A 144,179-nucleotide genomic window follows, 5' to 3' on the forward strand; every position below is an offset into this window, starting at 1 on the left:
GGAAACTATGGGAGGCATTGTAAGCACATTTTAGTCATCATGATATGGTCATATTTGCATTTGGCAACATCAGGAATGGAAGGAAGGCATTCAGGACGAAGGACCTAGAGACAGAACAAGAGGGGGGGAATTCTGGGACAGAGCTGAGATAGAGGCAAATCACCACGGAATCATTAGGGTTCATTTACATGAACCTGGGTTTGAGCCCAGGGCCTTCTGCATGCTGGGTAAGTACTAGACCACTGAGATACACACCACAGCCCCTCTCTGGTTCTTTTGTGGCACCTCTATCTGGAAGGATCTTGCATGTGATCTGTGTCAGTCACTTGGGGTCAAAGTTGCTTGCTAGGATGTTAAATGTTGGTAGAAGAAAATGCCAAGTGAATCATTAACCAGCCTGGACCACCATCAAGAGGAAGGTGAACGGGCCTGGACCTTACAGGCACACTCTGCCAACAGCAGTGCTGGGCATGCTGAAGTCTGTAGTAGTGGACTTGTGAATCAGTTTAGTGTGTTGTGACCATCATTCTTTAAACTTAATGGAGCAGTAGAGATTATAGACTATGGAGTGTCCAAGTGAATCCCACACAATATATGGGATTATATATGTGTGTACATATGTGGGTCATGACAAAGTATATTGCTTATTTGAAAGACACTGGGTTGGGACACTTTTTACATTGCTGAGCATATGTGGTGCCCAAATATTCACTATACATTTTTTTCCCTCTAATGAATCCATAAAAGTATGTCCTTGTTTACTGTGATCATGATTGCCCAGTGCCTCAGCATGAATGCCTGAGCTGTCCATCTGAAGCTGAGACCTGAGACCAACTCAGTCTTCCTGTGGGATGTCTGTGGCAGGTAGGCAACAGTAAAAACTGCAGGAATCTGCAGTTCAGGCAAAATGACAGCCTTTCCCAAGGACCATGGCAACCTTCACCCAAACCCATCCCTGCAACGGTATCTGTCCCACATCTCCCTCCCTGTCTGGGATTGTCATCACCCTTGCTGTCGGTTCCCATGCCCAAGGATTATTTCTACAAAACCGCTTGTGCAACATTTCCCATCATGCCTTTGGAATTCCCCCTTATTTCAATCTTGTTGAGCCTGCCCCCATGTATTTCCATCCACTGCTACTCCAGATAAATGCATTATCTCTGAAGGATCTATTTGTTGGGTAAGTTGACATAAATAATAAGCAAAAAAAAAAAAAAAAAAATCAGGTCGTGAGTAGAGCTGGAAATTGTCTACCTTTAAGAGAAAAAGAGCTCACAAAACTCACTGCCAGCCCTCAATAGGTAGGCAGCCGAGAACCAGGAGGATGTTGGGATGGAGACCTCAGAGGAGGGGGCTTGGAGATCAAGATCATCAAATGATCTTCAGGTCAAATTACATAAGTGGTGAAATGCTACCAAGGACTCCTATGACAGGAGTTGCCTGGTGACCTTGCTAAGGATGCTTCATTGGAGGCGTGGCCGCAAGACTGTGGAGGGACCAGCGGAGACATGGGAGAAAGGACGACTCTTCCAGCAAAAAAGGGGAGAAGACAAGAGCCCTTGACCAGACTAGTTTCTAGAGGATAACTTCCTCTAGAAATAAACTTGAACCTTGTTTTACAGAAAGAGACAAGACAGTCTATGAGTTAGAGTCACCAGGATAGGAAGGCTAGTTAAACTTCATTAAAGTTGTGACTCCCCACACCCCTCCCCACCCCACCTTACCCTATCCTACCCCACCCCACCCCACCCCTTTTATCTTGTATGGGTAGTCAGGGGAGAACTTTTGTGGAGACAAAACTTTAGACTTGTGATTAATAGCTGCCGATATTTATGCAAGTAATAATAGCTGGATTCATTTTGGAGTTCTGACTAAACTAGAGAATCAAAGGCCTAGAGTGAGAAGCAGCTCAAAGCAGATGATACCTAGATCAAAGGGAAGGCTACAGCTGAGAGACTGGGAACAGAACAACGCCGTCCTATTACCCTTCGTCTGACAGTCGGAAATACTGTGCGCAACGGATAGGTTCCCAAGGCGAATATTTGATTTCTTCCTTGTTTAAGGTGAAAACCAGACTTTAAACCACTGTTTCATTGTCTGTCTTATCATACTCCTGAGAGAATTAAGATCTTCGTGTGTGTGCGTGTGTGTGTGTGTGTGTGTGTGTCTTGTGTGGAGGTCAGAGGACAACTTGTCTTGGCAGCAAGTGTCTCTACCCACTGAGCCATCTTGCGAGCCCAAGGATTTAAACATCTTATTACTGGCCCTATTACTCTAGCTAAGAACACTGTGTTTAAGTTTGTGGCCTTAGGCTGTAATTATAACATCCCCAAGGGAGATCACCAGGTGTCCTGTAATTATGATGATATCTGGTCTTTACAGGGCAAGGAAATTTTCATCTGAGCATAAACATTAATATAGCATCTGTTTCACTGGGAGGTCGAAGAGTGTCCAGAACCGCTTATTAAATAATTCTGAAGACATAAAGATCGTATTCAGAGAAAAGACCTATATAACTCCAGCAAACAAAAACACCTTCACCCAAATCAAATATGAAGTGTGTGTGTGGGGGGACAATCCAAACTAAGAAAACAAAGTTATGAAGAGAGGCAATTTACAAATGCTACTTCTTAGGCCGATCTCACAGGAGGAAGTAATTGCCTATGGGGAAAGCTCATTCTAAAACCTTCCATTGCATTCAGCAAAATCAAAAACAAACAAACAAAAAACCCTGTTCATTTGTAATTTACCGGAATAAAAAAATTTCCCTTCTGTGTATGTATACATACATAATACGTGTGTATGTATATATAATATAGATGAGAACAACGCTCAGTTTTGCTGAGTTTTCTATCATTTTTGCTTTCTTTTAGGGTGGAGACAGGACCCAGGGCCTTGCTGGTGTGAGGCAAGAGCTCTTGAAGGCTGAATCCTGCTGGTTGAACTAGTCATCATAACAAAAGGACCCAGGGACCCAGCCTGAAAAGAACTACTTTAGTCCCAAACACTTTGCCTTTGGAAAGATATATAAAGCAGTATGTGAAGTGTCTGCAGAGATGTGGGTGTGGAGGTTTGTGTTTTCAAGCATGGAATGAAGGTGGTATAGGGTGGTGGAGGTCACTTCCCATGTCAGTTATGTACTGGTTAGAGAAAAATGTCTTTCTAGAGGGAGGGGGGCTCTGTATTAGTTCAATTCTCACTCGTAAGAGCGACTCATTAGGGGGTTGAAGGCTGTGCCAAGAGCCCATCTACTTGCTGGTGGTTTTTCTACAAGGTCTGGTGCATAACATCTATATCTTTGGTCACTTTTGAAATCGCAAGTGAAAACTGAGTTTTAAGCACCCAGGACAAAAACATCCTATGCAGTGAGAACAAATTGACTTCAGAATTCCTCAGAAAGAACTTGGTGAAATTTCACGATTTCTTTGAAGCCTTTCTCGAATGACTGACTTCATTGTCTGAAGGTTCAGAGCAGGGCTGGGGAATTTCCCACTGCTGGCCATACTTTAGGATCACAACAGTTTCCAAAATAATGAGTATTGTAGGGTCTCTGCTCCAGACCAGGGCTTGTAAAGTTTCTCCCACTTCATTGACATTTCGGTAGCTTCTGTTTTGATTTAAATTCTGGTTAGTGAGGTTGGCTACAGCTGGTCTTGAGAACTTGGCGTGGAACCAGCTGTCTGGCAGGAGACAAGCTCATGGGGAGGGAGTGGGTCACTGATGACTGCTGTGCCCTCTCCTCTTCCTCCTTGCAGACAGTTTGATTTTTGTGAAGACACTCACCGCTTGGTTTTGGTGTTTAAGATGGTCAGAAATACCCTACAAGACAGCCATGGGCAGATGATGTATGGAATGGCTGTTGTCTCCAGGGGCTCACTATGGTAATTCATTGCCTTCATCCCTGATAGGTTTGCAGAAAAACTCACCTGGTGCTCAGCTGGCCTCCTTTCTCCAGAGATCTTGTCTTCTAGTTTTGACTCTCTCCTGAGAGGAGTTCAAGGCCTACCTTAACCACCTTATTGTGGGACACTGTTGTGGAATATTTGTTTAACCCGGCAAAGACGTGTTATATGTGTTGATGTTGCAGAATGTTACTTTAACTGTGTGAAGGTGTGTTCCTTTTGTTTATGCTGAACTTGTTTAATGATGTGAGGATGAGTGTTCAATTGTGTCGAGATGTGTTTGTGCTGCATTTGTTTCAGCTTGCCTGCCTAAGGCACCTGATTGGTTTAATAAAGAGTGGAACAGCCAATACCCAGGCAGAAGAGGGATAGGGGAGGCTGCCAGGTAGAGAATAAATAGAAAGGGGAAAAAAAATCTAGGCTTGAGAGAAGGAAGGAACAAGAAAAGAATGAGAGAAGATGGAGGAGAGAATGAGGGGCATACCTGGGGCAAGAAGCCAGGCAGACGCCAGACAGCCAGAGACACAGTGAATGTAAGATACACAGAAGTAAGAAAGGTAATAAGCCCTGAGGCAAAAGGTAGATAAAGAGAAAGAGGTTAATTTAAATTAAAGAGAGCTGGCCAGAAACCAGCCTAAGCTAGGTGGAGTATTCAAAACTAATAAGAAGTCTCCATGTCGTGATTTGGGAGCTGGTTGGTAGCCCAAAAGAAAAAGCCTGGTACAGGACACCCTCTCTAAGGCCCCCCCCCCCTTTGTAATTTTCAAGGCCTGATAGTGTCCTCTCAATAAACTGCAGGCAGGGAACCCTGGGAAATTCCCTTCACATTCTTGCTGGAAAACCCCACGTTGAAGAAACAGAGGCATCTAAGAACCTGGGTAGACGGAAGTGTCCGCGGGGGATGTGCAGGCTGATTAGGGCTTGGTTTTCCCATCTTACAGTGGAGAATCCCACCTAGACAGTCTCCACACAGCAGAAAATGCTCAGAGGAAGCTGGCATGATGGTTTCTTTTCCTCTGAGAGCTTCTGGGAACCTTCACTAGCTTGTTTTAACAATCTTAAACGTTGGTTACTTCTCTTTGAATGCCTTTGTGGTTTCTTTCAGTCGCCTGAACAGAAATGAGTTGTTATGTACAACAGGAATATGTTAGTGTCTCCCTGTAATTTTACACACACACACACACACACACACACACACACACACACACACACACACTTTTCTGTTTATAATTCCGCATCCCACCTCCTCGCCCTCAACCTTATAATAAGCTCATTCATTCGGAATTCTACTTGGTTGCATGATGTTTTTCAAGTAAGCTAGTCAATGCGGCTGCCTTTCTGGGTAAAAAAAAAAAGAGAGAGGTTGTTTAGAAAGGGTCCTGGGAGGAAAGCTGGCTGAGCTGGGAACACAACAGTAGATTTTAAGCCCAGCTAACCCTGAAATGCTCAGGGTCTCGATGGCTCTAGCCCCTCACCCTCTGGACTGCTCAAGCCTCCAATTGATTCCCAGCTTAGGGTGAAACAGGCGCTTCGTAAGAAAACGAAAAACCGGTCTGGGAATAATTTCTCAAGCACGACGATTGCCTGATTGCACAAACATCGCCTCATCAATTTTCTTACCAATCCGACAGAGGAAGTGGCATCCGTGGTGGTCATGGCGTGAATAGGAATGTGTGTTTGGAACCGCCCGGTGGGGCCGGCTGAGGCAGAGGGGAGGAGACACTCCCCGGCATCCTGGGAGACCCACGGGCAAGAGGACCCCGCAGCGCGGTTATTTCCCACGACCTTTACCCAGTGGGAAAGAAAGAGCTGACCCAGACTGAGGGAATCCACAGATTTCGTGCGCCCCGGGACTGCGAAAGAAGCACACAGTTCGAGTCTGCAGGGCAAGAGACGAGGACACACGCGTGTAGAAGACCTCCTCTCCCCTGCCACCTAGACGATCCACGCCAGTGATCGAATCACACCACCCCTCTCTGGGCTACACAGCCCAACATCGGCCTGTCCCTCGGGCACAGATTCTCCACCTCGGAGGACTCTCAAGCCGGGGTGGGGGCGGTCTCCAGGGCTAGAGCACCAGGGTCCTTGGAGGCGTCTTTAAGGCTGCGGTCCCCGCCCTCCTCGCCCGCCCTCCTCCCTCCTCCCTCCGCGAGGATCCAGCGGCCAGGCTCCGGGAGCAGGTGCGGGGGGCCCTTCGTATGCGGCTGCCGGGGCCGCGGTGGTAGCGGCGCGGGGCGCTCGCCCGCCCCTTCTCCGGGCCACTCTCGGGGCTCCGGCACGCGAGGACATGTCGGTGGTGACTGGCGGCGGCGAGGCGGCCGGCGGGGCCGGCGGCGGCGGCGCGCGCGTCTTCTTCCAGAGTCCCCGCGGTGGCACAGGCGGCAGCCCGGGATCCAGCAGCGGCTCGGGTTCCTCCAGGGAGGACTCGGCGCCGGTGGCCACGGTGGCCGCCGCCGGGCAGGTGCAACAGCAGCAGCGACGCCACCAGCAGGGCAAAGTGACCGTGAAATATGACCGCAAGGAGCTGCGGAAACGATTGGTGCTGGAGGAATGGATCGTGGAGCAGCTGGGTCAGCTGTACGGCTGCGAGGTACGTGGGCACTGGTCGGGGGACAGTCGGGACCTCTTTCGGCACTCAGTGCCCACCTGGGAATTTTCCGTGGATCTGGCTGCCGGGTGTGCGCTGCCCTAGCTCTTGGGGACCGAACCCCCAGAGCGTGTCTCTGTGTGATTTCTCCCCTGGGTGCTTTCTGGCGCTGGGGCGCAGCGCTTGGGACGCCTCTACTTGGGTTCAGCTGCCTAGTACCCGGGGAGAGCTGCGGGCTCCCTTGATGGCGTGGGAAGAGGGTTGGGTCTCAAGCTCGGTGCTTTCTTCCGAGTTCTAGGAGCTTGTCTGCACAGCCCTAACTACACCCAGTGGGACTCAGAGTGGCTCGCCTTGCCTGCGCCCTAGTAGAGGCTGGGGAAAGGAGAGGCTTACTGAGTGTCCTGATCCGAGGTAGCCTGGATTTCTGTGGCAATGAAGCAGAAGGACTTTAATGTGCTTAGGGAGAGGACAGGTTGTGGGGATTTCAGAGTCCTTAATGCTCTTTTTCAGTCACCCTCCACGCGAGTCCTCACAGCTCTTCCCCAAGCTGCTCATATGGAGATTTGTTTCGGTTGCTTTGCCTTCCCAAGCTCAGTTACTCTCATCTAAGGGCACCCAAGGAAAGACCCTAGGCAGGTGGCGTACAGGATGTCTCAGATCTGCCTGCTCAGGGTACCCAAGCTCTCCTCAACAGCACAGGGTTCCCCACAGTTCAGGGTGTGAGGTTATGCACAGATCTGACCCACATACATTTGATGTAGACAGAGAAAAAAAAAAAATGACCAAGGCCAGATGATTTCCTGAGAGTCTTTAGCAACACAGATTCTCAATGAAGTGTTCTACTTCAGTTAGCCGTGTGGAGTTTGGAAGAAGTAGAAAGCATGGAGGAGATTAATAATTAAGAATGTGGTTTCCAAGTTAAAGCTAGATTTGCGTTCTTGCAGCTGATAGGCTATTTGGCAAAAATGAAAGCCAGATGAACTTGCTGGTACCAATCCATGTGGACCATCCTGTTTTCACATATTTTATGGCCTATTGTGAAGACATATTTTCTTTAGCATTCATATTGCGCAAGGCAACGGCATTCTCCATGCCGGCTGCCGATGAATGATTGCATTATAATAAAGTTTGACTGTATAAGCAATAAGCTTGTAAAAAAAAATTTGTTTTTCTGGCCTAGCTCTCACAAAAAGCCCATTTAGTAGCTTAAGTAAAAACTGGCAAAATTAGACATGATCATGGGTTTTAAGAATAGGAAGTTGGTGAAACTCTTTAAAGAAACAATGTATTTGATTGAGATGGAATTCCTGTTGGATGAATACATGTGTTCGTTCAGTCGTGCCTCTGTAGAATGCAATTAATTTCCTTTTATTTCCTGTTGGCCTTTATACTCCATTTTGGGTTTGGAGAAGACCCGAGTTACTGGAGGAACTGTTGTTGAAATTAACAACACTTCATTAGAGGTCCCTTGGGAAAGCAAGGAGAGTTCTACCTGCTTAACTTGACAAATGATATATTCTGCATATTCTTTAGAATAATTGGTGGTGGGTGGTGAAAGTGTAATGTTCATTGCATTGAACGTGTCGTTTAGACCCACACTTCAAAGGGTAAATATGACCTTGAATCTTTTTCTTTGGAGCTTTTAGGCCACCAGCCATAACAAACAAATAGAATGTTTATGGAATTATATAAGATGTTCTGCATACGTTACAGCATGTCAGTATTTCCCTTCAACTCTGTCAGTCCTTGGAGGCTGGAGGGACAGGAGACAATCAGAGAGTGTTAGCAATTAGCAGGAACTGTAATGATGGTAACCCTGCCAACTAATAAAGAAACATGTCGAGTACTACACAGCCATGGATGGCCTCTTCCCATCCATTTCTCCACTCAGGGGGCTAGCTTCTCTCTTCTGAGTGCATTTTCTTGCTCACTACTTCAAGTAGCTCAGCCTTGGGTTCATGCATGAGAAGGACCTACCCTGGCTTGTAGCTTTGAACCTTATGACTATGAAGGCTGGGAAGTATTCTTTTAATATTTAAAATTGGAAACTGGTCATATCTTTCAAATGTTTACTGGCACAGCAAGCCAATTGGCTAGACTTCAAGCTTCATATCAGTGAGAGGCCTGTGTTATCTGCTGAGCTGGGTAGTAAAGAACACATATTTAATTTTAGAAGGACTTGTACCCAGACATCAGCAGTTAGATGAGCTGTCCTTTTGAGGATGAAAAATAATTTCCCTTTGCAGGACATTTAAAGTTAGAAAGGAAGGGGAGAAGAAGAAACACATAGACCTGACTTAGATTTGTATGGAGAGATTTGCAGGAACCCATCAACTTGTTTGGAGAATAGTGGAATGGACATTTGAAGAGCCCTTGTTCGGTCCCGGGTGCTGTTTCAGGCACTTGGCATGCACCGATTCACTTCCCGTCCACGGCACTCCTAAGATGAGAGGCTCTTGCTGTCACTCTTTCTACAAATAAGGAAACAAACTCAGAAGGATAAGAGGCTTGAACAAGCTCATGTAGGTGGGAGTGGCTTGGGGGTGGGGTGCATGAACTGGGGCAGTGTGACTCTAAGACTACCATGTACCTCCAGGGCCCACCTGTAACTCTATACAGAACAAAGGACTCACAGAGGTTATGTCTCAATATTGGAAACTATGTATTAAGCTAATAGGTGTGGCTATAGATGTGTTCTACCCATATACTTTGACAACCACGTCCTTTTAGTGAATTGCAAGGCTAAGTGTGAATTTTGAGTTCTCACATGCCCCAGAGCTCTGAGCTGGAATGGATTTGAGAAAATCTTCTCCAGGACTGGGTATCTTCTCTTTTGGTGTGCATCCCCTGCCCCAGCACAGACCTAGCTGGTGGTGGGGGGCATTTGGTCACATGTATTCCTAGACTTTTCTTCCAACATATAGGTTCTGGGGACTCAGACTTGACAGCAAGTGCCTTTACCTACTGATCCATCTCATCAGTCCATGGTCCAGGCTTTGTATACATCTTTTTTTTTTTCCTTCCAATGTCCATGCCTCTGGCTCATGCCCATCTAGAAAGAGCTTGTTCTTGTTCTGAAAGCTTCTTGGCAATTGATGAAGGAATTCTGGTCACAAGGGGCATAAGCTGAAACCATATGGAGGCCCATTTGGTTCCTGAGAGGCTTCAAGGAGATGGCCCTGCAGAAGTGGAGCCCAAGGCTATGACCCTCTCACCCAGTGTGAGAGTCTTTTGTGTTCACAGACAAATATGGACATTAAATCCTGCAACGATTGGTTATGTGCATATAGCCCCCCCTTTTTTTTAATCTTGTGGGAAAGCTTACACAGTGAAATTTTGAGCTAGGAATTTGATTGTAACAGACCTGTTAGATTCAATCTGCATCCATATGTAAGGAATTCTGTTTTAAGGCATTTCTGTTATCTTCTCAACTGTTTTTTTTTTAAGAGCATTTGAAATCTGGCACACTGTCTACCCTGACAAGTGTTGCAAGACGGTTTACTGGGTAAATCATGTCATTTTCTTCCAATCTTGCCCAGCCTCAAGGTAACATCTGCATTTCCAGTTTTACAATTTGGTTTGCTTTGGAAATTAAAATCTGTTGCTAAGTGCAAATCACTGGAATGGCAGAGTACCCTAGTATGAACATTCTCCAGTGCTGGCTTGTCCTCCACATCTGAGGTCTTTCTGCTTTTTAAAAGCAGTTTTCTGACTGATTGGCCCCTCCAAAGCTGATGCTCCAGGCATGTGTAGCCACGCCCAGCCTTTCACCTGGGTGCTGGGCATTTGAAATCAGGTCTTCAGGCTTGCCGAGCAAGTGAGTCAACGCCTCAACCTCCACGTCTTTATTTTTGGGGTTGCCTGACTGACCTGTGATTAGTAGTAATCTAAGATCATACTATTGTTTTTCTTGACTTAATTTGTTATTACTATTTGTGTGTGTGTGTGTGTGTGTGTGTGTGTGTGTGTGAGAGAGAGAGAGAGAGAGAGAGAGAGAGAGAGAGAGAGAGAGAGAGAGAGAGAGAGAGAGAGAGCAGGTGCATCCCACGTGTCATAGCACCCACATGAAGGCCAGGGGACAACAGGCAGGGGTCAGTTCTCTTCTTCCACCGTGGGTTCTGGGAATCGAACCTGAGTTCTCAGGCTTACACCACGAGCACTTCCACCCATGAGCCATCTTGCTACCCCGGTCCTATTATTTTTCTTTCTTTCTTTCTTTTTTTTTTTTTTTGGTTTTTCGAGACAGGGTTTCTCTGTGTAGTTTTGCGACTTTCCTGGAACTTGCTCTGTAGCCCAGGCTGGCCTTGAACTCACAAAGATCCACCTGCTTCTGCCTCCCGAGTGCTGGGATTAAAGGTATGCACCACCACTGCCCGGCTAAGATTTATTTATTTGTTTAGTACACAGAAGAGGGCGCCATATCTCATTACAGATGGTTGTGAGCCACCATGTGGGTGCTGGGAATTGAGCTCAGGATCTTTGGAAGAGCAGTCGGTGCTCTTAACCTCTGAGCCATCTCTCCAGCCCTCCATCCTATTATTTTTAAAAATTAAAAAGATTATTATGATCACACAGACGTGTCAACTGTACAGATTAGCATGTTCCACTGTGACCATTCCGTACTTCTATAGATTGTGTCTTGTGGCCCCACGTGGCCTGCAGGGTGCAGCTCTGTCAGTGGGTTTGTGCTTGTGTTCAGGAAAGACCTGTCATTTTCAGCCTAAGTCCTTCTTTTGAGCACACCACTTTCCTCACCAGCATCAAATTAGCCTGCCTTGCTGCATCACTGGCATCTCAGCTGGAAGACAGAGCTACTGCCTAGGCCTGAGTCCGTGGGGCACGCACTGAATCCTCCTTTGTCCAGGTATTTAGGAATGGACTTTACTGCTTTATTATTACTTTTAATCACCACCAATGCAACCTACAGAGAGTACTCAGGTGTGAAGAGCACTGCGATCTTAGCAGAGAGAGCCGAGGGAGGCAGGGAGGCAGTTCAGTTCAACAGGACTCAATGGCCGGTGCTGGTTCAAACTCTGAGAGTCTGACCCCAAGTGGTTTATTTTAGGCATAATTAGGCACAGATCAATTTAGTGGAAATTATTCTGCTGATGATTAATTTTATGGGCACCACAAAGCATACATAAATCTCCTTCAGGAACAAAGTAAGCTAAATACAGATAAGACATGGCTACGTTGAAACCCTTTGTAAAGTCCATAAAGACAGGTTCTATAGAATGATTGAGAAAAATGGATTCATGATAAGCATCTGGAGGAGGGTATGGTGTCAGCTCCGGCCACACAGACATCACACACATCATCGAGCTAGAAAGCATGTCCATTCCAGCCTTCCCTGTGGAAAACAGGTTTTTCATTTCCTTCCCTTGAAGGAACAACCCTGTGTGCCTGACATTCTGGGTTCCCCTAGTGCATGTCTATGAGAACAAAGTCCTCCAGGCCCCCCTATACTAAGGAATAAATTAAACAGGAAAAAAACAAAAACAAAAAAACAAAAACAAAATCCAAGCAAAACCAAAACTATGGATAAAAGAATTCTGAATTTCCAAAGTAAGGAAAGAAAACCACCCTTAGCCTTGTGTGAGAGTTAATATTGATTATCAGTCTGCCAAGATTTAGAATTGGAGACAAACTCATGAGAGTGTCTTAGTGAGGGTGTTTCCAGAGAGATTCAATGGATGGTGGCGGGAAGACGCAATTGGAACCTGGACATCCGGGGCCCAGGACTGAATAAAAAGCAGAGAGCGAGTGTAAATGGTAGCATTCATCTTTCTCTACTCCCTAACTCAACGGCAGTGAGACCAGTCACTCGTATTCCCACCACAATGGACTGTGCCTCCTCAAACTGTGAGCCAGGATAAGCCCACCCTTCCTTAAGCTGCTTCTAGTCAAATATTTTGTCACAGTCATGGGAAAAGTAGTAATCACACCTCCCCTTGGAGGTGTGAGAAATGGGTGGAACCGAGGTTAGGAACTTGTGCTCTGTGGCTAGATTAACTTACATTCACACCATTGTCCCTCATTTAGCAGGTCTATGAGATTAGACAATTCCTTTGATCTCTTGAGCCCCCCCCCTTTTTTTTTTTACCCCTTTCTTTCTCTGTTTTGTAGGGTTCATACTTGGTGGAGGCCTGGCCTGCAAAATATCAAGTATAGTATAGTAATTCATGTATGTCTGTTGTTGTCGTTGGCTTTATAACTGGCCACCAACTGTTGGTGACACTCTGTTTTATGGGGAAAGAGAACTAGGAGGCAGGAAACAAGGTGTTGATGTCAATTAAATGCTAAGCTTTGGGGAAGCATGTATGCGCCCACTGTAGACAGGGTTGTGTGTATTTTAACCTGAACATAAGCAAACATGTTCTAGAGCCTGCCTGATCTTAAGTATTTTGGTGGATTTAATATTTGAAGACAAGAACCATGGTAATTTTCATTGTTTGTCTCTAGTAAGACACAATCCCTTAGCTTTTAAGGATTTGTTTGGATGAAAGACAAAGGACTTACTAACCTTCAGAAAGCATTTAGAAAGTGTACTGGCTGGTTTTATGTGTCAACTAGATACAAGCTAGAGTCATTAGAGAGGAAATAGCCTCAGTTGGGGAAATGCCTCCATGAGATCCAGCTGTAAGGCATTTTCTCAATTAGTGGTCAGTGGGGGAGGGCCCAGCCCAAGGTGGGTGGTGCCATCCCTGGACTGGTGGTCCTGGGTTCTATTAGAAAACAGACCAGTAAGCAGTAAGCAGCTCCCCTCCATGTCCTCCGCTTCAGCTCCTGCCTCCAGGAGGCTGCCCTGTTTGAGTTCCTGTCCTGACTTCCTTCAGTGATGAACAGCAATGTGGACATGTAAACCAAATAAATCCTTTTTTCCCTAACTTGCTTTTCAGTCATGGTGTTTTGTCTCAGCCATAGAAACCCTGACGAAGACAAAGTCATGGTGTTTTAGTATTAGATTTAGCTAGCAATGTTTCTTTATTGTAAATGCAGTAAAGTAAAGTCCATTTATTGTCTTGTTACTATAACTTATTTTGCATCCTTACTGTTGTATTTTGGCATTGGATATATATATATATATACACATATATATATGTATGTATATGTATATATGTATATATATGTGTGTGTGTATATATATATATATATATATATATATATATATATATATATATATATATATATTTCATGGCTCCAGTTATGTCAAGGTGTCAAGGTGGCAGAAGTACCTAATGGCCTTGTAGGCTTAAATTGGAGGGCTGCATTAGGAAGGTCAGCCTTCCATGGGTCTCCAGGCTGCTCTCGGTGACCCTGCCATGCTGCTCTGCCAGGCCCATCTCTGTGTCTGCTTCTGATGTCTTCTATCTTCCTCCCAGTCTGCACACAGCCTGGCCTAGCCCTGGACGGGAGGAGTGGGTGCTCAATGGTTTCGAATTTTATTGGCTGTGCTGTCTCTGCATGGTTTCATTTTATCCCCCTCTCTCATTTCCTGCACTTGGGTATTTCAAGCTTTGGCATCGTTTTAAGGCTCTTGTTACCTCCTCCTTTCTCCACCGGTGTCTTCTTAGCTGGTGTCCTAGGAGGCTGCTCCCAGCACATCTCTCCACTGACCATGCTTTGTGTCTGTATGGTCAGCCTCTTTTTCCATCCATACTTTCAGTCTAACTAGCCTGGAAATTGAAATCTTTCCTCTCTGTTTAAAGTAGCTACCACCTTTTTTTTTTTTTTTCAACCAACAGAAGCTTCTCCTTTTCTGCCATGTACCCTTGGTATCAACCCACCTTTTTCTTTCCCTTTCTATTTTTTTCCAGGTCTTTCTCCACCCACGACACTTACATCTTTCAGCCACAGTAATATCTGATGTCAGCTCCCACCACCGCTGGCCTGAGGACTGCCTTGTGTCTCAGTCCATGTGTCTTTGCTTGGGCCTGACTTTGATTTGATCTTTGGCAGGATAGGCAGCTCATCAGTTCCTTCTGAAGTTCTCTCTTGTCCCCGAGTGTCTTCAGCCAGGATTGTCCCTAGCTTTCATCCTTCCACTTGTATTGATTTCCCATTCCCAGAGCCTTTCTGAGTCTGTACTGTGTCTTCCTCCACAATGACACCTCTTGTCACCTATCTCCAGTCCCGACTCGCCTCCTTCTCTGCCTTTTCATTTGTGCAGTCTTTCTGGGTGATGTGGCTCTCCTTACCAGCGCCTCAAGTTGACATCCATCTGTTGACAACTTCTAAATCTGTCTTTTTTAGCCTGAATTCCAGGCATCTGCAAGGCACTTTAAAATGGACATCTCCCCTAGATGCCTCAAGAGAAGCTCGTGGCCAGCTGTCTGTGAGGGCGTTTCTTACGTTCTTCTACAAATTTGCTCTTCTTCCTCAGTTCCCTCTGTGTCTTCCTAGTTGTTCCAGACAAATACGTGGCACCCTTATCTCTTGCATCTCCCCAGCCTGACACACCCAGTAGTCCCGAAGTCTTGTTGCAGCTTGTTGCTGAGATTGTTCGTGTCTAGTTTGTTGACTTCTCCCAGCTACCACCGAGGTCCAGCATTTTCTCGGTTGCCACTTGCTTTATAGCAAGGGCCACTCCTTTCCTTTAAATTACTAATGCCACTACCACCATCAGCACCTCTCATCACAGCGACTCCGTGACCACTGCTCCCACCACTAATTCATGACTCGGGGACCCGTGCATTTCATTTCTCAGTTCTCTAAATAATTCTGTGAAGTGTGTGTGTGTGTGTGTGTGTGTGTGTGTGTGTGTGTGTGTGTGTGTGAAGGGATAATTGTCTTTATTCTCCATTTTATAATGAAGACACTGAGAACAGAGATGTCATTTGTCCTTGTTCAAAACTATTCTCACTCCTAAGCCACTTAGCCAGAATGCTACCATCTTCCTGACATCTGAATGCATGAAGTTCTTACTGTATTTCCCGTCCCTAAAGAGGAACTGAAGAGGTCAAGGTTCAGAGTGTTTGAGCCACAGGCCCTGGTCTGAGGCCACATGCCATGGTCCTCGGGACATGGCTTCCTTTACCTTCACCTCTAACCCTCTACCTCTGTGTCATGGTGCTTAAGAAAAGCCTTCTCCAGAAGCTTGGTTGTTTTCTAGAACCCAAACAGAACCATTGTCTCCCTCTCTCCTCTAGCCTCTTAGGATAGAACAGTCACACCTTAGCGGGCAACCCAGGGCCCAGAGGTCTGCTCTATTCATTTCTCTCGAGTTGTCAACTTCCTGCCACACACCAGATTGCTCTTTTCAGGTTTCCCTATACAGATCAGCAGGGGTTCCCTTAGCCAGAATCATGTCTCCCTACTTTCTTCATGTCACATATTGCTTTCACCTTGTTTCAAGTTGACACAGGAGGTTTCAGGAAGCCACTCTATCCCATCAGGCTGGCTCATAGGCCGTTCTAGGCAGTCCTCTCTACTGTCCTATCCTAGGCCTTTCTAGGTAGCCCTCTCTACTACCCATCTCCTGCCCTGCCACACCTTTGTGCGGGTGAGCTCTTGTGCCATCTGCTGCTCCCATCATTCACTCTCCTGGCTGCTCCTGGGTGTCCCTGCTATGGAGTAACGGTGCCTTCTTGCCATTAATTGCTAGGGTGACATGTTTACTTCTACAATGATGGTATTTGGACATGGGGCTTTAGGGAGATGACTGTGTTCCATAAGATCATGAGAGTACAGCCCCGTTGGTGGTCTTAGTGTTCCTAGAGGGGGATGAAGAGATCAGAGCTCTCTCTTTCTGCACTCTTCTCGTTCACCAGTACCTCCTTGCTCTGTCCTAGCAGAGGGCTCTCAGCAGGAAGCTGGCATGCTGATACTCTCTCTTAGACTTCTAGCTTCCAACAGTGTGAGAGGTAAATGGCTGCCGTTTAGTCCTAGTCTGTGGCACTGTGTTGTAGTAGTCAAAACAGGCCCCCAAATGTCCCATATCTGACAGTGGAATGAGAGAGGTCTAAACTGGCCCTTCAGAGCAGCGGTGGCATTTCTGGGCTTAGTTCATATCTTAAATTAACTTCATTGATATCATGTTGCTGTGCCCACTGTGAAACCTGCTCTTTCATTGTTGACTTGAAGTTATGATTCTTTTGCGTGGCTGTAAGTTATAATTGTGTGTTCCTTTGAACCTGGGAGCTGAAGGACCTTGCCATGAATAAAGTACAGATGCATGGGGGATGAAAGTCTTCAGAGGAGGCAATCACAGGTCAGCACTCTCCCCTCTGTCACTGGAAGCCCTTGGTATGCCTGAGGACACTGTCCTATTGCACTGGAGTGCTAATGCTTGCTCGTGCTCTGATGGGGTGAGCGGTTCCCATCTGCAAGGAGGATTCAGAGTGACAGGCTCACTCAGTTCTCCATAGAGCAAGGAATGAAAGCCCTGGCTTCTGTCTCTGCCGAAAAGTTCAGGCCAATAAACTCTCACCGCATTTTTTTCCTAGTGCACATGGATGCTTTTCGGAAACCTGTTCCAAGGAGACAAAAGTGTTGTATTAGTCTCTAAAGCATTATTTTCATGATGGAAGGGGAAAAAATGGTGAAAATGGGGCTTTTCTTTTTTGAAAGACTCTCTTAAGGCAAATATGGGATGAACTGTGGAGGTCCCTCTCTGCCTCCCTCCCTCTTTTCACCCATCCATTCATTCAGCACATACTTACATAGATCAAAGGGGAGGGATGGATTCATTACTTTTCTTGCTCCTTTGACCAATTAGCTGAGAAGCAGCATCTTAGGGAATGGAGGCTTACAGTTTAAGGGATACAGTCCATCATGGAGGGGAAGGGATGTCAGCAGGTGGCTCCGTGGGTGGCAGGAGTATACAACTAGAAAACCTCACATCTTAGAACAGGAAGCAGAGAGTAGACAGGAAGCGGAACCAGCCCGTACAACCTGAAAGCCCACCCTTCAGTGACTTACTTCCTCCCAGGAGGCTCCCCCTCTCAAAAGTTCTGAAACCTTCCAAAATGGCACCACCAGCCTAGGAACCAGTGCTTGAACATGGGAGCCTCTGAGGGACATTTCATGTCCAAACCACACAGGGAATGAGAAGACATCATTCTTCTCAGACATGCAAGGGGAAAGAGGAGGTTGTAGAAGAAGGAAGAAAGAAGCCATTGTAGAAGAAGGAAGGAATTCTATACTTTTGAAAGCTTACGACAGCAGGACCCATGTCTTGTTCCCTGTGTGTCGATGAATTTATTAATACATTTATTCAAATCATTGTATCTGTTAGTAACTTCTTCCTTTAGCCCCAGCCAGTTTTCCAGGGAGGATATGACAAATTCGTTGAAGTTATAATGCATGTAACCTGAACTGATTTAATTATCTTTCATCTTAGTGGGGAATGTCAGGTCTCAGGGAAGGAAAGGTGAAGTGTGAGCATGTGAATTTGGGGGATGAGTGCTCCAGGGCAGGGCTGTGGAAATCTCCCTGGCATCTCTGACATCAAATCAGGCTTGCTCATGTTCCCATGGTGCAGTGGTAAGGGCCCTGGACACCTGAATTCTCTTCTACCCAGGCTGTTATCAGCTTATACCCTTGGGAAATCATTTTTGCCATTAGGTTTTATTTTCAGATTTTCTTTCCTCGTGTGAAAATTTAAAAAAAAAAAAAAAAAGAAGAAGCAAAAAAGAGGGAGGCCTGTGTCTTTGAAATTCTGACCTTCAGAGATTTTTCCCAGAAATTTGGCGGTGCACTGGGGAAAGAGAAATTTATTGCAAGAATGGTGATTCCCAAAATGAGAAGCAGAGACTCTGGCAAAGCAGTCCACCAAAGAGCCAATCAAGTGATGCAGGCCTCTAGTTATAGTAGGAACAGAGCTGCCCTGCCCTGGGCACGGAGTCTCAGATTAGGATGTGAATGTAAGGATGAGATTGTATGTGTGTGTGTGTGAGAGAGAGAGACAGACAGAGACAGACAGAGACAGACACAGAGACACAGAGATAGGGAGAGACACAGACAGTGAGCTGCAGGCACACATAAAGGTCAATTTTACCTACAGTGTCTCAGGGGCCACCCACCTTGTTCTTTGAGATAGGGTCTCTCTGTGGCCTAAAACTCACCTATTAGAGACACCAGTTGACCACTGAGCCCTAGAGGGTCACCGCTTTTCATCTGCCCTGTGTGGGGATTTACAAACATACCCCACCCCATCTAGCTTTTTACAAGGGTTCTGGGGCTCCAAGCCAGGACATTATGCTTGCATGGCAAGACCCCAGACCCATCGAAAACCATTTAAAAATGGTTTTTCTTTTTACAAAACAGCCCCCCATTATCAGCTTTTGAGTTAAGTTTGAAATCTGACAGTACAGATACTTAGCATTACCCTTGCTACTTTTTTCCTTGCATTTAATTGGGTTAACCTTTAAGAAAAGCGACATATTTGACTTAAACATTTTAGCATATAACTTACAATACTGGCTGTCAGTGGTGGCCTTCTCTGTATTATTTGTCCTTTACCTTGTCAGCTCACAGTGAGGTAATGGTGGCATTTGCTGTAACTTGAGGGAAGTTTGAGTTAAGATATAAAATGAGTATCAGAGAAAGAAAAATCACAAAAAAAACCTTAAGGAATAAAAATTCAAAAGATAAAATGTAAAAATTGGTTTGAATAGGCATATGAGCAAATTCAGATTGAGCAAATTAATTTGTGCTGAATTGTATAGTTTTAGAATTAACATGACAGGGCAATACAAAGAAAATTGGGCGTTATTGCGGTTATTATGGTGGTTTGGAAAAGAACGAATGCTTGGTCACTATGGAGTGGCGTTATTAGGAGGTGTGGCCTTGTTGGAGGAAGTGTGTCACTAGGGATGGGTTTTGGGGTTTCAAGTGCTCAAGCCAGGCCCACCGTCTCTCTCTCTCTTCCTACTGCCTGCCATCCAGATATAGGACTCTCAGCTACCTCTCAAGCACCATGTCTGCCCACATGCCGCCATTTTCCCTGCTATGATGACTAAACCTGTGAATCTGTAAGCCAGCCCTAATTAAACATGTTTCCTTTACAAGAGCTGCCACGGTCATGGTGTCTGTTCACAGCAACAGAAAGCCTAAGTAAGATAGTTCTGGTCAGATGTGGGAAGCAGAATTTGTTACTCTTTATACGGTGTGTTTGTTTTGCTTAGTGATGGGATCCTAAAGTATCACCAGATAACATCACCCAGCCCCCACTAAAATGTTGGGATATAGGTAGTTAGCCCATTGTTAAGATGAGAAAACAAAGTCCAAAGAGCTTTCATGACATGTACAAGTTTAATCGATCCAAAGAAAGTGTGGGAAAAGGGCAAGTGCAGCCTCTGGCAGCTGTGGAACCCAGCCTTACTCTCCTGACTCTGATACAGCCACGGAGGCTAGCATGTTTGACCCTTCCGCCAGGCACGTTTGTCTGCTGTATGTCTGATACATTTTCCGAAGGACTTTGTCTTGGCTGATTGTTGAGATTCTGTAATTTCTTAGATGAGGCATTTCAACAATTTCTTTAGGGAAAAAAAAACTGAATTTGTTTGCTCTGAAATATTCACCACAATGAAAAAACTTCTTATTTCTCTGATGACCAGGTTTGCATCAGTAGTTAGCAATAATAGATCCCGTGCTTTCCATCTACCTAGTTAGATGGAATTGGCTATAGGCTTAGTCTAGTTTGTGGTTAATAGCTAGAAGCTCACTTTAGTCATTATTATTATTACTATTATTATTATTATTATTATTATTATTATTATTATATTGCAGTGTTGGGGACCAAATCCAGGCCATTGACATGCTACTTGTGTGCTTTGCCACTGAACTATATCCTCAATGCCCTGGGAACTTGCTATGAGTAAGCCCTAGGTTACATGTATTTTCTCCTTCATATCTGAAAGTACAAGATATTATCTTTGATGGAAGGAAATAAAGTGTGAAACCCTTAACTTGCTTGCTTATATTAGTAGATACTTTTGTTCAGGTCCCTCAGCATCTGTGGCCAATGATCTGTTCTTTTATTTCTCTTTATATACAAGTGTAACTGGTGTAACTGGTAGTTACTTCGTTTCTGCTCATATTAACAGAATTAAAGCTGTTCAAGGCAAGGTAAGGTGCAGAGTCTCCAGACTAAAAAAAAAAAAAAAAGGCTTTTCTGCCAAGTTCCCATGAGTGAATACTCTACAATTCTAATTAGTCGGCTGAATTCTTATGTTTGTACCGGGTGTGGCAGTTGCCTGACAAGTCAAAAGCAAATGAGTCATTGATTTGGTGCTAAAACACGACTATGCTTGCTACAATGAAAGAACCCTACAAATAGCACAACTCCAAGAACAGCATGGAGTGTCTCTGGTAGACAAGTGCCTTTTGTTCAGCTAAAATATTCCATGTCTTCATCAGACTCCAGGAGGCTAAGAACTTAGCAATCTTGTACCAGAAGCAGTTTGCATAGGCAGGTGTTTAGCGAATGAAACCTGTCTGCTTTTGGATAAACAAGCCATCACCTAATCTAGCCTGAGACTCTGAAAAATGATACCTTGTCGATGCTCTGAAACATGTCCATGTTAAATCTAGAGATGGATGAATGGTGGGCTGTAGCCAATGAGTGAGCCATCCTGAAGTTGAGTTAGAACTGAACAAGTGAGGAACTGCTTTATTGCTGACAATATGTTGTAAACTGTGAAGGGAAGCAGAAAGGGAGAAGAGATACAGGGTACCTAAGATGCTCTGAATGCTGAGTCAGTAATTCTCATGTTAGTCATTGCACGATGGCATCGCCACACTTCCATCTGCATAACAAGGGTGCAAGGCTTAGGGAGGTGGGCCATGTGTGCACCCCAGTCTTCCTCCTTGAACCTTTATCTAGCTCGTATCTGCCTCCCTCTGGTCCAACTTCCTAACATCAGGACTGAAAGGTTCCTCAATATATGGTGGGACATGGTGTTCTATCCCAAGCCCCTGTTGGTCGCCATCACAGCTCTATGTGACCCTTGAGGAAGCTTTGCCTTTTAAGATGGACTGGCCCACCCACCCCCATCCACCTTCACTTCTTGAGGGGCTACAAATCCCTCTCCTGACCTTTTCCTTTCAATGCTCTAGTCTTCTCAGAGATTACTATAAAATAAAATAAAGATTCAAAACCTTACCAAGAAAAGCCCAGGGCATAAATGAAATCACCATTAGCAGCATCTACTGTTGTTTATCACACCTAATTCTGTTTTGTTCAAACATGTATTTAAATTAAAGTTTTATTATTTGTCCAATGAGGAGGCTTATGAAGTCTTTTTGTGTTGTTTTGTTTTCACATTTTTGGACCATACACTGAGTTTAGAAACATAGAACATAATCAGTATATCAAAATGGAAATTTTTCTTTGGTTTCCTTCAAGGAATTACCTTCTCAAAGCATCTCTATATGAGAGTCACAAATGACTTGGGTATGCTTTATGCATGTCTAGAAAAGATACTGGAGCAACATATAAAAACATTATAGGCTTATTTTAGTGGCTGGAAGGGTAATTTTAATTTTGTTTATATTTTATGTGATAAATATGTGCATCTCTTTCACAAGGGAGGAACTTGAAGGTTGTTTTGAAAAAGGGGGTGGCCTGCATATCCCACAGTTTTTGTAGTCATAGGTAAGAAAAGAGCCTGTTTTAGGCCTGTTCTCTGACATCATAACAGAATATCAAAGACAGGGTACTTCGCAAACAATAGAAGGTTATTTGGCTCACATTCTGAAGGATGAGGGTCCAAGGGTGTGGTGCTGAGGGCTGGCATCTGGGGAAAGTCTTAGGAATTCTGGATAATATGATGGAAGGGTAAGTGAGCATGAGGTGGGGGGATGGAGGGGATGGGAGGGGAGAGAGAAATTGATTGATGGATCCAAGCAACCTTTCTATCAGATACTCCATATAACCAGCCCTTTCCTGCAGTAACAGCATTGATGAAGACAAAACCTTCATGATCTCACGAGCCCTCCAAGGTAGGTTCTGCTTCAAAACCCAGCCACAAAGGTAGTTGAATTCAGCAGGAGTGGTGGAGGGGCTTCAGAATCATAGCTACCACAGGGTTAGAATAGCTCAAGGCTGGGGCAAGCAAGCCTGGGGGACTGTATTTTGGCATCTTCTCTGTTCTGAGCAAGGTGGATGATAAAAATGTTAATTGGAAGTAAATACCTACAAGAAAACCAAGCTTGCCGTTGAATCAAAATAGTTACTTTATATTTTCAGATGGGCACCTAAATCATGGTAGGATGTTTTGAGGGTATGTAAAGACAGAGGGCAGCAGATTACCCTCCTCTTGTGAATGGGAGACTGACCTTCCCTTCTCCTCAAAGTGTGCTTTGAAGGGCACACTTAGGCCATTTGAAAATCCTCTTCATAAAGTGTGTTTAAAGAAAACAAAAACGAAATAACAACAAAAGCCCTTTGGCTTAGTTACGTTGTTTGTCTAGTGGATCCTGGACTTACCTGTACATGACAGACCCTGGAGGAACCATTTGTCAGAAATAAGCATGGGGAGTGTGTCCTCCTACCCTAGTGTATTTTGATGAACAGAGTTCTTTATCTTGCTAGTTCCTGGCCTGTCCATTTTCCTTTCATTTGACCCATTCATTCTATGTCCTTTTTCAGACATCCTTTGTTCCAAGCCATGGATGCACTCTCTTCTGTGTCTCAGTGGTTTGCTTTCTACATTTAGATCTGTTGTCCACCCGGCACGTCCACCCAGACATGGTTTTGTCTGTGATGTGGTATATAGATTAAGATTTAATGTTTCCTACTTGGACATTCATTGACCTAGCACCACTCATTGAAAAGACCATGCTCTCCCTCTGCTGTAGCCATGTGTCAGAGGACAGTGTAGTGTGTGCAGAGGACTGAATGTTTGTGCTACCTGGTTAGTGTGCCGCAGTCCTCACTCCCATGAATAGCACATGATGGCATTCAGTGACAGTACCAGAGAAGAGTATGTCACGAGAGTGGAGGATTCCCAGAAGAGGACTAGTGTCCTCATAAGACATGAGAGAACATCTCCTTCTCTGCTCTCTACCAGAGATCAAGGAGGACCCAAGGAGTAGGCGCCCCCATAGGAATTTGGAAGTTGGTGTTCACTGGACAAGGCACCTGTTGGCACCTTGATCTTGCATTTTTTTCAGCCTCCAGAGCCATGATAAATATTTCTCTTATTAAGCATTTTTAGCCTGTCCTATTGTTATAACATCCCCATACTGACCCAAACAGAGGGCTTTGCCTATGTGTCTCTAGATAGAGCAGTGGTTAGTAACCTTACTAATGCTGCAACCCTTTAATATAGTTTATGAACTGTAATGTAAGTATCTGTGTTTTCTGATCATCTTAGGCAACCCCTGTGACAGGGACAGTCAACCCCCAAAGGAGTTGGGACCCACAGGTTGAGAACCACTGAGATAGAGTTTGGCGTGTGGGTTTTAATGTTGTGTGTGGGCTATCTATCTTTCTGTCTATATTTCATCTCTATGGTACCAAGACCCTTGTACAAAAGTAGTCAATAAATATCAGCTGGTTGATAAATTAGCCTGAAGTTTCCCTTAGCATACATAGAAATCTTTTTCCAGAAGTTTTAGTCTCAAAGACAAGATATTCAAATTTTGTTTTGGAGAAGAATTAACTAGAGCAGATATATATATATATATATTTTTTTTTTTTTTTTTTTTTTTTTTCCCAAGGAACCCAATATGGCCTTTGACCAATCCTGTCCACCAGATTCCTTGAGAAGGCCAGCCGACCTTCCTGTTGCCCTATTTGGTGCTAGGCAGAAAGTGGAATGGAATAATGGGAACCCTTTCCAGAATTTCTATTTTTACTTTTAGAACATTTGTTGAGTCTTTCTTTACAAGCTAAATGCTCAGCCCAGAGAAGGTAATTTTGGAAATTTTATTTCTGGGATAGCTTTGTGTATCATAGTTATTTAAATTTTTTTCTCTGTGTGACAGTCTGGGCAAACATGCAGTTAGCCGAAGAATTAGAGCTTTTATGTTGCTATCAGATCACATTCTAAAACAAATAAACTCCATGAAATGAAAGGGTTTTTTTTTAATGCACAGCATTTTACACAGTGAATTCAGTAAAATTTGCTTTTCAAAATGTTGTGTTGTGACCCATGATTCAGTTCATAGTAGCAGAGAAATGCATTTTCAGGAGGTTAGTGTGGACTCAGATTATATCCATCAGAGTCATTACATTAGTTATATCCCCCCGTTGCAGGGGATCCATGCTGCTGTTGCTCCTGGCCCACACAGAGTCAAAGAGACCTAGGCACCACTCCTCTGGCACTAACTCAGTTACCCCAGGGCAGTGGTTCTCAACCTGTGGGTGGTGACTCCATTGGGAGTTGACTGACCCTTTCCCAGTGCTCACCTGAGGCCATCAGAAAATACATTACGATTCATAACAGTAGCAAAATCACAGTTATGAAGTAACAAAGAAAATAATTTTATGGTTGTGGTCACCATAACACGAGGAACTGTATTAAAGGGCTGCAGCATTAGGTAGGTTGATAACCATTGCCCTAGAGTCTGGATTCATGTTCAAAAGCTCATCTTCCTTCTCTCTGGAGTAATGTAAGTGAAGTGTAGCTGGACTTTGTTTGGACTGCCAGCTCCCAAATAATGACATGAAGACTTGTTTGTTTTTTGTTTGTTTGTTTGTTTCTGGTTTTGTTGTTGTTGTTGTTGTTGTTGTTTTGTTCATTTTTTCTGTTTTTGAGACAGGATTTCTCTGTAGCTTTGGAGCCTGTCCTGGACTAGCTCTGTAGATCACAGAGATTCACCTACCCCTACCTCCCGAGTGCTGGGATTACAGGCATGCGCCGCCGCCACCACCACCTGGTTGAAGACTTCTTATTAAGTATGAAAGCTCAGCCTTAGCTTAGGCTTGTTCCCAACTAGCTCTTATTACTTAATTAACCTGTTTATAATTAATCTACATTCTGCCACGTGGCTTGTTACCTCTCTTCCATACTGTACATCCAACTCCCTCCACATCTTGCTGGTGAATTCCATGTGTTTCAGATTCTTCCCAAAGTTCCCCTCTTTCCTCAGAAGTTATACCTTTTCTCTCCTGCCTAGCTATTGGCTATTTAGCTCTTTATTAAACCAATCAGAAGATGCCTTGGCAGAAACACATCTTCACAGTGTAGAAAAAGATTATTCCACAACAGTGAGGAGTGTCAGGGAGTGGGCGAGGGAGCTGGGTCCTCTCCCATGTGCTAGATGTTGGAGGGTGTGGCTGCTTCCACCAGCATTTCTTGTCCACCTCTGCCTGTGACTGATGTCCACAAAGGCTTTGAGGCAGTCGAGTGGCAAAGAGGAGAGGCAGCCATGGAGTTGGGTCTACCCTAGGAAAAGGAAATGCCCTACTAAAGGCTTTTCATCTAGTGCTTTCATGAACCATGTCTGACATGATGGAACTTAAACTCTTGTTTAATTAATACTTCTCCATTTTCTTTCCTTTTTAGTTTCTTTCCATTGACTATTTTATTATGTAGTGCATGAAGCCTCACCTACCCAGAAGCTATCAACTTTACAGTATCCACCACTTGGAGCTCTTGGAGAACCTAAAAGAAAACAGGAGTGACTTAAGGGACCCAGTGAGATCCTGGTGTTGTGTCCATTCTTTACCAGAGAGAGCCTTGGTGGTCAGGCAGAACTTGCTTATTTTAGACATAATCCTAACAAGTTCATTCTTCTGGCATCTTGGTTTGGAGGCAGTAAATACAACTGCTAGATGGAAATGTGTGGTCGGGGGAGGGGAGGGGGTGATAGCTGACAGCCTGATGGCAAAGAAGGGGACAGTGTCCAAAAAGAGCTTGAAGACTGGGTCCATTTTTATGTGAGACAAGAGAGCTCCCTTGGTGTGTCAGGAGCCTGGAGGGTGCGGCCACAGGGCAGTGCCATAGAACATTTGATGACAGGAAGCCTGAGCCATTAAGGAAGCTCGGTTATATCAGAGTTCTCTGTCACCGAAAGCCAACACATGAGCCATGAGGTAGAGGCCTGCAGAAAAAAAAAAAAGGCTCATGTTCATTATTTCAAACCATCTACTTACACGTAACCAACGTTTTCCTCAGAATAGTAAATGAGCCAAATCGTTCTTTTTGGGGGTGTTCTCCCTTCCTCTCTCCCTGCTCCAACTTGGGCTCTTTTTTTCTTTTTCCTGCCTCTTGTCATTTCCTCTCTACTCCTGACTGTTCTCCTCATAATTGTGTTGCTGCTGTCTCCTCCTGGGTCTCCCCCACCTCTCAACCTGTGCCCCTCCCCCACCTGCACAATCCCTGTCTCAGTTTCCCGTCTTGGAGTTGTATCTCTATCCAGTGGGCTGCCGGTAAATGTTTAACAGCTGGTTCCCAGGAAGAAAGGCCCCACATTGATAACATGCTGCAGTTTCCTTGGGTTGAGGAGCACCCTCTTCCCTGGCTTTCACGACAAAAGTGGGTGTGGATCAGAGAACACAAATGCCATGGACTTAAATAAACCCAACAGCATAGATCATAGAAAAGTATGATAACTTGAAAATGAATAGTTACTTTGTTTTGATATAATTAATTCATGTGCATGTTTATATAATGTAATTGATTATTATTTAATGTTTAGTTATTGTGCATATGTGTGCACATGTGAGTGTGTACACATGTGTGCATTCCATAGCTTGCATGTGGAAGTCAGAGGACAGCTTCCAGGAGTTTCTCTCTTTCCATCATGTTGGGGTCTAGGGGTCTAATTCAGGTCTTTAGGCTTGGTTGTAATTATTTTTATCTACTGAACTATCTTGTGGGCCCCAGATTTCCAAAATACCTTATTTAACTCAATACATCCAAAATGGTTAGCATATAATCAATATGAAATTATTAATAAGAGTTTTTATTCTCTTTAAAACATATAATTTTGCAGTGGAGTTAGGGGGATCTTCTGAATTGGGATCAATGGGAAGATGATGGAGTTCACTGTATGGAGTGTTCGATGACATGTGTTGTTTTGTTTGTTTCTTTGTTTTGTTTTGTTTTTATTGGCATAGAACTTTTGTCCTATCCCAGGCTTCTTTGAGTGTAAGCAAAAGAAGACAGAAATAATGAGTAAAAACAAAACAAAACAAAAAGAACTCACCTTGGCAACTTTGAACTGTTGAACCCATGTCAATAGTCAGTTGCCCTGTTAAAGGCAGGAAAAAGAATTTTGGTTCCACAGCTGCTGTTAGGAATTTTGTTTCATTTTATTTGGGTGGGGGTTGGGGGGAGGCCTCAATATAGCCCAGGCTGGAGCCAAATTGCCTATGTAGGAAAGATGACCTTGAGCTCCTGCCTCGGGCTCCCCAGTGCTGAGGTTATAAGTATGTGTACTCATGCCCAGCTAAGCAATTGCTGTGATTTATACAACCTAAACCTGATTTCTGATGGAAAGAGAAGGTGCCAAATAAACCAAAGATGTGCAGACAGTGAGGACACAGGATGAGCTCTGGGTGAGAAACTTAGAAACTGAAAGTGACAAGAAAGGTGTGTGAAGAGATTCCAGAAGCAAAACCCACCCAGGCTGACCTATTATGTGACAGATCTCATCAAATCTTAGTGACAAAACCTTCTGTTGACCATTCTGCAATTTGGGCTGCACTTTGTGGGGCGACTCTTCTCTACTTTGTGAGGAATTGGTTGGGGGAGGGCTAGCTTAATGATGGAGTGTCCATTGTCACAGGTTCAGGGGGAATTAGGGTTGTGAGCCATTGTACCAATTCTTCCACACGTGAGGGTTCCCACACACTGATCATTTCTTTGCAGTCTGGTGACTGGTTCTTAGGAAACATTTCAAGAAAACAAGAGAGAAATTTTTGTGGTTTTAATGATGTCACCTTGAAAGTCAAAATAGCATCCCTTTGGTTCTAGTCCCCAATCCACCCAGATTCGTAGGAAGGAAGTTGTGGCTCTCCCTTTCGGATGGGAGGAGAGTCAAGGCAAGCCACTTGGTGAGAGTGGGGAGCTAGAATGAAGGCCTAGTTGGAAAATGCACAGAGCCACAAGAGGAACAAGGCACAACGATGAGAATGGAATTAAAACATTAAGTGGACTATCGTGTGCTAGAGCTCTTGGACATGCCTGTGACGCTGAAGGAAACAAAGGAGATGAAAGTTACTGCCTTCCTTTCTTCTTCAGTGAAATGAAGGAGGACAGGAGTGACAGAGAGGAGGGTCTACAGGCAGCCTGGGAGGTCATGGTAAGGCTTGCCTTTTGCCTAGTAAGGAATTAGAAATTTGAAATAAGGAACAGATTTGAAATTTGTTCTTAGGTAGAATAGCTTTCACGAAGGGAAGTTGCATGATCTTGCTGTATTTTATTACTGTGAAACTTTCCTACTTAGCAAAATTTTTCAAAGCACATTAAAACTTTAAAATTTGTGTTTAGAGTAGATGTACAGCAAAACTGAGGGGAAGGTTAAGTTCTCTTCTCCTCCTCCTCCTCCTCTTTTTTTTTAATTTGAGACAGGGTTTCTCTGTGTAACAGTCCTGGCTGTCCTGGAACTCACTCTGTGGACCAGGCTGTCTTCAAACTCATAGAGATCTGCCTGCCTCTGCCTCCAGAGTGCTGGGGTTAAAGGCTTGTGCCACCACCGCCTGGCTCCTATATACTTCTCGCCTCCACACGTATATAGCCTCCCCGACTGCCAACAGCCCTAACCAGAGCAGTACATTTGTTATAGTCAATGGACTTACACTGACACTCACTGTTACCCAAGGTGCATCGTTGATATTACTCTTCTCTCTGTGTGGTACTTCCTGTAGATGTCAACAAACATAATGACATGTGCCCGGCAGTATAGAATCATTCAGAATAGTTTCACTGCTCTGAAAACCCTCTGCCTACTGTGTTTAACAGTTGGATTGTGATGTTTCTGAAAATACAGCTGTCTGTCCTGAACTGGTAAAGCCAGCATGGGCATACCCCTTCACACTAAATACCTCATAGCTGAGGAACACCTTGTTATTCTGCTTGACCCTAATGACACTCTACACCCTATAAGAAAATCCCAGGAGCCCATAGAGGGAAGAGATGCTGGAGACAGTTGCTTCTAACCTCTCTGATTGACACATTGATTCCATCTGCAGTCTGGTAAAAGGATCTCCCAAGGGTGCCATGGCTCAGATTTCTCATGTCCCGCCCAGAGTCTGTGATTGACACACACATTTGAAATGTAGGGAGCCTTCTTAGGCACTGACCAGGGTTGCAATTCAATCCCTCTCTCCTGTTCTTCCCTAATTTTAGTCTCACGTAAACAATCCCATTCCTGATTTTATAATTAGCCGAAGACATATTTCATTAAAGTGGGGATTACTTCAAAGACCACAGAGTCATTCAAATAGTCAGTGAACATCTACTAGAGCTTATTATGTATTTGGGTTTTATTTTAAATCATGAGGAAATAGGTTATAGGCAAAGTGTGTATATTTACTATATAGTATACATGTGTGTATAACAGATATAAACAAATATACACACACACACACACATATAAACAGTACCTTTACATTTAGGACTAATGGCTCAAATTGCCATCTGAAGGACATACTTGATTTCCTCAGTTCAGTTGGATCAAGCAGCTCTTTGGAAGTTCTCTTTAACGCCCAGTGTTAGTGTTTTCACAGTGAGATGAAGCCTTTTTATAGTGTGTGTGCATGTGCGTGCACATGCACATGCACCTTTGATATGGCTTGCTGTTTTAGGCCCTGTGGTAATATGGGAAACATGCAGGGCAAGGCAGAGCTGAGACAAAATTACAGTTCAGTTGCTTGCAAGGTATGCGATTATTCTTCATTAGGCTGTTCAGAGCTGATGGATTCCTTTTTTCATTCTTTGTTTATTATGCTCCTTAAAGTAGAAGCTTTTCACCTGGAGATGAAGGTATTTGGAAATGCTGCCTGGCACCTCTCTTGGTGGGCAGTTACCACAGTATGAGGTGAGTTCACATGGAGATGGAGATGTTTGGAAAATGCTGCATGGCCCCTCTCCTGGTAGGCAGTTACCACATGAGCTGTGCACAGTATAGGGAGTGTGCCCAGGGTGTCCAGTGACAGAGGATGTGAATCTGGAAACTCGAGACAACAGTCAGCCAACCCATATCCCTAAAAAGCTGTATCTGTGCATATTAGTCACATGGCTGGATTCCACGATGGTCTGGCCATCTCCTTAGTCTCCCTGTATTGCTTAGTCAGTTTCCACAATCAATTCATCACTTCTGTTCCAAGCTGGAGCTTGCCCTGGCCTCCCTTTTCATCCATGACGTGTTGAGTCATAGGAAAAGGCCTGGAGGGTCTTTGTCTTTGTTTTTAAAAGACATTTTAGATACACAAAGGTAGCACAGAGTCTTCCCATGCACCCTTTGCTCAACCTTCTCAAATGTCAACACTTTGTATAAGCTTGTGCACACCCCTGAGGAGTCAGCAATGGCCTCAGAAAAAGTGTGCATAGGGTTCCTTAGGATATATGGTTTCTGCATCCACTCAAGGCCTTGGATTGTAACCCTATGGAGAAAGGAGTCTACTTTATTATTAGTCTGGTTTCAAAGGATGCCACTCAGGTTGGGAGAGGTTTAGTAACTAACTCAGAACCACACAGGAAATGATAAACACACAAGGTCTTCTCTTGTGGACTAGGTTCTGGATCTGTGGTGATTGGGGTCTTTGCCAACAGAGGTCATGCATGAACCTAGAATGTACCTTGTGGGGGGGTTAGGTGATAGTAATCATTCACTAAAGATATAAAATTTGGATATGTTAGCTGGGCGGTGGTGGTGCATGCCTTTAATCCTAGCACTCAGGAGGCAGAGGCAGGCATTTGGCTGGTTTAGCATTCAGGCTTTGGAGCAGCACAGTTCAACTGAGAGCCATTGGCATGAGGATACAGAAGCTTGCAGTCTGAGGAAACAAGACCAGCTGAGGAACTGGTGAGGTGAGGAAGAACAGCTTGTTCTGTTTCTCTGATCTTCCAGCATTCACCCCAATAACTGGCCTCGGGTTTGATTTTATTAATAAGAACTTTTAAGTTTCCTGCTACATCTGGAAACTCTGTGAGTTCAAGGCCAGCCTGGTCTCCAAAGCGAGTTCCAGGAATGGCGCAAAGCTACACAGAGAAACCCTGTCTTGAAAAACAAAACAAAACAACAACAACAACAACAACAATAACAAACATTGGATATGTTCAGTGTATTTTGAGGAAGGAAAGTTTGTTGATACAATGACTCTGTAAAGTCCTTTCTCCTTATGATTGTTTAGGTTTCAATTTTTAGAATCACTTCAGTAACAGAAAGACCTGATAAAAACAAGTTCCTGAGTACATGGATCCCCTGACATTTCTCTAGGAGTGTTTTGGCTACTGTGTGTGTGTGTGTGTGTGTGTGTGTGTGTGTGTGTGTGTGTGTGTGTGTGTGTACTTTCCCTGGTCAAACGCATGCTCATCTCACATCATCTAACCGTGTTACTGGGTAACCTAACACACGCTCTTGATGCTACATTAGGGTTGCTGTTTTTTCTCTCATCCAGCTCAGTTGAACTAAAATCTGGATGTCAGGCTCTAGCCTGAGGTAGAAAATGCAGTTTGAACCATAGGTGCAGCATACCTATGTTGCTTCAAAGAACATCTTGGTTGGCAAGATTTGTTTGTTATGGTGGGTCCTTAGGAATTTCTGAGATTCTCTCTGTGTGACCGGATCTTTAAACATGTTACCCAAGTCATAAGTTACTTTAGTAAAGAAAGATCTGAAACTCCACCAGAGCATTTAGAACACACTTCCTAAGGTTTGGTCCCATTTTCTCCTTGTGGGGCATCCCACCTCAGTGCCTCTTTTGTGGGGAAGTGGGGTCTTAGGACTAGAATGGACAGGAGGGACCCTGCAGACCCTGTGAGGTCTGGATATGGAGTATGGGCTAGATCCCAGGCGATATGGGCAACCAGCCTAGCTGGCCAGTCTGGGTGGCCCAAGCTTGGCAGGCTTTTATTCTCCTTCTCCAGGGGTGCCCAGGGCCTGCCAGAGTTCTCAAGCCTGGCATTGGCTTCTAAAAATGAAATGAGGCAGGATGCCATGTGCAATTTGTGTTTGACTTCCTTGGCAACCATCTCGTGTCTCGTTTCCTGCTTCAAGGCAACAGTGTCTTTCAGATTCAATTCAACTGTCCCCTTGCCTGACTGTCTCTGGCCACAGAGACACCGGGAAACAGCTCCGCTTCCAACTATGCTGTTTTAGCTGAAATATGGAGGGATTTCAGACGTCAGGAAATGTGAGGCCCTCCTTAGGTTATTCAAGGGATATGTTCTTAGTCCAATTAATGACCCATGCTTTTCTACTGATATTTTGGAGGCTTACTCAGTTGGTTGTCTCTGGGGATAGTAGTCTTGTCTAAGGCAGTCCATAGTCCAACCCTCTCTTGGATCTTGACAGTGAGCTTCCTCTTAGGCCGTTTCTAGAAGCGAGGCCTGTGTAAGCACAGGGCCCCATCCTTGCTGCAGGTGGTTGCCTTTGCCGAGGACTGGAAAGAGTGGCTTACATCAGGAGAGTCTTGTTGGTGTGGGGATACTGAGGCAAAGCGGTGGCCTTTACCCCACTCAGGGAAGTGGGGTGAATGATCACCAGCAATGGCTAATCCTCTTTGATTGGTCCAATGGCCAAGTGATCTGGCCTTCCACGTGTGCTGGTTCATCAGTGTGTCGACCTTCTGGCTTCCTGTGTTCCTGACTGCACATCCTGTTTGCTGTCCCTCTTGTACCACAAATCTTAAGGTCCATATATACTAACCTGCAGCCTGAGGCCTTGCTCTCGGAGCCTTCCTGTTGGGTGACTGTACTATAGATGTCCTTGTGTGGCACTGAACTGCCCTCTAAGCATGACTGAGCCAGCTGTACACTCAGAAGACAAGGCAAGTCTTCCCTATACTGCCCAGCCATCTGAAAGGAGACATTTTCTCAGTAAGTCCAAAAGAGTGAGGACATACCATTTCCTTGGTAGTGGTTCCTGTATGTGTGAAAGGATATGGGGAGAAAAGACAGGGAAAATAGAGATCATCTATGGCCATATATAGTCACATTTCATGGCAGTTTAGGGACAGGTTTATATTGGGAAGGGCACTATCTTGGTAGATAAATGGGAATTCTTGCCAGTGTGCCTGAAGGCTGGAACGTGTTGACAGCCAAAGGACCAGGCAAGAGGTCCTGTGTGGAATCTTGGGTCTGTAGCTTCTGGAAGGGTCCAGTGTTATCACTGTAGCCATGCCAGTTCCCCACTCCCTTCTCATCCCTTTCCATCTCTTCCCAGTAGGGCTGTGGGGTGCATGTCCAAGAGCAGGGCCAAGTCACAGTTTTCTCTCCCTCCTTCACAACCTGGACCCTCCCATCCCATGATCCAGTATTCTGCCTGGAAATTAGTTTGGCCTGGTGCTCTGGGTTCAACTCAGGACACATGACAAGGAGAAAGAGAAATGGGTGGGTCTATTTTAACCTGGTCAGTCAGGCCTACAGCTGGATCCCTGGAGCCCAACCTACCAACCACGATGTTGGGGACAGAACTCCCATCTTGATTTTCCATAACCCTTTGTTTTATCTTTCTTGCCTCATTCATGAATATTTTGCCCTTCTGCTGACATAAAGGCTGTGGAGCCACCCAGCCATAGCCATGGTGCCCCCACGTGGACAGGCAGGATACTTATGTAATAATATCCAGACCTGGCCAGGGGTGGAGGTACTGTGTGTGCCTTTTAAAATGGAAACCAACTGTGCAGAGCTGCCCTTTCATAGAATCTACATCCTAGCATCAAGTCTCACAGTATACCTCTGCTGCTGGTCTCCCGGGCTGTTAGAAAAAACTAACCATATACACGTTGACCCTGTTGTATATGTGAAATGAAACAACTTGAAAAAAAGTGTTATGGTTGTGACGAAACTGAAAAACAATATCCACCCATAGCATAATGAGAAAGACAGGGCTTAAGTCATAGCTCTGCCACATACTTAATGACCGTCACCTTGGAGAATGAGTCAACATTTGGTCTTTGGTTTTCTTATCTGTAAAATAAGGGTCTGTGTCTATGCGTGAGTGTGTATAGTGCCGTCTGTGCCTCTGTTTGCCCTCTGTCTCTTCTCTTCAATGTAGATATTCTAAAGTGTCTAAAAGATGTACCAGGGTCATACCAGTGGGTGGCACGGATACCCTACCCCAAAGTAAGTCCCTGGAGAATTTTTAATGTGAGATTAAAAGCCACACTGAGAGGACACAAGGAGTGTGTGATGGTTTAGGACTATGTGTGGCCAGGGTATGGTGAGTGAGGACTGAGAATCTCAGGTTGGATGAGATGGCAGTCTGGCTGCTAAGTTCTTTGAGACAACGCTGGGCTGTATGAGTAGGTCCTAGAGGGCATATGGATGGAATGAGATTTGACTGGGACAAATCTACAGCATTGCTAGAATCGGTGTCCACAGTCACGAAGGCAAAAGTCACAGCTGAGGTGTGTTTTGCTAACGGGAAAGTAGAGGGACATGGCTTCTAAGGAACTGAAGGTCATGTTTTCATTTAGTAGCAGTTGACAAAATTATCTTTTTCTTAGTTGTGAAATTCTGTAGTGCTCTCTTGAGAAGTACAGTGGTTACCCCCTTTAAACTATGAGCCTGCAGGTGCTAAGTCAGGTGAGTTTCTGCAAGGTAGGCAATTGGTAACAACTGCTTGGCATAGCGCCCTCTGGAGGTTATCATTTAATGCCTGCTTTGGGGGCCTGGGATGACTTGTTGGATATTTTCTTTCTTCTCTTGGATTCAGGTTGTCTTTAGGGGACACTCAATTAATTGGCTGATTAATTAATTAACTATGGCTCTGGGGATAAACTCAGAGTCCCACATGCTAGGTACCATTATGTTACACCCCCAACCTGAGACATATTAATAATATGGCAGGGCGTTTAGAAACATCACCTTGAGCTCAGGCCATCCAGTTCTCCAGTTTAAAAATGCTCATTACCTATGTTTCTGTTCTTTTTCTTATGTGTCTGAGTGAAGGAAAATGTCCTATGTGAGCTTAACCTCGTCTCCAGACCTAACATGATGCACCTTACCAGAGAGCTAAGCGTCTGGCTTTGCTCAGTCTACGTGAACCATCTTTCTAACAAACACGGCACACTTTCTATGCATGCTTGCCGAGATCTTTCATTAACTGTGACTTGGTTTATTTAGGATTTAGAGCGGTGGCAGGTTTTCCTTCTTGTTGCTGCTCTAATTCGTCTTGAAATAGAATTGCTTTCTGCAGTAAACGCTTTTCACTGTGTTTGTCTCCTTCTCTTCCCTAGCAGTTGCTTGTTGAAGTGGGAAATGGGATTCAGGGGTGGAATAAGAATTAGATTTCTTTTTTCTTTCCCCAAATCCTGAGTGTCAAATTGGCAACATAGCTAACTAGCGTGGGTGTAAAAGATATTAAATAAAAGTTAGACTCACTCTTATCATTTGACTAAATTCGGGCATTTTTACCAAACGATGTTTGTTACCTTCCAGTAGCGGAAGTCAGATGCGACACTTTTAGTTAGTGAAGCATTTAGATACACAGATTCTATAACATCAGGGCCTACTGGATTTTACCTGGCTCCTGTCTCTAACCTGTGTACCTTGAGGCAAATGATTTGGTCTCTCTGTTTTCACCAGCTCACGCTGCTAATAAGAGAATACAATAGATGAGGAAACTTAGCCAGCAGCTGCTTGTTCCTTATAGTTGGAGGCTGGAAAGCTCAAGGCCAAGGTGCCAGCAGATATGCTGTCCCAGGAAGCTGTTACGTGGTTTGTAGAGAGCTGCCTTCTCTCTTTGTGTTCATATAGCGCACAGGTTCAGCCTCTCACAGCCTCCTCTTATGAGGGCACTAATCTCACTCATGAGGGGCCCACCCCCATGACTGAATTACCTCCCAAAGATCACATCTCCTAATAACACTATGTAGAGTCTAAGAGATCAATGTAATCATTTTGGCGCACATACACTTTTATTCTGTAGCATTGTCTGCTTATAAACTGTAAAGCAAGGAGATTAGGGCACAGACAGATTTTATATTTGCTATTGGGCTTAAATAACATATGTACAGATGAGAGATCATGCCTGACACCACCAATATGCATATGTTATAGAAATTGATGAATATAAATAAGTATTCAGTGGTTTTCATATTATATCTTTGATCGTTACTGTGGTATACTAGACTTCCACATTGGGGAAAGAAGGACTGTTTTTGTCTAAATGAATCCTCCTGGACTATTAGCAAGTAATTCTGGCTGATGGAAGCCATAAATGTCACTTGAATTTGCTGGAGTAGTTTGCACTGAGATCTAAAAAAGGAATGAGTCGGTGAAAATGGTTCATAAATTCAATTTTATTTTTCTATCTCTGCAGAAAATAAGTAGAATAAGAAATGTATTTTCCTTTAGGCATTCAGGGGGGCTCAGTGTTCAAAACTATTCTTCCAAAAGTTGTATTTCATAGTCATCATGAACCTGTTGCTGAGTCACCAAAAGGGGACATTTCTTTAAATGAGTAAATGAAACAGGACCGCAATGATGTACATAGCATTTGATAACATCTATACTTTCCATTTGTAATGTTTGTATGTGGTATGCATGTGTGTTTGTGTGCATGCGTGTGTGTGTGTGTGTGTGTGTGTGTGTGTGTGTGTGTGTACATTGAATGTGTTGTGTCCATACATGTGAAGACTCAAGGTCAGTGGTACTTATCACCCTGTCACTCACCCATCTTATTCATTGAGTCGGGGTCTCTCAAGCAAACCTAGAGATTACCAATATGGCTAGTCTCGATAGCCAGCTTGCTCTGGGGGTCCACCATCTCTGCTTGTAGAGGCCAGAATTACCCTGATATTTACATGAAATCTGGGGATCTGAACCCTGGTCCTTATACTTGAGTTAAGAAAACACTTAACTACTTAACCATATCCCCAGCCCAACATCACACACACACACACACACACACACACACACACACACACACACCACACACACATACACTACACATACACCACACACTCACATACCACACACATACATACACCACATATACACCACACACATACACACCACTACACACAAACTGCACCCCACACATCATATACACAACACACAGTACACATGCATGCATACTACACATACACATACCCCCCCCCACTACACACATACCACACACACATCTCATACGCACATCACACCACACACATGCACCACACACACACACACACCACACACACACACTCTCAATATTTAAAACAATAGTTGAGATAAGTTGGGTACAGTGCTTATTTGGGGTAGTTCACACATCTCTCAGTGTTTGAGTTGTTCCTTTTGATAACAGGGCAAGTGATTGATTCTATGAGCCCAATCTTTTTTTTTTAAAGATTTATTTATTTATTATGTATACAGCCATGTATGACCAGAAGAGGGCGCCAGATCTCAATACAGATGGTTGTGAGCCACCATGTGGGTGCTGGGAATTGAACTCAGGACCTCTGGAAGAGCAGTCAGTGCTCTTAACCTCTGAGCCATCTCTCTAGCCCCCTCTATGGGCTTTTGAAGGTGAATTAGTTATGCTTTTTCTCTGTGGAAGGTCCTTAGCTTTAATTGTCAACTTGACACAGCCTGGTGTCACCTGACACGAAGCATTGATTGAGGAATTGCCTAAATCAGATTGATCTGTGGCCATGTCTGGGGGGGGATTTGTCTTGATTATTAATTGATGTGGGAGGCCATGCCCACTGTGCCTGCACACAGCACCATCCCTGATTCTGGGCAGAATACGGTGGCTAGCTGGTTTCTACCTCAGTTCCTGCCTGAGCTTTTGCCCTGACTCCATGATAGATTGTGACCCAGAAGTGTGAGTCACATAAACCCTCTCCTCTTCTAAACCTTCAGTCAGCATGGTTTTGTTTATTTTTTATCGCAGAAACAGAAAGTGAACCAGAAAAATCCCAAAGCTCTTGGGTAGAATGTCTCATCTACCTTGAAGAGATGATGCCACCATCTAAGAGGTTCTGTGTAAATTGGTGATGGCCTGTTCAGTTCATTATATTTTTTAAATTTTGGATGCATGAGTTCCATTGCATGAGGTGAGGCTGGGGAAGTTGGCTGTGTCCCTTCTTGAGAACTCCATGAGCCAAGTAAGGGGTCAGAATTTTAGGAATAAGAGGAAGTCATTGATGGAGGGTTGATGGTGGTACAGCTTAAATTTCTATTTTAACTCAGACTTAGCATTTTTATTTTATACTTACCTTAATTATTACTATAATTTGTATTTCCACAACTAATTGCTTTCTATACTATTTGTGTTAAGTCCAAATTTATATTTTACACAGAATAAGCATATTGCCTTTAATGCTAAATCTTTCTAGTATTTTTCACTTACTTAAACCATTCAACAACATATGCACGCCTTTAACCCCAGCACTTGGGAGGCAGAGCCAGGCGGATCTCTGTGAGTTCAAGGCCAACTTGGTCTACAGAGCAAGATCCAGGCCAGGCACCAAAACTACACAAAGAAATCCTGTCTTGAAAAGCCAAAAACCAACCAACCAAATAAACAAACAAAAAAAGCAAAGTAGAATGTTATATTGTAACATGGTTTTAGTCACTCTTGGGGGAGGTTAAATTATCAAGGTTTCTTATTTCATTAGGCAAATGTTGTGATTGGTTGTTTTGTCAAAACTGGACCTTGTGGTTATGTACTTAAAGCATCAGAGTTTCTAATTTAGAGCAAATTAATATTTCTGGTTTCATGGTGATGAATCTGTTTGTATGACTCTTTTGCTAATAGCTTAATTAGACGGTTGGGCAAATATTTACATGACACATTCTAAAACCAAAGATTTTGGTGCTGAGTGGTTTCGGGGGATTAGAATTTTCAACAGAGCCTTTTACCTTCAGGGGATGAGATGGAGTGGGCACTTCTGAAGGTCGGGAGAGACAAGGCCTCATTGGAGAGGGGAAGCAAGAAGGCCTGGAAAGACTGTGGCTGCAATGATGGGGAGAGACAGGATCCAGGGGCTGGATATGGTGGTCATGTGCTCAGGCCACAGGCCATCTTGTGCTGGAGCACAGGTCTGCTTGAGAAATGAGGAGACACTGATTGGTTGTCATGAGCACAGAGCAACAGGACATTGCTTTCTAATGGGGCATTCTAACTGACCATTGCTCAGGTGCTCAATTCCCCCTTCCTATAAATTCTATTTTCTTGCATGTCACTGAAGTCAGTTTTTAAGGGTCTTATGATCCATTCCATTCCTTCAGAACAAAGGCCATGTGGTGTGTGTGTGTGTGTGTGTGTGTGTGTGTGTGTGTGTGTGTGTGTGTGTGTGTGGTTCCAGTAGGGTTTTGTTGTTGCTGTTACTATTTTATTTTTGTGGCAAGGTCTCACCCTCGAGGTCAAGCATGCCTGGAACCCACTATGAAACCCAGACTGGCCTCAGCTTCACTGAAATCTTTTATCTCAGCCTCTCGAGCAATGGAATTTTAGGTACGAGCCACCACACCAGGCTCTCTTCCAGCATTATTTGATGACCTGATTCATAATTGAGTCTACTATCCATGGCCACTCTTACTGGATATGAAGTAGACTCTGGTCTCTTGGTTGGATATGATGACAACGCCGATGTGGCCTTGAGTGAGTTTGGCGGACATTCCTCTATCCATGCGAGTGCCTGGAGAAGCATTCATCTGTCATTCTGCTCTCTTTCATGCAGCAGGGATTTCTCGTGACAGCTAATCTCATCTTCCACTAGTGGTTGTCTCAGATTTCCTCTCAGTAGGAACCTTTTCTGACCTCATCTTCTGTAAGTGTCCACACTTGGAACCTTTGAGAGCTTTTCTCAGATCAATGCAGGATGCCTGGTGTGCAATAATAGCACCTGTAAAACTCGAGTTGAGGTCACAGCCTATGGTGTGCAGACTTCATCCAAAGGTGGAGGTGATGGGAATTAAACACCAGGAAAGCGCAGACTGTAGAGCTAAGCAGATCAAGATTTTGGTCCCAGCTCCACCATTCACAATCCGGGCAATGAGCCCACTGAACCTATAAAGTGGGAATAAGTAGTTAGAGTGCCTTCCCGAGACAGTGTATTTCCCAATGACAGCATCCCTCTGGCTGCAAAAGTGAGCAGTAACAAGAGATCCACATGGAATTCCAAGTCTTCAGCATTCTGGGTGATGTTTCCTTCAAAGCTCAAGCTGTATTTCAGTAGGCCATGTTTCAGTTTCTGGCCTCTGTCCAAAAGCCTGCCCAGTGGGGACAGATCTGCACTTGTGAGGGTCAGTGACACTGAGCGACTGTTTCATTCATTGATTAATAATAAAAGATGAGTTCCTCAGCCATAAATCTGTGCCTTAGAGGCTGTATGTTTATTTTTCTCTCAGCAGCATATTGATATCCTCAGTCTTGTTACAAACACGAAGTTGACAGTGTCCTCTTTTCAAAGTGGGTATAGCTACTATTCACGCAGAGCTCTGTACCAAGCATGGTTCTTCTGACGGCTCTCACAGGGTATTGCTCACACCAGCACGAGTTCAGTAACGGGTGCTATGGTTATACATGAGGAAGACATGGAGAAGAGACACGATTTGTCCTGGTCAGGCATCTGGGGTGGGAGTGGCGCTGGAGGAGGAGCAGTGGTGATGGATGGCCCAAAACTACTGGGTGATTTTTTTAAACCAGCACGGGAGGGTCAGAGTGAAGCTTAGAACCCAGAAGCCTTGCAGAGCCATACCAATCGTGGCTTTGGCATTTTTGTGGTGAGTTCCTGAAAGTGGTCTGTGTGGATGAAGGTTTCGGGGGAGAGGAAGTTGTAACCCCAAACAGTTCAGTGTGACTCCAACCGCAAGGGGAAGGAGTGGGCACTGTCCGGCCTCTGTTTTGAGCTAGCCAGACTGCACTCCAAACCCAGCCTCAGCTCTCTGGTGTCTTCTGAACTAACTGGGTTTTGTACCTTCATGATGTGACAGCTGCTGCATTGGGGAGCCAATGGATTCCATGTTCTTCAAGGATTCAGATCAACCATCACCCACACTCTCCCTGGCACCAAGGACAATTCCTGCTGTGCTGTAGACACTGAGCATATCCACCAAATGTTTGTCCTTGTTTGCCACGTGCTAAGAATGATGCTCAGCATTTAGAAGGGATGGAAGAAACAGCCAGGTGGGCATAAGGCTCATAGAGCTCACTACAGTGAGACAGCAAAGACAAGTGATGGTACCTCCTCTCACGACCTAAGTCCACAGACCGGTTTGTTTATTAAATGTCTTGGTAGCAGATTATTGCCTGATCAAGCATCTCAGCAAAGAGGGAAGGTCACATGTTAGAGTATGTATACATGTGACATACAGTTATTGATGGAGAATGGGAAGGAAAGACTTCAAAAGAGAGGCCTGTCCCTCTTGAGTATCAAAGAAGGAAATGGATCTTGGCTACAGATTAGCTTCTGAGCCGGGCACTGAGGTGTAGACAGGAAGACAGAACATTCCAGTTGTGGAGAAACACACATGAGCAGGTGACTGAGCTTTCAGGGAGTGTGGGCAGTGAATGCTTTGGTTCTGTTTGTTTCTGTCTTCTGTGCTGGAATCTTCTCTAAGTTCTCAAGGGCCTCACGAAGCTCGGAAATTCCATGACTGAGGTGTGAATGGATGCAGATTTTGACTTGCTCATTTTGGCTTTGCACGTTAATTGTGTGCATGGACTTGGATCCTGGCCATTCTCTGTGGGTTTTTTTCATTGTCTGTCTAGGTTATTTCCTCTGTACGTGAGAATGCTAGAGGTGATATGGCACAGTCACATGCTTGGCCTCTCTCTCTCTCTTTCTCTCTCTCTCTCTCTCTCTCTCTCTCTCTCTCTGTATGTATGTATGTGTACGACTGTTCTGATGATCAGTTCTGTTTTATACTTTTTGTCTTTTTTTTTTTTTTAAGATTTATTTATTTATTATGTATACAATGAGTGTTTGGCCTGTAGGCCAGAAGAGGGCACCAGATCTCATTGTAGATGGTTGTGAGCCATCATGTGGTTGCTGGGAATTGAACTTAGGACCTCTGAAAGAACAGCCAGGGCTCTTAACCTCTGAGCCATCTCTCCAGCCCACTTTTTGTCTTTTTAAACCTCTGTTTAACTGTAAAGCAAGTGTCATTTTGGTAGGCTAGCCTGGGCAGAGATTCACGAAGAGAAAGGAGGTCAGAGGTTACTTAGGCTTTCTCAGGACTGAAAATTCTGGGAATTGCTCTGCATAATGGAGGCTTGCAAAATCATCCAGGTGTTATTTAATGAGCATCTCCATGGAATGGGTCCAAGAATCCATATTAAAAAGGAAGAGGAGGAGGAGGAGGTGGTGGTGGTAGCTATGTCTCAGAATGTGCGGAAATCTCAGAGATGGCTGTGCCAGGCAGAGCCTTGGCTGTGTCCAGACTCCCCAATACCAAGCTACTCAGAAAACGGGAAAACGTGACCAACAAACAGCAACTACGAAGAGTCCATTTGCTTTTCCCTGGTTAGCGTGGATGACTGTCTCCATCAGTCTCCATGTTCTAGAGAATTCCCAGAAATGAGTAGGCGGTTAGGAAGATGAGGGGGGTGCTGAGATGTGAAGCTAGGACCATGGGTGTGGTGGGAAGACAGGACTGGATGATGAATGAGGAAGGAGCATGAGGCTCTGATGATCATGGACAACCCTTCCCGGTTACAGCTTAGCCCCCGTTTACTTCCTTTGACAGGTATCTGGTTCGACTCTGGCTGGTAGGCATTTCTTCAGCAGATGTTTATCAAACTCCTGATGTGGGCACGCTTTTCTTCACCCTCTTTATCTCTTTTTCCTCAGACCTTTTCCTCTATTTCTGTCACCTTTCTCTTAGCCCAAGAAATGGTCACTTAGTGAATTCCAAACCCTTCGGAGAATTTGGTCAGTGGGAGCCAAATTGTATTGGAAACTCTAATTTACTTTCTGGGAAGCATGTACAAAGTGACCCCATAAGCAGGGTTTGAAGTGGTGTGTACAATTTCATTAAGAGAAGTGAATTATGTTCTACCATGGTTTATATGTCAACCATAAAAGACTTTTTTTACATTCATGAAAGGAAGAACTCTATTTATCAAGTAACAGTTTGTCATCCCAGGGTGTTCTTAAAATGTGTCTTCAAAATGATGAAGTAATGTTGCATTTAAAAGATTTTACACCTCATTTAATCACCTTGGCCTCCTACTGCTCTCCCTTTAGCACAAGCAATTCTGTCTTTTGTTAACCCAATCAAATGCCTTGCCTGACTGCAGTAAAAGGTAAGAGGTTCCGGTGATTTGTTACAGGGTTTAAGATCCACTCTCTGTGTCTGAACTGCCTGCTTGGAGATGTTTGCTATCTTTCAGTATCTCATTGAATGCAAAGTCTGCTAGTTCGACGTACTCCTTTAGTTACTGGTTCCTATTTAAAGGTGAGGCTAAACCCACTCATAAACAAAACATTTGATTCAACAGGCACCCTGTCTAGGATAAATTGAAAAAAAAAAAGTAAGAGCTGTGAAAAAATAATAATAATACATGTCTACTTTCCCCTTCTATTTTTCGACTTAGCAGTTTGTACTTATAACTATAGTATATAACACTATAGTTACTCTCTTATAGTTAAAAATATGGCTCTCATGATCTCCTCTGCAAATTTGGGTCAGTTTGAAAAGGAAGTTAAGTGCCTTTGAGATTTTGTCTGTTATTTTTTGTTTTGTTTGTTTTTGGTTTTTCAAGACAAGGGTTTCTCTGTGTAGTCCTGACTGTTCTGGAACTCACTCTGTAGACCAGGCTGGCCTCAAACTCACAGAGATCTACCTGCCTCTGCCTCCCTAGTGCTGGGATTAAAGGTGTTGCTTTTATTGACTTGAACACTAGAAAATATACTTATTGATGTTTTTGGGCTCCAGCATCTTATTGGGAATAACTTCAGTTTATTTATAATTTTCTATTGTCTATCATTCAGTTTGTTTATCAATTTTTACCATTCAGTAAAAATTATACAACTTGGGCCTAAGTGTCTAAGGATGACAGAAATAAGCTGTTGTCCTGTCCTCAAGGATCTCATGCAGGTGGAAGTGATGGATGCCCATCTTGATGTTCTGTTTTGATTTTATTGTGGTAGAATACACACGACACACAATCTGCCATTTTAACCATTTTTAAGCATTCTGTTGAATGGCACTGAGAACTTCACATCATTATGCAACCATCCTGGGACATCATCCATCTCTAGATTTTCTCATTTCCCCAAACTGGGACCCTGGGTCCACTCATGATGGATTTTTAACATAGGAGTGACCACAGAGGTGTAGTGGCAGAGGACAGGAAAGTCCTGTGCTGATGCTGTGTCACACAAATGTCAGTGCCCAGCTCAAATGGCCTTTTCTCCACCTCCAACATGCACAGGAGACCAGAGGCCAAAGACCCAAAGGCTCTTGAGTTTGGCCCTTGTCTGAACTGAAGAGCATGTCACCGTGAGTGGAGAACCAGCATATTCGTTTCCTGGGACACACAAGATAAAGGACCACGGTCCTGTTTAACCCCTCCCCTTTCTAAATAAAAGCCTTCACCTTAAGTGAACCATCACAGTGTACTCTTGTTATGTCCGCTCAACCATCAGCTGAGCCACCCTGAACAGCTTAGAAGCAAGCAAGGTTTTATGGTCATCAAGGGCAGCTGAGCAACCATAAATTGTGAGCCTTGCTGGCCTTCATGACAACTGGGAAAGCTCCCGAGAGCCACTGGGACTCAGATCAACTCACACAGTTGCCACTTGGCAGCAGATGATTATGGGACACCCATTAGGTATGAAGAGTCCTGTTACCCTTCCTTTTCTATTAATATTTAGCTGGAGTCAGAGCAAGGCATTAGACTTTCGAATCTTATTTTTGTTTCAGGCTCCACCCCCGCCCCTTAATCCACTTGGTTGAATCCGTCCCATTCAATTCCAAATCTAACCCGTGCAGTGTGAAAATGAAGATTTAAAGCATTTAACACCTCTTTCTGGGAATAAAAACAAAGATTATCATAATGATCTTGCCCTTCCTTTTTGTCTTCTTTCTTTTCTTTGTAAAATAAACACACGGACCAATCGGTTCCCATGGTACAACTGAAGCTTGGCACGTCTTCCCTCGGCTGATGCACGTGTCTAAATCTCTAATCAGAGCATGTTGTAGTAGTGAAAGGGACAGATGCAGGGGGGAGGGAGGAGCTGGAACTCGCTTTGCTACTGAGTCAGAATAACAAAAGTGGGGGCCCTGAAGTGGAATGTGATTAGAAGCCCACTTGCCTCAAGTATGAGTAAAAACACCAAAGTGGCATTATAAAGGCAAATGTGTCCTAACCAGGTTGACAGCACCTGGGAGGAAAGGCAAGACTGTCCCTGGGCCAGGAAGGGTCCAGAGTCTCTTACTTTCCCCTGTGGACAGCAGCCACTGTGCATAATCTAAACCTTGAACTGCTGCCTCTTGAAAAATGATTGATTTATTGATTACTATTGGGAGTCTGAGTTAGCACATAAGCCACTTTTGTGCGTGTAGAAGTCAGAGGACAACTTTGTGTCATCTGTCTTCCCCGTCAGAACTCAGGGGGTCAACTCAGTGTGTTAGATATTCTCCCATTGCTGTGATAAAGCACTGTGATCAGGGCAACTTTTAGACATTTATTGGGGACTTATGGATCTAGAGGGATAAAGTCTATCACCGTGACTTTGTGGCTGTAGCAGCTGAGAACACACAAACTATAAGCAGGAAACGAAGATAGCTGACTGGGAATGTAGCTGACTTTTGAAACCTCATAGCCCACCCTCAGTGATATACCTTCTCCAACAAGGCCATGCCTCGTAAAGCTCCCAAACAGCCCCATTCACTGGCAATGAGTATTTAAATGCCAGATTATGAGAGGCATGTCATTCAAATCACTACACGCTGGTCATCAGGCTTGTATAGAAGGGCTTTTACTCTCTGAGTCATCTTGCTGACTTGAATGGCTGCCTCTTGCCATGGAACCTTGGGGGACACTCAATCACAGCGGAAGACTGGTAGAAGGCTTGCAAGGACTGTTGGCTGTCTTTGCCCAGGCATGAAGTATAGGGCAAAGCTCCCTACTCCCTCTCTCTCCCTCTCTCCTTCTCTCCCTCTCTCCTTCTCTCCCCTTCTCTCCCTCCTTCCCTCCCTCCCTCCTTCTTTCCCTCTCTCCCCATCTCCCCCACCTCTCAGGATTAAACCCAAGGCCTCTCATATGCTAGACAAACACTCTACCATGGAGCCATATCCTCAGTCCAACTCGTTATGGGGGCAAAAAAGGTTGGAAGGAATGAGGCACAGGCTCAGCTCTCCTAAAGTTAGATTACACTTGCCTCAGGCCCAACACTGTGAGCAACCTGGCTGTGGCTCTTGACCTTTCTCTAGAGAGTTAATCAAGGTGCATCTTACCTAAGTCTTATCCTCAACAGTTCCTCGTAGAAGCTGACTCCAGATCCAGGCTCTCAGGCCACTTGTCTTGCATGGCTTGGCAATGCGTGTTTGAACTGGATGGAGCGTTCACTGTTCGCCTGGGGTCTTTGAGGTTAGAGAGGAGGGAACAGATGGCCCAAAGCTGACAGGCTGTTTCACAGAGTGGCAAAATGGATTTCCCGACTGTCACAGGATGCCTGGGGTGGGCATCCATGTTATTGAAGTTGGGTGGAGAAAAAGGTGGACTTGTTTCCAGTGTGGAGGCAATCTGCTGTGACACCTGTCCCCTGCCTGCTCAGTGGAGGAGGGCACATGGATTTGCATCCTTGTGCTCCGGCTCTGTGGGTATCAGTAGTTCTCCTTCTTCAGAGGGTGGACAGCTTCCCACCAAGGCAAGTATGAATGGCTGAACAGTAACCCCCCACCCAACACACACATACACACACACACACACACACACACACACACACACACACACACCCACACACCAGCCTCTTCCCAATTTGTCACTGACATCTCTTTGTCCTGGGGGGAAGACCCACATATGTACTTACAAAAGCAATAGAAGATGATTTCCTCAGCTCTCTTTCCAAACGGAGGTGCCAGCAGGTTCTGAGAAGTCCTGAGGTGGCCACATCAGAGCCATCTGTGCTCAGAGGGTCTCTGAAGAAGCCAAGATCATCAGTGGCAGAGTGACACACCCCTGATAGCAACCTCAGGCTACCAAGTGTGGCCTGTATGCCAAGGGGAAGAGCATCTCACATCGCAGCCATCTGTAGATGTGGCTCTTAGAGCTTCCTGATCTCTGAATGATGCCCGAAACACAGTGTGCAGTCAGCAAACAGAGTAGAGACTGTGGTTTTCTCCATAAGTATATTTAAAAAAAAAAAAAACAGCTCTCCTCCACTATAGCTGGCTTTCTCTCTCTCTCTCTCTCTCTCTCTCTCTCTCTCTCTCTCTCTCTCTCTCTTTCTCTCACTCTTCTTTCTTTCTTTTCTTGTCTCTTCATTATTTGCAATGAATGGCTTCCCTTATTTAAAAGGAACTCAAAACCTCCATGGTAATACCCATTGTTCTTCCCCATGGGGCCCCCTGGGCCCTCACTTAGACACTGGTTTGGTTGGTGTTGATAGGAGTCCCTAGGAATCTGCCATTTTTATGGGTCTACAGGAGACTCTGAGTGGGTACTCCTGCTTTGTGACTTGAAAACTATTCTTTTGGTTTTCCCGTGAAGTGCTGCTACAGTTTGGAAATGTGCCTTCAGAAGTCACGTGTTAAAGCTGAATGGCCAATGAGATAGTATTAAGAAGTGGATCTTTAGAAGATGGCTTAGCCGCAGGGAGGCCTCCCTTGGGAATGGGCTCCATTCGGTATTCAGCCCACTTTTGCTTCTGCCTTTTATCATGTGAGGTGAGAATGCAACCTCCCTTCAAGTGGGCAGAGTAACAAGGCACCATCTTGGAAGTGTAGATGGAGATGGGCCTCTCACCAGACACCAAACCTGCTGGCTTCTTGACCTTGAATTTCCAGGCTTCTAGAACCATGAGAATGAAGTGAAGGAGTCCTTCTGTGGTATTAGTTAGTTGGTTTTTGTTGTTGTTGTTTGTTTGTTTGTTTTGAAGTAGCAGAAACAGACTAAGACATAAATGTGCTCTGGAAAGACTCTTTCCAAGTTGGGAATTAACAATGAAAATGGGACCTTGTCTTAGGGTTTCTATTGCTGTGGAGAGATGCCATGACCACTTGTAAAGGAAAACATTTAATTGGTGTGGCTTACAGTTCAGAAGTTTAGTCCATTATCATCATGGCTGCATGCAGGCTAAGAATCCTACATCTCACTCCACAGGTAACAGGAAGTGAACTAAAACTCTGGGTATGTCTTGAGCATCTATGAGACCTCAAAATCCATCCCCATAATGACATACTTCCTCTAACAAGGCCATACCTACTCCAACAAAGCCACACCTAATAGTGCCACTCCCTGTGAGCTTATAGGGGGCCAATTACATTCAAACTATCACAAATCTTGACTCATTTCTAATACTTTATTTTAGACCTGGGTTTGTTTTTTTTTTTTTTTTTTTTTTTTCACACTTTGTTATGTAGCAGGGTCCTGTGCTGTTGTTCCCTTTGGGGGAGGAGGCCAAGTAGGCACAGAATCAATGACCCAGACTCTGGGAGAATGTCAAAACAACAAGCTCAGTTTATTCAGGAGGAGGCAACCCTTATATACCCTCCACCCCACCCTGGGGGGAGGTCTGATGAATATGCATCTGCTGGTGTGACATGGCTGCCTCTCATTGGTCCAGGTCATCTCAGATCATGTGTCAGCTGCGGTTGCTAAGGCCATTAGGCAGACCCAGGCTGGCCCTCAGAAAGCATCTTTTTTACTTGTTTGGGCCAGATGGCCCTCAAGCCCATTAGGGATGAGTCGTCCCACATGTTTACTTTTGTGGCTTCCCACTTAATCCTCTAGGTCATCAGTTTTCAATCAGTGGGTGGCAAGCCCTTTGGGAGGTCAGAGGACCCTTTTACAGGGGTTGCCTAAAATCATCAGAAAAACACAGATGTTTACATTATGATTCATAACAGCAACAAAATGGCAGTTATGAAGTAGCGACTAAAATAATTTTATGGTTGGGGGTCACCACAACATGAGGAACTGTGTTAAAGGGTCACAGCGTTAGAGGTTGAGAGCCCCTGCTCTAGGAAACCTTTGCAATTATTTTGAATTAATTAATTAATTAATCATTATTTTTACTATTGGTTTCTCAAGACAGGGTTTGTCTGTGTAGCCCTTACACTCTACAGACCAGGCCGGCCTCGAAGTCAGAGATCCACCTGTCTCTGCCTCCCGAGCACTGGGATTAAAGGCGTGTAACACCAATTTATTGTTTTTTTCAGCAACATAGTTGAAACTACTTGACATAGTACTTTTTTTATAGGAAACCAAAATACAATTTACTACTGGAAATTTAAATATAAGTACACATATTTCCAAGGCTTGCAGTCTTAAGTGGACTTGATTTTAGCTTCCAGGCACTGGCAATTGTCATAGCGAATCCTCACAGTATCAGGGCATTTATTATGTGCCTCCAGGAAGAGTTACTCACTTTCCCTTCTTGCAATCTTTAGTGAACCCCTGTGCTCCCCATGTTTACAGACAAAGTGCACCTGTACAGTTTATCCAAGCCTGAAAAACTTCTCCAGGCTGCAGGGTTTTTTCCCATGACCTGCATAACTGCCTTAACCCCAGCCTGGGGGATCATCTCTGTATAATTTCCCATGAAATTTACTTCACTCCTTTCCTATATAATAGAAATCACCATTGATCTAGGAACACAGAACATGAAGATCAGATAGAAGAAAAAGACCAGCATTACAAGAAGTAATTATATGGAGGAGAACATGACATGTGCAAGCATGATCTTGGGACACATAGGCATTTCTGCCTTGGCCCTCCTAGAGGCATGCTAAGCAGAAGATCCGGAGGGGACCGCACAGAGGGTTGATGGTTCACAGTCTCTGGTCCTCTTTTCTCCAGTCTCTGCTGGCAACTTTAATCCTGACATTTTGATTCCGCCTGAAGGAGTGTGGAGACAATGTGGCATTGGTTGAAGTGATTGCTGCAAGCTTTATTGGGTTCCTAGATTGAAAAGAGCTGCCAGGAAAGGTGAGCTGCCTTTCATGGAAGCTCTGAAAAGCTGGATCAGGTCTTCCTTGGAATTGTTGGGGTAGGAAGGACAAAAGTCGCTGACTTGCAGGGGCAGATTTCTTGTCTGGGGTCGTTGTGGCCCACCAGTCATGGGGCTTGGTGTTTGCAGCTGCAGAAGCCTGAAGTGACCTGTCAGCTTGCAGGAGCACTGTCTCTGAGTTGTTACTTCAGGTATCCTGTCCTTTGGACTGCCCAAACTGCTGAGGCTGGTCCCCGGCAACTTAGCATGTGCTCGAAGAGACAGTAACGAGTGGGGTGTTGAATGAGGGTGAGAATGTATGTTTGGAAGCCAGCTCGAAGTGACCCACAGGAGCTTAGCCAGGAGGCAGTAAACTCACTGATAAAACGTGCAGATTCAGGGACACTTGGGGCATGGAGCAGCCGGTCAGGTCATCGTAGAGAGTTACATGGTAGGTTAGGAAGAGGAGGGTCCAGGCAAGGGTCCTGTGAATTGTCACTCTGCCTACCCAGAACACATCCAGGAAACATAAAGGACTATGCTAATTGTTTGCAAAGGAGCCTGCCCTTGGGTCTGCTCATTCATAGGCAAGCTCTGGAAGTAACAGGCTTGTTTTATGACTGGCCCCTCTAAGACTGGAACTTGCCCAAAGGCAGGTGGGCAAAATGTACCTACCCTCTGACCCTGGTATACCCAATGGGAGATCCTCTCCTCTCTGTGCTGTGAGGGAAGTGAAGAAAGGAACTTTCCAAAGAGTTCCTGCAGAGCAGGTCAGGCTTGCCAGCATGGAGTCTGATTCTCTCTCTGCCCCACCCCCACCCCCCACCCCCACCCCCAGGTCTCAGCCACCATGCAGGCTGGGCCCTGTGGAAGTATCATGACCCAGCTGCTCTCTCTAGATTGGGCTCACAGTACCCTGCTCCAGGCTCTCTGTGCCTGCTCAGGCTTTTTTTTTTTTTTTTCCCACTGAGACTCTTATCTGTTGTGAAGTGTGGCCAGGATGCTGTCTATCAGCTGTGGCCCTGGCTTCTCTCAGCACTGACTGGAAGTTCCGTTCTGGACAATGCAGGCTCTTTTCCTGGCACTGCGACTTGGGAATTTTGTTTACCTTTTCTTTTCTTTTCTCCTCTTCTTAATCCTTATGGTTTTGAGCCGATTGATAATGTGTTAGGCCTTCATTTGTGCTTTCTCAGACATCAGCAATGAGAAATTCCCTGGAAGAGACATTTACATTGAGAATTGATATATGTTTGAAAGAGGAATTGACTGATTGTATATGACGATCACTTCCTGTCCACTCTGGTCCCATTGCTATGTAGTAGGCTTGCCCCACGAGCCTGGGTCTGATCATGGACATTCTTCATCCAGCCCTGAGAATCAAACAGTAGCCCTGGGTGATAGGGCGGGAAATAGGGGGAGATAAAGCCCCCTTGTCCCAGCACCCACAGACCCCAGGAGCCCGTCTCTCTCCTTACCTTACCCCCTGCTCTGGGCAGGCCACCACACCACCACCTGGCTCTGACCTCAGTCTCACTGCTGAACAGCAGGGCAGTCAGGGCAGAGGCAGGAAAGGAGGTTTGGGCTCTTTGACTCCCATTCTGAACTTTATCACCCAGGCTCTCTGACTTTCCTGTATTCCATAAGGAAGAGGCATCAAGAGACATTTGAGACCATAGATGGGTGTATCCATCACCTTTGTCTGATTCTGCATTGTGTGTGTGTGTGTGTGTGTGTGTGTGTGTGTGTGTGTGTGTGTGTGTTGACCAGAGGACAACCTCAGCTGTCTTCCATCTTCCATCTAGAGTTTTTGTGACAATGGAGACAGTGTCTCATTGGCTTGGAAATTTCCAAGTAGGTTAGTCTGGCTAGAGAACCTCAGGTATCTACATGTCTGTCCTTCCTGGCGCTCTGCTGGGATTATAAGCACGTATATCCATGCCTAGGTTTTTTTTTTTTAATTTATTTTATTTATTTATTTTTTTAAACGTGGGTCCTGGGACTTGAACTCATGTCCTCATGTGTACAAGGCAAGTGCTCTGCCAACTGAGTTGTCTCCCCAGCCCTCTTGGAACCTTTTGAAGGATTTTATTGAGTCATGTTTGGAGAATAGAAAGAGTTCTTCAGCTATGTTCTTAAAATGAATTGCTACAGGTAGGGAGAGTTTTAAGGCTGGAACGGGGCTTGTGGGATGCAGTGATGCCTGTTTAGCTCTGAGGAGGAAGAACCACCTTCCTGATGGGTAGGGAAGCAAAAGCTACATGGTCAGTGGTGGCAGTCTAGGGACCTCTGCTCAGCTTGGTTGCTCGCTGCTCAGTCAATGTTAAGTAGCCCTGTTGTCTTCAAAGACTAGGCGTCCCCTCATCCAGTGCCCTCTCTCACCCCTTGATGGGCAGGGCCGTCCCACAGCCTGCTGCTCTGTTTGGTCACTGCCCACTGGGTGTTTGTCTCTGTTGAAAGACTTCTACCTTTACCCACTTCAGACTCTGGCAGACACAAACATTAGCTGTGAAATTTGGATCGGCAGTGACCCACATAACAGCCGAGTTGTAAGAGCAGAGTACATGTCACGTGATTGCTCTGCTCTGGCCTGTAGGTTTTTTTTTTTCTTTTTACCAGTTATTTCTGGGACTGTGTAAGTGGTCTCTGCCTATGTTCTCCCTTCCCCAAAGCCCATTCTTCAACAAGCAGCAGGGATGAAAACTTTCAAAGGTAAACCAGGTCATGTCATCCCTCAGCGCAGACCCACCAGCCGCTGTTCCTGCTTCTGGCACATGCTAGATGCTTTACAGGGCCCTGTGATTCTCAGCAGGTGACCCCCTCCTCACTGGCCCTACCTCCACCAGGGACCCCATGGCCCTGGCACCTGCAGCTTTTTAGCTATAGCTTGGGGCTTGTTCTTCCCGCCATCAGTGATTGTCTCTCTTTCCTCTCAATGGTTTTTTAATGAAATATGTCTCATGGAACCCTACCCTGCTAACATCCCAACCCCCACGCTCTCCTTCCTTCTCCCCTTCCTACATGTTTTCCCCCTGAAGTGTTTGTCACCACTTACCACACTATATATTAGGCAGTGTGAGGAGCCCTCATCTGAAATACTGCCATCAAAAATACTCCCAAATCCATAACTTCTGAGTGTCATGTTAACACCCAAAAAGCATTGGCTTGGGGGGGGGGGGGCTTGGATGTAGCACGTCTGAGCTTTTGTCTCATAGGTGTGTAGTAGTTTGAGTTAGAATGTCCCAGATATTTGAACACTTGATCCTGAGTTGCTGGTGCTGTTTGGAGAGGCTTAGGAGGAAAGTGTGTCACTGGAGGTGAGCTTTGAAAGCTTAAGCCTGGAACCATCTCCTGTTTGCTCACTGTTTCCTAATCAGGAAGTCATGAGCCCTCAGTTTCTTTCCCCCATTGCCATGCCTGCCACTTGCTGCCATGGCTCCCGGCCATGATGGACTCCTACCCTCCGGAATCAGCAACCGAAATGAACTCTCCCATAAACTGGCCTTGGATTTGCTGTTTTAGTCCCAGCAACAGACACATAACTAATACAGTGTGCCAGTCCCTTGTTGCTCAGACCAGATGACCTAAGTTCCATGCCCCAAATCCACATGGTGGAAGGAGAGAACTGATTCTCACAAGGTGTTCTCTGACTTTTACATACCCATTGTGGCATACTCACACGTGTGTGTGTGTGTGTGTGTGTGTGTGTGTGTGTGTGTGCGCGCACGTGCGCACGCGTGTACACACTCCCATATCCAGTGATAATAAGTCAAATAAAATGTGTTTTTTTAAAACAGGGAGTTTTGGACATTAGGTTTTCAGATTAGGGATGGTCAACCTTACAGTCTTTGCTGATATTCCAAAACCTGAGATTTGATCGTCTCTGGTCTCATGCGTCTCGGGTAAAGGTACCCACCCTTTATGATGGGTGCTCATCCATCATATGTGCTCATCATCTCTCTCCCACTAAGGAAGAAGCATGTTTGCCAGTGGGTCATTTCTTGTCCCTGGCAAGGGATAAGGCACTGTGTGGACTCTCCTGGAGTCCTAAGATCCTAATGTATAGTTGGGCCTTCTTCTAGAACAGTGGTTCTCAACCTTCCTAATACTGCAACCCTTTAATATAGTTGCTCATGTTATGGTGACTCCCTAACCATAAAATTATTTTTGTTGCTACTTCACAACTTTATTTTTGCTGCTGTTATGAATCAATTGTAATTTAAATATCTGATACACAGAATATCTGATAGTCAACCTCTGTGAAATGGTTGTTCGACTCCCGAGGGGTCGCAACCCACAGGTTGAGAACCACTGTTCTAGAATAATCTAATATCACCAGGCATGTCTGTCTTCCGTCTAGCAGGCAGCATTTGTTTGATTGATGCTGTTGCCATGTTGAGACAGCACTGAGATTTGGGCTGCTGCGACACACACGCGTGTGTCATAAGTCCTTTGTCAAGAAAGCTGGAAGTGCTAAAGGGAGCCTGTGAGCTGTCAAAGATTCAAACACATTCCAAGGTGTTTGTAAAATAACGCCACTCCCTGTCAGTTGTATCCTATGTGTTTCCTCGAGCAGGAAGCAAGGGCGACAGAATGTTCGGGGGGGTTGGGACGGCACATGTGGTGGCCTGCTCCCATCTGAAGCAGTTATCACTTGTTCTGCGGAGTGCCTCAGCAAAGGACATAAGCTATGGGGTTGTGCAACAAGAGTGTGCTAAGCCTTGCTGTCTTGAGAGACAAGAGCAATAATTCCTGGGAATAGAATGTGAAACATGCTTTTACTGTAGAGTCATCTGTGGTCAGGTGTGCATGCGTGGTGTGTGTGTGTGTGTGTGTGTGTGTGTGTGTGTGTGTGTGTATGTGTGTGTGTTGCACACTGGCCCCATGTTGGTAGTTAGGCTCCCAGACATACTGCTGGCTCAGTGGTGACTCTTCAAGCCCCTGCCTGCTTGTTCCCCTCAGTCATGGTTTTATTTTGCCCCCTCTGAGCTATGGCAGCTAGCTCTCCAGGAATCTCCTTCCTCAGTTGATGTCTTGCTTCTCCAGAGTGCCACTTTCCACAGAGGACGTAAGAATGTTGAGATGTAAGACCCGACATATCAAAATGCCTGTGGTTCTTCCTGTCACTCTTGACTGACCTACTGAGGAGGAGATAGGCATCAAAGTTAAAAAACATCTCTCCTTGGGATTCTAGAGTCCCTGCTTTAGATGTGGTTTCTTCTGAAGGCTTGTGCGCTCCAAGCTTGGTCCCCAGGGTGGTGGTGTTGAACTGGTAGAATCTTTAAGAGGTGGAAGGTTTTTAGATCATGGGGACTCGCTCCTTAGGAAGAGGTCAGTATCAGCATTGCAGAATGCAGTGGGCTGGGTCTCACAGGCATGGGTCAGTTTCTAAATGAGTTGCCTGTCATTAAAGAGTGACCCTGGTCCCTCCCTTGCCTCTCTTCCTGCCTCTCACCTGACTTCTTGCATGTGTCCTATTGTGTGACGCCACTATGATGCCCTCATATGAGCACGCTGATGTCATGCTCTTGGACTTCCAGCATAGTGAACTGAATAAATCTCTTTTCTTTGTAAATCCTCTAGCTTTAGATTTTGTGTTATAGCTACACAAACAGGCTTGCTCCTGGCTTCAAGCACACAGGATTTCTGTTGGGAAGCCTGCTGGCCTTGGCTCTCTAACCTAATGTGTGCAACCTGTTTCCTCTTGGAAGCCTCGAGGTCTGCCTTTAATTCCCAACATTCTGATTTTTTTTTCCTATGGGAATAATTTCTTACAGATTGCTAATTTAAATATTTAATATTATAATATCATTTACATATGTATCACTTAAAAACAGATATAAACTCCTGATGCTTATGCTTCTTCCAATTATGAAATTATACCAGAATTGCAAATTAAACATAAGCACAACCATGTTAATGTACACCATTTACATACTGTGATGGCGGACTACGTTCTTTTAGTAGCTAGGATTCTGTACATATTGCTGTGGCTCGGTGTCGTCTGGATGATATCTCCTAGCATCACTCGGTGAGAATGAGTCATTCCTATTGCCAAATTTATATATATTGAGACTACCCTCTGACCTTTGTCTCATTAGTTCATGACAACCAATGTAAATCCCATTTGGTGCAATGTGTAAATGCAGTCAGCCCAGCATGACATGGTCATAGGTGATCGTTCCAAGAATTTGCTTGTTTACAGGAAGTTTGGGGGATTGTCATTAGAAGGAAAACATGAAGTATAAATGTTTTCATAGAGAGGTCACATAACCCTAAGGGTTTTGTCCTTATCTTGTATCTATCTCCTGTGTTAATCACCCCTGCTCCACACAGGCTCATACAAAGGCGAGACATCAGATATTTGGCTGGTTTTCTCATGAGTGTGTGGACTGCCCATAATAGCTGGGGCAGCTTCCTCAGCTCCCCCACCCCCAACTGCTCCCCTGTTTCTCTGGAGATGCCACAGTGTACTTCCGGCCACTGTGTCCTCCCATACCTGCTTTGGGATGGAAACTTCTGAGAACTGCAGTGACGCTGTGTTGTACAGAGCTTGAAACCACAATCTTTCTTCAAATTTAGATTTAGCTTGAGCATTCCTGCTGGCCTTGTACTTCTGGGGCAAGGTGACATTTGCATTTTGTAAAGGTTTACTTGACCACTCCCAGAGTTCAGTGTGTACCTTCCAGCTAGTTGAAATATGTATATATGGGAGGGGGTGCAGAGGGGAGGTAAGGGAACTCTCCAGAGAGGAGAAGGAGAGAGAGAATATGCATGGTGTGGTGTGGGATGTGGCAGTGGGACTGTAGTCAAGGTAGTTTGCATGCAAATATGCGTGTATGTGAGAGTGTGCATGTGAAAGAAAGTATACATGGTGCAGTGTGTGGTAGTGTGGAACAGTATTCATGGTGGTGCACAGGATATGTGTATGTAGTATGGTGGTGTAGATATACACAGATGAGTGTCCATGGTGGTATGTATGTGAATGCATATGTCATTACCACAGGTGGGCTTGACTTGATAGTCTGCCTCAGTTGTATCACCGTATACTAATGTCAGAGCCTGTGTTGAGCTCCTGGCTACTGTGGCTGCCTATCAGGGCCACATGTTGTCACTCAGTACTACAGTGTGGCCCTGAGCATTGCAGAGTGGGTATCCTGCCTCTGCTTCATAGCTGGGGGGAGGCTGGTCATGTTGACCTCACAGCTGCTAGGGAGGCTGTGAAAATCTTGATGGTCCAGTGTCTCTGTTATTACCCTCTTTTTCTAGAACATCTCTAGAACAGCTGAGAACCTGGGTCTGCTTGTCCCTTTTTCCTTCTCCAGCATCTGGTTCATCCCTGACTTTGCTCTGTTTCCCTTCTCTGGTGTTCACACCTTTCGACTCTTTCTTCTGTTCTTGAGGACTCCCATTCCAGTCCAGTTGCCTCACACCTGGATGAGAATAGCCCTGTCCACACAGCCTCCCAGCTTGTGGTACCCTCTTGTTACTGGCCCAGCTCTTTCCTTGGTCCTTTCCCGCCCTTGCTCAGGGGCCTTCAGTGGCCATGTTCTCAGCAAGGTGACTTCAACTTGTGACTGTCCAAGTTCATTTCTCCCACTCCTACTTCCTGGCGAGTTTTTAAAACCCAAGCTTTTTGTTTTTTTTTGTTTTGTTTTGTTTTGTTTTGTTTTGTTTTACGTTAAGGATTACAGTTTGGCCCACTTGGGGGAGGTGGTGGCAGCTAATTCTCAGCCATTCTGTGACTGGCCATCCTCCAGTTTATGGAAAACCAGGAGACAAAGGCTGGAATGTACTTAAGTTTAACTCTTGGACAGGCTAAATGGTGTTTGTTGTTTGTTTTTCACTCTGGAGAAAGGATCTGGGCCCCAAGTAGCCTCCTTCTTTTGTTACAGAGATTATTTTTATTGGAGTCCAAGCTGAGAAAGTATGTGGGACATTTTAAAGATGTCTAATTTTTAAAAGAGAAGCATCTTTGGGGTTTTTGTGGGTGGTGGAATATACCCATAGAAACCCCCAAAACCAAACCATCCATTTGGGGTTTTGTTCTGTGGTCTATTCCTGTGATAGGTGGTGAGTGGAAGCCTTTGGTATACTTCCTTTGGAGATCAGGTTCAACTTTTGCTCTTGAATGCCTGTTAAATGCACTAATTTCATATTTGAGAATAAAAAAGCGATATCCTGATAGCTGAAGGAAGAACACAGGTATCTCTCAGAATCATTTCTCTCCCACGGGGATGTTGGCTTCGGTCACAGTACCAGCAGACATCTTGCCTAAAGAAGCATGGAGGCAGGGCTGATAATATTCTCTAGCACTCTGAAGACCATTGCATCACTTCCTGACAGCAGAGCTTCTGTGTGGACACAGCTTTAATATGGGGCAAATACCCAAAGACAGCCAAACTCTGGGTAGGCTACTGTAGACTACGGGAGTCTTTGCTGCCCTGTGCATGAATGGGTCTGACATTGTTCTAGGATCCACATCCAGAGTCCAGAACCAAAAAGAACCTTCCATGCATGTAGAATCTCCAGCCTTTGAAAGCTTCTTCTGTGTGCAGGCTGTGCTGGGCTGCCCCAGGCCTCTGAGGCATGTGGTCAGATAGAGACTCCATGACTACCTGAGGTGTCTATGGTTATTACTCAGTCAGTCCTTACCATGTGTCAGCATTGTCTCTTACAAAGGAGCTCAGAGATTTCCAATCATGTGATTGCCGTTCTCAGGAGTGACCTGGGAGTGACTTTAAGACTCAGTATTTCCTCTGCACCTCTTAATCTCTTTTGAGACAAGGCTTTTTAAGATTGAGACTTTCTTTCCTGACTCTGGTCCAGAGGGCTAGAGGCTCCATGGTCATGCTGCCCCTCAGGACCTTGTGTAATGATGAAATGTTCTAAATCTGGTACAGAAGGCATGCACGCTTGAGCAGTTGAAACGTGGTTGGTGTGAATGAGAAACATAATCCATGTCTGGCTCACATTGTGAGAAATTTAAATACCACCTGTGGCGACCACTTTAGACAATCTAGCTCTTCAGGTCTGGGGAAACGGGTCAAGTACAGTAGCTAACAGAAAGCCACAGCCCTGTGTACTCCTAATGAGAGGACATCTGGCCGAGGTGGATTTGCCTGGAGCAAACAGCATCACTCAAGTCTAAGCTGGTTTGATAAAGCTTGGCTCAGCATCAAAGCTGTTCCTGTGATTTTTTTTTTTTGTGGGGGGGGAGCGAAATACCTCACTGCTGTGTTGTTCTGATGGGGTAGTCATTACTGACTGTGCCTTTGTCTCCTACAACAGAAGACTCCAAGCTGCCCATGGCTCCCATTTCTTGAGCAGGGTCTATGCCAGGTACCTCTGCTTGATTTCACAAAGCCATGACATAAATGTTCCATGTCTGCAGAGGATAAATACTGAACTCAGAGATCTGTTCTAGGGAAGAGCGGGGACAGGTGCAAGTGAGGCAGCATCACCTGCAGCGTAGATGGAAACTTGGGGGTCTATTTTGCATAGCTTTCCTTGACTGGAGGCAGCTGAGACCTGCAAAAGTGTTCTTGCCTTACAAGGTACCAATGGAAGCTGTGATGAGCTGTGGGTGAGCAGTGGGTGGAACAGAATTCTTTAGCTTCACTTTTGGAAACATACATACTGGGGCTCATCATAAGGGCTCATTCATCCATTGGCTTGGGATGCCTAAGGGGTAAATGCCCTGCCTGGCGCCACCTATGGATGAATCACCAGCCCATAGCCTCCCAGAGCACCCTGCACCGCTGCTGTATTCTTCCACTTGTTCTGCAAGCCAGTGGGGTTTCACTGTTGGTGTTTGCCTCCTCATTGGTCTTTTCCTTGTGGAGAATCTGTCTACACATCTGCTCATCTGTTTAGGGCCCCCTGGTAGTTCCACATCTCCCTCTGCCAGTGTTCTTTTTTTTGCCACGATTTCAGACATATACAGAATCAGATTGTTGGCGAGGTTCAGAATGTAAGGCTGGCCTGGAAGTCAAGACCAGGTAGTTTATTTACATGGAGCAGCCAAGGCCAGGTGATCCCATCTGTGCGCATGTGTAGCTTTCTCTGCAGCCCCTGCCGACTCCCTTCGTCCACCCTGCAGCGGCTGAACAGTCAGGCAGCTGGCGATTGCTCTTGCGCAAGACGAGGCCCATAGGTGCGGGTCGCAGCCTGCTTTATTTTCACGCTGGAATGTGTTGCTCTGAAAGCAAAGGGAAGGCTCAAGTGACAGTATGGGGGCCAGGGGACAGAGGTCACCGAGTGCTGGATACTCCGCTTCCAAACCAGTGGAGGCTTCCACCCTTCCCGCCCCCTTCTCTGGACTGGATGTCTGTGATTGTTCAGCCCAAGTCGGCTGGAACAATATAAGGCATCTGCTCCGACATGCTTTGACCTGGTGGCTTAGTGGTTTTACCTAGAAACTGCTTTAAAAATATTTTTATTATTTCTTAGAGAATGTCCTACAATATATTTTAATCATCTTCACTCCCCTTTCCTCCCAGGCCCATCCCTTACCCCACCCTTCTTGTCATATTATTATTATTATTATTATTATTATTATTATTATTATTATTATTATTATTATTTTAGAAGAGACTATCCTGCTGTGACTGCTGTGGTCTTCCCAGCTCTCTCCATTCTTGTGTCAACCTTGTCCTAAACTTGGCCCCTCTCGTGGCAGCAAGAGGCTACCAACACTGTCCAGGGCTCCATGCTTCCTCAGCCTGAACTTGTCCAGAGGTGTTCTCTTGTGGGAAGAGCACCTTTCTCAGAACCCTTTTGGACCTGGGATTACACATCCTTGGTGAATCAGTGCCTGACTGGGTGAAGCTTCTGAACAAAAGCCTGTGGTGGCATCTGGTTTTTCTACTGACTGGGAGCTGGGAGGGGAGCTGGGGAGCTGGGAGGGGAGCTGGGGCCCACAATAAAGACTGGTGTGGTCCCCAAGAGAAGAGTGCGTGTTGGATCAGAAACTAATTCTCACCTTCTCTGTGCTCTGCCAGTCTGTGTTCTACTCATAGGTGTGATTTATTGTTAGGAGCAGAATGTGACGCCAAATGCTCCTTTGTTCCTCCTCCTTCTTCCTTCCCTTCCTTTCCCACCCTTCATTTCTACCCCCTTTTCTTCACCCTCTTTCTCCACCCCAGCTTTTCCTCTACTCCTGTTTTCCCCTTCTACCCATCACCCCTTCTGGTTGGATAATTGAGTCCTCGGTGTGTGTGTGTGTACTACATAGTTCCTCCCTGAACTAAAGCCCTCCCGTTTGCTCCCACCAGGAAGAAGAAATGCCAGACGTAGAAATCGACATCGATGATCTTCTTGATGCTGACAGTGAGGAAGAGAGAGCTTCAAAATTACAGGTGAGGAGCTCCCAGTATCTAGAATTTTCTGCTCATGGATGTTTGGGTCTATTGGGTTTCCCAAACCTGGGTATAACTGATGCTGTCTGGTGGGGCCACAGTCCCCCGAGTTTGACCTGGCATTTTGCACAATAAAGAGCACTGGTGCTAGCTCTCCACCATCTACAGCATGTCTGATAATAAAACAGCTGTTGACAACAGACAGTTTTCCAGGGGCCTTCTGGGGCAGTACTCCCGAGGCGGCGTATTATCTTGGGAGAGAGAGTTGGCTCTGCCTTGGAAAGTCCATCTCCAGGGAGGGCAGAAGTGCCATGCAGGCAGGTGAGGAGGAAAGAGACTGTGCCAGATCAGGGAAATATCCAAGCCCTGGGCTCTGCTCTCGCATCTGTGGATTAAATCATTCATGAAAACAATTTTTAGAATTAGATGGCTTGGAATGTAATTCTGTTTAGTAAAGTATCTTTTTATTAGGGGCTCACCTGATGGAACAGTGGGGCGGAAGTGCCTCATGTTCCTTAGCAGAAAGCAATAAACCACAGCTCTTCCCATGGGAGGTCAGGTCTACCTCTTCTCAATCTGTGCTGGGCAGTTTCTAAAACTAATTAACCTGTGGCCTGCCATTGTTCTTAGCGTCCATTGGTAATTACTGTTAGTGGCTGTTGGCTGTCCCCAGTGGCACATGGTGACTGGAGCCAGTCAAAGTGCACATTTCACTTCATTGATGTGATTAATGTGTTCATAATTACTAGTACCCTGGGAGTGGCAGGCAGCCTCTGTCCCAGTGATTACTCCTTGTGTGTAGATTTCATTTGGAGACAATGTTTTTTTAAAAAAATGATAAAGTAGACACCAGTTCTATAGAAAATAAAATGGTACACAAAATACGCTGAGAACTTGAAAGGGGCTATTTTTAATTGTCCTCTGATTCCCTCTTCCTGCCTGGTTCCCAGATGAGTGAGAAGAGAAGAACCTAAGACCATCGATGGCTGAATCATGGCCAGAGCCCTCTCTCCATGTCCACAGTGGTTGCCACCATCTTGCATAGGCAGGGTCTCAGCTTTAAGTATGTCCAGTTTAATATGAAGCAGGTAGGGAGTCCAAAGGGAAGGGTGTGTGTGTGTGTGTGTGTGTGTGTGTGTGTGTGTGTGTGTGTGTGTGTGCAGAAAGAAGTATTTTAAAAAAACCCATCCTTTAAAGCAAGCTCTGCTCAGTGAGGCATTTATAATCTGGTGAGGGTTATATTTGATTTTCAAAATGTGATATCCCCTCCCCAAAATAAGTCTTTTGTAAATCAAACACTTTATGCAGTATATATATATATACATATGAACCCACACCAAGGACAAAACATGGCTGCATATGAATGACATTTTTGTATCTTAGCTGACCGAGTGCTACTGAAGTAAAATGTGACTGTGGAGAGTCAGTAGGAAGTCTTGACAGAGCGCTGTAAAATAATAAAGATGGGATGAGGAGGCTGGTGAGAAGGCTCAGCCATTAACAGCGCTTGCTGCTCTCCCAGAGGACTAGAATTCAGTTCCCAGCTCCCATGTCAGGTGGCTCACAACTACCTGTAACTCCAGCTCCATGGGATGTCCGACATCCCCTGTGGTCTTCATAGACACTGCACTCATGTGTACATACTGCATAGACATACCCATGCACACAATTTAAGATAAATTAAGAAGAAATGACTTTTGATTTCACTTTGAAGATGATAGATTTAAAAATAAAAACTGACTTTCCGTGTATTTAATTCCAGGAAGCGCTGGTAGACTGCTATAAACCAACAGAGGTAAGCAATTTATTCTGCCTAAGTGCTGTGTTAGAGTTGGTTTTTGTCAAATCAATTTGTCTGTTTTGAAAGCTAAGCTACAGCAAGTGAATACAAATTACCAGTTCCCACCCATGAGTGCCTGTGTTCTCACAGCGCTATAGCTTCATTATCTAAGCCTAAACCTGTTCAGTTCAGGAAGATATGAATGTAACAGTGTGTGCTTAGGTATTAGAGAAAATCTCCCCTTCACAGAAAATTGTGAGGAGGTGCAGAGTCATTATAGAGGGGAATATAGCTTATGACTTTAATGGGTAAGCATTTTTTAAAAAAATGCTTAAAACCAGGGCTGGAGAGATGGCTTAGCAGTTAAGAGCATTGGCTGCTTTTCCAGATGACCTGGGTTCAGTTCCCTGCAGCTACATCACAGCTCACAACCATCTGCAACTCCAGTTCTAAGGGATCCAATGCCCTGTTCTAACACCTGTGGGTACTAGGCATGCACACAGTATACATACATACATGCAGGCAAAAGAACACACATAAATTCCCTTATTAGAAGAAAAAATGTTATGCTTTGTCTGATTATTTCTCAAGTGATATTCATTGGCATAAGAAACAATGGATAGTGCTGATTAGACCAAAATATTTGATGTAGAATCTAAATGATTAAAAGCAAAAATAGGATAGATATTAATGATTTGATAAGTTATAAAATGATTAGCCTCCCCCAACCAAATACTTTCAATTTGTTCTTATGGTAGATCAGAGAAATTAGAAGACCCATCAGGTGTTAGGGGGTCATTTTACGTCAAAGCGATGTTTGTAACCCTTTTGATTTTCTAAGTAGTAAGTTATGGAGAAAATATGCTTTTAGGGCTGTGTACATTTGAGTCTGAAGTGTTTTATGATCATTTAGTTTAAGAATAGATATCAGTTTGAGCTAAGTATTTAAAGCCTCCAGTTTTGATCACATCCTATGGACATTTAAATGTTTTATTTTTGTCTATTAAATGTGTAATTTTGATGACTATAACACACATTCATACTTTTGAAAACCTCCAAATATTATAAGACCGAGAAAGCAAAGGATGACTCCCCCCTCCTGTCTCTCCAGAGGCATATGTTCTACATTCATATACATTTACTGCTATACTCCTAAGTGTGTATTTCTTGCTTTTATTCTTCATTTATTGACTTGAGGGAGGAAATGATAGTTCTCTTACTATTGACATAATTCCTTTCCCTTCATCCCCTCAATAAAGTTATACAGCAGTATTTCATCAGATCAATAGTTGAAGTCTACAATATAATGAGTTAAACAAGTGTTTTCACTACCAATCCAACGGTACACTGGGACCATGGCTCCTTTTGTGTGTGTATTCGTGCCTGTGTGTATGTGTGTGTGTGAGAGAGTGTGTGTGTGGTTGTGTGTGCCTCTGTGTGTGTATGTCTCTGTGTGTGTGTGGGGGGGGGGTTGTGTATGTCTGTGTGTGTGTGTGTGTGCCTATGTGTGTCTGTCTGTGTGTGTCTGTGTGTGTGTCTGTATGTATGTGTGAGTGTGTGTCTGTGTCTGTGTCTTTGTCTTGCCTGGAGTTGATAACTCCCTGGCCTTTGACTTAGTCTGGCCCCTGCTGTTGTCTCTGTGGACATCCCACTGCGTTTGTCTGTCGGGTGATATTTTCCAAGTGCCCACTGCTTCACTCTCGCCCTTCCCCCCTTTCCTGTGAGGATTTTAATGGGGTGTTTTAGTTTTAATTCTGTTTATTAATGGGCCTTAATGGGGTGAGCAGGCTGCCAGTCAGACTTTTCATGCTGGTTTATGTGGAACGAGAGAAGGTCAATATAATCGCGAGTGACATAATAATGTTGCTCCCTAAAAATTACATCATGGTGAGCCGTCACTATTGTTGCCATAAATACAGTGTTTATACAACACAAATCTCACACTTTCCTGAGGATGGATCCCCCACTTTAAGTGGTACATGATTACTTGGGTGTCTTTTCCGCCCCCGGGGAGATTCAGGTTTTATCAAATTGGTTGGTCTAACACTCCCTGCTGGAAGGCTGCCATCTTGACTTCAGGTTTTCTGGAAACAGAAGGAAGCCTGAGAACCTCCCTCCTAAGCTGTTTGGGGAGTAGCGCTCATCTACAGAGTGTTGGAAAATGAATAGGAATTGCAACAACTTGATATTTGGAGCAGAGTTTAAAGCTGGCAGGTTAGACAAGGTTGCTAGGGACGTAGTTGAGAAAAGAAACGAGGACTGGACACGTAGCTCAGTGTGGCATGTGCAGGGCCGTGAGTTCTAGTCCTGGTGCTGAGGTAAAAAGAGTCCTGCAGATGGGTAACCTGCGGTGTGGGGAGGCATTGGTTGCTGCTGAGAACAGGATTGGTAGGTGCAGGGTGTCCCTTCTCAGATGCTCCCTCCCTTTTTGTTCTGTTCCCCTCTTAGCTGGATAGCTATTTAAATGAGAAGGATGGACTGGCAGGTTTTATTTTGATCGGCCACATCGACAACACCCCAAACAACCCTCTTTGTGTCCCCTGTTTTTGCTGTGTCTGGAGATCAAAATCCTACAGTGGTTCACAGCTATCCAGATAAATGAATGTGGAAGGTCCTGTTCCTGAAACAAAACTCATCTACTTCATCCCCCCGCCTTTTGGTGTGTGCATTTGTGTCTACCTCCTCACATAGGTGCACATGTGGATGCATGGAGGCTAGAGATCAGCCTGGCCTGCCATTCCCCAGGTGCTGTCCACCTCAGCCTGGTTCTGTGGTTCCTTGGTTCTTTGAGGGACAATCTCTCACTGGCCTGGAGCGTTCCATGTGGGCTAGGCTGGCTGGCCGGCAAGCCTTAGGAATCCTCTGTTCTCTGCCTCCCCAGGGCTGGGATTAGAGCGTGAACTACCACACAAGGCTGGAGGTTGAACTTGGCTCCTCCACAGCAAGCACTTTGCCAACTGAATTATCTCCTTTGCCTCAACCCCTGCTCTTGGTGTGGAGGCTTAGAAGAAACAAAAATGCAGCCTTTGACTACCCCGAATGGAGGGAAATGAGCTGGAGTTCACAAGCGAACATCCCTGGATTCTTTCTTTTTAGCTCACGGTTTCGAGGAATAGAAATGGGGCCAAGTGAGGGATTCTGTTCATTGATCCTAAAGGATCCTCTGAGAAAGGTGGAGGGCTTTGCCTTTTAGTGTGTGCTCATATGCCACGGTTTGCGACACCTGGACCATGAGAGAAGCTACTGGCTTCTCTTTTCTCAGAGTTAAGTAGTTCATAGTATATCAACTTACATTGTCATGTTTAATCTGCACAGCCATCAGTTAGAGTACAGAGGATTGGGGTAATTTGTCTACAGTGCCAGAGCAGTCAGCCAGGGAGCCAGTACTTAACCCTGAGGTCTCACACTGGGTCTTGAGCTCTGTCGTCCCATCCTACCAGTCCTTATAAGTGCCTTGGCTTGCTGGGCAGTAGTAGTGCATGCCTTTAACCCCAGCACTGGGGGGGGGGGGGGGTAGAGGCAGGCGGATCTCTGTGAGTTTGAAGCCAGTCTGGTCTACAGAGCAAGATCCAGGAAAGGTGCAAAGCTACACAAAGAAACCCTGTTTCCAAAAAAAAAAAAAAAAAGTACCTTGCCTCAGCAAGAGATTCATCCCTTAAAAGGGTGTAATCCAATCTGGACTAGATGCTGAATAATTTAAGCACCCCTTCCTCTTTTAAAGCAGCCCTCTCTGGAGGTGCTGGATTTGATCAAAGTTACTTTATATACAATCATGTCATTTGGAAGTCTGAGTTGTAAACAAGGTGTCTTTGCTGATGGAGATAGATTTGTGTACAGCCTCTTGCTGCACAGAGAGGGGGCATGGGGGAAAGAAGAGTGGGTTTTGAGTTGAGTCTTCAGGGTAGAGCCAGCCAGTGCTGTGTAAGCTTATGTCATGCTCTCAACCTCTCTGAGACTCCATGTCCTCATGTCATAGAGGCTCCTGTAAATGGAAGTACCGTAACTGTCCCCCTGCATTTCAGTAAGGCTTATTTGCAGTGATACTTTTAATAGCAGTAACAACAAGAATAGCTAATTGATTAATAAGCTGGGCATCAGTCTAATCACATCTCATGTATTGACTATATCTTTATGAACAATTTAAACATTTATTAATCATTCATGGGTTTGTATTTTACCTAGACTTAGATTTTTCAGAGCAGTTTAGATTCACAGTATAATAGACCAGAGGATATAAAGATTTACTGCCTACACCCCCAACCTCCTCCATTATCAACATCCCCCACCAGAGTGAAACATATGTATAGGTCCTGATGAATCTGCATTGACACATGGTAATCACCCAAGTCCATGGGCTACACTACAGTTCACACTTGTTCTCTGTACTGTGAGTTTTGGGGAGTTTTTGGCTTGTGTTCATCATCAGTGTCCTACAGAACAGCTCCACTACCCTGCATTCTGCCTCCTCATCCCTTCTTCCTTCCTGGACCCCAACACTGCTTTCTTTACTATCTCCACAGTTTCTCCAACTTGTCATCCAGATGGAGTCTTACAACATGTCTCCCCTACACGTTGGCTTCTTCTTACCTGTCCATTTCAGTCTCCTCCGTGTCTTGATAGCTCACTGACTTTTAGGTTTAGATGATAACCCCAGGTCTCAACATTCCGCTCACCCATTGAAGGATTTCTTCTTTGCCTTCAAGTGTTAGCAATGCCGCTCTGAATTTCTTGTGCAGATTTTTTAATAGGTTTCCATGGCTTGGGGGTAAATTCCAGGGAACATGATTGCTGTATTGTATCTTAAAGACTATATTTGAGTTTGTGGGAAACTATCAGATCCTTTCAAGGTAGCCAGATGGTTTTTTCATTCTCATCAGGAATGAATGTTTCTCCTGCACCAAATCCTCCCCAACATTTGGTGTTGTTGGTACTCTGCATTTTCAGTCATTCTGAGAGGTGTGTGTAGTGATGTTTCATTGTTCTAATCTAAATTTTCCCAAGACATGTAATCTGGAGCACCTAATTGTATATTCATTTGTTAGCTATGTATTTCCTTGAGGGAGAGATATCTAACGAGGTCTCTGGCTCATTTTATTTAAACTGGGTTTGTTGTTATTGTTGTTGATGAATTTAAAGATGTATTTACTTTGCTTTTATTTTATGTGCATGAGCATTTTGTCTGTGTGTATTTAAGTCTATCACATGCATGCTGTGCCTACAGAGTTTTAAATGGAACATTAGAGTCCCTGGAAAGGGAGTTCCAGGCAGCTGTGAGCCACCATGTGCGGTGGTGGAAACCAGACCCAGGTCTCCTGTAAGAGCAGCAAGTGCTCTGAGCCACTGAGCTGTCTCTCCAGCTCTTGTATTGAATTTTTTTTTTAAAATTCTTCATGGCTGGCTATATAGATTGCTGGCAGAACAGCTGTGTATCATACACAAAGCGGGGAGAGTAGGAAGCGGATTGATTAGTTTGGCCTCCAGGCTTTTATTAACTGGTATGTTGTTTCAAGGTCTTTTTTCCCACTCTGCCTTCTCCTTCCATTCTCTTTGCAGTGGCTTTTACAGACCAGAATGGTTTATTTTAAGGAAGCTCAGCTTATCAATCCTCTCTCACATGGATTTTGCCTTTGTTGATGCTAACACTCATCACCATGGATAACCATTGTTGTTTTCTCCCGAGATATCTTAGAGGAGTGTTCTTGTTTTACATTTAGGCCTAGGCTTGGTTTATCTGAGTTGATTTTTGAAGAGACAGAAAGGATGTGTCGACATTATTTGCTTTTATCTTGGATGTGCATGTCCAGTTGTCTCAGCACCATTTGCTGAAAAGTTTATTCTTGTTTCACTCTATTGCTTTGGATCCGTTATCAAAGATCAGTTGACCATCTTTCCATGAGTCTATTTCTGGCCTATCTATTCTGTGTCATAGATGGGTTATTCTTTTTTTTTCCACAAAGCCACACAGTCTCAATTACTTGTGCCTTATAGTAAACCTTGAAGGTAGATAGCATCAGTTGTCTAGTGTCATTCTTCTATTGATGTTGTGATAACTGTTGCCAGTCATGTGGCCCTGCACTTTAGAATCAGCTAGCAATAACCACAAAAGAACTTATGGAGAGTTTTGAGTGGGATTGCATTCGATCCGTAGGTCAAGTCGGGAAGAAAGGACATTTTGACAATAGTGTATCTTCTCACCAATAGACTTGGAATCCCCCCCTGTCTCAGTTTCTTCAAACCCCATTGCTGTGATGAAATAACCTGACAAAAACAAATTCACACAAGAAGGGGTTATCATGGTTCACAATTCGAGATGCTGTCCATTATGGAGGGGATATCGAGACTGCAGGAGCTGGAAGAGGCTGGTTATATCACACTCCTACCAAAAGCAGAGAGCTCAGATCTCCCTCTCCATTTTTGTATGTTCCAGGACCCTACCCAGGGAATAGAACCACCCACAGTGGGAAAGCCTTCACACCACACTTAATCCATTCAAGATAATCTCCCATAGGCATGTCCAGAGGCTAGCCTAACCTAGATAACCCCTCACAGGTATGCCTATAGGCTTGTCTTCTAGATCCTACCAAGTTGACAGCTGGCACCAGCCATCAGGCCTGTGGTCTGGTTTTATTGATATAATAACCTCAAGCTTAGGGATTATTTTCTTTTATTTTTTCTTCAATACAGGGTTTCTCTGTAGCTTTGGAGCCTGTCCTGGACTAGCTCTGTAGACCAGGCTGGCCTCGAACTCACAGAGATCCACCTGCCTCTGCCTCCCGAGTGCATGCGCCACCACTGCCCAGCCTTGGATTCTTTCCTTAGCTGTGTCCAATCTACTCTTGAGCCACCAAAGGTTGCCCACATTTCTGTGAGCGTATTTTTCATCACTGGGACTTCCTCCCTATATTTATAGCTTTCTTTGTGTGCTGTCTGCCTATCTCCCAGAGCCTTTGGTATAGGACCATAATTGTCTTAGCCTGCACAGTTTCCTGTCATACGGGAATCTGATTATGGTGGTTGCTGTTTCTTTAAATTGTGGCCTTTGACCTTCTCATTGTCTTGTAGTTTTTTTCTTGATGAGTTGGGTACAAGAGACTGCTATCAGTAGTCATTGGGAATATAGGTCTGGCTGGGGAGGGAAAGTATTCTACAGCCTATGGACACAGTCTCAGACTTTCCGTGAGCTCTTGTCCCTAGATTGGAGAGTTGACCAGGTCCCCTCAGTCTCCACATTAGTCCCCTACTGCTCTTGCTCTAGCCTTCCAACCCCTCACCCCAAAATATATAGAGTCAGCTAGAGTTGTTGTTTTTTTTTTTCCTTCCCCCAAGTTCCTTTGATTCTAGAAGCACAAAGGATTTTCCTCTGATGTTCAATGTAAGGGCTTGGCAGAACTCACAAAATGATGCCACACCCAGACCTGAGTCCCTCTTGAGTTTTTTATCTCTCCAATAACTTGTCATTTGTGGTTGGGTCTCCTCCCTGGGTGTTGGTCCCCATGGAGACTGCTCCCTGTGGTTTTCTACTCCATGTTGTGATTCTGTGTATTCACCCACCAGTCTCTCTGTTCATGCTATTGGTTTTCCTATGGCCTCGCCTCTCTTACAGACCTAAAAAGGGGTTGCTGATCTTCCACTGTTGGTTTTTCACTACTTTGTAGGAAGGAGTGGCTGTATGGATGCCTCTCAATATCGGACTGGAAACAGGAAGGCATATTTAATCTTGACAACATAGCTAGGAGATGGCCTCCTCTGTTATCAGTTAAGGAATCTGAGACATAGAAAACTGCCAATGGCCCCAAGCTTGTCTGTGGACAGGTTAGAGTATGTGTGGAAATCCATACGGTAAAGCTTAGTACACAAGAGGGTATAACCTGCTTGCTGAATTTGAATCTATATAAAGTAACATCCCACTTACATGCAAGCATGCAAAATGTGCCAATTGACCCATTACATTCTTCAGTTGCTAATGACAAAAAATGATTTTCAAATCTGCTAATTTCTCAGAAGTATATTGTTTTGGGCATGTCACCCTCTATCATATCTTTTCAGCTGTGGTTTCCTCCTCTGTATGCCACAGACTAAGAAAAGGACTTCCGTTTCTTCACTTTGATTTCTATCCAAACTATGGCCTCTTGACATACCTACCTTTCCTGACTTGACACATCAAAACTCATAATGTAATTGGGGCCAGCTCACTGTATAGTGAGTGGGTGGTAAGATCTGTGTTTTGAAGGGAGAAGGTGAAGGCTGGCACAAGGTTGCCTTGTGATTTTTACACATGTGTCATGGCACAGCTGTGGCTATATTCACACATAGAAATGCACAAGGAGAGAGGAGAGAGGAGAGAGAGAGAGAGAGAGAGAGAGAGAGAGAGAGAGAGAGAGAGAGATTTAAAAAACAAAGAGTGTTGTTTTGAGTTCTTCCCCATGAGTAAATGTCATTTGGGATGTAGTTGATATAAAAACAGGTCTGGTTTGAGTAAGCAAGGAAAGAGGACATTGTTACACAGCATTACATGGTAGGACGGGGGTGATTCTGCTTTGGGTTACTTGGGTTGAGGAGTCAGTATGCCAACCTGCTGGAGTTGCTGGGACCAAGGGAAGGTTTGGGCAGGTACTGTCAGGCCAAGTTGAGCCTCTTTCCTTAATTCTCACTCTTTTGTGTGAGTTTCAAATCTTAGGATCACGTAAGTGTGCCTCTATTATATTGGGGCAATGCACAGAAGATGTGTTTGTACATGCAGGAGGGGTCCGCCCTCTGGACTGCAGGGCTCAGCAAGGCCAAGGGTGGGCCGTTCTGAGAAGTGTCCACTTCTAGCGAAGATGCCACAGCTCATGGTATAAACACCAGGTTTTCCTTTCAATGCCTTGATGCCGTTGGCTCTCCCAGCGGCTGTACTACAAGCTCGCCTTTGAACAATCAAAGCCTGTCAGCTGCCATGCAGCCAGAGGTCCCCGGGATGATTCAGCCTGAAAGGCAGTGGTGGTGAGAAACATTTCCAGGTTCTAGTCATCTGTGGGGTCAGCGAAATGTCAGGGCTGGGCCGTGGTAAATGTGCTGTGGTTTATAAACAGAAACTGACTGGTATTTTCTGAAAGACAGCCTACCCTCTTGTTCTTTTCTTGCTGGCAGTTAAGAAGGCAGACTCTCATTGTTCAAGCCTGGTGCATGTCACTTTTCTGAGGGGCTTGGGTGGTGGCCAGGGTTAACTCATCCTGTGTGTGTCAGATCTCTGTCTGTGCAGCATCCTATTAATCTGTCTTGTAGGTTGTTTTCTAGTTTATGCTGACATGGACTGACCTGTGCAGTCTTCCTTGAGCAGGCTAGGGCGGAGAGGACTGAACAGAGTATAGACAGCACAGAGAAGCTCTGTGGGTGTCTAGAGGAGGCACAACATTGCTTTACCACAACCTCGTTACTCATTTGCTCAACCAATGTTTACAGACTGTAACTAATTTAAAGACAGGGACTCAACAGTGAATACTCACCACTATTGAAAAGAGATCTCTTTAGAGGGCAGCTTTGGTGGGAATTTAAATGCTCAAAAGAGTACCAAAATAGGAAAGAAGGCTCATCACTCTGCCAGCCCATCAGAGCTTTTCTAAGCCAAAGTGGTTGTCTGGGTGTGGCTTAGAGGAACTGCTCCAACACCCTGGGGAGGAAGGGGGAGGAAGGGGGCAGCCACACTGCTCAGCTTAACTGCTCTGAGTTCTCAGGCAGGAAACCCTGTGTTCTGGCCCTGTTAGGCCCTCCCCCATATGGATCCCAATGAGACTTCTTCTAAAGAGACATCAGTCTTGGGGTGTAAGAGGGACAGAGCTTTATTAAATAAGAGACTAATGCACTGGAAACTTACCCTTTAAAGGATATCACTCCGCACCCTTCAAAAAGATGCCCAGATAATTTCTTGTATATCACTAATTAATAAAATGATGCTGCTGAAAGACAAAAATCACCATAAGCATGGGTTTACCAAAAAGAAAAAAAAAAAGAAAAGCTGCCACGTGAGCTGGAGAAATGACTCAGTGGCTAAGAGCATGGACTGCTCTTCCAAAGGTCTTGAGTTCAATTCCCAGCAACCACATGGTGGCTCATAACCATCTATAATGAGATCTAATACCTTCTTCTGGCATTCAGGCATACATGCAGGCAGAGCATTCATACCTAAAACAAACAAACAAACAAACAAATAAAAATTTTAAAAAGATTTTTTTAAAAAAGAAAGAAAAGAAGAGCTGCCACTCTCAGAAAGATGTTTTTGAGTAGAGACAGAACTGGACATGTTCAAAGGAAAGCCATTGATGTGACAGTCCAGAAGCACTGTAGAGTAACAGGGCAGTGAATTCTAAAGGATTGGTTTAGTCATGAGATACACATGAGGCTTTATTAGATAGCCTGAAGGATCTCGATCCCTGAGTCCCCTGACTGTTAACTGCACATTTTCATTCCAAGCCTTTTATGTTGTTTTGTTCTGAGATTTTTATATAGTCCAGGCTAGCCTCAAAGTCACTACATAGCTGAGGATGACCTTGAACTTCTGATTCTCCTGCTTCCACCTGCAGAGTGCTAGGGTTATATGGATGCACCATGCTTGGCTTGTGTGGTGCTGGGGATTGAACCTAGGTCTCAAGCTTGCTAGGCAAGCATTGTGTATCCTCAGACCCCTCTTATTTTGTATGCTCCAGGCCTCCCTGCCCAGTGTGTGCTGGAGCTGGCATTTGGGCTGACATTTAAAATAAGCACCATGCTTCCTCTTCTCCTTGTTACTTTTCTCTGTACTCCAACCAGGGAAACATCAGCTCCCTGCTGGGATATCTAGAAAGCCCATTAAGATTGTTCTTATGGAGAAAAACCAACCTGGAAGTGTTCGCTGATGTGGAGTCATGGGACAAAGTCTGAGTTTATTTCCTGTTTAGTAAAGATTCAGCACTCTACAAAGTTAGAGGACTGTTCACAGGACTGTCATCACTGAAAAACCAGTTGCAGGTTTAGGGGTGCCTCGGGCCAGCTTTGGGTTTGTGGATTGATTCGCTAGAGGAGCCCACAGAATCACTAAAATCTGTTATATTTAATTGTTCTGATTCATCCGGTCAAGACAACAGATTAAACTCACAGAAGGGAAGAAATGCAGGGAGTTAAATCTGGAACATTCTGGACATATTGCTTCTCTTCTAGTTCTCTCCTCCCAGTGGAACGGACAGTTCATTTTCTCATCAGTGATGTGTAACAACATATGCGGAGAAGCAACATGGGAGGCCCTTCTGAGCTTTGGTGTTGACATGATGGACCACCCACGTAGTTGACCTAGGTCCCCAGGTGAGACTCTGTGACCCAAAACCCCCACTTGAAATCACTTTATTAGACCATTTTGACCCAAAGTAAATAAAAAGACTGTTGAGGAAGACATATAAGGAAGGTGACCTTTCAGGAGGCAAGGGCAGAGGGCAGACCTATCCTTTGCCACATATTCTTAGATCCCAGGTGTGGTAGTTTGAAAGAAAATGGCCCCCAAAGGGAGGGGCACTATCGGCAGGTGTAGCTTTGTCACAGTAGTGACCTTGTTGGAGGAAGTGTGTTACTGTAGGGGTGGGCTTTGAGGTCTCATACATGCTCAAGCCACACCACTATCACAGTCTGTTTCCTGTTGCCTGCCTATCAACATGTAGCAGCTCCTTCTCCAGCACCATGTCTGCCTGCATGCCGCCATGCTCCCTGCCATGAAGCTGATGGATTAAATCTCTGAACCTGTAAGCCAGTCCCAATTAAGTGTTTTCCTTTATAAGAATTGCTGTGGTCATGGTGTCTCTTCAAAACAGTAGAAACCCGAACTAAGATACCAGGTGAGCACAGAGAAGTGACGGGTGATGATGATGATGGTGATGATGATGATGGTGATGATGGTGATGGTGATGATGATGATGATGGTGATGATGGTGATGATGATGATGGTGATGATGATGGTGATGATGATGATGATTATGATAACAACAGTAGTAAAAGGAAGGAGCAGATGTCCTCATAGGAAGAACCACCCACATCTTGCTTTGGGATATTTGCCACCCCCAGCTAATGTTGTTTTTATAAAACACAGACTTTATTTTCTTTGTGCTGGGAGTGGAACTGGGGACCTTGCTAGTGTGAGGCTACCACTCTACTACTGAGCAGTGTGCCCAGCCCTAAAGCACAGCTTGTAAAGAGAACTGGGCCCAGGTGACGTTCTCTAGTGATTGGTGGTGACTTTGTGGCCACTTCTTACTGTTAAGTTCAAAATGATCACTCTTACCTTAAACACGGCCCCACTTCTCTCTGTGTTTAGAATTACACGGACGTAAAGAAATAGGAATCAAAGACTATTGAACATGAGGCATTTGAGAGTTCTGTATCTTTGGCAAAGAGGGTCATGATAAAAAGAAAAGAGGTATGTTGAGTCACCACAGCACTGACTTCATTTTGTGATCTAGACTACCTCCTGTGCCATGGTGATTAGTCTGAAGTTGTTGACACATCAGAAGAGAGCCATTTTAGGAGAGGAAAAATCCTGAGGATTGTGTAAACTGAACCCTTTCTTAGAACAGTGGGATGGCCCTACAGGATTTGTGCTGGACCCTGAGCTACAGAAGCAGACTTATTCTCCGATCATTGTCCTTGATGAGCAGCCCGTGTAAGCCACTTACATTTTTACCCTGAAAGGAATCTCAAACCCACCCTAAGGGGACACATTCTGGTTTCCATGGGAATCTGTGCTTCCTAAATTGCAGTTCTGAGTCCCCAAATAAGTGCCTGTTTGTTTCACAGACCACGTGAGCAAATATTGAGACGTAGCAAACATTCCTGTGGTGAAATTACTTTAGTGTCTTTAGTAATTAGAAAGTGGGAGATTATAATTTCTTTTTTTTTTTCTGTCCTGTTGATCTCTTTCCATGCCTAGAATACTTATGTGGATTTACTTCGTGTTGCTTGAATTGTGAATGCCAAGATTCCAAGAAACCCACTAGTAATTGAAGAAAGAGTTACACATCCAAAGGTTGAAAATATGGAGTACCAGTGAGCTCGCTTGCTGCATGTAAACACAGCTGAACTTGGGGTGAAAAAAACAAACAAATCCATCTAGGAGCAGTGGTTGAACCTCTGAGATTAAGGGGACTGTGTTCACAGCAAAATGAATTCACCTCTCACTGCAGATAGTACAGAAATCAAGTAGACAACGTGGTGTCTGTGGCTTGGAGTTAAAGGACGGACATCAAAAATGTGGTTAAGGCCTCCGGGAGTTTAGGTTGGCAGAAGCCACTGTGACAGCACTCACAATAGATCTTACCTGGAGCAGATTCCTTAAGCCTCCTTTTAGATAGTGAAAAGCAGGACCCATTCTGGCATGCCTGCCAGCATGGGGATAGAATAGTCATCCTCCCCTGGCCCCCAGAGGAAGCGAACACTCAATTGTTTCAGTGATGGGTAAAGATGGAAGGGAGCTTGCTGTAGGGCTGTGATTGTTGGGAGCATATCCCAGCATCCCCTGGGCTGAGGACATCTAGAAGCAGGGTTCTTCCATGGTGACTCTCTGTCTCCCTTCCTGGCATCCTAGGCAACTTGCATAGTCAAGGTAGTGAAATTTTGAAGTGATTTTTTTTTTATAATGTCTAGCTGGTTCTCTGTGACAAGGTTCGGTTACTTCGAACAGTTTCCTGGTGTTACCGTCCAAAGAGGCGCGACCCAGCCTTCCATTCTTCTCACTTACCTAAACTTTAGTGAACTGGGGAAGTTCTGCCCTTCACCCTGTTCGCACTTTGCCTGATTCTTAATTCGGTTACTATTTTAGTTAAATTTCTGTTGCAGTGATAAACATCATGACCAAAACCAATATGACCACGCCAACCACTTGCCAAGAAAATTACCCAAGATCTTACCTACGGCACAATCTGATGGAAACATCTTCTCAGTCTCTTTCCAGACAACTCTAGTTTCCTCCCAGTTGATGAAAAGCTCATTAGTACAAACTTGCACTTGAAGCCAGTTGTGGTGAACACCTGGAATCCCAGTACTTAAGAGACTAAGGCAGGAGATGGCTGAAGTTAAGTCTAGCCTGAGCTACATAGCAAGACCCTGGCTCACAAAACAAACAGAGCAAAAGCAAAAATGGCAAACTAATAGAATCCCCCCAAAGAATCCTTTAGACTTCCAGTAAGTCGGCAGTGAGCCTGGGCCAGGGGCGGGTGGCTCTTGTCAGTGTGCAGTTTTAGGGCCAGGACTATTCTTGGAACATAGCGGGAAGAGCACACAGCCATATGGATGTGGGCAGGATTGGTGCCCCCTGTGTATCTCACCCTTAAGAATTCTCATCTGTTCTCTATCTCTACTCTTGGTCCTTCAGTCTGCTTCAGGAGTAGGTAACATTTTCTAGAAAAACAGGTTGAACATCCGTAGTTCCTCCAGGCACACTTTGTTAGAGCTTGCCTCCCTGGCACAGTCATTGTGGCTGGTGACACCATTCTCCAGGGAGTGACTTTTTAAGAGTCCGTATATTGGGAAATACTTCTAATTAAAGAGTTACTGTTTAGTATCTATTCATCTTCTTTCTAAGTGGCTTGGAATGCTGGAAAGGATGACCTAAGTCATCTATAGAGCAGAGATTTGTTATTTTCCAATTTTCCAGGGACCCATCTTCTTCGAAGCAGCATGCTGTCACCAATGAGCGAAACAGATTAATTACTTTGAATGACCAGGGAAGGCCTCCCAGACACCTGGCGATGGTGATAATTACAAAGCATGTGTCCATCTGCTGCCTCTGGCCCAGGCTGGGGCAAGCGTGTATGTGGGCAGTGGGGGCGGCTGCTGACAGCCAAAGGGCCCAGAAGGGATCGGGGGAATGAGGTCTCAGCGTAGACATGGTACAAACATAGGAGCTAGAAAGAGCCTTCTGTTCTCGGGGCTGCTGCCAGGGCCCCTCAGAACCTGCCTTGACTTCATTTTCAGCATCCAGAGAGCTGGTGACTTCGTGCTTTGGGAGTTAACTTTCCAAGCTCCTGGGAATGCTAGGCTTCCCGTTGCTGTGTTGATTCCCCGTCCCGTCCCTGCCCTGCCCTGCCATGCCCTCCTCTTCTCTCCCCTTCCCTCCCTTCATGCCCCTACCATCCTGTCTTCTCTACTCTTCCATCGCTTTTCTCTCTCATTACAGAAAGGACTCCCCAGGTCCCACTCTTTCCTTTCTCTCCCAGACTCATTACTTATCCAGGCTTAAAGAAGTACCCCTGGGGGCCTTCAGAGTTCCCTGGGTCACTGGATATTTTCTATGGCTTTTCCCCTAATGGATATCAAAGACATTAATGCTGCCCACCCCACCCCCAAAAAAGTCTATGTATTTTCTCTCTCTCTCTGTGTGTGTGTGTATGTGTGTGTGTGTGTGTGTGTGTGTGTGTTTTGCTTGCTTGTATGAGTGTGTACCACATACATGCCTGGTGCCTATGGAGGCCAGCAGTTCCCAACCTTCCTAACGCTACCACCCTTCAATCCAGTTCCTCATGCTGTGGTGACCCGCCCCCAACCATAAAATTATTTCATAGCTACTTCATAACTGTAATTTTGCTACTGTTATCAGTCATACTGTAGGATATTTGATATGCAGGATATTTGATATGCAATCTCTGTGAAAGGGTCTTTTGACCTCCCTCATGGTTGAGACCCACAGGTTGAGATAATGGTGCTCTAAATTGACATCCTGTTTTCTGAGGCATTGGTACTGATTAAGTCAGACAGTACGTGAAATGCCTGGTGAGCCTGGCACGTGGACCAGGCTTCTTAAGCTTTTTCTACTTGTAACCTCCTTCACCTGAGACGTTTTTCCACACCCATTATTAATATGACTTACTAATAATAAGTCAGAAATATATTTAAAATAATCATTACACATGTAGCTTAGCATTTGTAAATGATTCGAGGAATTTGCATATGAATGAGATCCACATGCCTTTTGTCTAACACAGTCCAATCCGAAGATTAATGTGATGCTTTCACACTGAAGAACGACAGTAGGGAAACACGAAAAGTCTTGTTTTCTGCAATTAAACCATTGTGTTCTCCAGGAGCAAAACACTGTGTGCAGTTAAACCAGTAAAGTTCATAACAGAAAGCAGCCTCAAATCTGAGCCAACAAGCCCATCAAGGCTACATGGGAATACCCTGTCTTATATATATATTGAGAACACCTCTATGCACAGTGCAAAATGTGACTGTTTTCTGGTCATAACCAAGGCTGTGGTGGAGTAGTGGTATATAGCACAGGCAAACACTGCCAGAAATCCCTCGGCTTCATTACGTGTCGATGGTTAATTAAGTTTTGGTTGCTGTGAGTTCAGAAATGTTTTTAGTGTTACTCACTTTTCACAAGGCCCACATTCATTGGAGTGACCCCCACAAGGTACCACAGCACACAGTTTAAGAAGCATTGACCTGGAAGGTGCCCAGTGAGTTGGGATCTGAGTCTGAACCTTAGGCAGGTGCTGAGTGCCAGCGGGACATGAACATGGTACAATGCCAAGCAAAGTGCACACACTGTAAACTAAAATAAATAAAGACTAAATGTGAGGCATTCTTAGATGCAAAGGTAGTCACTAGCACTGAGCGGGAGGGGCAGGCGGGCGCAAAGGTTGTTTAGAAAAGTGTTCACTGGAGATGAAAAGTTTTTTGGTTGTTTTAAAAGAAGCCAGTCTAGCATAGTGTGGCATTCCCAGGTTCATATTCAAAAGAAAGAGCTGGAGGTAGGAAATGGTGGTGGTGGTGGTGCAGCTGTGTGTGTGTGTGTGTGTGTGTGTGTGTGTGTGTGTCTGTGTGTGGTGTGTGTGTCTGTGTGTGGTGGGTGTATGTATGTGTAAGTGCATGCATGTGACACATGTCTGTGACACATGCCTATGTCTGTGTGTGGTGTGGATTGTAGTGGGGTGGTGGCTGTTGAGAAATGCTTATGAAGGAATGTTTCCACATTCACTTCAAGCTCCTCATAAAAACTCGCAAGCACACTCACTTGTAACACCTCGAGAGGGAAAGTTACTTAACCCAAGTAGATTTGTTAGCCACTGTCCTTCAGATTGTGAAAGGAGAGGGGAAAAAGCAGGAGCCTGAGGAACTGTGGCCCTCTGGAGGTGCTGGGGGAGGCTAGTGTGGGTCTTCTCACAAGGGCAGCTTCTGGGTCTACTGGGAGAAACATTTATTTCCTCAGCCGTGGTCACTGGTGGCTTGCTAGGAAAAAGCCCTTGTGCATGTGTTCTACCCTGGGTCCCTCTTGGGTGCCATCATGTATTTATTTACCTTCATCACAAACCTTACACACAGGGCTGTGGGGAGACAAGCAGCATTTTCTTAGTGTAACATGCTCTCTGTGGGAATTTGTATAGGCTGTGGCATGGCCCATACTACGCTGTTTCGTCAGAATACTTACAAAAGTAAATGTAGTCCTGACATCTTGAGAGTGGGGGATCTAAGAGCATGTGCTTGCCTCAAGCAGGACTCGGGGGTCTCTTTGCTGTGTCGATATAGCTCAGAAGAATAAGAGAGCACAGGTTGGAGGTGAGAGGGGATCAGCCTCACTTTTAGGACAGCCCATTCTCAGGATAACTCAGGATGAGTAATCCACTTATAGGATAACTAATCCACTCTTAGGATTATGCCATTATTCCACTCTGAGAACCTCACAGCTCACTCGCCTCTTCTGGGCCATTTCTCTTAATACTGTTATAATAATTGTCATTAAAATTCAAGATGAGTTTAGTAGGACTCATTAAAACCAGAGCAGACTGGACATAGTCTTAAATTTGGTATAGAAGTCTTGATTGTGATGGTGGTGTTACTTGGACCTCAGGGCATGGTGGTTCATTTACTCACATTTTCAGAGGCCTCCATCCCCAAGCACTGGGCCCTTCTCGATCAGCCATCCTAGCAGTAGGCGTGTGTTGCAGAGAAACTCCTGCATGTTATGGCTACCAGGGAAGGGAGAGTACCAAGAACAAGATACCCTGTGAGCAATTCTTCCAGTGAGGCTCCATTTCATAAAGTCTCTAGCACCTCCCCAAATAGTCCCACTGGCTGGCAACATGCTTTTGACATAAGAACCTTTAGGGGAACACTTCCTTCCTAGCCAAACCATGACAAGGATGAGCATTTGCACAACACTTAACTATGATCTGGCTTCTCCTAAACACATCTCACATGCGAACTTGCTGATCCCTTCCAGTGACCTCGAGGGCAGTTCCACCAACATCTCTCCCTCTTACAGGAGAGGGACACCGAGTAAGTGTTTGTTGTGTGACTTTTCCTGGGGAGACAAACAAATGTCTATTCACCCCAGAGAGGGCACCAGAGACAGCAAAGAAAAGTCTCCCATACCCAGCACCAGGAACCTGTGACTTTATTGGGTTGCTTACAGGACTCAAAGGAAGCTGTGTCATTGAAATCTCCCTTAACAGTGACAGCCCCGGAGAGCTGTAACCTGGAGTGCCCAGCATAGCTCAGAGGCAGCTGGCTGGCAGGCAAGTCTTCCTTCTCCAGCTACTGTCACCACATATATAACCCAGGGACGGGATCTTGTGAATCTGGGCACTTCTTTTGGAACCTGGTACTTTACACGGGGTCCTCTGCTCCCTTCAAGAGGGGATGTTCCAAGCTGGAGGGGACTCAGCTATGCAAGAGTGCACAACCTTTGAACCCAGCAATTCCTGGATCAGAATCACTTTTCCAGGCCATGCAGTTGCACCATTTATTCCCGAGTGTGTACAGAGCAACTCCTTTCTTCTAGAATAAGCCCACTATGGCTTTTCAAGGCCTTTACTTCAAAGATCCCATGTTTGCAGCCAGGAGTCTTTATCTTCCGTTCTCTGCTTCTTAGGCCTCAACTCACTTTCCAACCTTCAGCACCCCAGGCTCCCACTTCATTAAAAGCACCAAAAAGGTGTCTCTGGCAGCTGTAGTTTGCCCCGCCCTCTCCAGTTGGCCATCGACACAGGGAACAGCTGGAGGGTGATTCTGAGATGGTGCCAGGCATCTCTTAGGTGGTACTTTGGGAACATTTAAGCAAAACCTGCTGAAGCAGCTAGAAATAAAATACACAGTTCATTTTGAAATGGGGCTCAGAGAAAATATTTGTTTGCCTTTTAAAAAAATTGTGCCAGTTAACCCAAACAGTCATTCAATGGTTAGGAAACAAAAACGGCCGGATCTTAAAAACTACCAGGAGATGGCTTGCTAGTACAAGTTTCTTTCTTCCTGTCTTTTTGTTTTGTTTTGTTTTGTTTTTTGTTTTTTTGTTTTCTTTTTCAAGACAGGGTTTCTCTGTGTAGCTTTGGAGCTTGTAGCCTATCCTGGAACTGGCTCTGCAGACCAGGCTGGCCTCAAACTCACAGAGTTCTGCCTCCTGAGTGCTGGGATTAAAGGCGTGTGCCACTGCTGCCTGGATAATACAAATTTCTTAGAGAAAGAAGGGGGAAGTGGGCAGAGAACGCAAAGAACAAACATTTACTCCAAAGCAGTGTCTTCTACCTTTCCTTTTCCCTCTCCCCCCTCCCTCCTCTGTTTTCCTGCTCTTTCTCACCTCTTTTTTTTTTAATTTTTTTTAATTTTTTTAATTTTTTTAATTTTGAAACAGGGTCTCACAATGTAGCCTGACTAGAACTCATTATGTAGACCAGGCTCTTGTGGAATTCATACAACTCCACCTCCCTCTGTCTCTCAAGTGCTGAGGTTTTGACCTTGCACCACCATGCCCCAAGTGTAGTCATTCTTGATTCTGTAACCCTTAAACTCACCAAGCATCTCCTCTTTCAGGAACTCTTGGGACTGTGACCCTTTTTTTGCCCTGTCACCAGAGAGAGTCCAAGGAGAAGATTCAGGTGCTGGCCGACATGAGCTGTCCCTCTGCCAGTGGGCACACTGAGCACTGTACCTCATGCCTTGTTCGATGGTTCTATTTCTGTATCTTCCCCCTTAGCTGGCCTAGGAGGCCCTGGAATACAGGATTTCCAAGCACTTCCACTACATAGCTCAGTACTTAGGACAGAATCTACCATCCAGTCCACTTAGGACCAAGTACAGGCTTAGACCGTATTTATCCAATTCAGATGGCATTAACAGTCCTGCACTCAAATATTTGCCTTATGACTTCAGATGGGTAACTTGTACTGGAGAACAATACCAATCACTGTTAGTTTTCTTCTTTCTTGTGTCCAGCCCACCCAGGGTCAGATCCCAGTACAGAATCCATATCCACCAGGGAGCATCTCATCCATCATCACTCATCCATGTTACCAGGGAATGAAAGTCCCCAAAAGAATGCCTTGCCCCTTTTGAGTATTGTAAAAGTCATGTCCTTTGTGGGTAGGGCTTTGCCTTGAATGGCTTTTCACTTTCCTGTGGGAATCCTGCAGCTTGCAGTGGGAAGCAACTTCCATGCATCCTTTCTCTCAGCATGTTCAATGCATGGGGCTTAGGAGAGAGGAAGCCACATAAAGGCAGTGGTGAATGGCCGGCCTTGGAAGCAGCCTGTGTTTTTAAATAAAAAGGTGCACAGAACACTAACCGGTATAGAAAAGTTCTAAGCCATAAAGCAGATTTTACATCAGCAGGGATTCAAGTCATATAAATATATTCCTCAGCAACAGTGGGGCTAGTTATAAGTCAGTAGTGGAAAGACCTTGGAAAGCCCTCCAACAGAGGAGAACCAAAGGGCACATTTCTAAATAACTCACACCCCAAATAGAGGGACATGAGAAGATGATTTGAATTAAATGCAAATGAAAGCCCTTTGTCTCAAAGTGTTGTTCAAGCCGAGAAGGAAACAAATATCATGAAGTATCCTGCTACAGCATATCTTCAGTCAGTCTGAAGATGTGGCTCAGTTGGCTGAGGGCTTGCTTAGCATGCATGAAGCCCTGGGTGTCGTCCCCAATACCATAGAAACTGGGTGTGCTATCAGCTCAGCACTAGGAATGTGAAAGCAGGCAGGGGAATCCCGAGTTCAAGGTCATCCTCAGCTACACAGTGAGTTTGATGCCAATTTGGGTTACAGAAGACCGTGCCTCAAAAAAACAAAACAAAAAATTAATTAATTAACACCTATTACAATTTTCTCTGAGCTTATCTCATCTAGTCCCTGGATGAATGGATCCAGCCTTGAAAGGACCGATTAGTAGAGAAGGTGTGCCAGAAACCAGGTAGAAGGGCACACGTTTTAATGCAGCTATTGTTTGTTTGCCTTTCTAAAAACCAAGAAACGAGTTAAGAAGTAGGGAGAGCTGTGTCCGACAGTAAGGGGACAGCAGAACCCAGACCCCTGTGGTCACAGATGCCCCAGATTAGCAAGTATTTGGACACAGCGATCACCCTTCAAAAGCCAGCGTCACTCCCTTGGGAAAGCATGAGAGCACACGTTCCACCCACTGTCACCCACACATAGAAAATAAACATCCAGACTCTTTTTTCCCTCCCCGTTTTTTGTCGTTAATCTTCCAAATTGCAAATAAATGGTGATGCATCCACTTGGGAATTCAATGTGATGAATGTTCATGGGAAGTCTCTGTGTTTCACACCTGGCTGGGAAGCAGGAACAAAGGTGTCCCCTGAGGGTTCGGTGTGAAGCCGCAACGTGAAATCTGTGTGCGGCTGTAAAAGTTGACAGAGGCATGGAAATGGGGTGTCATCCTCTATGTAGAGTCACACCAAGTGGTGGGCGAGGGTCCTGTCAAGCTCCAAGGCGGCAGAACAAGAGAGCCATGGCGTTGTAGGAAACAAGCAGGAGTGTGTGGCATAGACTGTGGCATGCTATTAGAAGAGAACTGTGGGAGTGGGGAAGCTGGGACTTTCTGGAAGAGTGTGAGCAGAGCATAAACTTGTAAGCTTATTCTAAAATTTGTAAGGTAATTCATAGGACCTATAATGGCCAAAACCATTTGGAGAAAAGTCACCCAAACTGGCAGAATGACATTACCTAATTTCACCAGGACTTACAGTTTGTATTTGCAGAGGCAGTGTGCTATTGTTATAAAGATAAACAAATAAATAGTAGCTCTTCCATACCTAACTTATGCCAAAGAAGTGAAAGCATATTTCATTAAAAGACTTACGTACGTGTTTTAAGCAATCTTATTTGTAACAGTCTAATGCCAGAAACAACATAGATTTTCATCAGTAGGTGAATGGATGAACCAGTTGTGGTACATCTGTAAAATAGAATACTACTTGGCAATCAAAAGGAAGGAACTCTTAATATATACCACAATATAGCTAGATCTCAAAATAGGCTGACTGAAAGAAGTTAGATACAAAAGTTATGATATTCTAGTAAATGAAAACTGACATAGATGCAGAAAACAAAGCTGTGTTTTTCTGGGGATGAGAGGAATTAGAGAGTCATGAAGAAATTTCTGAAGCTGGGTATGTCTATTATGTTGATTTTTTAGAGCAGTGGTTCTGAACCTTCCTAATACTGTGACCCTTTAATAAAGTTCCTCATGTTGTGGTGACCCCAAACCATTAAATTATTTTTGTTGCTGCTTTATAACTGTAATTTTTCTGCTATATAAATTGTAATGCAAATATTTTTGGAGATTGAAGTTTGCCAAAGGGGTCATGAACCACAAGTTGAATGAAAACCTCTGGTCTAGATAGTATGCTCGTGGTAATTGTACACTTTAATATATTTAGCTTTGTAGCTTGTTGATTAAACCTTAGTAAAGCTGGATTGGTTTTTGTTTTGGTTTGGTTTTTTATTTGTTTTTGTTTTGTTGTTTTTATTTATTTTTAAAGAAATCCTTGGGAACCTCTTAGGGATGGGGGCTTCTTTTCTAACCATTATGTTAAAGTTTCTCTATTCCAGGACACATTGACCCTTTCTTACCCAATCCAGAGGCTTTGTCTGCAGCCAGAAGTTTCTCCAGATGAATCTCTCCCACCTGTGGTCCCACAGCCACTTATAAAATAATCACTCAAAGGCTTCATATTAATTACAAACTATAATGCCTATGGCTTAGGCTCATTACTAACTAGCTCTTACAACTGAACTCAACCCATTCCTATTAATCTATGTTTTGCCACATGGCTTCATGGCATTACCTGTCCTCTCACATCTTGCTTCTCCTGTTGGTGGCTCACAGCATCTGCCATGACTCCACCCTTCTTCACCTCTCAAATGTCCTGCCTAACCTTATTCTGCTTCACTATTGGCCAAACAGCTTTATTTATCAACCAATGAGAGCAACACACATTCACAACATACAGAAAGACATCCCACAGCATTTGTCATTTGTCTCTGTCCTTCATTTACCCAACATTTTTATTTGTTTAATTTTATTATTATTATTATTATTATTATTATTATTATTATTACTATTATTATTGTTATTTTAGCATAGGACTTTACTAGCACCTCTGCCTTCTAGAAACATATTCTTCTTTGGGCTCTTTTACCATTTTCTGTCTGCTTCCCCTTCCTACCACTTGTCCCCTGTCTTCCACCCATCCTCACTTAGCCCACAGCCTCCAGCTCTGCTCTTCCATCTGCCTACCTGTGCTCACCCTCACCCCCAAGGTTTCCTCATCCTGCCCTTCATCTTAAGGCATCACCATCTGCACTGACCCATAGAATTTTCTGGTATAATATAAATATTACCTAGCTGACCACATTGTATTGTCTGGTATCCATATGAGTATGGGTTGCCTAAAATGTGGCCAGTGTGACTAACAAAAAGGGCTTTACATTGTACTTATTATAACTAATTCCAATGGCCACATGCACTCAGTGGCCACAGTACTGAATAGTGTGAGTCTAAGTTGCTTTGTTCACAAACCCTCAGTGTGAACCTATTAGCTGGTCTTGACCCGTGTCTGTTCAAAATGGGATGGTAAGGGTTAGTTACATTTTGTCCATGAAACTTTGTTTTAGTCTTATGTCTGCATGGCTCAATAAAAGCCATTTGCTTTGTATTGATGTTGAAAGTCACTGATGGGGATGGATGCTGGGGAGGGCCACGGCCATCACATCCATCTTATCTGTCATCTCATTGCAAACCTGCTACTGTCCCTCCAGCTGTCCTCACCTCAGCCCCTAGAGCTGCCTTTTTTGCTGAGGAATGGTGTGGCTTTCTCTCCGCCTCTCCTCCCCTCCACATCCTACCGCCATGTTCGGTCTAGCAGGAAGGTCTGCTGGCTGCGCCTCTGAAGTGCATGCAAAACATATACTCTTGTTTCCATCAGTGTCCACAGTGGCATTGATTGCCTGGTTCCCTGCCGAAATCCAAACTGATGCGCCTTCCTTCCATTCATGTCTTCAAAAGCCATTCATTACACAGCTTCCAAAAGGCTATTTTAGAAACCTAAGTCAAATCACATTGCTCTAGGCTTCAAGGCCTCCCATGGCTTTCCGTGGCAAAGACAAATCTCTGCTATGTGGCATAATAGACCCTGTTAGCCTGGCCCTGTGACCCCCAGTGTTTTCCTACCTACTCATCCTGACATTCTGTGCTGGGGACACCTGTCTCCTGCCTTATTCTTTTGAAGGTCTCTGTGCTTGTACTGTTAACAAGGCTCTCCAAGCCTCCTCTAAGCTGGCTGATTTTCTTAGTTAGGGTTTCTACTGCTCTGAAGAGACACATGACCATGGCAACTCTTAGAAAGGAAAACATTTAATTGAGGTGGCTCAATTAGAGTTCAGAGGTTTAGTCCATTATCATCATGGTGGGAAGCCAGGCAGCATGCAGGCAGACATGGTGCTAGAGAAGGAGCCGAGAGTTCCTACATCTTGACTCACAGGCGGCAAGAAATGGTCTGAGTAACTGGGTATGGCTTAAGAATATATGAGACCTCAAGGCCCTGCCTCCACAGTGACACACTTCCTCCAACAAAGCCATACCAACTCCAACAAAGGCCACACCTCCCAATAGTGCCACTCCCGTTGGGAGCCATTTTCTTTCAAACCACCACACCAATTAATTTAGGTTTCAGTTCAGAGGTCACTTTCACAAAGGGACAAACCCCCATAACTAAATCTGTATCCTCAGTCCAAGGCCAAGTTTTGAAAATAAATGGAATATGTTATCACTGGCTGAAAGTACCTTTGAGATACACACCTAGAGCCATCAAGGTATTTTTGATTAGAAATCATTGAGTCTTCCTAGAGAATCATCTTAAAAAATAAACTCAATCCTTCTGGGCAACTGCCATGGTCACATTTCTGTATGGGGAATGCATATTGGTCTTGTTGCTTTTCCCATACTCAACTGAGCACCCAAATGTGCAAATTTAATGAATAATTTAAACAGGCATTTGTACATTCATATTAGTCAGGATTCTCTTAATGAACAGAGCTGAGAGTATGCATATTAAAAAGGAGTGTTATTAGGCTGATCTACAGGAATACAGTCTGGTTACTGAAAGGCCAGAGAATTCAACAACTGTTCAGTCAACAAGGCTGGGTGTCTCAGCAGTCCCTATCCAGGGCTGGAGCCCCAGAGGGTTCCTGGAGAGCTAATGGTTTTCAGTCTGCATTGGAATCCTGAGGAAGTTTGGATTGAATTCCTGCTGCAGCAAGAGGAGAGATGAGCTTGCCAGCGAGAGTGAAGGCAAGCAGACAAAAAGCAAAGGTTTCCTTCTCCCGTGGCCTTTTATGGGGGCTGCACTAGAAAGTGGAGCTCAGATTTAGGGTGGGTCTTCCCCCCTCACATAATCTGATTTTAAAAAAATCCCTCGGGGTTGTTGCCTAGCAACTTGGGTTTTAGTTGATTCCAGATGTAATCACATTGATTGACCGCCAAGATTAATCATCACATGCATAGACCATATATTCAGTATATTAAGTATACTAAAGTTATGTTTCGATAAAATTAAAATGAGGGGTCAGTAAGATGGCTCAGAGGATAAAGGCACTAGATGCCCAGCTTGATCTCAGGGACCACTGGGTGGAAGGAAAGAACCAAAGCCCAAGGTTGTCCCTCTGACCTAACATTTGTTTGCTATGGTATAGCGCACACACAATTCATTAATTATAAACACAAATTATATTATTGAGCCATTTTCATCCCTGAGATTTACCTATTTACCTACATTATGATCAATTTTGTGGAATTTAAATTTGATTTAAATTATAAAGTCACTTTTGTCTTGAGGGGAAAAGGCCTTCTTCAGTTCCTTGTGATTTTTAACTTCATTTTGTGAAATCTCATTGAAACAGTAGAAAATTACCAGTTATTCATGAAATAAATGATGGGGTTTGTGATTCTGACCTTGGGTTTTATCAAAAGAGGAAATGCATAGAGGAATACTTGACTCCTGCCACTCATTTGCATAATACTCATATACATAACGATTATTTGCATAGCAGTTTCCAAAACAATGAAACTATGTGCCAAAAGCAATAGTCTGCTTAAATCACAGAGTCAAGTGGCAATGAGAAACTTAGCTTTCCAAAATGAAAATTAAGTATAAATGGGAAAAAGTGATACTATTTCATCCATGAACATTCTTTAAATTAGAGAGGTGTGCCGAAAATAAAAACAGGGCTTCCATCTTACTCCTCTGCTGTCTCCAGTCAGGGACGGTGGGAATTAAGATGTGTGAGTTCTCTAACCAGCTCATGGGGCCAGTCTCCAAAAGGAACTATCTGGACTGAGGACAATTATTGAAGCATACAGATTTTAGTTGTACCATTGTTTATAACTTGGAAAAGCCAGAAGCATCCAAGAATCTAGTGCTAGGGAATTTAGTTGTGATACTTCTCATAAAAGGACTGTGTCACCATGAACATTTGCTTTTAGGAAGATTTTCATGTAGTGGTGGAAAAGCTTGACATAATGTCAACTAGACAACAAGGATCACACAGTGTGATCTAAATAGCTAAAATCAATGTTCACAGCAGCAAATCTGTTAAGTGTGATTAATTCTATAACACAAACCATTGCTGGTTTGTTTTCTAAACATGTAAGCAAAAGCACATACTAGTTTTCTACCAGCAAAGACTATTAAAAATCAGATTTTGGTGGTGGTGGGCAAAGTATCACATGTTAAAGCTTATTATGGGTTGGGGACGAAGAACAGTGCAGGGCCCTCTCACAGAGCCTGGGTGTTAACGACTGCAGGGTGTAGCTGGGGCGGCAGGGACTGCCAGAGGGCCAGTTTTTGGAAAGTCTCCATATAATTAAACCATGATGCTTCTGTAAGATTAGTTTATCTATGTCTGCTCTGTGATGGCCCTGGTAAGACTCTTAATTCTGTCTTTCTTCACTGGCCAGAAAATCCAGCTGGCTATTGACTTTGTCTTTGCAAATACAAAATAGGAAAAGGAAGCAATTATTACTTAATACATGCAACCTTAATTGAAGGTGAACATTAAAAAATATGAAGTGAAATCACAGCCTCTTAATGGTACAGTCTTTGGTTCTGGTCCACAGGAAGTCACTAGATGGGGGATATAACTCTGTGGAGTACTTGCCTAACATGCACGAAGCCCTGGGTTTCATCCCAACTCTGCACACATCAGTCATGGAAGCAGTGAATAGAGATCAAGAAACCACTTGAGTGAGTCTCCCCAGCATTTCTGTGTGAAGAAATTTAGAATAGGAAACAGAAGAGTATTCGTGGCAGGAACTTAGTGTGTGCATTTAAATGGAGGTGTGTGTGTAGGTACTGAACTGTAACATCAAATGCGATTTTGGTTATATTTGTTTGTTTGTATGATTTACAGAAGAAAAACATTCCAAAGATTCTTGGTATGCTCTAGAGCAGGGCTTCTAGAACTTCCTCTGCCAGCAGTACCTTTTCACACAAGAAGTTCTCTATAATTAGTATAATATTTGTATTTATTCTTTGGTAACTTCATACATGCACACAATGTATTTGCCTTAGAAAAAGTTATACAACTCCAGTATATAGGAGTAAATCAGGAAATAAAAACAAAACACTCACAATAAATTATAGAGACATTTATAAATTATAAAGAAATTCATTTTAAAATAATTCTTTGTTACACATATAGTTTCATCATTTATTAAAACAAAAACAGTTTTTATTCTACCAATCCACTTGTTTATTTTTACATAGAGAGGTAAACATGGTTGACTATTTGAAACTTGAGTGTAAAGCATTTCAGTGTTTTTTTTTTTTTCCAGAGTTGGTTGACATGACCCAGTGGTTCTCAACCCTCCTAACACTGGGATTCTTTAAGACAGCTCCTCATGTTGTGGTCACCCCAACCACAAAATTATTTTCATAACTGTAATTTTGCTACTGTTATGAACCATTATATATATATATATATATATATATATATATATATATATATATATATCAAGTAAGCAACTCAAGCAGCAATTTTTTTTTAAATTCAAAGCTTCCAACATGATACAGTACAAGGATATACTAATGGATATACTAATTTGATATTTCTATGATGGACAGCAGAGATTATTAAAAAGTCTTTTTTTCCTTGCCAGGCGGTGGTGGCACATGCCTTTAATCCCAACACTTGGGAGGCAGAGCCAGGCGGATCTCTGTGAGTTCGAGGCCAGCCTGGGCTACCAAGTGAGTTCCAGGAAAAGGCGCAAAGCTACACAGAGAAACCCTGTCTCAAAAAACAAAACAAAAAACAAAAACAAAAACAAAAGTCTTTTTTTTCCATAATTAAACCATTATGTTTGTATGTCTTAAAACTTGGAATGTACAGTAAAAACACTACAATGCATCAGTTGCCACTAGGAATGCCTTGGATTTATTATACACATGACTCTGCATTAATCTTGGGTGTTGTATGTGTGCAAAAACCTTGCACTGTTGACAAATATTCCATGACTGCTGGTCTTGGTTTCATGACCTCATATAGGTCACTATCTACAGTTTAACTAGCTGGAAAGACTGGTTTTCAGCAGCAGCAGCAGTCTTACTCTGGAGCTTACCAAAAAGCTTGTCACTTTCCATATTCATGCACTGAGCCAGATTCCTTGAGGTGGGTGGGCTCAGCATCTTGTGACTAAATCCCTGGGTAGATTGGATGTTCAGTTGTGAGATCCAGTGGCCCATCTTTGCTGATCCAGGTGAAGTCTAGAGACATCTGCAACCTAGTTGGAAATGACAGAATCTGAAGCCTTAACATGGCCCTACACAGTAGGAAACACAAGATGTCCAGGAAATACAAGATGTCCAGGTGTGTGCATACACCTTGTGTATGTGTGTGTGCGCTTACACATACACATTGCTGAGCTTAGAAGTCACACATGAATGTAGAATCCACATGGGTGATGTCTGTCAGGGACATCACCTAGCTTTTTCTCTATAGAGAAGAGAGCAAGAAGGTTGTGCTGTGAAATTTGAGAAACTTCCAGTTTCCTAAAACTTTCTTTGTTATTTTACATTGGAGTTTTAACCCCCCCAAGCAGATTCATTCACTGCAGCTGATGTCAGTGACACTAGACACATTCTCAAGCACAGGTTTTAATAATGTGGCCTCTTGTACTAACTTCCTTGATGTCTTCTAGGAATTTATCAGAGAGCTGCTGTCCCGGATAAGAGGCATGAGGAAGCTGAGCCCTCCACAGAAGAAGAGCATATAATTTTGGAACGGGGTAGAATTCTCTCAGAGACGAAGAAAGCGACCTGGGATTTGGACTTCATGAATACTTTTATTAAATAACCATAGTTGTCTTTTACAAACAACATTTTTTTGGTGTGTATGTGTGTGTGTGTGGGGGGGTTAGACATTTATTCAAAAGTGTTTCTTCTTTTGTTATTTTTAAAGAGTTTTCATTACTGTAACATTTTAATGGCAAAGCTATCACAACTTGGACTGTAGCCCAAGCAAGGACTGTCAAAACAGATGTATCCTCAAGGATGGGTGAGGCCAGTCAGTGTTTTCTGTAAGGACTCAGCCGAAATTAGGATCTTACTGTACAGGGAAGATGGTTTTCTATGGTCAGTTTGGTAAGACATCTTTTAAGTTATACATTTGACTAAGATGTCAAAAATATCTCATGCTTGTATATATCTACAAACACTAAGTTAAAAATAGAAATGTGAGCTTTATCTCATGTTGATGGAACAAACCTGTGCTTGTCGTGTTCGAAGAGGTCACAGAACATGTGTTTTCAAGATGCCTCCAGGCATTCTTCATATAAATGCGGTCCACCTCCAGCATCCACTTTCTGCGCCAAAGTGAAAGAATTAGGTGTGTCCATTATTCTAAGGAGCCATACAACACACATGCTGAGTTGGTCAAGGGCTTAATTTGTGGACTTTTTATTATTTCATTGGTTGAGATGCTTCGCCAGGTCATGTTCTTATTGCCTCATTGTGGTCTTTTAAAGTTTTATGAACTCTTAATTTCAAGAACCAACCTGATTTCTAAAGAAATGCCCACACTTCCTGAGGAGAGTTTTGCAACGGAGAAAGGAAGCCCTGTGTAGCGATGGGTTCTCTGCTTTCCACGCAATACTAGGTCTTATCTCTATCCATGAAAGCAGGCCAAAGGGAAACCAGCAGGTTGAGCCTCTTCCTTCTTAGAGGTTAGATTCTGGACCTTTCTGTGCCTGGGTACCCTCAGGCCAGAGGTGTAAACTGAGTTTTGAGAAAATGCAGAGATGGGAAGGCCCCTCATGACTCCTGTTGGTTAAAAAGTTGTTGGTTAAGATGTGTGGCTCCATCTCTGTTTTTCCTCAGTGGTTCATGGTCCTAATTGTGACCTTGATGTCCATGGTGGGAGCTAGGCCTGAGTGCCTACACTAACCCCTCAGTGACATACCAGCTCTTTAGAAAAGAATTAAAATTCATATGGGATGTAGGCGGGGTGAAAAGTGAGTGGAAACCCTTCCTTCCTTCAAGGAAGCCCCTGCTGCCTCCCCCTGGAAACCCTACCTGCTGTAAGAAGTCTCCAGGTGGCCCTGTCTGAAGACAGGGACCAGGCATTTTATATCAAGGGTGCTTTGAACATATTTTATTTTTTAAAAGAACTATGTTTGTGAATTTTCCGTATACTGGCAAGCTTTTGAAAATGTATTTAATTTTGTAATGTTTACCAATGGTTTATTTACAAGCTATTTACTCAAATAAAGGGAGCTGCTTACAAGCTTGTCTGTGTGTATGACTGTAGAATATACAAGGTAGTGTTCACTTCGCTGCATGCTCTGAAGATGAGGATACCAAGCACCCATAGAGCTAGCCTCTCATTTTCCAAATATGTGCAAGCATTTAATCCTGACATTCTTCTTGGTGTCTTCAGCAGGGAGCCCACCACATTCTTGGCCTGAGAAAGAAACAAGACTAGCAATGTGTGCTCAGCCCTGCTGGCTCCTGTCCCAGGGCTCTCCCAGGCTGTGCCCATTCATCTCATTAAAACTCCCCTTTTCCCACCAGAGAGAAACCTGTAAGGATTTAAAATTAGTAAAGCATTCCAGTGATTAATAGAATGTCATGCACATTTAGGAGTCAGGAAAATGTGATATGTGCAGGATGTCTACCAGGCTTGAGCAGCCCAAGGTATGTGCAGCAGATGAAGCAGGAGGCCAGTTTCCTCCCAAAGTCTCCCATCCCACCTGTGCACATTCCTTCTCACCCTTATTCAATGTCATCTCCAGATTTCCTGGGTGATCCTGCTAGATGCTTATCTAATACCTTTTAATTCTGTCCCTGTTGAGCCTCCTTAGATTGTGGCAGCCATCTTAGAACTGGCTTTTCCGTGTCTAGTCTTATCTCTTTCTGCTGTTTCTACTCAGTAGCTCGAATGAGTCAATCACTTCACTCTTTTCTTAAAAACTGGCCCCTCATCACACCTTCAGAGGAACTGGCCCTTGCCTCCTTGCTTCAATGTTGGTCCTGTTCAGTACCCAATCCTTGGGGTTTCTAGAATGTCCCATGTAGTTTTCTCATTGGGGGTTTGTAAAATATTTTACCTCAGCCTAGAACATCCTCTCCACCAGCAGGTTCTGTTGAGAGGGCTGGAACAGATTCCCCCAGTCCTCTGAGGTGTTCACCCACAGCTTGGCACGTGGTTCATCTCAGCACACATCTGCAGTGTTATGACTGCTTGCCCACATGTGAATCTCTTGGGTTAGGCCCTGGGATTGTCATTCTGGGGAACAGAACATTACTCAGCATCCAGTCCTATGCCTGGCTTATCAAAGAAGTCAGCAAGTGTTGAAGATTCTTCCTGAACACTTCTCTTCTCAGCTAGGGAGGTGGTTCTGGGATCTGAGCGAATATTTGAATTACTTGAGGAACTTTAGAACTGCACAGACCTCAATCGGCTTTGACCCATTACATTCCCTAAGACCACAGGATTTGTTTTTCCATGACCCCACATCGAACCCCACTAGCTGTTTTATATGGTGTGCTGGCTTGAGATCGCTCTCCATAATTTATGCAATTACTACAGGAGGCAGTTGGCACATGGACAATGCTGGCTCTTCATCACGTAGGTGCTTGTCACTGCAGGATGATTTCAACTTCCAGTTCCATGGAACACTGGGAACTGTAAATTATACTTTATGGTATGCTTCCATTTATAAGCATTAGTACTGAGCTAAACACCTTCGTGCCTTATTTAATTCTGGCTTTAATCTCATGAAGTAGGCCGTATCATCATCATTGTACATTTGAGAAAATAAACTCAGGAGATTTGGCAGCTTACCTAAGGTGATAATTAGACCTTAGGGCTCACACTCAAACAGGAGCCAGCTGTGGTGATATATTGTGTCGTCCCCCCCAATATATTGTGTACCCTAATAAAACTTACCTGGGGTCAGAGAACAGAGCAGCCACTAGATTAGATTTAGAGGCCAGACATTGGTGGTACACACCCTTAATCCCAGCATTCTGGAGGCATAGATCCATCCAGATCTCTCTGAGTTCAAGGTCACACTGGAAATAGCCAGGCCTGGTGACACACCTTTAATCCCAGCACTTGAGATCTCATGTCTGTGCTTGAGAAAGACACATACCTTTAATATATATATATATATGGCATGAGGACCAGAAAACAGAGGTTTTTAAGCTTTGAGGGTTTTAGCAGCAGTTCAGCTGAGATACTTTCCAGGTGAGGACTCAGAGGCTTTCAGTCTGAGGATTTGTGGAAACAGGATCGGCTGAGGAGTTGTCGAGGTGAGGTTGGCTGTGGCTTGTTCTGATTCTCTGATCTTTCAGAATTCACCCCCAATATCTGGCTCCAGGTTTTTTTTTTTTATTATTAATAAGACCATTTAGCGATTCATTTTACAGCCAAACTTAACTCCTATATTCCCCATGGCTCATGACCGCTGGACTTTCTGCCTCTTGTGGGCATCACTGTCAGTACCACACACAACAGTGAGATGGAAGAACTGCAGCAGTTGGTCCAGGGGTCTGAGCTGTGGCATTGGGATGCTGCAGGCTTTGATGATGGAGAGATATTAACCACTTGAGCTCTTTCTCACTCATGGGGATAGGAAACTCCCTGCTGAGCATCCTGATCCTGGTGCTGCCTCTCTGTTTCAGAGTTCCTACACTCCATCTCTCATCCCTTGACCCAACACAAAGTCCCCGGACTTGGCCTATCAGCCGAGCATGGAGTAGCCACATATCCATTTGCTGGGAAGGCAAGAAAACCCAGCTGAAGGGAAGGTGTTTGGAACCCATAAGATGTTGGGTTTTTACTTACCTCTTGAAGTTTCCTTGAAAGACTGAAAAAAATAAGCTTAACAATAGCACCGGGAAGCATGGTCACTTCCAGATCTTTCCAAGAAAGCTCAATGGCTGAAAACATGAGCCACTGTCCATGTGACTCCAGTTTAGCAAGAGGACAAGCTGTGGGTCATAGTTTCACATCAGGGTCTACTATCACTGGGACTCCATCTTGATATCTGCCCTGGAATCTGTCCATTGTGGGGGGGGGGCTTCCCTACCTCCCTCTCTTTCTTTGAGTCTTGTCTTTGAGTGCAAGGCTCGTGATCTTTTAGTGGTGCTGTCAAATGAGGGAAGATGAAGAAAGACATGGCTGTGGGTAGCAGGAGCTCTCATCTGTGGTCTTTCTGAAAACAAGCATACTTGAAAGCTGAAACTTTCTGGAAGCCATTTCCATATTGGACACAAATATATCAGTAATTTCCCCCTAGTCTTATGCATTTATTTATTTTACTTGAATTCCTTTTATCCTGAGTAAAGCTGTAGAGTTATTGTTGAAAACTAGCTCCATTTCCTTGGGGGCTTGGAGAATAACTTTCTGTGTGTTTACAAATTGCTTGTGAAAAACAGAGCACCTTCACAGCCTCAGAGACCCAGCTGCCCAGGTTCTGTGAGCTCCCTTTCACCCCAACCTCAGGAACATACTGACGCTTCTCCTTGAAGAACTATTGTGATGCCCTTATGGGTCTCACTGGTTCTCTCTGGTTTCTGGTGTAGTTTTTTTTTTTTTTTTTTTTTTTTTTTTTTTTTAAGGACCTGCTGCTTTCCATCTCCCTCACTCTGTCTTCTCACACCACACCACACCATGCCAGATGTCTCAATAGGACACTCAGGTTAAAACAGCTGCAGACGAGACCCTCAAAACCTGCTTTTCTGGTACTGGTTCAGCTTTGGAAACAAGGCTAGGTTTGCCTCTGGGACATGTTTCCTTCATGTTCAGGCTCCTTGGGGAAGTAGTAAATGAGGTTGGTTGGTCAGCTTTCTTCAGCTTCACCTTGTTCTGGTAGATTCTAGAAGTAGATGGTCCTGGCAAGCAGGAAAGATTGGTTTACTTTCAACAGAGTTGCTGCGAAGACTCAATCTCATTTATATACATGTTTTTAATTCCCTGCTGCAGATGTCAGGATATAGTTCCTCAGGGGTCCCTCTTGTCTCAGCAGAGTTCACCTCCGTTCTGGCTGGCCTACCTCTTCAAGAACATTTGGAGTGTGGCAAACAGCCATGGAAGTTAGAGTTGCCACTCTTGAGAGCAAAGTGTGTGCCTACTGCCTGTTGTAAAAGGTTTGGGTTTCCCTACGTTCAGAGGACTTTGTCCTGGATTGCAACTCACCACAAGTAACATGTTTATAGAACTTCTAAAAATTTGACACTAAAAGATCAACACACACACACACACACACACACACACACACACACACACACACACGCTGCTGCTGCTAATTGCTGAACAATAAATTGCCCTTCTTGAGGAGGTTTATCAGTCTTCTGTAAACATCCATAAACAGTGGCAAGTGGACTCCTGCGCTTATGGGAAGGCGAGCTCTGGAGCCTTCTCAAGCCTGACACTGCTCAGCCTTCTCTACTCTGCAAACCACTTGTGTCTCTCTCCTTCCCTCTTTCTCTCTTTCCCTCTTTCTCTCCTTCCTGTTCTTTTTTCTTTTCTTTCTTTTGACAGAGTCTCACTGTGTAGTCCAAGCCAGCCTTAAATTTGCAATCCTCCTGCCTCAGCCTTGCTAGTTCTGGGTATATTGCTCTTATAACGCAATTTTCCTGTATTTAGACTCTAACTTTATTAATCTTTTTTAACTATATAAAGTCAGACATTTTTCTTTACAGGGGCTTCATGCCTGGGAATGGTTGTTCTGTGGCCAAGACTTACTTTCATGGAGGCCATGTTATACCCTTCCTTCTAGACAACTTGAGATGAATGCTGTCTGGTGGAAGGGAGGCAGGCCCTGCATCCTAAGAATTTATAGCAAGCTGAGAAGCTGAGTCCTTCAAATAGGTAGAGAAGACAGCATGTAGCAGTTTTCCTATGAATCTTTCTCTTTAAAATAAAAAAAAAGCTAAAAATATATTTACCACTGACTCACTGTATCGAAAGGTACTGAAATCAGCACTATTCACAATGGCTAAGATCCGAATAATCCAGGTCCAACACCAGACAACAGGAGTATCAGTTAGCCAGGAGCAAGAGATCCTGCCATTTGCAGCAAAGCGGAAGGAAAGGGATGATGTTTACGTTATAATGAGGCAAACCAGACACAGAAAGGCGAGACCACAAGCCCACATGTGCAGAAACTGAAAAGGTAAGTCGGGAAGAAGAGGGGTTGGCAAGACTGATGTGGGTTGGAGTCGATGGTGTGTGCTCTAGGCATGTTTGGACATATCTTTCGGAAGGAACCACGTCAGGTTGTAGAGGTAGCACATATTTATAAAAGCACACGTGCCCGGGTAGTATGAATAGTTTGTCTTCACTTGCTGTTTGCGAAAAGATAAACCCAGGAAGACGTTAGTGAACTGAATTCATTTACTGCATCACAGTTCACCAAATGGTTATTAAAAGCCAATTAGAAATGAGCTCAGGGAAAAAACCTGGTGCCACCAGACCCATTCTCGTTGGGATCCTAAGTGACTGGTCATGGTAGGTAAACTGACATCCTCTTTGTCACACTTTGCTGTCAGGTAAGTGACTTACTCTTTGCTTTTTCTGTGGGTTAGTAGCGGCAAATTGTCCCTTTGGTGCCCAGCATAGCTTTTAGAAGAGTGTTACCACTCAAACGTCCCTGCAGATATCTCACTGACAAATGGCAGGCAGGACTCTTCATTTTCTGAAAGACACTTTGAACAGTGTCTTGACCACCAAGGCTGTAATCCGAATGTAGTGAGCAATATGCACAATTTGTACTGTCAGTGTATCTCCACCCAAGAATGTCCCGAAGACTTAGCCAGTTGCCTCGCTTTGTAAATGGTATTAGGCTTAGAAGAAACCCTTCAAACAGATTTAAAAAAAAAAAAAAAAAAAAAAAAAAGCATAGACTTTTTTTTTCCTCCCTTGAATCTTAATTTCTGTTCCATGCATGTGTTTCCTATAGAGCTGAAAACTCAGTTCAGCCATGTCATTTCACTAGAAGTTTCTTTTTTAAGGTAAATCTTTTAAAAATACTTTAATCCACTTAGCCCCAATTTTAAAGATCTTAACATATTTCAAGAGAATTAAAAGCTGTCACTAGAGGTTTTTAAAGATATAATTCATGTAGATCTATAGGGTCCTCAAGCAACTGAAACTGTGAGAAAAATACATTATAGTCATAGAAAAGAGAAGGGAGGGAGAGAGGGTGAGAGGGAAGGAGGGAAAGAGAGGAGAGAGGGAGGGAGGGAGAAAGGGAGAGAGAGAACAGCATAGAGATTGTGAGCCAAAAGAAAAGCAACAAAGCCTTCAGAGACATGTGAATGTCTGGGGAGGAGGTACATACACTACCTTGTCCAGAGAATATCCACAGCTAATGCAGGTAAAGAACCTTGGAGCCCAGACCCATACCGGAAACAGATCCAGTCCCATTATCTCAGTAACACCTGGTGTGGAGTTCTGAGGCCCGATCCAAGGCCCAGACCTCAACTTGATTGCATTTCTTGCTCGCCTGCCTGCCTTCCTTCCTTCCTTCCTTCCTTCCTTCCTTCCTTCCTTCCTTCCTTCCTTCCTTCCTTCCTCTCTCCCTCCCTCCCTTCCTTCTACATCTCCAGATGCTCCACTTTGTCACTTTCCTTCTGTGCACACAGCTTCACTCAGGGATGCTGCCCAAAGGAAGACCTAGCCAGGCTCCCCATCCCCCAGGCTTCGAAAGGCATGTCAGGGCTCCTACAGGGGTGAGTGTTGAGTCTCCCAATTTCCTGGATACCTTCTCCCCACAGGTTCTCTTGTAGAGATTCCCCTTCAACGTCAATTTCAGCCGTGAGCCCTCCACCCCCCCCCCCCCCCCCCCCCCCCCCCACCCCCCCGTCATTCCCTTCCACCGTCCAGCGTCCTGTCTAGCTCATCAAACAAGCAAATTAAGACAACATGAACAACAGTGCACACTGCAGAGTGACAGACACAGGAAAGGTCTATATATTGTCACCTTGTCCCTGGAAGCCCATTTTCATGTGTCCTTTTGTTTTGTGGCCCTGTGAAAAGACAAAGCTACTGCATTACACTTTGCTGGGAATTTTAATTCCACAAAACACCGCATACCTTCCCGTGGGGGGAGTACACTCGTAATTGCTCTTTTTGCACTGATGTTTTTATTGAGACTTTCATTTAAGACACTGCTTCTTAACTCGTGGTTTTTATCTGGAGACAGCCTTGAAGATATTTCTTCCTGTTATCAGACAGAGCAAGTAGATCATATATTCAATGCTAGGAACAGAAACCTCCCTGGCTTCAGTGTGTGCTCAGCCATCCACCACCAGTGATCAAGAATGACTCACAGTGGGGTGAACGAGACAAAGCCACATTTCTCATGAACGCCAGAGCCTGAAGGCAGAAAACATGTAAGAGCTGACTGATATCCTCATTTTGTTGCCAAGAACAAAAATCAGACAGTATTTGCTCAGTGAGCATTATCCAGGGAAAGCCAGACAGAAACCAAGGGGCTTTAAACTCATGACCACTGATCCAACCTCCCATGGGTACTCACTTCAGGACTAAGAGGCAAATGCTTTTTCCATTGGCAGAGCATTGCAGGAAAGTCCTTGGGGGTCATTCATTGGTAATTGGGAAAGTACTGTTTGCTGTAGAGTGGAAAGGGTGTGTTGAGGCCGGCTAGATGCTCATGTTGAGCTGCCTGAAGTTGAAGGTCTCATAGTCTGCTCACCAAGGCTTCACGGACACTTTTAAAGGACAGTAGTGTATCACAAGGAAGTCTCAGCAAGGAAATGGGTGGAGCCTGCCCACTCCCCTGTGCTTTGGCTTTTAAAGATAACCCAGCCATAGCCGGTGTCTTCCCCCTTCCCCTGCTACCACATTTTCGTTTGTGGTTCTGAGGCCAAGTTCCAATGCCACAGATCTTAGAAGAGAGAATCCACAGGCAACAAGCATCAGTTACTAGTCAGAGTGGAGCTAACATGCACCTGCCAGGAAGAGGTTACAGAGGCCGAAGGGAGGCCTGGGTGCTTCACTGCCCCCTACCACATCCGCATCTGGGGTCACATAATCAGCATTCGCTCTCCATCTAGGGCACAGTCACGGACTCCTGCTGTGAGGCTTCAGCATCCATCACTTCCACTTCCGTCAAATTCCTTATTGAGGGAGATGTCTGGAGGTGAGGGCTGTGAGAGAATGGGGGGGCGGGGGGAGACATGTAATTGTCCCTTGGATATCGCAAGGTGGCTTACAGACAGTAAGCCTCTCTACAGCCTTCTAGTGTGAGCAATACCATACCTACATTCAGGACCACGCTGCCCACTGATGGGAGCAGGGGAGGGGTACTGATGGAGCGGGGGAGGGTACTGATGGAGCAGGGGAGGGGAACTGATGGGGGGGTGCTACTAATGGCACATAATTTTGGAAGCAACTTGGAAATAGCTATGAACCAGAACATGCAGGGCTGGAGAGATGGCTCCATATTGTTCTTGCAGAGGACCTGGGCTCAATCCCTAGCACCACATAGAAGGGGCTCCCAGCCTCCGCTAGCTGCAACTCCAGGGGATTGGATGCTGCCTTCTTCTGATATCTGTGGGCACCTGACCTCACAAGCACATCCTCACACACATACATGTATTTTAAAATAATACAAATAAATCTTTAAAAATATCTTATGTGTGAATACCATCCAACCCACAAGTTCCACTTCCACAAATATGCCTAAGGGGTGTGCAAATACACACATGGTTCTTTATTTATAGTGAGAATGGGGAGCAAGTCATGCCCACCAGCAGAGAATTGTGTAGAATCAGCTTCAGGTGTGTAGTTGGAGTTTTCCTGCCTGGCCCACAGTCAGGACAAATCTCTCTCACCTGCCAGGCCCATAGACGCTCAGAACCAACCAAGTAAACACACAGAAACTTACATTGCTTACAAACTGTATGGCTGTGGCAGGCTTCTTGTTATCTACTTCTTCTGTCTTAAATTAACCCATTTCTATTAATCTATACTTTGCCACATGGCTTGTGGCTTACCAGTGTCTTTACATGGCGGCCGCTGGCGGTGTCTCTCTCCCCTCAGCCTTCCTATTCCCAGAATTCTCTTCTCTCTTGTCCCGCCTATACTTCCTGCCTGGCCACTGGCCAATCAGAACTTTATTTACACAGCGCGATATCCACAACACAGGTGTGACTAAGAGGGAACAGGAAATTTTGGGAGAGGATTTAATAAACAGCAAAATTTGAAAATATAATACCTTTGCCAAAAGTCACAGAGCTAATGAGCGGTGCTATTGACTTATGTGTGAGATTCTCCTGCCCATGCTAACAGTGGTCAGCAAGGACTATAGGTGCATCTGGCCCCATATGCCTGTGCCCACGTTAAATACTTCCATGAACCCTGAGGAGCAGAAGGAACCAGAGGGCTTGCTCATCAGAGCCCTTGCCCTCAGGGCTAATCCACAGACGGTGAGGATGTCCATTGAGAGGTGGTGAGACTATCCATGAAGATGCTTTGAAGATTTAGCGACTGGGCTGAGCGTACCTCCACCAGCGACACTGGCCAAGGGGGCAAATGTGTTTATTTTATCCAGATGATCTGAAGCACTCATGGAACATTCCAGGGTAAAGGCTTGATCCCTCTTTTATCTTAGCTCTGACAACCCCACCAGCATAAAATACCTGTCATCACCAAAGCAAGCAAGTGACGCCCAGCTGCCTGCTACGGAGTGCTCACAGTACCAGCTGCTGTGAACTTGGGTGCCTGGTCCACAGAATCCCATAGTCAAACATCTGCTGCTGTTATTCTCACTCACGTAGATATGAAGCCACACTCATCTCTTGCTGTCCTTGAGACCTCACCTCCAAGAACCCTCCCAGAATAACAAAACCCAATGCACTCAAGTCTAGCAAATGAAGCGACATAGGATTTTCACACAGCCTGCATTTACCCTCCCAAGCTCTTAAGGTCACTAACAATGGAAATGCTGTGGAATTATTTATCATAAAGTTATTATTGTTTAAGGAATGATGTCAAATATATCTATCCATAACCAGTTTAAAAACCAACTTTTAGAAAGCCATTTTGACCCCACAGTTAGTTGGATCCGTGTGGGTAGAACCCACAGATGCAGAAAGCCACCCATGTTCTGAGCTCATACAATCAGCCGGCAACAGAGCTTTGATCCCAAGACTGATAACCGAGTTATGTAGCTAATTCTGCTAAACCATGTGTAGCTTGTGCTGAGCTTACAAAGTTGGAGCTTAGAAAGTGCTGGCCGCCCATCTCCTGAGACTTTGGAGCATTGTTCCTTATGACTACACTGCTGACCAGCCGCTAGCTGGGGCTTCTGTCCAACAGGGAATGAAGGTTGGACCGCACTGCTAGCCTGGGGGAGAATTCTAAATCCAAAGTCTGATGGCTACTGAACGCTCACCACAAAAAGTAAAAAACTGGGTAAATCAGAGATTGCTCTGTTGTAAGTCAGGCGTGCCTATGTAAGCATGTATATTTATATGTAAATGTGTATATCTATATATTTATGCATACGAAAAGCACTTTACTACTGTTCTGTGGGAGGAAGAGACTGCATCTAGTTACATAGAATATTCTTACTCATTTTCAACTTTGGAAGCACTCTCCACTGTTCTAAAGCCTTTGTTTTCTCCTCTTCTCCAGGCTGTGTGTCCATCACTTAGTTGATACTACTTAGCAATAGGCATTAAACCAGGGGACCCCAGTGAGGCTGACAGGCTATAAACTACCTTCTAAGATGCAGTGTGGAACACCTACCCCCAAGGATCAGGGACCTTACCCTTCAACTCTCTAGTTCCTAAACTCCATAGGTGGAGATTTGGATGACCTGGAAGGAAACCCAAATCAACTTTTTAAAACTATATATATATATATTCCATGTGCATCACTTCATCCCTTTCAATATTGTAATGTATTCATTTTATTCCTCCATCTAAGCATCGTGTTTGGCCAGGGCAGAGGCAGTTGGAGAGCAGGAATCCTAAATCACAACTGGAAAAAGCAGAGGAGGGAATACAGCCCACCCTGTCTAAATTCAAAGAACAAGAGATCAATCTAATGAGCTCGTGTCTCCCAGGCTTTTCTGGGGCCACTGTTTTAGATCAAGGACAAGGTTACAGATAATCATCTTTAATTAAACCTGCAGTCGGTCGCTCTGGGGCTTCCTGCTGTGTGTTCACCTTTGCAATCACATACTCCAATAAGCAGCATCCTTCCCCCTGGCCTCCAGGCTTTATTTACAGCTCTGTCCATTCTCTGTGGCTGTAATGCATTTGACTGTCCCTGAAAGCATCCTCTGTGCAGTTTCTCTGTTGTCTTAGGTCACATTCACTTTTTTCCCCTGATGCATCTTTTTTTGGAGAGCCCTGCTGAGGGATGCCCTCTGTCTTAAATTGCTACACTCTGCCCAGCACTGCCATACCTTTGTCTGTCCATGACATTTCCATAAAGATGTTGACCACTTCTAACTGTTTATTCATCAGCTTTCTGTCATTTTAAGAAAAGTTGGCTTAAAAGAAGGAATGACTTGTTTTGGCTCAAAAATTTTGAGGGTGAGTCACTTGACACGGGGGTAGCTTTGGGCCTGTTCCTGGAAGCAAGAGAGCATAGTATGGGAAAACTTGTTTGTGGTGGGGCAGGGAAGAGAGAGAGGAGAGGGGAGTGAGGGGAAGGAGAGAGAGAGAGAGAGAGAGAGAGAGAGAGAGAGAGAGAGAGAGAGAGAAGAGGAAAGAGAAAGCAAGGGAGAGAGCAAGAGAGACAAGAGAGAGGAGAGAGAGAGAGAAAAAGAGGAGACCTCAAAACCCATTTTGGTGACAAACCTCCTTCAACAAGGCCACACCTCCTAATCCTTCCCAAACAGTTCCACTAACTAGGGACCAAACTTTCAAATACATGAGCCTTTGGAGGCCATTCTCATTCAAAGCACCATACCCTCCTTTCCCATGTGTGCTTATATACAAGGAGGGACCAAGTAGATGCTGCTGCTCCCAGCTGACACTGTCCCTCCTTAGTGGGAACACCTCTGAGGCCTGAGTAGGTTGGAGGCATCCCTCCATGCCTCTCTCACCCCTGTGGCAGGGTGACCTTCTCAGGCCCAGACACAGGTGTATGGGGACAGCAATTTCATTCACAAAGCTGAGGAGTAGCCACACTGCTCGTGCCTGGTCACACATCTCCTCAGGAGATTGCAGGACACATGGGAAGGAAGCTCCTTGTCTCTTTTTGTCTCCATGCAGCTGACTGCCTCCCTGTGTCTGTGTCTGCCTTCCATAGTCTTTGTCTGGGGCAGTGGCAGTTCAGAACGGCAATGTATTTCTTGATGACCTCCTGAACCCACTCATGGGGACCCTGAGCCCAGCACGGTATGTATTCTCTCCATCTGAAACTGAGTATCAACTCTTTACTGTCATACATGGAGACCAATTTTATAAACCCCAAATTAACAAAGAAATGGTTGCTATTATCTGTAAGAAGTACACCCTCAGCATTTAATAACTGACATTAGAGTGACATTTTACTGTTTAAAAAGTATTTTGACCTCGGCCACCTGCTGTTCACATTGACTCCATGAAGATGAGGTTAAAGAAAAAATTACCATTTAAAAACACTTCCGCTGTCACTTTACGTGTGGGGATTTAAAATTATAGAGTCTGAAGCAGGGTTGAAGCTCTCCAGAACTTTATTTTTAAATAGTGTTTTTATGTATTCTTTTGAAAATTCCAAACAATATATTTTGATCATATTCTCCCTTACCCCACAACTCCTCCAAAATCCTCCTCACCTACCTACCCAGCTTGATGCTATTTATCTCTAAAAAAAAAAAAAAGAAAGAAAGAAAGAAAGAGAAAAGAAAAACCGAACAAAACATGGAGTCCAAATTGTGTTGGCTTTCTGGTCCTGAGCATAGGGCCTGCCCTGGGATATGGTTGATATTCCAGGGTCATTCCATTGGGAAAAACAGACAAACAAACAACAAACAAAAACAACTTTCCCTCTCCCAGGAGCTATCCGTTGTGACTGGCTTCCTTTTGAGGAGTGGAACTTCCTGTCCACATCTCTTGTGTGTTGGGATTTTGTCTTCTGTGTGCGCTCACAGTCTCTGTGAATTCACATGGGCATCAACCCTGTTGTGGATGGGAAACACTGTATCCTTGAAGTGATCCACCACCTCAGACCTTTATAATCCTCTGGCCTCCTCTTTTGCCTTCACCCCTGAGCCTTGAGGGGAGGGGTGTGGTACAGACATCCCATCCAGGGCTGAGCACTCCAAAGTCCCTCCCTCGGTCTCTGCAAATTGACCAGTTGAGGGTCTCTGTGTCGATCACCATCCACTGCAAGAAGAAGCTTCTCGGTTGAGGGTTGACCAGTGGGCTCATTGGAAGTTCTCATCGGAACCCCTTCCAGAAATTTCTGAAGAACCTAGAGCTAGCATGTGAAAGTCTTCCACACTCAATCCTGTGGTTTCTTTTCAACTAGATATTGACTGTGTCAGCAATCTCTAAAGAAGTAATTAGCAGGACACACACAATTACACGCACATGTGGAAAAATACACTCATACCATACACACAAGCACATTTGCGTGTTAGTACATACTTGCATCTGTATAAACACACATATGTGTGTCTATATGTATGTATATGGATATAAACACACAATTTATTATTTAATGAATTTGGCTTATGGGACGGTAAAAGATGGCAAGTTCAAATTCTGGGGACCTGGGCAGAAATTTCAGTTTTTAGGGAAAACAATTCTTGTCTCTGGAAAGTTTCAGCTTTCATTCTTACAGCCTTCAATAGAGTGAGCAAAGCCAGCCTGAATATCAAGGTTAATCTCTTTGCTGTGGCTGCTCCATGCTCAGCACAATGCCTGGCTGTGGTCAGTCATAGTAACTCTATATAGTCATATAAATCCTCCTCATCACTTCACAGATGATGATCACCAAATTAGCCATAACTTATGAAACCGGTCATTTCTGGGCTCTTCCAGGCATTTGGTGGTCTAGGCTCAAACCGTAGCATCTTCGTTTTCATTTTTGCTGTGTTGGGCAAGTCTGCCCCCATAGGCTCATGTGTTGAAATGCTATGTGGGGGCGGGATTTGGGGTCTCATATGCTCAAGCTACACCCAATATGGCACACAGTCAGTCTCCTGCTGCCTGCAGATTAAGATGTAAGAACTCTCAGCTACCTGCATGCCACCATGTTTCCTGCCATGATGATAATGGACTAAAACCTCTGTAAGCAGCCACCTTCACTGAATGTTTTCCTTTATAAGAGTTCTCATGGTCATGGGGTCTCTTCACAGCAATAGGAACCATAACTAAGACAACAAGCAACCAAACTTCCCTGTGTGTGGTGGTATTGTGTTCCCTGAAATATTGTGTGTTCCCTGAAATAAACTTATCTGGGGTCAGAGAACAGGACGGCCACAATATTAAACATGAGGATAGGCAGTGGTAGCACATGCCTTTAATCCTAGCATTCCAGAGACAGAAATACCTCTGCATCTCTGAGTTCAAGGCCACAGTAGAAACAGCCAGGCATGGTGACGCATGCCTTTAATCCCAGAAATCCAGCCTTTAATCCCAGGGAGTGATGGCAGAAAGAGAAAGATATATAAGGTGTGAAGACCAGAAACTAGCAGCATTTGGCTGGTTAAGCTTTTAGGCTTTGGAGCAGCAGTTCAGCCTGAGAGCCATTGGGATGAGGACTCAGAAGCTTGCAGTCTGAGGAAACACGATCAGCTGAGGACCTGGCAAAGTGAGGTAGCTGTGGCTTGTTCTACTTCTCTGACCTTCCAGCATTCACCCCAATAACTGGCCTCTGGTTTGATTTTATTAATAAGACTGTCTAAGATTCCTGGTAAACCTGTGCTCCATTTTCATCACTTAATGAGGAGATGACAATTGTGTCGACAATATTATATTAGCTGAGTAAAGGTGTGTGATTGTTAATACACAATAAATTATAGACACTATTTCTCTTTTCCCCACACATCCTCAGTGCTTTCTTATGGATCCTCCCTGCATCCGTTGAGGGAAGTCTGCCCTCCTGCAGATGCTTCTTCCCCCAATACCCTACCTTCTGAGATGATCAAAATGAATTATACACATTATAGAATAACATTCAACTGACTAGGGAGATTGCCATAGGGGAAAGAATCCCAGTTACAACAATCTAGAGCGGTTTGGGCCACAAAGAAGTCCCCCAGCCTGATGGCTGAAACAATGGAAACTTGTAGTCTTGAAGTTTAGAAAGCCAGAGGCTAAGACCATGGTGTTTCTGGGTCAGCTCCTTCAGAAGAGCCATGGTGCTCCCTCAGATCTGGGCGGCATGTCAGTGGCCCCCTGGCTTATGGATGGTGCTCTTCCCTGTCTGTCACCCAATTCCTTTGAAAAAGAACACTAGTCATGCCATTTTGGTGCTCACTCTACTGATCATCTCTGAAGCCAGTGTTTCCACATAAGGTCATATTCACAGGTGCTGGGGTAGAACTTCAACATCTTTTAGCTTTCACACTGGGCCCACTGAATTCTAGGCTGGGCTTATGCTCTGGCCCCAGGCCAGTACCCGTTAGTTGATGAGTAATGGTCAGACTTCCAGCCACACTATGGTGGTTTGAATAAGATGTCCCCGATGGTTTCAGGCATTTGAATACTTGGTCCCTAGTTGGTGGCATTGTTTGAAAAGGCCTAGGAGGGATAGCCTTGCAGGAGGAGGGATCTCTGGGTTACAGAGTAAAAAGTTTTGCCTAATTCTAGTTTGTTCCCTCAGTTTCAGACTTGTGGCTCCAGATGTTGGCCCTCAGCTTGCCTTCGCCCCATCATCATGGACTCTAATCCTCTGGAACTGTAAGCCCAAATGAACTCTTTCATTTATAAGTTGCTTTTTATAGTGGTGTGTTATCACAACAGAAAAGTCATTAATACACTGTGGTTCTGCCCCAGGCAGTTGCATGGGGGTTGTGTGTGGTTCGGTTAACATTAATGGCTCTATTACAACATCTGTGTGTGTGTGTGTGTGTGTGTGTGTTATGATAAACATTCACTTAATCAGTAGCACTTGTGTTTACAAAGGGGGGGGGGGGGGGGGTGGGAATGAAAATTAGAATGAAAAGTTCTGATGAACTCCAAACAATGGGATTGACATACTGTGAACTTTAGACCAGAGACAGGTGAAGAAATTGAGCTGATACAAGTCATGACTTGAATGTAAACTATCTGTCACAGTTATGTGTATTTGAACATTTGGTCCCTGGCTGGTGGTGCTGTTTTGGAAGCTTGTGAAGCATTTAGGAGGTAGGGCCCAGCTGGAGGAAGTGGGTTGCTGGGAAGTAGACCACATAGTTTATAGCCCACCCCTAGTTCTGGTCTGAGCTCTCTGCTTCATGATCCGGAGATGTAAACAAGCTGTCTTATCCAGAGCTACATGCCTCCATGCCTTCCCCGCCATGATGGACTATATCCCTCAAACGATGAGTCAGAATAAATCCTCTCACCTTTAAATTGCTTCCTGTCAGGTATTTGGTCATAGTGACAAGATAAAGAAGTGATACAATGATAAAATATGTTACAAAGAATATCACTACAGTGAGATATTGTTTGTTACACTCCACATTTGTTTCCGTGTTGAGAGGAGTTAGGGTTTTGCAAGGCCTTCGCGATTATTGCCTGCCTTGGAAGTTGCTGCTCTGAACCTGTGTGGTGCAGAATACCTCCCCCACATCATCATGAGCATGGCCTGTTCCATATAGGTGTCTGTTTGTGTGTATTACCCTGAAGTACATGGGGAGCTGGCTGTTCCTGTCTCAAGAAGATGCTGTAACTGAGATGCGGAGGTGAGAGAGATGAGCTCCCATCCTGTAATTTGTTCCATAGCTCAGCAGATCATGGTTGGAGAACAATAAAGCCCTTCAGGACTGTGCATCTCTGAGATATGAATGTGCTCCACACCTCCCATGACCCAGAAACATCTGTGGTGGTGGAAAAATAGAAGACTGCCCCTGTTGAGTAGTTTTCTTGTCTTTCTCTGAAGCTGAAATTAAATGGTGGATAATTAATAGTCCCTGGGTCTCCTCTGTTTGAAAATGATTTGCCAAGAAGCAATTGACTGACTGAAGTGTGGGGCGTTCACCCACCAACCCCACAGCTCCCCAGAGTTTTCTTGAGTGTGAGCAGCAGGAAATATTAGATAGAAGGATTTATATTGCAGAGATAAACAGATAGAAAATAAAGAATATCCTCAAGAGGGCCTGGAACCTTTTCCAACGGGCCCCAACTGTCTCTGTCTCAGGGTATTTATAGAGACACCAAGGGGTAGAGCAAAAGACCTCCTCCCAGCACAGCCAAGTGCAGACCATTTCAGACACCTGCACTCAGGCCCATGGTCCTAATCATCCTTTATGCGGACCTGCTGGGTAAAGCCATAAGGAACCCACAAATGGGCTCCCACACTGAAGTCACTCTTGCCATTAGCTGAAGAATGAGCCAGAATATATGGGTCACTGAAAATAAGTGCTGAGTGCTGTTGGCAGTGTCCACCAGATGTTCTAAGTCACTACTGCTTCTACAGATAGCTACCCATCCTATCACCCTCTTCCTGCAGGTGTGATCAAACACTTTCAATTTCCATAAAGCCATTCACAGGGAACTCTGTAGTGCTCACAGTTTCTGGAACAATGAGTTCCCAGTCATTGCTGGGCACAGATATATTTGGTTGATGGCAGAAAAGAGATGGAGAGTCTAGGAGGTAGCCTATGGATCAATCTAGAGCCTGTGTTGCATGAAGAAGTGTCCTGAGGCTGGAATGCCACTGTTAGCTGAGGATGGTGTGGTGGTTTGAATAAAAATGGACCCCATAATTCCATAGGGAGTGTCACTATTATGAGATGTGGCCTTGCTGGAGGAAGTGTGATGGCTCTTCCTGCTGCCTGAGAATCCAGAAAAAGAACTCTCAGCTCCTTCTCCAGCACCATGGCTGCCTGCATGCCACCATGCTTCCCTCCATGATGGTAATGATCTAAACTTCTGAAACTGTACGCCAACCTTATTAAATGTTTTCCTTACCAGCAATAGAAATGTCTCTTACCAGCAATAGAAATCCTAACTAACTAAGTCAGAAGGACAAGAAGCCAGCCCAGCACTGAGTTTGACTTTAATCCTGGTGACATTCCTGTGAGGTTAGGAGTTACTACTACTTTGCTTTTATATAGCTAAGTGATCCTCAAGGCCATTAAGAAGGCTCCTCTAATGTCCAGCTGAAAGTGGGAGAGTTGGCAATGAACCCAGTTAGTCTGACCCTACCTAGAGGATGGTCCTAAGAGCTCTGTAAAGACATTGCATTAGTCAACAGGGCTCTCTAGAGAAACAGAAGTGATAGATACATATATTCTAAATATATACAGAGAATGGCTTAAAGGCTGTGACTCAATTATTCCAACAAAGGCTGTCTTCCAATAGAAATCCTAAGATACCAATGGTTGCTCTGTTCAAGAGACTGGGTGTCTCAGCTGGTCTTTTGTATATGCTGGGATCCCAAAGAAGTAGGCTCTAATATCAGTGAAGGAATGAACTTGCCAATGAGAGTGAGGGCAAGCAGGCAAAGAGTAAGAGCTTCCTTTTCCCATGCCCTTTATATAGGCTGCCACCAGAAAGTGTGGTCCAGATTTGAGGTGCATCATACCACCTCACATGATCCAGATTTAGGGTGTCTTCCCATTGCAAATGATCCAATAAAGAAAAATTCCTCGTACGTGTGCCCAGCAGCTTGGGTTTCAGCTAATTCCAGCTGCAGTTAAACTGACAACCAAGAATAGCCAACCCAGACATCAGGTGACTAGTCTAATGGAAGATAACAGAATACCAACGGGAATTATGGCTTCACATGGTGAGGGCCATATGACAGTGAGAAAGATGCTGAGTAGAATCCTGAGAATACAAGATGCTCATGAAGTATTTACAGGACTGGGGTTTTATCAAGGTGTCTCTCTGATACCCTTGGTAGTTAATAATGTGTAGACTTTACTGGGTCCCAGGATACCCAGATATTTGGTCAAGCATTATTGATGGGCCTCCTTCAAACAGCTAAAGACCAGAATGAAGCAAAAAGCAAACTGACCTGGGAGTAAGTGAGAAACCCTCTTCATTTTTTATTTTATTTTATTTTTGACAACTTCCAAACAAGGGCCTCAGTTATATCCTGGCCTTGTACTAGAAGCAAAACACTTGCTCTTTCTGGTGCCCAGTTACTGTCTTATCCTGCAGATTGTGGGACTTGATCACCTTCATCATTGCATGGACTAGTTCCTTATAGTATGTCTCTTCATATATGTGCACACAGATACATTATTGGTCCTCTTTGTATGTGTGCACACAGACACATTATTGGTTCTCTTTGCTTGTGTGCACACAGACACATTATTGGTTCTCTTTGTTTGTGTGCACACAGACACATTATTGGTTCTCTTTATATATGTGCACACAGACACATTATTGGTTCTCTTTGTATGTGTGCACACAGACACATTATTGGTTCTCTTTGTACATGCGCACACAGACACATTATTGGTTCTCTTTGTTTGTGTGCACACAGACACATTATTGGTTCTCTTTGTATGTGTGCACACAGACACATTATTGGTTCTCTTTGTATGTGTGCACACAGACACATTATTGGTTCTCTTTGTATGTGTGCACACAGACACATTATTGGTTCTCTTCGTATGTGTGCACACAGACACATTATTGGTTCTGTTTCTCCGGAGAACCTCTGGCTTAGTCACGCTTGACACACCCTGTTCTTATTCCCCCACATTGTCATGACAGAATCTTCCCACTGCCTTTGTAAACATGTCTCTTCCCTGCCTTACTGTGCCATATACTCTGGGTACCAGCACCAGGACTTCCTCTTTATTGGTGTGCCCTCAGCCCCTGGTAGGGGATACACACAGTAAGCAGGCCAGAAAGCCATGGAAAGACTGACCAACACACAGAACAGCATGTGGAACCAGGAGGGTGCAGTGGGCCAGCCAAACAGAGGAGTGAAGGCTGGAGAATGGCCAGGGGAGTTTTGCAGCTTTGAATCTTGCAGGGAAGAACAGGGAAGAAAAAGAACCCAGTGATAGGTTGGTCAGGAACGGCTTCATCTTGATGTGAAGCAGCCAGGAACTTGTCCTGAAGGAAGAAGGACCACAGAATGATTCTGACCCACTGGAGGCTGACCTGGGCTGAGAAGTTTCGTCAGGATTTAGGTTTTGTAAGCGGGTTTTTCCCTCATTTGGTTTTTCTTATCACAGGGAAATCAGGAACAATGTGTGCTCACGGTGGCTGTGAGAACCCCACAGGGATTGTTGGGCACTGTGTGAGAGGTGGCATGTGGGAATTTGGAGGTTGCCATGGATGGGGCCCAAATGTGCCTGTGGGGATAGGCCAGGCATCACCATTGGCACCCAGATAGCTCCATGTTCTTCTGCTATGGAGGTGGCAGTCATCAGAATGTGCTAAAGGAATGCCCACAACCTCAGAGTTCAGAAGCCTTCCCAGAGTATCCGAGTCCTGATTTGGGAACATTGAAATGTGTAAGTGGTGTCTAAGAAGAATTCCTGGGAGGACCTGACAGGTGCACAAGAAGAAGGTCTGGGTAAAAAGCAAGGCCTCACGAGGCCCAAATACAGACACCTAGCTTCATTCAGCATTGTCTCCTAGGGCTAGCTGGATGGTTATTCTCGTTCATAGAAGGCAGGTTAGCTGTGACAGGTTTTTTGGTTGGTCAATACATTACTCTATAGAGGAAAATGCAGAGATCTGCAATATTTGTTCAGTCTGAGAATAGATTAAGTTTCTGTCCTGGGAGCATTCAGATAAATGAATGATATTGATTGATTGAATTGTAAAGCAAATATTATGGGTCACATAACGATTATTACAAAGTCCACCAAAGCCCAATTTGTTCCAAGAAGTATTTAAATTTTTTGAAGATCAGTAGAGGGAGAGGCAGGGTTGCTTTCCCAGAGGGGTAATAGACAGGAGATTCATGGGTCTAAGGAACCAGCAAGCCTCTGTACCAATTGAAGAGTAGAGGGTCCCACCATCATCAATACTCCAAGGATCAGGAAGCAGCCAGTGTCAATACTGGTTCCAGAAATACATCACCCCAGCCAGATCAACCAGGATGAAGAGGAGGAGGAGGGTTAAGACACATTGGTCTGGAATGTTTTGTATTAATTCATAAATAAAATTTAGGAAGCAAAAATGTGCCATGGAATGTTCTGTATGTTAAATGTGTTGCTCTGATACTTAATAAATACAACACTGATTGGCCAGTAGCCAGGCAGGAAGTATAGGTGGGACAAGGAGAGAGGAGAATTCTGGAAAGTGAAAGGCTGAGGCAGAAGAGACGCTGCCAGCAACTGCCATGACAAGGAAGATGTAAGGTACCAGTAAGCCACAAGCCACGTGGCAACTTATAGACTAGTAGAAATGGGTTAATTTAAGATATAAGAACTAGATAACAAGAAGCCTACCACGGCCATACAGTTTATAAGTAAGTCTCTGTGTGTTTACTTGGTTGGGTCTGAGCGGCTGTGGGACTGGCGGGTGAGAGATATTTGTCCTGACCCTGAGCCAGACAGGACCAGAAAAACTCCAGCTACACAAAAGCTCTATCAAATCTGTTGGCTACAAACCCACCTATGAGCCACGTCTCCCTCTCCACTAACTCAGCTCCTGGTACCACTCTATACAGATGAGTGAATTTAGATGGTTATTCTCAATCACAGGAAATTTCAGCTACAAGTGTCTGTGATATTCAATTTCCAAAATAATAAGGTACCTAGAAGAAGAATGGAGTGTCTATGGAGAATGTCTTCTGTAATGAACAAGAATCTGAATAGTCCTCTTTTCCGTATATGTCCTGAAAAATCAGTAATGAGGATTGGCAAGAGACATTTCTTATTGCTTTTCTGTTTTGAACATAAATGACACAATATATTCACCTAGAAAAGTCTGAACACGTATCCTCTTCTTCACCCTAGTCTGTGCTCAGAGTTATTGCAATTTCAAAGGATGTTTTGTATTATATTTTATTTATGTTGAGGTGTGTGTGTGTATGTGTGTAAGTGCTTGGGAGGTCAGGCAGAAACATACAGTTGGTTCCCTTCCACCATGTAGGTTCTGGAGGTCAAACTCAGGCCATCAGAATGGTCAGCAGGCTTCCTCCCCCGCCACACCATCTCCCAAATCCCTGGAAAGTTCATTTCTATCCTATAGCTAACTTAACAAAACTGTCAGCAGTAGCCCACTTCCTTAGTCAATTGCTCATTCAGTCTTTCCTGGCTGGAAGATTTGTGGAAAGGCCCTGAACCTCCTCCAGACACTAATGCTGCTTAGCATCTTGGGGGAGGTAGGTATGAGGGAGTACATTGAGCCCATGCAGGCTTTTTGTTCTCAGAAGAGTATGTGGATGAAGGTCATGATAAACAGACTATTTCCACAGGCCCCCTAACGCACATTTTGACATTTTTGGTTAAGTACCTGAGAGTTGGCATATGGCCACCCCATCTCTCCCAGTGGAGAAGGACCGACCCAGGCTTGTCTGTCTAATCTGCTACTGCTCTCCTTCTGAAAGATGGAGTATTGGAGGCATCACTGTCAGAAATAGTCATTGCGGGACTCCCAGCAGGTCTGGTTCAGCCTGACAAGTTGTTTGTGAGAGCAAGGAGGTCTACTGGCAGATTCCACTGTCAGAAGACCAAATGGGCCTGCATCTGTGAGGCCCCCACATATCTCCTACAGTCACTGTAAGAAAGCATCAAAGCATAGGCAGTTCTATATATAACACCCCTCTGGGGGCAAATCCTTTCGTCCTCTGACCTGGAGCTGCCTGAGTCCCCAAGAGTAAAAGCATTGTGTAACAAAGGGGCTTTGTGGCTCTTTCCACCACACTGGTCAGCATGGCCTGACCTGAACGTACTGGGCTGATGGGGAGGAGCACCCTGGGCTCTGAGCACCCCCCATGTTTTTTCCTCTTGCTGTACTGTGTTGCCCTGTGCTTTCCTCTTTTGACCATTGACAAGTCAGAAGTACCGAGGAAACACAGCCAGGCCAAAGGAAGTTAACTCTGAAAGGAAGAAAGGGCCGAGCCAAAGTCCTGTGAGTCGGGGTCCAGGAACAGGATATGCTGGGGGCTCTAGCAGCTGTCCAGCCTTCTCTACCTGCTTGTGGAGTTATGGCAGCCAATGCCGGTTGCTTGAGTTTAATGAAAAATGTATGTGTACAAGGGTGTTGTACCCCCAGCTCACTCAATCGTCGGTGGATTGAAGACACTTTATATCCAAATCTAGTAATTGAAGAAAGGACTAGCAGATATGTTCATGGTGTAATAATTTCAGTGTTTTCCAGCCTTGACATTTTAGTTCTTCTCCCATCAGGTCAAGCATTAAAAAAACCCAAAGGCACAGTGGAGGGAGTGGGTAGGGCTGCAAGCTGAAGGCAAAGCCATTGAGAGAGTAACTCCAGACCCCACCAAGACAATGGGAGCACGTTTTTAATTATGTGACTCTCAGTGCCCTGCTCCCCTCTGACCTTCCCCCTTCCTTGATTGATTGATTGATTGATTAATTGATTGATTGACTCTTTCATTAATCAAAAACTACCCATGAGGATCACACCTTCGGTTGTAGGGTAAAGGCTATTAAGCAACTATAGGGCAGAGGAAGGATCACAGAAGAGAGGAAGGCTCAGAGCAGACACTGTGTGTCACTAGAGCATTCTCTGAAGTGCCCGGTATACAATGGAGTCGCACGACACCATTGCTGTCTCTCTTTCCCCTTTCCCTTATCTTTCCTTCTTCATCTAGTGCCTGCCCCTTATCCTGCACCAATGTGAAGGGCAGCATCTGTGGGCATTATTCCTAATTTCAAATGCTCTCTTCTGGGGTTGGTGAGAATGGCTCAGTTAGCAGACCTGTGTTTGGTCCCCCGAACCCACATGCAAATTCTGGGTGTGGTGGCCTATACTTATAATCCCAGTGCTGAGGAGGCAGAAACAGGCAGGTCTTGGGGAGTCACCAGCCAGCCGGCTTAACTTGACTGAGGGGCTCCTGGACAATGAGAGACCCTGTCTCAAAAGGGATAGGCAGTGTTCATAAGGATGACACATGAGGTGTTATCTGGTTCTCTCTCTCTCTCTCTCTCTCTCTCTCTCTCTCTCTCTCTCTCTCTCTCTCTCTCTCTCACACACACACACACACACACACACACACCTGTTGCAAAAGGCAAGCTAATTCAATTATAAAAGTAAAGACTATTTTACTGGTGGTCCTGCTACCATTGTGCCTGATGAATCCTTGATTGTCATCCATTGCTCTCTTCAAGCCCATTTGAAGGCTCTGGCTGTGTCCATAGATTCCTTCAGCTTCCAATGTGAATGCTAGCAACAGAATTGTGCTCATGGTTTTGGCAACAGTCACTGGGCTCAAAGCAGCTTTCTTCTAATGATGGCAGGAGGCCAGAACTGACTCTGTTTGGAATCATTCAGTTTTTTCTTCAGAGTTTCACTCTATTGCCATCTGAGACACCTACCACTCCAGAGAATGGGGAGCAGTGTCTGGAGAGATGGAGAGGACATAGGACCCCACACGGCCACCCTGGGACCTTGCTGTTTTATGTAGTGAGGACACTGCTTTTTCTCCCTTGAATACAAGTTGATATATAAGGTATGTGATTTGTTAAGGACTTGGAAGAACCAGCCTGAAATACAAGGGTGAGAAACCATGGCCAGCAGGTGGAATCCAGCCCACTGTGTGTTTTTATAGGGTCCTCAAGCTAAGCATAGCGTTTTCGTTTTTAAAATGGTTAGGAGAAAAGAAAAAGAGAGAGAAAAGAATGATACTTTGTGACATGTAAAAAACAGCGTCCATAAATAAAATTCCCTTGGGATACAAATCACGTGTGTCGCTGGCCTGCCATCTAATCGCAGCCTTTCTCCATAAAGTCAAGGGAGTTTCCAGAAGCCTGCACGACCCGGTCATCACAGCTCTGCACACGATAAATCACTGTGAGGCAGCTTCCATTCCAGCCCTGAACTGGTACTAAGATGTCTTATTTTATTTTTGGTTGCCAGCTACTCAAAGACGACAGACTGAAGGGATGAGAAAGTAGAAATCTGGGGTATGGTCCTCTGACTCAATGGGTGTCAAGAATTTTGCTGACAAAGACGGCAAAGTCCCTCAATCTTTCTGGTTGTATTACTCTGAGTTTTTAACTCATGTGTGGAGGGCCTGACCTCTGAGATGGGAGCAGGGAAGCAATGCCATTGCATATTGGAACCATCAAACAATGGCTTTCAGGTATTTAGCCCATGTTCTAGAATGCCAGTCAGTTTTTAGAAATTCATACAAAAAAATTTTCTCTTGCCTGTAAGTGTCTAAATGACGTAGTTGAGTTTGGCCCTTGGGTCTACAACACTTGCACTATTTACTGTTTGTCTGTGTTTGTTAGTTGTCTTTGCCAACTTAACACAACTGAGAGTCACCTGGGAAGAGAAAACCTTGAATAGATTGTCCTGTAGGCATGTGTATGGGTGCATTTTCTTCACTGTTAATTGATGTGGGAGAGCCCAGCCCACTGTGGCGGTATCAGCACTGGGTAGGTGGCCCTGGGTTGTATAAGGAAGCTGAATGAACAAAGCTGGAGAGACAACACCAGTAGGCAGCATTCCTCCATGGTTTCTGCTTCAAGTTCCTGCCCTGCTTGAGTTCTCCCTCAACTTCTAATTGACTGTAATCTCTCAGATAAAATAACCCTCTTTCTCACCAATTTGTTTTTTGGTGGCGGTGCCTATCATAGCAAACTAGGACACTGGTCATTTCCAGAAAGTCCTGCCTACTGTCTTCTCACCTTCTTATCTCTTTCTGGAATGGTTGAGCACCCTGGCATCCCGTGGTTTTCACGCCTGAGCCTGTCTTTCTGATCTAGTCAGATCCTGTCTGCTGAGTCCTTGCTGCAGTGACAGTTGATTGATGGGGAAGTCAGTAAGGATCCTCAGGTTCCTTCTGTCTCTCTGATCTGGTAGTGGCTGCTTCTAGAACTTCAGAGCTCTCTCCATGCTCATCTTTTTCCTGACTTCCTGTTCCATTGTACACCATAAGAAACAGCATAAATCCACTGAGCATTCACTGGGCAACAGGGACTATTGCAGTCATTTTTACATGTAGCATTATGTAGATATTTTTTCTCTGTTCATTTAGGTGAATGGTATTATTATCCGTATTTTACAGATCATAAATTATAAGACTTAGAGTAGTTAAATAGTCTTCCAGGTAGAAAATGGCAAACTCATCCACTGTCTGCTTTGCCATGGAATCTCTCCAGAAACACTACAACCAGGCCTTTGAAGCCTTTCTCTTATCCTCTACAGAGGCTGCCTTAGTTATTTGATTGGATCACAGCTAGTGGCTCCCGGTTGAGTGGAGTCACTCAATTAAATGCTTTTCCATCCTGGGATACAGCTTGTCCTTGCTGTCCTGGGTACCGATCTTGGTTCTAGAATGTGCCCTGCAGTTCCCAAGTATCCACATTGTTGCCTGTTGTTGGACTAACAGGAAGGTGAGGGCATATAGGTATCTCCCTACAAATACCATGTTTCCTTTCTGACAGTGTGTCTTCATTCATTTCCGTTGCTATAATAGAATACTCGAGAGTTAGTGACTTATAAGGGAAAGAGGTTCACATGGCTTATGGTTCCATAGGCTGACAAGTCTAAGAGCAGCTTGCTGATGGCACTTGGTTTCTGGGGAGAGATTCATACTGCTTCAACTCATGGTGGAAAGGAGAAAGGAAAATGGAGGAAAGAGAAGGACTCTTCTTCAGAAGCCTGACATTGTCCATAGCTCCTCAGTGAGCAGTGGAGCTTGTGCACTCCTTCCCCTGACTTGCCTTGTGTTTGAATGCTAACTGACTTCCTCTTGTGCAGACAACCACCGCTGCTGTGAGTTCATGAGTCCAGCTGTCCTGCCATGTCCAGAAGATGCCGTTTCTCCCCGGTCCTCCCCAACCTCTGGCTCTCGGAATATTTTTTGCTTCTTTGCTTCTCTCGGGGAGAAGGTGTTATCAGAGACCCCATTTGTGGTTGAGCACTTCCCTGACACTCTCTAAACTTTGACCAGTTGTGCGTGTCTGCATTAACCTCTGAATTCTGCACAAAGAAACTACTCTGATGAAGTCTAAGAGCTGCACTAGTCTCTAGGGAGAGAGGTACAGATTTAGAGGGCAGTTTGATATTATATCTGTCTAATAAAATAATAGCAGTTAGTAGTAGGTTCATCCTTGGGGTTTGTGAGCCCCCCTTCCCCACCCATTCTTGGATTATTGGTCATGTTTACAGTAGTACCAGGCATGCTTCTCCTCTTGGGGAGCAGACCTTAAATCCAATCAGAAATCGGTTGGTTACCCCCGATTCCACCCATATGCATATTTCATAGCGAGCATGTAACATTTGCACCATCTGTCTGGCTCTGATAGTCGTATTTATTATTGAATGGGCAGCCAGAGCAATGGTAGCCTTTTCAAGTATTGTACTTCTTATGTGTTGAGTCCTAAAAAAGAAAACTCTTTAAGAGAGAGTAGAGTCTTAGGAAGTGATAGACAGTGATTATAATAGCGAGTCAGGAGAGTCGAGTTGAGAATAAAGGTTAGAAACCCTTTCACAAAGGCTACAGAGTTAGCATATGAAAAAAATCAGTCGACAGAGCCAAAGACTGGAAACTCCTGCGTGAGACTCACTAGAATGGGTTGGAGCCCCTGGTGCAAGCACACAAGCACTCCAGCATCGAAAGGTGACCTGTCACTCATTATGATCCTAAAATGCCCACCCTTGGATGTGAATGTGAATGTGGATTTAAGATGCTAATGAGCCAGGCCATGCATGAAGTTGTATGTAAAACTAATGACAGAGGGAGCATGAGCAAAGAAGTCCATGTCAATGTAAATGATCCCCCTCACAATCCATGCTATGTAATTGATGCCCAACATACATACCACATGACAAAACTTCCTGTGTTTAGTTCACCACTGCTGTCTGAGCTACTAAAACCTCCTCCTACCCCTGTTCTTGTTGGTGTCCACTCCTTGGAAGTATATTATTTATTAGTAAACCTTTGGTGCTCCTGCATGTACTTCTATCTTGTTCCTGGTTGCTTACTGAATCTCAAGATCTGTCAGTGCTGATACCGGCCATCTTAGTTGAGCAAACGTCAGACACATCAGGCTCAGTATTTTATATATGTGAAGATCGGGTCCTGCAGCCCTGCACATAGTGCCTTGACCTCGCTTGAAAGTCAGTCACATGAGCAGAGGCCCAGAGAAGTAAAGCAATTTGCTCAATGTAGCACAGCTGTCCAAGATGTGGACCTAAGTGGCTCTGCCTAACTCAGAATGCGTTCTATTTCTAGTGATTTTATACTCTCTCTTCAGAAATTTACTACTTTTTATGTCTTTCTGCTCTACAATTATCTGAGTCCAAAAAATGAATGTGAGAAAGGACACAGCATTGGCCCAGGAAACACAGCAGATGGACTGTGATTCTGTCCCTTTTCATAAATAAGACTCCATTTTCACATTCTTGCCCTAAGAAACAGATGACTGGAAACTACCCCTGCATGCTTTCTGGAGTCTGCACTGATGTGACGATTTCCTGAGTTGTCCACATTTTTGCATCCTCTGCAGATGGAATCTGTCCTGTAGTTGTTATTCATTGGGCTGGAAACCAAGATTTTTCAAGAGCAGTTGCAGACGGCCCTGTCTAAAGTTACCTCGGTGTCTCCCTCACTCTCACCAAGTGCTAGGAAGACTTGGAAGTCTTCTGCTGCTTACCTCTGTGGAGTGGGCTCAGTGAATTTGCCTACACTGAAGGGCCAAGGTTGGTGTCATAGTTAGCTCTAGATGTTAACTTGACCCAAACCTAGTGTGTCATCTGGGAAGAAGGAACCTCAGCTGAACTGCCCAGATTAGATTGTTCTATGTTGGTGTCTGTGGGGGCATCTTCTCAACTGCTAATTGTTGCAGGGAGGCCCATCCCACTGTGGGCAGTGCCACCTCTAGGGAGGTGGTCTGGGCTGTATAGGGAAGGTAGCTGAATAAGCCATTGCCGGTTAGCAAGCAGTGTTCCCCTATGGTCTCTGCTTCAGTTCTTGCCTTCTGGTTCCTGCCTTCTGGTTCCTGCCTTCTGGTTCCTGCCTTGAACTGCTACCCTGGCTTCCCTCCATGATCAACTGTAAAGTGTAAGCTGAAATCAACCTTTCTCCTCTCCAAATTGTTTTGGTCATGGTGTCTATCACAACAACAGAAACCAAACCAGAACAGAATGACTTTATTTGAAGTCTCCCAATATTAAACAATATTATTTTATTTCTTGTTGTTATATGGAATAAAGAAGTCTAGCTAATAGTTACTTTAGCTCTAATAATGAAATCTAATATTAAAGTCTGACGTTAGCTTTGAGAGGTATTTATTCATTTATAAATGTCCCATAGCAATTACAAATGTTTATGAATACAAAAGCCAATGATAACTTGATACTTAGCTACAATATGAAATAACCAAATGGAAGAAAAAAAAGCATTTTCATTTTCCTACACAACTGCCATTTCTGAGTTGAAGGGTATACTGGTTGGTTTTATATGTCAACTTGACCCTTGACACAAGCTAGAGTCATTAGAGAGAAAGGAGCCTCAGTTGAAGAAATGCCTCCATGAGATCAGCTGTAAGGCATTTTCTCAACTAGTGATTAATGGGGCAGGGTCCAGCCCATGGTGGGTGGTGCCATCCCTGGGCTGGTGGTCCTGAGTTCTTATAAGAAAGCAGGCTGAGCAAGCCATGAAGAAGCAAGCCAATAAGCAGCACCCCTCCATGGCCTCTGCATCAGCTCTTGCCTCCAGGTTTCTGCCCTCTTTGAGTTCCTGTCCTGACTTCCACCAATGATGAACTATGATTTGGAAGTGTAAGGCGAATACACCCTTTCCTCTCCAACTTTCCTTTTGGTTATAGTGTTTCATCACTGAAACAGAAACCCTAACTAAGACAAACTGGTACCAATGTTGTGGGGTTTTTGCTGTGACAGACCTGACCATGTTTTTAGGAGGACTGTGGGAGGACTTTGGAATTTTGGGCTAGAAGAGCCATTGAATGTTGAGAGCTCAGTGGGATGAGAGCTTTCAGGAGCTTGGAAGATAAGGATGTTGAGAGCAGTGCAGAGGATGTAGGCCTAGATTGTGAAGTTTTAGACACTGTATCAGCCATTTGTTATTTTTGAATTAAGATCCTGTGGTTCTGGTTAGCTGGGGATAAAAAGTCAGCTGCGATTAATAAGACACTAGAACTACCAAAGCTTTGCTGGGATACTTGATGCTGGTCAGCTGGTGTTAAAAAAAAAATAGCAGTGATTAAGAAGAGACCAGCATTGCTTGGGCAGTGGTGGCTCATACATTTAATCCCAGTACTTGAAAGGCAGAGGCAGGTGGATCTTTGAGTTTGAGACCAGCCTGGTCTACAGAGTGAGTTCTGGGACAGCAAGGACTACACAGAGAAACCCTGTCTTGAAAACAAAAACAAAAACAAAAATAAAAAAGAAGAGACCAGTATCATTGAGGTGAAATCTTCTGAGAAGTGTTTTCTGAGCGCACAGAGAAGCTGTGTTCCAGAGGTGGCCAAGATTGTACCTTGTGCTGGCAACTGGATGTGGTACTATGTTAGAGTCACCCAGGTGATACTGGATTTGAAGGCATGAAGGGGTCATGGAGAACAGCTGAAGCTTGGCACTGTGAGAGGCCATTGGTGAAGGTGCAGCCTCAGTGGCAGTTGAAGGCCCAGGTCTAAAAGGGTCATGCAGAGGAGTTGAGGCTTGGCATCATGAGGAGAGCCAATGAAAGGCTATTGGTGAAAGTGCAGCCCAGTTGCAGCAGAAGACCCAGCATTTTGGAGATGTCAGTCCCATGGGACCAAGAACAGCAGCAGCAGCAGCAGCAGCAGCAGCAGCAGCAGCAGTGGAGTGGAGCCAGGCAGAGCCTAGAAGATAAACTGTGTATGCTGCAGAGGGCAGAGCTGGAGAAGTAACCCAACCCACATTGGAGGAGTCCAGAAGATTGGGAGTATATCCCAGATACTGGACAGCTGGTATTTGGTTTTGATTTGATTTGATTGTGTCTGTGCCCTGATCTTTCCCTCTTTAAGTGAGAATGTATTTTTAAAGGATCCCACAGATGAAAGACTTGAACTTTTGAAAGAGATTGGATATTTGAAAGAGACTGAAATTTTAATATATCTGAAATTGTAAAGACTGTGGGACTTTTAAAACTATTTATGGTTTTAATGTGAGATCTAGGGGATGAATAAGAAAGGAAGGGCTGTGAATCAATAGTGACATGTTTGTGTGTCACGTTGACAAGGGGTCAGTTGTACTGGCTGGTTTTGTGTGTCAGCTTGACACAAGCTAGAGTCATCAGAGAGGAAGGAACCTCTGTTGAGGAAATGCCCCCATGAGATCCAGCTGTAAGGAATTTTCTCAATTAATGATCAATGCGGAAGGGCCCAGCCCTTGGTAGGTGGTATCATCCCTAGGCTGGTGGTCCTGGGTTCTATAAGAAAGCAGGCTAACAAAGCAAGCCGATAAGCAGCACCCTTGGTGGCCTCTGCATCAGCTCCTGCCTCCAGGTTCATGCCCTGTTTGAGTTCCTGTTCTGACTTCTTCCAGTGATGGACTATGATCTGGAAGTGTAAGCCAAATAAACCCTTCCCTCCCCAACTTGCTTTTTGGTCCTGATGTTTTATTGCAGCAATACAAACCCTAACTAAGACAAAGGCCTTCAGATCTTCTTTTCTTCCCAGTTATTTTGAAATATCACATGATAATTATAGTGGTTTTTGCTCCACCCATGACCTTAGGCTATATGGCCCAAAAGAGGTGGTGCTTCCTGCTGTTGTACTTGACCTCTGATAAGTAGCTGGAGAAGGGGCATATGACCCTTCTCCCTGCTTCTGCCAGCAAGGTGGATTTGCTCCGGTCAGATCAGAGAACGACTTCTGCTGTCTATTCCATTCTGTAATCATGAGTGTGTTTCCTCAGTTTATATCTTAATAAATTCTGTTACCCATTTAATAGACTCACGTGGATTGATGGTAATAGATAATAGTTTTCTTAATGAGAGCTTTCTATCAATGGGCATAAGTAGGAATGAAAACCTATCTCATTTTTAGATTAGATAAACAAATTCCTAGCTTATTTTTAACCAGAATGAAATGTTTAAATTGCTGGGGTGCCAGAGGCGTAAGTAAAGGATAAATAACATTCTATGTAGCAAGATTCCTGGGTTGTAAATCATATCCTGAGGAAGAGGGGTCACTGGTGGGAACTTGAGTTCAAGTCAAAGGCACCAGGACCCCTGTGGACACCATAGGCGGTACTGCTGACAGGAAGGGGTGGTCATGAGAGAGAGGGTCTCACTGGAGAGTGCCTGGGAAGATGATGGCTTGTGTTGTGATGCTGTGATTCAAAAGCTATTTGATCTTTACTTCCTGCCATATAGCTCCTAAAACTCTGAGAATCTCCAAATAGTCTAATGTCTTTATATACTAATGAAGTAGACTGGGGTCTCCTAGACAGTTAGGCTTGGAGCTGATTGACAGAGTGTCTTAGGGTGTTTATTGCTGTGGAAAGACACCATGACCATGGCAACTCTTATAAAGAAAGCATTTAATTGAGATGGCTCACTTATAGTTTCAGAGGTCCAGTCCATTATCATCATCATGGAAAGGATGGTGGTGTGCAGGCAGATGTGGTGCTGGAGGAGGAGCTGAGAGTCCTACATCTTGCAGGCAACAGGAAGTCAACTGAGACACTGGGTAGTATTCTGAGCATAGGAAACCTCAAAGCCCTCCCCAACAGTGATACGCTTCTTCCAACAAGGCCACACTCACTTCAACAAAGTGACATTTCATAATATTATCACTCCCTCTGAAATTATGGGGGCCAATTACATTCAAATGACCTCACAGAGGAACAGCTTTACACTGAAAAAGTTAAAATTTTTATTTCCTCATTTCCCTCCCACCTTGTCCTCTTAGGAGAGGCTAATGATCTAATCAACCACACCTATGTACCTATGTAATTAAGGTTCTAGAAAAACTCACAGTTTGGGGTTCAGAGAACCACTGGTTGCTGACAATATGGAGGATGCTCTATCTTCATACCTCTTCCTCCAAACCCTGCCCTATGAGTTTTTTCTATGGGTCTATTCCTGAGTTTCATATGTTTTAGCAAATGACTGAACTCAAGGAGGAGAATGCTCCACTTGAGAACCAGTTTGTCACAAGTACCTGAGGTCCTAGTTTTTTCACAGGCATCCAAAGAGGAAGGACTATCTCATGGCATCGAGGCCTCAGCTTGTAGGATTTGATACTAACTCCAGGGAACTAGTATCAGAACTGAACCAAGTTATGGGACATCCAATTGGTGTTGGAGAAGTGATTTCTGTGAGAACAGTTTCCTCACATCTGCTCATAGAAGGATGCAGCATCCTTCTATCTAGAGTATAGTTTTAGAAAACAGATAGTTTGGGTTGTCTGTGGTGGTATTGTGTTCCCCAAAATATTGTACACCCTAATAAACTTATCTGGGGTCAGAGAATAGAACAGCCACAATATTAAATATAGAGAATAGGCAGTGGTAGCACATGCCTTTAATCCTAGCATTCCAGAGGCAGAAATCCATCTGGGATCTCTGTGAGTTCAAGGCCACATTGGAAATAGCCAGGAATGGTGACTCACACCTTTAATCCCAGAAAGTGAGCCTTTAATCCCAGGGAGTGATGGCAGAAAACAAAAAGATATATAAGGCATGAGGACCAGAAACTAGAAGCTTTTAGGTGGTTAAGCTTTCAGGCTTTGGAGAAGCAGTTCAGCTGAGATCCATTTGGATGAAGACTCATAGGCTTCCAGTTTGAGGAAATATGATCAGCTGAGGAACTGGCAAGGTGAGGTAGCTGTGGCTTGTTCTGCTTCTCTGATTTTCCAGCATTTACCCCAATACCTGGCTCCAGGTTTGTTTTATTAATAAGAACTTCTAAGATTCATGCTACAGTTGTCCCAGCATTAACATGCTTCATTTTTTTGTTATTTCACAAACTGTCATATAATTTATTGGGGAGGTGTATGTATACATAAGTGTTTTTATATTTGTGTTTGGAAGGGAGAGGAGGAGAGTGCAGTGTGTGTGTGTGTGTGTCATGACCAGAGATCAATGCCAGGTGTTTTCCTCTATTAGTCTCCTTTTTATATTTTAAAGCATGCATATATTTATTTATTTCCAGCATATGTGCAGACTTGTGGAGGTCAGACAACAACTCACAGGAGTCCGTTCTGTCCTTCCACTGTGTGGGTCCTGGGAACAGAACTCAGGTCATCAGGCTTGGTGGTGGCGGCAATCACCTTTGTCTTCGTTATCTTACCTTATTTTTTTTTTAAAGAGAGTCTCCCACTAAAACTAGAGTTTACTGATTGGGCTTGACTGTCTGGCAAACAAACCCAAAAGATGCTCCTGTCTCCACCTGCTGAGTGTGGGGATTGCAGGTGTGTTCCTAGGTCTGGCTTTTTATCTGGGCACCGTGGATCCGAACTCAGGTCCCCATGCTTGCACACAAGCACTTGACTGACACAACCTTCTCTATAGCCCCTTCAATGAGCTGATAATCCTTTTCTCTGTTCTTATAACTGTCACCAAAGAGCCTTCGATCCTCACTAATCTCTGCTGATGCTTTAGGGATGAAGGAAGAACAGCATGAGGATGGGAGCTTCAGTTGAAAAGCAGGAGGAGCAGATGAAGCAGAGGAGATCTTATTTTTATTGGACTCCTAGGAGGCATGGGACTCTGGACTTTAGACTAAATGCACAGCAGCTCAAGCTACATCTCTTGGAAATTAAAGCAAGGGATGATCTGACAGAACTTGTGTACCAGTGCCTGAACAGCAAATGTATGGGTTCTATCAGAAGACTGAACTATCAGAGCCATGCTATCTGACACACATTCCTTCCATAGTCATCCAGGGTCCTAATGGATACTCCCTAAAGGGGCTGTGACTGCCATTCCCCATGACATCCAACTGTTCTTTGGGTTCATTTCAGCGATCCCCAAAGAATAATCCTGCAAGTACTCTATCATGAGGAAGACAAGTTTACAATAGCTGGGGCTAAAAGCTTACTTTCAACTCTAGGAAGGGGCCAGGGATGTCAAGGTTTCCCCCAAGCTCCTCTTAGACTTTGCATTCCATGCCTCCTAGCAAGAGGGGAGCCAAAATCTAGTTTCATGCAGAGATGAATACAATGTCATAGCTGTGTGTCAGCTGGACTGCCAAATCTATCCCTTGACAGATAGGACTGAGAACCTCCAAGGAAGGCTCTATCTGCATGTGAGATTCATTTATACACACTGCTTGCATATAGACTGTATAATGTCCATGATGTGGACAGAAGGGCTGAGGCATCTTGGGAAAGAAAGAAGCTCAGAAACAGGCCATTTCTAGGACAACACAAATCAGCATAGAGATTGACATGTCACAGATGGGGTGATCTGAGCTGCCAGAGGATTCATAGTAGCTAGGCAGGCACATGTGAGGACAAAGGAAGTAATTTCCATAGTCAGGGTCCCAACCAGGAACTGGAGGATATGTTGCCTAGCAACAAGTCTCCTTATCTTTCCCTTCTCCCCCTTCCAAAGAATAACAAGGTGTTTTCTCCATATTTTTTTTTTTCTTCTTCAAACCCTCATTTTCCCTCCAAATTTTGTCTGGAATTTATTGGGAGCCCAGCATAATTTGAGATTTCATAGGAGTTCTGGTTAGAGAAAGATCATTCCTCTCAGGAAAAGGAGCTCAATCTGATTCTCCGAAGCATTTAGTTGCACCTACAATCTTGTCGACTTCTACTGTGGGCCAAAAATCATGATGGCAAGGGCCACAGCCAGGAGAGGAGAAGCAGCAGGTCCCTGAAATCCACAGAAACAGCAGGTAGCTTACTAATGAATTTACACAAGCATCCCTATTGTGTACCATCCTGATGTTTTAGAATCAGACATTAGCTACCAGTGTGAGTCACCCCTGCCCACAGTGGCTTTGTCTCTCAAGGCCTTATATTCCAAGCCATTGCAGCAAATCAACCCCCAGCTGCCTTTAGTGCTGTGTTATTCAGAGACTTGGTGAGATAAAAGAAAACCCACTGGGTATAAAGGCTCTTGAAAATGGCTTACCACTTTTCACCTCTATGTACTTTAGAGACATCTACCAATTATTTTTAAAATATACCAAATACTCAAAAATATCCATGTTATAGAAGCTGTTGTGTAGCAATTTCCTCTGTGTTGAAAAATTCCAACCTGTAGAGATACTCATTAAGACCCAAGAAGTTCTAAAGCAGTGGTTCTTAACCTTCCTAATGCTGTGGCCCTTCAATACTTCTTCATTTTATGGTGACCTCAACCATAAAATTATTTTCCTTTCTACTTCTTAACTATAATTTTGTTACTGTTATGAATTGTGGTGTAAAGAATTGTGTTTTCTGATGGTCTTAGGTGATCCCCCTCATAAAAGGGTCATTCAACCCCACAGGGGTAATAACCCAAAGGTAGAGAACCATTGGTCTAACGGGAGGTTCATTGAGACTCAGGAAGTAAACAACTCATAAATCTAGGGAGTCCCTGAAATTAATCAGATATACAAGACTCCCTCCTTCCCCAAGCACTAAGGATTGCTGAGCAGACTCAGATTGGCTAAACTTCCTGGAAGAGATTATTGACTTGTTGCGCTACCCTAACATTGTGCATTGAGCTCTAGGTTTCCAGCTCTCATAAGTTCTCATCTATGTTGAGGTGAGCCTTTGGTGATACAGCCACTTTTGAGTCATCCATGCTCTTATAAGTAACACCTCACTCATGATCATGTAGGTAATTCCAATAAACTCACTAAGCAAGACTTGGGTAGAACCATTTCTTTGGTCAATTGCAAATGCCCTTTCTGGTGTGCACAGACATCTGTTCATATCTCCCAAGGAAAAGACACATAACAGCTGGACTGCATCATACTTGGCCTTCAATCTCACTATTTTTCTTGACTATTAAAAGAAAAGATGACTCTAGAAGGTAGTCTTGGAAAGTCATATCTTTATAGAAAACACTCAGATCATATTATGGAAAGATTTTAATAAAATCAGAAACACGTGGGCCTGCATGATAACTCAGCAGATAGAAATACTTGCTGCGTAAGCCTGATGATCAGAATGTAATCTTCACAGTGGAAGGAGAGAACTGACTCCTAAAAGTTGTTTCTGGCCTCCACACATGTACCACAATGTATGCATCTATACTCATGCACATCACACACACACACACATACACACACACACACACACACACACACACACGATGGTGGTGGTGGTGGTGGTGATAATACAGTTCAAGAAATTGGAAGGATGTGAGTATGGTACCAAGCAATTGCATATTACTGAGGGATCCAGCTATATATTTACCCATTTGTGCATTTGTGCTGTGCAGAACACTGTAGGTACCAATAGGGAGTCAATATTCCTAGCAACTTGAAGTATTCTAGAAAAGTATTCTTTCCTATTTGAGTCAGGTCTTCACAGAAATACTTTGTAGAGAAATGGCTTTTGTTTCCTTAAAACTTGAGCTTGTAGACCCAGGGGAAGGGCAGAGATTGACTGGGAAAGGAAGCACTTCCCCTAAGCCAAGGACATTTCCTGCCCAAATGAAAGCAAAGCAAAGAAGGAGGCCCAGTAGGAAGCCCAGCCTGCATTGTCTGTAAGCTCAGAGGGGAGAGTCACTGCTGTTAGCAATGTTACATGAAGGCCCATAGCTGTTGTTGCTCATAGTGGGATCCACTAACTTTTTACATTTTATTGTTTTGAGCCACACCCCCAGCTTTAAGTTATCATTGCTCTCCTTAAAGATCTGAACCATTAAAACAGCAAGAACAAACAAACAAACTAGCCTATGTCCTTTAACTGTCCCTCTGATTTCTGAGTCTTGAGGAAGTCTGTCCCCAATGAAGATCAGGTAGAATCAAACACATGGCTCATTTCTTTCTGAAGGCTGGCTTCGTCCCAGAATGTCTGGGCAGGAGCAGAGTACAGCTTCCAGCAACTGAGCCCTGTTCTCATCCTTGTTCATTCTGATGAGAACCAAGGATAGTTCTGGTTTGCCATTTTATCATTTGCTTGTTCTGGTTTGTTTTTGTCGGGTCTTCCACTCTGGGAAAAACAAACAAACATGGTATTGGTTGTCCGTTTTAATGGTCTGAGAATGGCTTTTCTAAGTTCTCCCTGGTAATTTTGTTGTGCCTTCAAGAAAGTGTTCATGCAAATGGCTTGCATAAAGCACACTTCCTTGGTCTTTTCTCAAAAAGCCTGATAGAACTTAATATATGTAAAAGCTAATGTTTACAAATAACTAACTTTATGAGAACTCACAGAATATATTGGCCATACTTGGCCACACATTAAAAAAGAATGCATCTGTTGTTGTTCGTTTTTGCTCTTTAGGGGGCCTGCCACCCAGTTCCCAAATCTCTCTCTCTCTCTCTCTCTCTCTCTCTCTCTCTCTCTCTCTCTCTCTCTCTCTCTCTCTTACACACACACACACACACACACACACACACACACACACAGACAGAGAGAGAGAGAGAGAGAGAGAGAGAGAGAGAGAGAGATCAATAAAAATATCTTTTTAAAATTCCAATTGTTAAACTATTAATACTGTGTAGCTAGTTTTATGTCAGCTTGACATGAGCTAGAATCATTTTGGAAGAGGGAACTTCAATTTAGAAAGTGTCCCCACCAGATTGGCCTGAGAGCAAACCTATATTGCATTTTCTTGATTGATGATTGATGATTGATGTGGGTTATGCCACCCCTGAGCTTGTGATTCTTGGTGCTCTACTCGAGTAGGCTGAAGCTGGGTTCAGTGGTCCATGCTTTCAATGCCTGCACTTTGGAGGTAGGGGCAGGCAGATCTCTTTGAGTTTGAGGACAGCCTGGTCTACATAGTGAGTTCCAGGACAGCTGTTGCTACATAGTAAGACCCTGTCTCAAAACAAACCAAAAGGAAAAAAAAATAGAGAAAGAGAGAGGGAGAAAGAGAAAGAGAGAAAGAAAATTGAACAAGCCATGAGGAGCAAGCCAGTCAGCAGCACCCCTCCACAATCACTGTATCAGCTCCTGCCCCCAGGTCCCTGTGCTATTGGGGTTCCTGCCCTGACTTCCTTTAATAATGAACTATGATGTGGAACTGTAAGCTGAACTAAATCCTTTCCTCCCCAAGTTTCTCTTTGGTCATAGTGTTTTATCTCCAGCAGTAGAAGCCCTGACACACATCTCAGCTCAGCCACTCTGAATTTCAGATGTCATCTGTGGCAAATGTATTAGGTGTCATTAAGTTAACAAGTTGGTTTACAGATCACAGTCTCATGAGGCTGATGAGTACCAGTCAGTTCATCAGAGTGTGAGTCCCCCTGGAATATGTTTAATCTTTTCTTCAGATATGCAACTTGAAGGACTAAGGCTCTGTGTAAAATTTCTTGTGGCCCACAGAGGCATATTTGTGTAATGTGGACCACTGAGACCACTTCCAGCCTTTTGAGTTAGTGAAAACACCCTCCCTCTCCCCTGGGTCTCACTGGGTAATGCAGAATGATTTGGCAGGAGAGGTAGCCTCATGTTGCCAGTTCTTTTCCCATTCCTGCTGTTCCCAGGAAGCACCAGAAAATACAGTACTGGGGGGGGGATGGGGGAGGTGTCATCCCCTAACTTCTCTTGATGCCAAGAACAGCAAGTATGTCCCTGTTTGTTAGATCAAAGGTCCAGTGACAAATGGGGAGAGAATAACTGTGATTGCATGGGACTTCACAAGATGTTGCACACACCAGGCCTGGAAACAAGTCCTCCATCGGGATAAACATTGCATCTTCTGGCACCTCTCCTGACCCTCTATATCACACTTATCACAGTTGACACTTAGTTGTTGTGTGAAAGAGTCTGGAGAGTGGTTTCTGAGCCATGTCCCCAGCATGCTGTGAGAAGGAGTGTTTTGATCTGGGGAGTGGGACAGAGGCCAGGGAGGTGGAAAAGAAGTAACTATAGGCTTTGTAAACTGTAAAGGCCTAGGACATCTGAGACCAAGGGTTCATGTCCATTACAATGCCTGGGCAGAGAGTTTCCCATAGACATGGCAGAGATCCAGCATCTCAGGAGCATTATTTGACACATAAACAGGAAAAAAAAAAAAAGTGCTGTAATCTAGATGACCACGTCAGCAGTTTAGGGATGAGGATGCCTTCTTAACTATGTTACTTCATGTCTATTGCTGATTAAAAAAAAAGCCATGGATTAGATGCTGCTTTGTAAGTTGGGTTTACTTTGACTCATGGTCTCTAAGGTACCATTGAGTTGCCATATCTACTGAAGGCCTTCTTACCAGCAGAATCCTGAGGTGATGCAGGGCATCATGGGATGAGAGAGGAAGAAATGGATGCGTCTGAGTTTTCTATGGTCCCTCTACCTCTTTTTACAAAGCTATCTTTATTTAATTACAGGATCTCAACTCTAACAACCTTAATCTTGATTACCTCCTAATTACTTATAAACACCATGGCCTAATTAAACTTCCACCCTTTAGATATCTTGTAATGTTATAGTTGGGCTCAAGTCTATCTGCTCTCTGTTCAAAAGCCAATAATAGGGAGACAAGAGTCTGTAGGAAGAAACCTAGGTTTATTCAAGGACCAGCACCCTGGAAGATGGAAGTAATCACTGTTTCAAAACTCTGTGAAAGTTATTTCCTTTTTATTTATTTATTTTCTGTACTACAGCTTGAACCTAGGTCTTCTCATAGGGTAATTACATGCTTTACCACTGAACTTTATCTCCAGCACCCAGGACAAAGGGGAAAGAGGTGCAAAAAGCAATGGGTAGGAAGACTACATCCTTGATGGGGAGGGGGTCTTCCTCACCCAGGGCACATACCTCTTAGATCTCTTTTTTCTGGTTAGAACACTGAAATCAGTTTTGAATTCCTGAAGCCGATTTTCAGAATTCTTTAGACAAAACATTTTGCTTTTCTGAAAGTTAAAATCCATAGTAAATTTCATACTTTGTGTTAGATGATTGCGTGAGAGGAGGGATGTTCTATATCTTGTTACCTGAAGGTCACCATGTTTTCCGGGTTTTATAAATCAAAAGAAAGGTTATTTATCATTGAATGTTTCATAAATTAAACGTGACTTTTCTTTAAAATTTAGAACGCTGACAAAGGAAGAGAGATGTCCTTGAGAAGGAACTGTGATGAGACTGGGATTGCATTTCAGCACATGAAGCCTTGGGCTGAAAACTTACTTGGAAGCTGTAAGAGAAAAACTAGGAACATTGCTAAAATTTAAAATAAATGAAAAAAAAAAATGTAACACAAAACCAGCAAGCAGAACCCTTTGGGGGAAATGATACATAATGGGGAAGACAATTATGTCTTCACTGACAGTTAACAAATGATCTCTATGAACAAATGAGGGGAAATGCTAATGGTTACAACATTGGTGAATCTATTTATTGTAGATTTATTATCTATTATATCTTTATTATTATAGATAGTAACCTAGAGTGAAATAAACATCTTAGAAGGCTACCATTTTGGACTAGGCTCCTACTGCAAGCCCAAAGAGAAAAAATGGAAAAGGAAAATGAAGCCATTCATATGACATTCCATGCCACCAAGATGAAACTACACTATTTATCTGAACTTCCAAGAAATCAGGTCCACAGAGATAATGGCAGGTCTCCCAGAAATGATAAAATCACTTGAGTGATCTGATGTCAACCAATTCTTTTCCTATTATCTGTGTCCTGCCTGATAAGAAATATAGTTTTGAAATGACAATCCACTGGGTTTTATTTCTGCTTCTTTAGCCCCTTTCTGTCTAAAAAACCAACTTTCTCTGCTCATTGAAACACTTTTCCATTCACTCCATTTTATGGTATGAAGTATTGCCTGATTCTAAAATTAATAATAAAACCAATAAAGATGCTGAAATTCTTATAATTTTGCCTTGCAACCCAAGTGAAACTTAAAAAGACTGTGTCCTATAGCCTAGCATTCCCAGTTCAGATATTCTATCTTGTAAACAAAAACATACAAGTATGTACGTTTGTTTATAAGAAAACATTTACCATTTATTTAGTATTAAACATAAAACTAAACCAAGAAAGAAACTTAAAAGCATTTACTGAGTATTGGGGTCCTGGATAAGTCCCCAAAAGACCACCATCCACATATGCAATCAACAAGAGTGTTTATTATTCCAGCATGCTGGGGCCTGCCATCCCACACAAAAGCAAAATGCCAAAGACCCCCAGAGGGAAGTGAGGGCTTCTTTTAAGCCTAACTAAGTGGAGTGTCCAAGGAAGTTAGCTCATCTTAGCTATGATTGGCTCAAACAAGTGGTAATCATATTATTGCATTCTAATTGGCCAGAGCTAGTTAAGTTAGAGATTGATCAGGGCTACAATTATTCCATTTGGGGGCAGGAATAGACAAGTCTCAGGCTTTGTCCTTATTTGGTTACTACCTTGAACTGTTTATGGCTCAGGTCTGGACTCCATGTACCAGGCCTCCTCATCCTTGCTGTTGGAGTGTTAGAGATTGATTGACCTTTGTCTGTGACTCCTCCTCAGAAATTGCTTGTCCAGTCTCAGGAGACTGAAATATGGCAAAAACAGTGTTAAATCTTCATTTTTACTCTCTTCAATGGCACAAGGAAGCAGGCATCATTTATATTTCCTTATAAGAGATGAGATTCCCAGGAATGGGGGTGTAACAAGACCCTATCTCAACAAGACAGAACCAAACACAAACAATAACAACAAAAGGTAGGAATCTAAAAGTCCAATCTAAAAGTTGAATAGGAAGACAAAAATAAAAGCCTAAAAACTTAGAAACAGGAGAAATAAACATCAGAAATATTTTATGTGTAAGGGTGTTTTAATGGTATGTATGTCCAAATTCCCTTAGAGTAGACTCCTTGGCCATTGGTCCTATTGACCCCCCAGATGTTGAGGATTCTAATATGGATGTATAATCTTTTCTGAGGGTAAGATACAACTCTGGGGTGAAGGAGGAGGGAAGATGTTGGACAACTTGTGAAATCAGAAATTAAGGTTTACCCTAAAGAACCTCATGATTCTTCGTCAGCCTGACCATCTGAAGAAATGGGGCAGCCAAAGATGATCACAAGGCTTTCTTAGTGAGTGTTCTATGGCTGTGAGGAGATACCATGACGAAGGCAGCTCATAAAATAAAGCATTTGGTTGAGGCCTTGCTTACAATTTCAGAGGTTTAGTCCATTGTCATCATGACAAGGAGCATAGGGGCATGCATGGTGCTGAAACAGTAGGTGAGAGCTACATCCTGATCCACATGCCAAAATAGAGATACTGGACTTGTGGGCTATTAAAACCTCAAAGCCAAGGCCCCACCTCCTAATCCTTCTAATGCTTTCAAAGAGTTCCACTCCCTAGTGACTAGGTATGGTAGTTTGAATGTAACTGGCCCCCACATGCTCATAGGAAGTAGCACTATTAGGAATCATGGCTTTGTTGTAGTATGTATGGTCGTCTTGGAGGAAGTATGTCACTATAGAGGTGAGCTTTGAGGTCCCTTTTGCTCACGATTTGCTCAGTATGACACTCAAACCACTTCCTGTTGCCTGCTGGTCAAGAAGTAGGACTCTGAGCTCCTTCTCCAGCACCATGTCTGCCTGCACACCACCATGTCACACCATGATGATAATGGACTAAACCTCTGAAACTGTAAGCCAGCCCAATTACATGCTTTTCCCTTATAAGAGTTGCCATGGTCATGGTGTTTCTACACAGCAATAGAAATCATAACTAAGACACTGGGCATTCAACTCTATGAGCCTATGAGAGCCATTCTTTTTCAAACTACTACAGGGCTTAATATTGAAGGAAAACCTTCAAACCGAAGTGTCCCTCCATGGTTCTGGTTATAAGCCAGGGTGGAGTTGAGTGAGGCAGAGAGCCAGCTGGTCCCCTGCCCAGTAGAGAGAGCAAACAGCCTCCAACAGGAAGGATGAAGCGAGTCGAAATTAGACATCCCCAATTATGGAACCACTGTCCTCCTGAGTTCTCATTTTGAAAAATGAACACTCTGGCTGAGAGGTCTTGAGCTTTAATGGAGTGGCTGCAAGTGTGATGAGAGACCTCAGCACCCATGGTGAGAACTTAACTGTGGCCTACTTCTCCCACTACGCATGACTAAATTACAGGACAGCATGGCAGCTGGCACATGTAAGTCACTGTCAAACACAGCACAGCGAAAACTGCTCACACAGATGCTCCGTGAAGAACTGTGGCTTCTCATCAATCTCAGCATCTCCCAGCTTTACTCTGGAGCAGTGTGACTATGTCAGCCCAGTCATGGGGTGTAAGTAAACACGACTGGGAAGATGGCTCAGTTAGCAAAGCTCTTACTGCCTGAGCATGAGGACCTCACTTCAGCTGCCAGGCAGCCATGTAAGAAAGTCAGGCACGGCAGTGCAGGTTGCAATTCTAGACACAGAAGGGTGCTGGGGGCTTGCTGGCTAGTCAGTTGAACTGAATTAGGAAGTTCCAGGTTGAGTGAAAGTCCATGTCTCAAAAAATAAGAGAGAGCGCAATAGAGGAAGACATTTATATATCCACTTTTAGCCTCTAGGAGAACATGTACACACACACACACACACACACACACACACACACACACACACACACACGGAAAGAAAGAGAGAGAGAGAAGGAGGGAGGGAGGGAGGGAGGGAGGGAGGGAGGGAGGGAGGGAGGGAGGGAGGAAGGGAGGAAGAGATAGAGGGAAGAGAGACAGAGAGAGAGATGTAATCAGATATTCTTAGTAACAAATCAGGCATCTTTTTCCCCCAACATCTAAGTGAGAAGCCAAGCGTATGGCTTTATATCAAATGGCCCCAAAGGCTCAAAGTTCAAGGCTTGGTGCACAGCTGAAGGTACCACTGAGAGCTGCCTGGATCTTGAGGTTGCTGATTTCATCCCTGGGTTAATTCCTACTGAATCCCTCCTGGGAGGCAGTGAAGGCCTGCTTAGAAGTGGTGTCTGGAAGCTGCTTTGGCAGGGAGCATCTTCTTCCTGACTGCTCTTGTCTCTCTGCCCCCCTCCTTCCCACCCTTCCTCCTTCCTCTACTCCTTCTTCTCCTCCCCCTCCCTTACTCCATGAGCATTGTCCCATCACAGAGTCAGAAGCGATAGAGCCAGCTGGCATGGAATAACATCTCTAAAAGTCCACACCAAAGTAAACATTTCTTCCTTTAAGGTTATTTTGTTGTTGTGGTTTGGTTTGGTTTGGTTTGGTTTGTTTGTTTAAAAAAAAAAAATATGCTGTCACTGTGATTAAAAACCTAGCACATCAAAGTTCTGGCCAGTTAGCTGAAGTTCCCCCAAATTACTGAGTTACAGCAGACAGGTCTACCCCTGGGACTCCTAACTTCTGTCCTCTGAGCCAACCCTTTCTATCATATTGCTATGCATATTCATTGGTTTCACCAGGGAGCTGTCCAAGCACATTGCACTCAGCCAAAGTTCATTGTCAATCACTTAGAGCTGCAGGGTAACCCAAAGCCTCCTTCATCAGCAAGACTACATAGGCTACTAACTATCTTCCTTACATGGAAGCTATCCGCCTCCAGCCACACCTTACATAGTGATATAGAAGCCTGTTAACTGTGCCAAAGTCTTCTACAGAAATAATGATTTGTGCAAACAGCCTTTGGCTCAGGGTGCCTAATGGCTGTATGCAGCTGTCCTGGATTCCTGGAAGCTCTTTCCTGTGATCTCCTGCATTTTTTTTCTTCTATCCTTCCATACCCAGGCAGCCTGCAGGCAATCTCAGGCTGCACAAACCTACCTTACTGATGCTTGGATGAAGCATAGGTTTATGCCCGCTCAAGCCTTTGAGGCCTACTTGGGGTGCAGCAAGAACTCCAGGCTATCCTCTGATGAGAGCGAGCGGATGGAACTCACCAACACATTAGAGTCGGCCGCTCAGAATCAAGTGATGTGTTCACGGCTGGTTAGTTTTGACAAGGAATAATATACATTTGGGACTTTTTAAATAGAAGCTGAACTGGGAGACCAGAGGCAATAGAGAACCAAGCACTTTAAAAAGTGAGTTATTCAAACCAGCACTTGCCCCTCTCTTTCTTCCTACATCTGGGGATCAACTGTCTTGACAGGTGAAAGGGGAGTCAATATATGCATTTCCAGGCCGATGGGCCCTTTGGGTGTTTTTGAGGGTAGAAATAGCTTCAAGTGTTGGCACACATCTCGGGATCCTGGCCATAAGTCATTTCTCACCCTCAAGCTGACATCCCTTGCACAATAATTACTGAGATAACCTTTCAATAAATGTGTAGCCCTTCCAGCATGCATTGCTTCTTTGGGGGCAACAGTTCATTCTGTTCTTCCTGTGAAAAGTCATGGTAATGGAAGCGTCTTGGGCTGCTCATGGGCAGTGAGAGAATCGACAGGCACACACCAGTGACTTCACCGTCTCTGGGGACTAAGATCGGAAAGCTGGCTGCCGCACGTTTATTTCAAGTGAGAATTTGAGTCTCAGCCTGACCCAAGAGAAGCAGAGGTAGGAACCAAACACTCAGAAGGTGTTTGTAGATTGCCATTACAGGGTATCAGTTCTGCAAGACTGCACAGGTAGGGGTGTGCTAAATTTAGCAGGTTGCTTTATTGATGTTGACCAGTAGCATCCTAAGGATTCAGGATGCTAAGCACAGTGCCTTGATATTAGGCCTGGAAATCAACGGGAGACAGGAAACTCATTTGTTCCAGTAGCCAAGTGCTGCTCAGCATCATTAATAAGCCAATCTCTCTGTCTGGGGTAGCTGGGACCAAGAGTGGCAGATCAGCTGGAGCCTATAGAAAAGACAGCTTTTTTGTTTGTTTGTTTGTTTTGTTTTGTTTGTTTGTTACAACCTGTGTGATATATTTCAACACTGGCTCATAGGGAACTGGGCTGCTTCTGAAAGATTTTCATAAGCAACAAAGACTGTGGTTCTCACTAAAAATTGATAAGCCACACTAATTAAACAGTTGCTAAAGTTTCCTAGAACAAGATCCCTAGAGATGGGGCCGGCAAAGTGCATTGTGGGTTGTCAGTAGACAGTAAATAAGCTTCGGCTGGAATAAACAGCTACATTCATAAGTTTAAAAATTGCCTGTGGCCACTTTCAGGCTGTAATAAAAATATTAAAAGATGAAATTGCCCCAAAAGCTCGAAACATTGACTATGTGGCCTTAAGAAAGCCACCAGACCCTGTTCTAGAGCAATGCCCAGGGCCATATGTTGTCAGGAGCTCCAAACCCTAGTGAGACTTGAACACAATGAGGCTTCAGAGAGTGACAGCAGCCGAAATATCCAACTGGTGGCCCAGAGGCAAACCCAGCCTGTGGATGTGTGTCCTGCGGGCAGCATAATCGTGTCTTTCTTAACATCAGGACCAGCAGGTGTCACATAATTTCTTGGAAATTTGGACAACCAGCCACGCTGACCCACTTTCCTGTGTAGAAACCAGGGGGTCAGTGTTGTTCTGCCTTGGCACAGTGCCCACCAATTCCTATATGTCAGATAGTTTCTTCAATGTCTGGTCCTTTGGGGCCCACTAAAGCCTAGTAAACATCAGCCAGCCAGCACAGAAGTCTGCACCCCCCAAACGAAAACCAAGAGTCTTTGCTTGGTGCTTGAGCCCTGGCTCTGTCACATTGGCCCAAAGCTGTGTCACTGGGGACTACTACACTGTTCTGTTGGTGATGACATCAATAAATCAAATGGAAGGAAACCATAAAGTTGGTACTTCGTGATGAAGAAACTGGGAAGCTTTGGTATAACACAGCTAAGAAAACAAAAAGCTATTGTCATTTATCATTAGGGACACATTTCTTTCCCAATCGTTGGTAATGAGTTCACACTGAACTGTCAAATGATGAAACTCTAGTCACTTTGTGTTCTGATATCTCCTTGTATCAGCCAGGGTTCTCTAGAGGGATAAAATCAACAGTTGTAAGAAATAAAATCTTACCTTTTTTTTTTTTTTTTTCCAAAGGTGCCTTGAGCTAGCTTCGGCCCAGCTACAAATAAGCAGAAAACACTACCCCTTGCTGATGCCTAATAACCTAGCTATTTTCCCCTACCCAAAATCTGCAAAGCTCTTCCTGCCTCAAACTAGAAGTTGAGAGTAGAAAATTACCACTAGCCAGGCTCGTCTTCACAGTCACACATCTGATAAGGTTTCAGAAAAATGGAATAAAATGTAGAGGTAAACTCATCTCTTTTTTTTTTCTTTTTTGCTGAGAAAAAGACAAGCTTAAGTTATAGAGGGAAATATAAATACCTAAGTAACATGTAAGATTGTACTCTCCTGATTATTACAAAAAAGAGGACAGGGACACGTGTTCAGGTTTTATAGACTCTTCTCTGTCCTCAGTCAGTACACCTGCAACTATAGGTGGCTTCACAAGATTGTACAATAAACTGCCCAAATTTCACTACTTTAAGTCTGAATCGTACTTATTATGAAGTGAGGCTCACTGTTTCTCACAATAAGATGGGTGGATGGGTGGGTGGATGGATGGATGGATGGATGGATGGATGGATGGAAGGATAGATGGATGGAAGGATATATGGATATATGGATGGATGCTGGTAAATTATAAAAAAGAGATTTATTAGGTTGGCCCTACACAGTTGGTGGGCTGGTCCAGCAATAGCTGCCTGAATGCTGCGGAGAGAGAGCCCTGTAGCTGCTGTTTCCAAGAAGCTGGAAGCCTCAGAACAACGTGGGCCAGTGACAGTGCCCTGGGGCTGGTGCAAGGCCTGGAAGAGTGAGCCCACACTGAAAGGCTGCTGCTGCAGGGGTCGTGGCAGTGATAGATGTGCTGGTTCAGGAAAAAGTGTTTGTGCATATTGTCTGGATTTATCTTGCTACCTTTCGCTTTCCCAACAGGAGCTGTGGACTGTTCAGATACTGTACACACTCAGGGTAGGTCTTTCTCCATCAATTACTGCATTTTCTGTCAGTCGTCTCCAGAAATCCCTCACACCCAGAAGTGTGCTTTATTAATCTCTTAGGGAGTTCTCAATCCAACCAAATTAACAATCATGATTAACTACCACTCTTGTCCACTAGGGGTCGTCCTTCAGACTGGCTAAAGTTTTCTTCCAGCTTTCTCTCTGAATGAACATTCTGCAAAATGGGATGGTGGGCTCCCTACACAGAGCCACCTGGAGTGGCTGTTTAAGAATTTACATTCCTGGATCCATCTGAGACCAGCAGGATCACAAGCCTTCACCTAGGAAGCCGCTGTGCACACACCTGCAGTCTGCCATCTATATACTACAATTTTGACAATTCCTTTGTCAAGAATAAAAGTATGTCTTTGCA

General features: G+C 44.3%; 1 protein-coding gene across 1 annotated transcript; it reads left to right on the forward strand.

The window, feature by feature from the left end:
- The first annotated feature begins 5,286 nt into the window (after positions 1-5,286).
- Ppp1r14c (protein phosphatase 1 regulatory inhibitor subunit 14C) lies at positions 5,287-94,856 on the forward strand. Its single transcript, XM_036169213.1, has 4 exons — positions 5,287-6,492; positions 61,918-62,001; positions 63,764-63,796; positions 93,274-94,856. The coding sequence occupies exons 1-4, from the start codon at positions 6,190-6,192 to the stop codon at positions 93,346-93,348; spliced, it is 495 nt and encodes a 164-aa protein (XP_036025106.1). The 5' UTR covers positions 5,287-6,189; the 3' UTR covers positions 93,349-94,856.
- Positions 94,857-144,179: the final 49,323 nt, after the last annotated feature.

Source organism: Onychomys torridus, chromosome 19 (genome assembly GCF_903995425.1).
Source record: "Onychomys torridus chromosome 19, mOncTor1.1, whole genome shotgun sequence".
In the NCBI taxonomy this organism is placed as follows: domain Eukaryota; kingdom Metazoa; phylum Chordata; class Mammalia; order Rodentia; family Cricetidae; genus Onychomys; species Onychomys torridus.

Bases quoted from the DNA above. Each gene is read 5' to 3' on its own strand.
- Ppp1r14c (XM_036169213.1), top strand. From the start codon at position 6,190: ATGTCGGTGGTGACTGGCGGCGGCGAGGCGGCCGGCGGGGCCGGCGGC. The intron at 6,493-61,917 runs GTACGTGGGCAC...TGCTCCCACCAG, and splicing joins GTCAGCTGTACGGCTGCGAG to GAAGAAGAAATGCCAGACGT. The intron at 62,002-63,763 runs GTGAGGAGCTCC...ATTTAATTCCAG, and splicing joins AGAGAGCTTCAAAATTACAG to GAAGCGCTGGTAGACTGCTA.